This window comes from Micrasema longulum, unplaced genomic scaffold (assembly GCF_059751315.1).
Source record: "Micrasema longulum isolate JH-2025_06_02 unplaced genomic scaffold, ASM5975131v1 h1tg000398l, whole genome shotgun sequence".
Taxonomy (NCBI): Eukaryota; Metazoa; Arthropoda; class Insecta; order Trichoptera; family Brachycentridae; genus Micrasema; species Micrasema longulum.
The window spans coordinates 1601-145779 of NW_028277598.1; the positions used below are offsets into that span (position 1 = coordinate 1601).

General features: G+C 31.3%; 3 protein-coding genes and 2 long non-coding RNA genes across 5 annotated transcripts in view; 2 read left to right on the forward strand and 3 right to left on the reverse strand.

Annotated features, from left to right (window-relative positions):
- Positions 1–13651, reverse strand: part of LOC148281914 (uncharacterized) — a 15080-nt gene extending 1429 nt beyond the window's left edge. The window contains exons 1-2 of the long non-coding RNA XR_015822230.1: positions 13553–13651; positions 3091–3241 (exon numbers count right to left, since the gene is read on the reverse strand). This is a non-coding gene — a long non-coding RNA (uncharacterized LOC148281914). The remainder of the gene's footprint in view (positions 1–3090; positions 3242–13552) is intronic.
- An 11395-nt stretch (positions 13652–25046) lies between these two features.
- LOC148281915 (uncharacterized) lies at positions 25047–92129 on the forward strand. Its single transcript, XM_088225907.1, has 11 exons — positions 25047–25295; positions 65138–65259; positions 69294–69402; positions 83015–83127; positions 85181–85293; positions 85373–85451; positions 85681–85817; positions 88043–88156; positions 88992–89137; positions 89520–89626; positions 91844–92129. Exons 1-11 carry the CDS (start codon positions 25236–25238, stop codon positions 91929–91931), a joined length of 1188 nt encoding a protein of 395 aa, XP_088082033.1. The 5' UTR covers positions 25047–25235; the 3' UTR covers positions 91932–92129.
- LOC148281916 (uncharacterized) lies at positions 44399–44908 on the forward strand. Its single transcript, XR_015822229.1, has 2 exons — positions 44399–44531; positions 44842–44908. It is a non-coding gene; the product is annotated as an uncharacterized LOC148281916 (long non-coding RNA).
- Positions 92130–96818: 4689 nt separating the features above from the next.
- On the reverse strand, positions 96819–111058 carry LOC148281917 (carboxypeptidase E-like). The gene is made up of 8 exons (XM_088225906.1): positions 110790–111058; positions 108857–109053; positions 107498–107653; positions 106977–107143; positions 106064–106221; positions 103742–104008; positions 102397–102551; positions 96819–98006 (listed from the first exon to the last, which is right to left on the reverse strand). Exons 1-8 carry the CDS (start codon positions 111025–111027, stop codon positions 97890–97892), a joined length of 1455 nt encoding a protein of 484 aa, XP_088082032.1. The 5' UTR covers positions 111028–111058; the 3' UTR covers positions 96819–97889.
- A 3803-nt stretch (positions 111059–114861) lies between these two features.
- Positions 114862–128372, reverse strand: LOC148281918 (uncharacterized). The gene is made up of 10 exons (XM_088225909.1): positions 128354–128372; positions 124625–125306; positions 124421–124545; positions 124247–124340; positions 123983–124157; positions 122261–122382; positions 122068–122170; positions 120485–120593; positions 116621–116805; positions 114862–115203 (listed from the first exon to the last, which is right to left on the reverse strand). Exons 1-10 carry the CDS (start codon positions 128370–128372, stop codon positions 115000–115002), a joined length of 1818 nt encoding a protein of 605 aa, XP_088082035.1. The 3' UTR covers positions 114862–114999.
- Between the last annotated feature and the right edge of the window lie 15807 nt (positions 128373–144179).

The window sequence follows — 144179 nt, forward strand, 5'->3', positions numbered from 1 at the left end:
ATAAAAAATATTTCCTTAATTCCACTTCTGTCTAGTTTTAGCCTTAAAGATCGTACCTCCCTCGCTCTACACCTCCTATTTTTACAATAACAATATTGAGTAGACACTTTTAAAATAAGATAAGATTCCTCAGTGTACTATGCTTTGTTAAAGAGACTCGTGTAGCTTCGAAACCACGTAGATAAAAATATAAGTTTTCTGCTCTAACTTCTATAAATCGTGTATAAAACTGTGTTTTACGTTTCTAATATTATGTTTTCTTACTGATTTTGATTGTACTAACTGATATTATGTACTGTCAATTTTTTTTATTTCTATTATGTACCGTCCTAAATTAGTTTTAACTCCTGGGAGTTAATATGTATTCATGTTGCACATGTTTTATTATTAATAAAAAATGATATTTGTATTATTAGTGCTTCAATTTTCTTAAAATAAGTTGATATTTAAAATTAATAAATATATATATAATCCGATGATTAAAGCTAACTCCTATTCTAAAGTGGCACCATAAAAAAAACATCGTTATACAGCAATACTATTATTTATCTCAGCACACTTACACAAAATCTTTCCATGTTCAGGAAAAGCGTTTTCTTGTATTTCAAATTTGGATAATACGTAAATTCAGTAATTGCAATATACGCGTCGACGTTGTTATCGCTTCTAGGTTGGTTAACAACTGAATTAGAATACCTTCAGAAAAATCATGGTTATTACATATCAGATGTGGAAATTATTGAAAATTTGTTTCAATTTCCAACTCTTTCATTAACCATTGATTTTGTCAGGAATGTAGAAAGAGGAAAGTTTGAATGTTCGCTTAGGGTTGCCAGTTGCAAAATAAAAATACAGATTGAAAAATTTTGTTTTTATTAGAAATAGCAAATATGAGTAATTTTATTTCATTTTTATTTGTCTATTTTGACGAAAATGCAATGATAATTATTCTAGTCTCATTTTCTAACTTAACATTTTTGCTGCCACATAAAATGAGAGTTGATTTTCGATTTCAAGTCTAAAATCTAAACACTTTCAAAAATATACGTTGCTAGTGTTCTCTATACTTTTATTATCTATAATAGAACAATACGGATAATACTGTTATATCCAAACTAAGCATACGTTTAGAGAGAATCGAAAGAATGTTGTATGTGAATATCGAAGTTAACAAGCGATAAGTGAAAAAGTGAATTACACAGTGCGTAAAGTGATCACATAATCTAACCGATGTGAGATCAAAAGCTCTTTAAATCTTCCATATTTTTAACAGCTTTACCTCTGTTAAAAGGATAAAGCTGTTAAAAAAATATTTTTAATTAAATTTTTAAAAGTTATTCTTTTCGTCATGTCTAAATTTCGTCACAGAAACTAAAAACAATGTTAAACAATACTGGTTTTTGTCAATAAGTTAAACATTGGAATTTGTATACAAGTGATAGTACTAAACCATATAAAAATGACACTCACCGGACTCTTTGACATAAAAAAACACGCTTTGTGTACAAGAAGAATCGTCAAAAAATTTCAATGTGATTTAATTTTATGTAAAAAAATAAATCTAAAAGTACAATAGTGCAAAATATTATTTTTAAAATGTTTTTTTTTACTGTCAATTATTTATGAATAATTTTGATATCAAGTAACTCAAATAAATCCTTCAATTGTAGTATTTTATATCAAATTGATCCTAAATACCAACTTAGAACTTATCATTAAGAATTATTATTTCTATTTACTCTACTTTTTAGAGTAGATATACTTAAGCATCTATCCTCAAAATTGTATTTTTTACATTATTTATAAATAAATAAGTCGACTAAAAGATTAATAACCAGTATGCTCAAATGGCGGTAGATGTTTTTTTGCACTATCACTTAATAAATATATCTGATATAAAAAAAAACCTGCTGACGAATTCCAAGTTTGCAATTCAGACGACAATAATTTTAAGATAATTTTTTTAATATGAACTGAAAAATGATTTTTAAAAAGTTAATTCTGGCAACCAATATTTCGATTGTAAGCTTAAGTTTTTGTACTTAATAAAGTCAAGATGGAGTTAGTACCTTACCCTGGATTCAACATTTTCGAGTTTCAAATTAAGTATACTTATTATTGTACATACTTAATATTAAATTTTCTACTCACTGAACCGATGATATAACGATATGGTAAGTACGAAATTCGACAAAATGCCAATATATTTCAAGAGTCAATAAACTAAACTTACGTAAAGTGAAATGTCAAATACGTTATTCGCAGTGATCTAGTTTTGAGTGAAATTTTAGTACAATTGGTTTTTTTAAATATTATTTGAAAAAAAAAACTGAAAACTACAAACAATACAAACAAAAAAAATTCAAAGAGTCAATAAATAATTGCTGTATATTCCGTTAAAAGGATAATGAAAAGCACATATATATCACATACGGTGTGAGGGTGGTGTCCCACGCCACATAAGAATCTTAGTACCTAGAAGACCCCCTGAGTCTGAAAATGTAAGAGCAATTATCCCTTACTTTATAACTCAATTCTACTGGAACCATTATATATGGAGGGAAATATAAAGCTCTTTAAATTAAAATACCCGCCTCTCAATAATTAGTGGCCCGGTTATACGAAGACCTAGGATCAGAGAGGAAGATTTGAAGAAAGAGAATCCGTCACAATATACCTAATACGTCGCAACGACGCCAGGAGGTTATGCAACATTGACTCTCACTCCAAAGAAAGTAATACAGTTTTTTTTATGATTATTAGAACTGTTATAAGTTAAATTGAGAATTATCTAACAAGCTTTAAAACCACACTAGTACACAAATCTAATCGGCCGCCTCGCCGCGCTCCGGCAACAAAATATAAAAACAATTTTAAAAAGATGCAGCGAGCCAGTGTCGTAGTTAGTAGTTTCTACATTACATACTGCTCAATCCAAGTTTATTTCGACTATTGTCAATAAATTTATCAATCGAATTCGGGTGATCGTCGTGTGAAGAATCACTTTAAATCATCTGCCCCTTTTGGCACCACATTGAAGGGAGTATTTTCCAGGTCAAGTAGGAGATATAAGAATGAATGGTTAGTAACCTGTATGGCTGGAACGACGCTTTGCGCCGACTGGGGAGTATGTGGAAGCTCTCAATATACAGCTTCTCGAGTGGGCAGTTAGAGGGAAGCAGAAGAATGAAAGAGTCAACTATTCCAGTGGGAAGAAAAACGTCCTCACGACTTGTTGCTTCTATAACAAAATGATAATAAAATTTCATTTATTATTTTATTTTATTTAAAAACCAAGCCAGCACACGACTTGAGTAATTTGCCAACATAATAACTCCTTTATCCCTCGATAATTTGTTTCATTAGCAATGATCACTATTACCCTTAGTTTGCAGTATATTTGAAATATATAAAAAAATATGAAATCATACTTTTCGGGAACCGAACTAAAACCTCTTGCTTGCTAAGCAAACGAACCCACTGAACATAAAAACAAAAATAAAAACAAATTCAGACAAAAAAAAAAAAAAAATATCACTCGGAAAAATTTATTTAAAAAGCAATACATCTAACAACAACACACCGTTTCCAGCAAGGGGTAGTCAGAAAGAATAATATAATGCCGCATCAATTCATTTTTTGCACAGAACACGTATCTTCTGAATACATCCATATTTTCATGCACGCGCGCTGATTATTCCAAATTTCGTCTTGTTCATTTTGAAGTATTTGTTGAATTCAATTCATGCCGAATATTTCCCGGGTTCTCTTTGTTATCTGAGTAAATCAACATTTGAACCGTAATACTTTATATCCACTCTTTCCCCATCCGTTTGCTCTAATTATCCAAAAACAAATATCTTAAATTATTTAATGTGTATGCAGATAATTGGTAGAATTCCATATGAATTTTGGCAAAGTATTCAAAATAAAACAATTGTTTTGAATTTAATTCTTTTTTTTTTAAATATATGTTTCGCGTTTTGTCTTGTTAGGACATTAAATATTTAAGTCAGTTTGATAATATCCTAACAAGACGAAACGCGTCACAAATATTAAAAAAAAAAGTTAAATTCAATAAAGTGTTTTATTTTGAAATCCTTCCCAAATATATTAAATAAAATTTATTTATTTTATTCTTATACTGAACTTGTCTAGGTTAAGTAATATAAGTAGGTAAAATATTTTAACCAAATGAATCTCACCCACATCAACAAAGATTTTAGGTATTTTACCTTACAAAAGTCAACATTGAAAGCCCCCACCCACTTACCCGGATCTATTTAAAAGGTTTTGTGGCCTCTTTTCAGATTTGCACACTGCAAAAACATTTTTTTATTAAGCTGTAATGAACGGTTAATGTATTTTTTTCTTAAATTCTTTGTTTACAAAAGATTCGCGTATTTTTATTTTTTAATCTAAAAAGTAAACAGACGGAAAAGTTGAGGATATGTGGGTGTTTAAACATGGGCAGAATGGTGAATGTTACACAATGTGTCAAGTGGCTACTCAAACCAGCCAATGACAGGTCATATGCCCTGTATATACTAAGCCTTCCGTCTTCCCGTTTCATAAATGTTTTTTCAGTCGCAATAAATTAGGAATATAAGCATTGTTTATCAAACAGCATTCTGCCCATAATTTAACATTCTTTTGCTCTACTGGATAATGCATAAAAATACTTTTATCATTATACTTCTTCTTAGAGCAGTTATATCCTTATTTTTGTAGATACGTTCTGTATTTTGCCCTTAAGAAAGTTTATCGAGGATAATATATATTACAAAAGGTAATGAATGAATTTGATAAAAAATATCAACAAAATTCCTTGGTTAAGTTATACTTAGTTAAAATTTTGGCCAGCGAGCGCTTTCACCTAAGTAGGCATATTCAAGACAAGTGGACTCAAAATCATTTATTTTACGTTTTGTCAAGAAATATCTAGAAAAAAACATTTTTATTACAAAAGTATTTTACGGCGTTTTGGTCAAACAATAAGAATGATTTTCCCGCACACTTATACAGCTGTAACATACCTTTCAGCCTTTCTTAATATAGAATTTAGTTGCGGGTAAGTCTACCATCGCATTAAGGTCATAAGAAACAAACCTCCACATATATTAAAAAGTTCGTTCAATCTCATTTTGAAATCCCTTGCATACGAATATGTTCGGATTACAAAGCGAAATGGTATTTATCATTCAATTTACAGTCCAATAGCTACAATGTATATCATTATTCCCCTTTTCGCATCAAATGGCATATAAAGCACTGCGTTGGTATATCAACGGCATCTATATCTATTTTTCATTGGTACATGATGATTAGATAATCAGTTTAACGTTTCAGGTGCCAGTCTTTGGACTGGCACCTTTGGACTGGCACCTGTCCGTTGGGACCATGAAATATTCTTGAGTAAAAGCTTGTTTTATATAAATAATGCATATTAACCATGCTGAGAATCGATCCCGAGACATCTTGCATGACAGGTAAACGCAACCATAAGACTACGGGACGGACTATTTGTTTAATAGTTTCCCGTAGTTTATGGCATGGCTTTTTTCACATACAGAGAAAATGCGATTAGTGGGCTTATTTCTATGAAGCTGAATGTATTGTTTATTTTCTACTGAATGTATTGTTTATTTATGCTAAAATAAAGGTTTTTTAAAAAAAAAAAAAAATTTCAATAAAATGCTTTTGAGGGTCTATTTCAATTTTATGTATTACGACAAATTAAATGTCTTAAAAAAAATATGGGAATAATTATTCAATATACGAATTTATCTTATTTATCCGGGCTTGGAAAATGAAAGAGTCAAATAAAAATTAAAAAAATAGTTAATATTGTACAATAAATAAATAAATTTGTATTTGATGATATTTCTGGAAAATTACTGATATGAAGACGATGCATGACAAAATATATTTATTAATAAATTCTAAAAAAAAAAAAAAATATATAATTATAGTATGAACACGAAGTTAAGTATACTACAGTATAAAATAAAATAAACATAAAACAAAGGAAAAAGGCAAAAGGCAAAAGGCAAAAGGCAAAAGGCAAAAGGCAAAAGGCAAAAGGCAAAAGGCAAAAGGCAAAAGGCAAAAGGCAAAAGGCAAAAGGCAAAAGGCAAAAGGCAAAAGGCAAAAGGCAAAAGGCAAAAGGCAAAAGGCAAAAGGCAAAAGGCAAAAGGCAAAAGGCAAAAGGCAAAAGGCAAAAGGCAAAAGGCAAAAGGCAAAAGGCAAAAGGCAAAAGGCAAAAGGCAAAAGGCAAAAGGCAAAAGGCAAAAGGCAAAAGGCAAAAGGCAAAAGGCAAAAGGCAAAAGGCAAAAGGCAAAAGGCAAAAGGCAAAAGGCAAAAGGCAAAAGGCAAAAGGCAAAAGGCAAAAGGCAAAAGGCAAAAGGCAAAAGGCAAAAGGCAAAAGGCAAAAGGCAAAAGGCAAAAGGCAAAAGGCAAAAGGCAAAAGGCAAAAGGCAAAAAACAAAAGGCAAAAGGCAAAAGGCAAAAGGCAAAGGCAATTGTTGCTTAAAGTAATAAGTAGGTGACAAAATTTAAAGTACAGAGCCAATGTAGCATAACTAATAAATTAAATCCTAATATTTAGTTATATAGCCAGTAAAACATCATCTAAAGTAAATATAAATATAGATGCCGATGTGAGAGAATTAATCACGTATCAACATAAAAGTATTTTTGTATTATTGTAGATTCCACTTTTAATTGAGAAGAACAGGTAAAAACAGTTTGCAATAAGCTAAGAGTTTGCCTACTTAACATGTGCTACTTAAAACCATCCATACCCAGTGCTGAGACTAGTTTACTAGGGGCTAGTTGACCCAATAATTCAATATGGATTAAGAATGTGGGGACTAAGTTTCAAATCTCATACCGACAGAGTCTTGAACCTACAAGTACAAATTTTAAAAACTATCGTACCTGTAAAAATGAAGATTGAGGCAAAAGACAATAATAAAATATTATTTGATTATGTTTACGTTATGCCAATTAACAAACAGTGTTGGTATAAGATAATGACTGATCATTTCCTCGGTTGTAGTTTTAAATCCAAAGTAACCCACCGGATCGTGACCCGACAACTATCGGCACAGCATCTGACGGTGCCACGAAAGAAGAACTACTATGGAGATAGAATAATGGGGAGGGTAGTACCAAAACTATTTAATTTAACACCAGTTGAAAATCGTAAGGAAAAAAACCTAAATTCATTAAAAAAAAATAGTCGAAAACTTATTAAAGACAGCAAGTGAAACTTTAGAGTGCACATAAATATATTCTATTCTCATTTATTATTAAACTATGTACTTACCTTTGAAAAAATAAAAATGTAATGTAACCCGCAGACAAGCTTCGGCTTTGCGGGAATAAAAATAAAATTACGTATGTTACTTATTTGTTAAAATAAATAAAACTTTTTTCTTTTTTTAAATGAGAATGAGAAGAGCGATGGAAGAAATAAAAATCGCTGCTAAGTATATGAAGAATGGGAAAGCACAAGGTTCTCATAGCATTGCTGCAGATTTTATAAAGGCTCGCGGTGAAATAATTTTTGTATCGCTGCATATGCTTTTTAACCTATGTTTAGAGAAGGAATACACCTCCCCAGATTGGAGAAGGGCTGTTTATACAAAGGAAAAGGCTTTAGAGTGGAATTCGGAAATTATAGTGCTAAATTTTAAGCGCTGGCGCTGTTGGCATGGTAGAATACAAATTAAGAGAGTAAGAAAAGTGACAGAGTGTAGGATATACAAAGTGGCTTTACAAACGGAAGATGACGAATGGATTAAATATTTGCTATGCGAAATATGACAGAAAAAATTATATCTAAACACCAGTAGATTTTCTGCGCATTTGTCGATCTGCGAAAAGTATGTAAGAGTTGACAGATAACAATTTTGTAAGGTTTTATCAGAGTATGGAGTGAATGACAAGGGATATTGCGTCACTATATAAGGACAGCACAGCATGTGTAAGGGTTAATGGGTCATTCGCATCGTGGTTTGACATTGACGTTGAATGAAAGAACTGAAAGATTTCAAAATGGCAGCAAGATGAATGAAATTTTGAAAAGAAGCAAATTTTGAAAGATGTTTTGGGTCTGTCTCTCGAAATATTTTAATTATATCAGTAAGTATTTTTTTATTTTTTTTACTATCACTCACTCGCCTTGTTTGTGCAGAGGTTGGCAGGTACAAGTAAATTGAATTGAAAAAAAAAGAATTATAAATTTGGCACAGGCTCACTTTATCCATCACATCCATCTTTTGCTGGATAAAAGCAAAAATTTCGTTTGTAACGTGTTGTTGGTCATTTCATCAAATTACTTATTTGACTGTTTTTATTACGTTCATTTAAATATCGCGGCTCGGAAAAAGTTGTATTTCGCACGCGCGCCATCTAGCGAATCGCTGTAAGAATATTATTTAATCCCTTTAAATGTATAAAGAAAAAATGTCAATTATTTAAGATAACATTTTATATATCTACTTAAATTTCGCAAAACCATTTGGAAATTTCAGCATAACTTTACTTTCTTTACTGTGTAACATGTTCTCTCAATTTATTTGTGAAAAACTTTAACTGGATGTTTGTACTATTTTTTATATTTTGTATTCTTATAAAACAACTGTTGCTTTTTCTTAAAAATTAAAAAAAAATAACTTGTATTTTAATTCACTCATTAGAATTAAAGCCAAATATTATATTAGAGAAGGTTAAATTCATGGTGATGGCATTTATACATCACTTGGTATATCTGTATTTTTGGATATCTAGTTTACACAATCATTGAGTACTGAAAAGTTAAATTAACTCAAACGTCACCCTTTGAAATGCTTTTCTTGAAAGTTAAGTATCAGATACCAACTATAAGTTTCTTTGAGAAACTTTCACCAGCTTCAAACAATTATGCGAGATTCAATGGACTTCCATTTGCAAAAGCCCGTGCTCCTGTCGGAAAACTTTGTTTTAATGTAAATATTTACAAAAATTTTAGAATTTACTTACGCATATACTTAAATGAAAACACATGATTTTTTAGTGAATAAATAAACAATGATAGTATTTTATTGCCCCAAAATGTTAACAACCCTAAACATATACATAAAAGAAAAACAGCATTAATTTATTGAAAAAATAATATTTAACGATTATGTTTAATTAATATCTATTGAGTATAATTTTTAAGGAGTTTGTCAATCAGTCGATGACTTTAAATGGGTACCAGTGGCGAGCCGTGATTTATTTTATAGGTAATCAACTAAAAAAAAATTATTTGTACCTACATATAAGTACATATGTTAGTATTATAATTACAAATGACTATTTTTTTCTGTGGTTATGTGAAAATCAACTTAAACAACAATTCCTGTTAACCACGCGATAAACGTGGTTTTATTCTATGGTATTTTGATACAATACTTGAAGAAAAATTTATTAAAAAATACCACCATCACATTCAGCAGATATTCCCGTTATGATTGAAATGTCAACACTGAGCACTGGTTAATTTATTTAAAGATTAATAATGCCAAAAACGGCCACTGCAAACGCAAAATGTCCTTTGTGATACATAGTAAGTCAATGGTATCATATTAAAGAAAAATAGTCCTTCGGAAACAATGTTCAAAATACTGGTATCTAAATAGAGAACCTTCAAATAATATTTTTTATCTGCTTGCTTGTTGTAGTACTAAAAAAATGCGACTAGGTTAAAGACAAAAAATAAAGTGTACTTTTTTGAATGGAGGAATAAGTAAAGGTCATCTAGTTTTATCGTTCACTGAGAGGCTGGGCGCTGGGCGCATTTCATAAGTATTTTTTTGTAGGAAGAGGTTTTGTAGGTGATTTATAAAAAGTAATGATTATTCTATTTATTTAACCATAAACATGGTTATTATAAAACATTATCATTCAAATATAATGGTAAGCTGCGCATAATCGCTTATTTAGACAATTCGTCCTGGTACCTACGTAAAATCAGTTTGATAAAATAACTGAACCAAGATTTTAGGCTAAATAATAATAAATATAAACAAGGTAGGTACATCAACTTATTTTATAACTTTTTTTATGAAACTACACTAAACTTTTTTAAAAATCACACATGCATCCGTAAAAATTGTTTAAAAAGTAAGATTCGAAGTTTGAACTATGTAAAATTTAATAAAATAAATAAAAACAACTTTGTTTTTATCCAATTATTTTTTCTTTTCTATCGACCGGTTTTAAAGCCGTACAAGCCTTTATATGAAAGTATACTTTACAAATGAGTTATATTCTATTTTATGTTATCAATGCTGCGTATGGAACTAATAAATCAAGTCTTTTTGCTTTGCAAGGGGGGAAAAACATAGTGTGCGATGGGTACGATCTTTAAAACTAGACAGGAGAGGACCAAAGGAAATATTGTTTATTTGTTTTTTTTTCTTATTTTGTTTTTTTTTTTAATTTCTAAGATTTTCAAGTTGTCTAATTTTAATATTTTACTATAAAGTATGATAATGTAACTTATAACCATATACTGGGTTTGCCGATGGTTCAACGAAATTTAATAATATTATTTCAAATCCAGTAGAAAATAATTGAGGAGTACCCCAAGGTGAATCTCTAAAATATTGTAAAATCCAACTATTTGCCGATGATGCACTAGTTTACAAATCAGGAAATAATTATGATACGGTAATAAATAGGATTCATTACGATTTAGCAAATATATCAAAATGGTTAAAAGTGAATAAATTAAAATTAAATATCGCAAAAACAAAATACATGAATATTGGGAGAAAAAATATACCCAAAGTATACAACATTAATAAAGATAATTTAACTATAAATTCTGTGAATAAAATAAAGTATCACAAAGATTACTTAGAAAAATATAGAATATTTTTTTTTACAATAAACATAATAATAAAACAGAGTATTAAAAAAATAAAGCATAATTACATATCAATGAAATACATATTAATAGAAAAATAGTAAACAAAAAAATCCCACAAAGGCATAGCCTGGGTATACAAGAAAATGTTAATGAATTTTGGCTTCTATAATAAATAATGGACAGTTATATTATTTTTGTATGGCATAAGATAGAAAAAAAAAATATTCTGTAAAAGATAATATGGATTTTTTTATAGTAATTAAAAATATTCCTTATTATTAAAGGTCAACAAAATAAGTCATATCTTTCCAAAAAAAGAGTTCATATCTTTAGTTTGAATCCAGGATAGTGCATATTTTTAAAAGAAGGAAATTTTTGAAAGTTTGGAATCGATGAAATATTATCAGTAAAAAAAGAATAAACATTTTTTGGGCCTATAAAATATGCATGTCTCTGTGCGAGCCTTGTTTTACAATGTGGTATTTCTAACACACGATTCCTTCTTTAACTTGATCTATTTAAATTACTTGTAAATAAATTTTGGTTGTTAAATATATATTTTAAACATTGAAAATAATATATTTATCTTAGATTTAAAAGTTTAGCTTCTTAGAACAATTGAAAAGAGGGAAAAGTGCGATTTTTGTGAAGCATTATTTTTAATATAAATTTTTGAACAGTTTCTAATGGTTAAATATGATTGTTGTAAGTTCCCTTCCATCCAATTATTCCATAGGAAAGCGATGACTGTACAAGTGCATAATATACCATTATAATCGTATTTAGCTGGGCGTAAATACTTAGTCTTTTAAATATCTTAGTTTATTAACAATTACTTCAAGATGATTAGTCCATTTATGTTGACAGTCAATGATTACTCCCAGGTATTTTATGCACCTTTCAGACTTCATGTTTTCGCAGTTATTACATATGTCAAGATTACAATATTTATTATGAAACATTACATTAAGGAAAGAAGAAGGGGAAGATGATTTTGAGTTGTAAAATGGAATACACAGTGTTTTATTACAATTTCGCGAGATAAGATTTCGATCTAACCATTCCTTGATTATAGTGTACCACATTTTTAATAAGTAAGAAAAAAGGAAGCTAACAAAATGTAAAGATATAAAGAGTAGTATTCTTCTCTAAAAAATAATCATATGTCCACACATAAATTACTGTTCTTCCATTTTTTTTTTATGTAATGAAGGGGAAATTGAAAATACGCAAATTTTCCAAAATAAAGCGATGAGGATTAAATTTAAAAAAATATGTATTCTATTGTAGAAATAATGCACAAAGCAATTGGCTTGCTCATAGTAAAGCAATGATTAATATAATGTAGCAATTTTTATAAATAAAATAATTAAAAGGATGAATTAAAAAAAACATTAAAAAAATGAACCAACAATGTCAGAAATACAAAACTATGAATAAAAAAATGATAAGATAACAAATGAGGAGAAAAACAGAATCTCAAAACCCAATAAAGAATAAATCAATAAAAATAACGTTTATTTAAAGCACATTTATCCAGGATTGCTAACAATGTGCGAGACGAATAGTATTACCCTTTGAAATTTCTAATCAATCGCTGAAATTAATGTTCACACGTATACAATGTTTATATATAAATATAGTACCCTTTGCATTATTTTTGCAGACGGTAAAAAAAAAAGTTATTTGAAAAAACATATTTCAGTAGGTGGGTATATGGAAAGACTTGGATACTATAAAGCAAATAAATATTTTACCGGTAGCGATAGCGTAAAAGTTGAACAGTAGTTTATTCATAGTGAATTTTGAGAAATTATTATTTTTATTATATCTTATTATAAAATGAAAAAAAGGTACTTCTATTCATAATAAAGTTCATCTTTAGTCAGAAAAATTGAGTTTGCTTGTATTTTACAAAAGGAAAAAAAGGATTAATCGCCGACTTAAATCATTTGATAGTCGTTACCAAGCAGGTGCGATAATAAAGCATCTTAAATATTTCTTTTTTTTTTGTATTTTTGAAAATATCAACAAAACATGGATATAAATGGTCATTATAAATACTTTTATTATTTTTCAAATGTGAATTCACACATTGTTACTAATCAACTTTTTTCTGGCATTTTTTTATTTTATTTAGTTTTTTTTTTCAAATAAGTAATAACGGTAATCTGATGTTTTTTATTCAAAAGCATTTTTTTACATTAGATTCGATTACACAATCAACGGAACTGCATTATTTGAGTATTATTTAATACTATTTTTTTTTCTCGCTAAGACAGATTTAAATAACAGGTCAACTTTTATTATGATAAAACAGTAAACTAGTTTAATGAGAATTTTTATAACTAGAACATTCTGTGAAAAGGAAGAAAACGAGTACATTCCCTCAGTAATTAATCATTGTCAAGTTTTTAGGTCATGTCTTGCACGTTTTTAAACACAATCGTATAGTTATAATAATATATTGGATAAAACCACTAAGAGGCTTTTAATAATTTATGTATCTAATTTCATAGAAAGTTCTATTAACATTTTTAATACGTTTCAAAGAATTATATTATATTTAAAAAGGCAACGTTTTTGATTTTTGGAATATTTTTTTGACCAGAAGGTTTGATTTTAATTGATAGTTTGAAACGTACTTACGTGGGGGGTTTTTTCTGAGAAACTTGAAGTTTATTGATATTCGAATCCGGATACTTTGAACAAGGAAGACACAATGTTCAACAACGCAACTCCGCGCACGGCAGATTGCCTAATATTGATTTTCTAAGGGCGCGACTTTGTGATTATTTCTTTGGCGACGACAGCGCCATGAGCCGGTGTCGCGGTGGAAATGTTAAACTAGAGGTGGGTAATGAAGGCAGCTACAAATCGCAATAGTTGAATTAAGAAAATTTCGCGAGATGTCGTGATATCTGTTTTCGAAGTTAATTTAGTCCCCGTTGCGTTGTGAATACTGTTATACTAAAAAACAACGACGTTTAAGTAAACTAACAAAGAATTTAGAATAGTCCAGAAGGAGCGTAGAATCATATTTGAATACATCGGACTGTGTCCGAAAATTCCCCCACTATGCCTCCCTTTCGCCGCGCGCATTCGTGATGCCGTCGCGTAATGTTAAACGATGTGAAAAAATATAATTATAACACAAATGTAAGGTAAACAAAAAACAAAAAAAAAGCAGTTAATTTCTCTAAAATTTTATCGTGCACGCGGAAATATTGATTGACACAACATAGAGCATAAGTAAAGGGTAATTTAAAAAGAGTAATTGAATAAATGAACTTCTAAAATATAAAACAAATTTTATTTTAGATAAAACGGATATTTTTATATCATGTTAAATAATATTTGATGTTTTAAAGATAATGTAGGTCAAATGTCCACGATAGAGTTGTTTAATTCGAGATTCAATTTTCATTAGTTCTTTCATTAGAAGAGCAAAGTAGGGTAAAAAAATTTACTACCCTGGCAACACTAACGAAATGTTCATTTTGTTTCTCTGATAATCTGACAGATGGAAAAATAATTTAATTTTTAAAAATTGATAACTAAAGTAATGTATTTGTAACATACACATTCATTTGCTAATAACACATGAAATGTGATTGCATCCTGTTTCTTTAAGATCCTAGCAGTATTTTTACACTTTAAAAGGACACAACACGGCATCGTTGAATTCAAATCAGAAGTTGCGTACTGAGCGACGTCTACAAATAAATTAACGGGTCAAAACGTGAACCTACTCATTTATGAGTAGTTTAGTCACCTTCTGTTTGATGTGCGTATGCGGTTTCTGGACTATTCTTAATTCTATGTAAACGAACTTACTCATTATTATTTTTTTATTGAAAGTTTTTAATAAAAAAAATAAACATATGTTATTACAATTTACTTTAAATATTAATAATAAATCAACTAACAGTTAAACATCGGGTGCTCAGACATAAGAATTAATTAAATTTAAATAAAAGAATTCTGACATAATATATTGCGCGCGTATAGAATTATAATTAGTAACTGGAACAGCCCTAGTAAATGTCATAAATTTTATTAAAACATGTTTGTTTGTTTGTGGATACTGTGATCACAATCACGGGAGAAATCTTAGATTTCAAAAAAGCTTTTGATACGGTTCGTGTTGAGACCATGATAAAAAAATTAAACGACATAGGAGTAAAATTTCAAGAATGTAAACTATCAAAAGCATACTTAGCAAATCGGAAGCAGTATACCTATGTAAATGAAAAAAAAGTCTTTTGCAAACAGTAAATTTTGGAGTACCAAAAGGATCTATTTTGGGTCCACTATTATATATTTTAGATATTAATGACTCATCACTGTACAATTTTAAAGGAAATATTATGTTTGCCGACGACATTGGACTATTCTATAAAAATCAAAGAGACTTTTTAACAAACAATGACATAAACAAAGACCCAACTATGTTGACTAAATGGCCAAACACAAACTTACTTACACTTAATGAAAAAAAATGCAATATTATCCATTTTGAATCTAGAAAAAAATGACATAAAGTAGATGCTTGCATAAATAATGAACGACTTACTGAAATTAAACATTTTAAATACTTAGGACTAAAAATTGACGAACAATTGACATGGACAATTCAAATGAACAATTTGATTAGCGAAGTGGCGACATTATCGAGTATTTTTTTAAAAATCAAAAACTTTGTTCCAAAAACGGAAAAAAAATATAATGTATGAAGGCTTTGTAAAAAATTAAAATATGTTATACGCAACTACTATGGGGAACAGGATATTAAAATGACATAAACAGACTACAAAGACAATAAAATAAAATATTAAAGTAAGTATATGACATTCTATATCTGTCTGCAACTAGAGAACTTTAAAAAAAAACTAAGCAATTAAATATAACTGAACTCTTTCAACTAGAATCATTAAAATTTATCAATAAATTAGCCACTAATGTAATTGTGGATGAAGAACTAAAACTTGTAAAAAATTGTAGTCAACATGGACATAATACGAGATTATCAGAAAAATATAATATGCAACTTTCTAAAACAAGACAAGGACAATCAAGACTAATAAACCAGGGACTGAAATTATACAATAAACTACCAGACAAACTTTTCAAAAGATGATGAGAATATTATTTTGAACAACAGAGTTTGAATGAAAAATGTTTATATTATTTTTGTAAAATGAATGTCATAATCCGTAAGGGTTTATAAACAAATTTTCAAAAAAAAAAAAAAAATACCAGAAGGCGCGTTGAACCAAGTGTGTTTTCATCGTACTGGGTCCAAAAGTCCCCCCTCTACCCGGCATCCCACCTGCGCGGATACGTGAAGTGGCCCCGTAATGTTGCCAGACCGCGAACAATATACACAAGTATAAAATGATTTTGTATTATGTTATGTTATATTTTACAACAAAAAATATTTTAAATATTTAAAACAGGTATTTTTATTAGGCAAACGAAAAAATAATCATATGGTAATTAAGTAAATTAATACCGTTTTATATAACTCAAAGGCTGATGGAAAGCCGGGTAAAAAATTCGACTTCTTTGGCAATACAAACAAACAAACAAGAACCTGATGCTTTGTAAAGTAAGCAGTAGCTAAATACTTTTAGGAGTTTTCTGCTTCCGTTCTCTTATTTCTTCATTTCCTACATAGCTAAACCACCGCACACCCGAAATTCTTCTCAGGTTTATGTTAGTATTTCGCTATATCAGGCCCTAGTGAGATGTCACGATTCAAATTCGTAGAGGAGAATAGGTGTTATGCAGGCGTTATATAGGCGGCATTTGGTTTTCAAATAATAAATATCTAGTCTCCAGGCACCCTTCATACTGATGAATGCGGCGCCCGCCATTCCTAATCACACTCCCTGTCCTTTTTTGAATTCTGCCATTTTCCGTTACATTTGAAAGAAAAAAACGAATTGCGCACAAAGGAATTATACTTTTCTGGCCCCTAAGCCATACAACTTTTTAAGCAAGGACAAATTGGTCAACAAAATGAAAAACAATATTTTCAAAGCTAGAGTTCATAAATGGATTGCTAAAAAGACTAGACAGGAAGCTGAGGAATATGTTTCATATATAAGAATTTAATTTTAGTTTCTTGAAAGTCCTTTTCCGTTTCATTGATGCAGGTATGTTTTAATTTTTTTTTTTTGATTTCTTTTGAATTTTTACACGATTGATGTGAAAATATGTATAATTATGTATAAAATAAATAATACACTGACACTTCGGAACGTGCCTGTGGGCCAATGGAGTGGGTATACCTATAAATATAATTATATTGAATTTACTGTACCTATTGTATAAACATTTTTGTAAACTATGTATTTGTATTTTATATTGGATTAAATAAATAAATAAATTTGCTCCCAGGGGTGCTATTCTGAATCTTCTCGCGGGGATAGAAAAAAAAATAGGCATTAAAATTTTTTGCATGTTACTATACTTTGCTCCATATATTGCTACACTGATGATTTAACGTCAAAAACATACGAAAACATGATGATTTTCATTAAAAATATTATTACGACCATAGCATAACGCAAAACACAATTAGGTTGAATTGACTGTATTAACTTTTATCCGTTTTTTAAACAGTTTTATTAAATCAAGTTTAAGTCCAAAATATCAAGTTTATTTGTAGCTGCTCGTCAAACTATTATTGACAGTTCAATTTCATAAATTAAAAAAAATACTTACTTGTTTATTTTTATTACCTTATACTTGTTTTTTATTTTTTTACTATTATATCAAATTGCACTGTAGTATTGGCAAATACGCATTTCATAGATACATATTTTTATTTCTTATTTTTTCGTGATAATATATGCTTGCTTGTTTATTAATTTAACTTAAAAATGTCTTTCTTGCTTACCGTAACACTTTATTTATTGTTTGCCTTACAGAATTTATTTCATAAGCAATTATCTTTGCATTTTTTGTTTATTTGCTTACTGTTTTTTCTTGCATACCTTTGTTATTATTGTTTTTTTTTTACTTTGTAAAACTTTTTATCATATCCTTTTTAACTAATTTCACAATTTTTTTCTGTATATTCTGTTTATTATTTAGTATGTTAGCATGTATTTCATTTTTATTTTTTGTAAATGCCTTTTGGGCGTTAATGAACAAAACAAATAAATAAATAAAAATAAATAATGTCGATCTATGAAATGTCAATTGTAAAACTATAAATTTATGTCATTTGACGTTTAATAATTAGTGATGCCATGTATGAAGCAAAGTGTAGTGGCATTTGAAAAATAAACATTTACAAATCAACTACTCTCCCTTGCGAGAAGATGATAATAGCACCCCTGCACTACTGTTCCAAACGTTCTTGCGGCCGTAGGAAACACTTTTATAGCGCGTATTTTGTATTTAAATACGCACTATAAAAGCCTTTTCTACGGCCGCGAGAGCATTTGGAATAGCAGCCCCGGCATTTGAAATTCTCGACCCTTTCGATGACCCTTGGTTTGACAGAGTCAGGGGATTTCGGGCATCAAGGCTCGAAATATTACACAAAATATGAGTTTTCGCAATATTGGTTTTTAAACCGATGCATGAGGAGTACCTATTTTACCTATCCACAGTGACATGAAGACTCTGAACTACTGAATCGTCATTTATAACTGCATGATCGGCATACTCTTGGTCGCATAGTTTTAGGAGGAGATGCATATTCCTCCATCTAGTTGAATAGACTTTCTTAGAATAAAATTCATAAGGGTTATAAATAAAACGATGCACTGACGAATAAAGAATACAAAAATGGTAAATAATTATCCATCTACCTGGGGCCTTACGCTGGTTTTTTCAATCTTGAGTGCGACTTCCGTTATTTGATGAAAAACAGCATTCTTGTAAAAGTCAAACAAATGATGTCGATTGAAAACGAGTCGCCTTTATCTTGAGCACTCGACATTGTTAATTGAATATGACATCGTAGCTTTAGCTGTAAAAAATTGTTCGTATAAAACCCTCGCCATTCTTCGACATTGAATCAAGACTACAACAGTGATAAATGGTATGATTTTAGTTGATAAAAAGATGTGTATTTGAGATACATATACTAAAACCAAGCAAATAATTTTGAAGTGTCTAAGTAAAACATTTTGATTTTGTTATAAAAATATTTCATTCACAAATAATAATGTTTAACTAGAAACAATGGATCGCGGATTAAAATTGATGCGACAGGAGAGCCATAGATACTAGTAAATACGTATTAAATACAAGTAAATACGTAAATACGTAACAGAGATGAAGAATATTTTATAAAAAAAAATACTCAGGGCATTTCCAGGGCTTTTGTGTTCACTTAAATACGTATTTGTTGAGGTTTTCGAGAATAGCATTGTGAAAAAGCAATCGAGAGGAACACTCGACTATTGTCAAGTTTGTCACAAAATGTTACATATTTCTAGCATAAGGCACCTGGTCCCCAATTCAACAGGTATATAACTTAAAAACCGGAGTTTGACTCTAGATGTGAACACTTGTGTGTGCGCTGTAGCAAATCCTCGACATACATGTCATTTTTAAGCTCTATTTAAAAGCTATAAAAATCAGTCAACAGTGTTTGATTTGCTTTTGCATATCTTATTTTTTTCAATCATGGAAAATTTTGAAGTCATTTTTTTGCAAAGACAACTGCAGCTAAAAGTCATAGTTTGCTCGTGGAATTGTATGGCAAACATGATCTTGCGAAATCTTAATATTTCGAGTTGTTTCAACGTTTTAAAAGTGGTAATTTTAATATCAAAGACAAAGAGCGGTTTCGACAGCCGAAATGAAAATGAAGACCAGATGGGAGTTGCGTATTATGAGCTTCTAAAACCGGGTGAAAGCATTACTGGAGAGCTGTACCAACAACAACTGATTCATTTAAAGAGAGCATTGAAGAAAAGACGGCCAGAATGGGAGACCAGACACGAGAAATTGATTTTCCAACATGACAATGCTCGGCCACATGTTGCTCAACCCGTTAAAAACTATTTGCCAAATAGTCCAGACTCGGCGCCTTCTGACTTCCATTTGTTTCGGTCGATGCAAAATGCAGTTTCCGGTATACGCTTCACTTCGGTCCAAGGAATCAAAAATTGGCTTGATTAGTTCTTTGATTCAAAAGATACCCGGTTTTTTGGGATGGCACTTACAAATTGCCGTAAAGATGGAGAAATGTTGTATTTTCCGATAGACAATACTTTGAATAACATAATTGTTAAAGATTTTCTTAAATAAACGCTCAAATTATCTTAAAAAAATCAAGTTCATAAATTATAGACCTAAAAAAAGAGTTGTTTTAGTTGCTTATCAAGTAAAATTAGAATATCTGTACTTTTTTTATATGGGAGTTGCTTTATTATTTACTTTGCTTATAATATACAAGGTTCATATTTCAAAAATTGGATTTTTCTGCTATTAAATATCTTAAAATTTATCTAAACTATTGGGATCAGGAGGAATATATTAATGTGGGCTAATCAGGAACTTCTCAGCATTTGAGAATATCTGTACTTAAATGTGTACATTGGTAAAAATATTTTAAATATCTTCGACAGAAACCTGTAAGCAGACATGTTTTAAAAACAATTTGATGCAAACGTTCAATTTTTCATACTGGAAATTGAACTGATTGAACTTTAAAGAAAACATAACTCTGTTAACTTCCCATTGTAATACAGGCCATGGTAACAAATTATTTTATTTTTATATCTCTTTGCTTATGCGCTGTCTAATGATTACAGTTTGATACCCTTACGAGGATAGGCGGTGGTTGAGATTATTTATGAATAGGTATTTGAACATAATTTGTCTATCACTCTTTCGCCAAATCCCTCCCCGATTCTGTGCAAAAAAGATAACTACACTTCGAACCGATTTATGCTTAACTAAAATCGATAAACCTTACATTTCACTGTCCTATTTTCCACACCCCAAAACTAAACCGTTTGGTTGTTTTTTTTAAAAGAAATAGTATCAAAATGAAATTTTTTAAAACGGTACGATTTCCCTTTTTTTGAATTAATAATCTGTAATTTTTGTATACCAAACGTCCGAAGACGGCAGATAAAACTGTATTGGTCCTAGCTCCCATAAAAAACAAATCATAAAGGAAAAAAAAATAATAGAGATACGCTTATTGTTTTCGTTATCGTTTTCGGTCATAAAAAAGTCAATAAAGGTCATAAAAAAGTCAATGAGATATTGTTTTAAATTGATTATTGCAACCAGATTTTTTTTTTTCAAAATAAAGGATACAATTCTATAACAAAAGGTTTAAACTAAAGTATTTGGATATTTCTTTTAAAAATATTACCAAAGGCATAATTTTAAGTAGAAATAAAGGAAAATAACAAATAAATATATGTGATTTAAAATGCTTGTATTTCTTTTCAAAACCAAAAATTTCGAATTGGGCTTCGGCCACTTTAAGATCAATTTATTATTTTTAAATTGTTTTAGGAAATTTGAGTTCAATACTTAGTCTTTATTGAGATCTCAGATACCTAAGTTTAGTCAAAATTTGAAATGGCGTAATCTGCCAGTCTAAAAGTAATTATATTTTAGTTACATAAAACTTTTAAGTATATTTTTCAACAGAAATACCCTTAAAAAATATTGTTTCTATATAATTTCTGTTTTTTTTTTTCTATTGCGCGATTAAAAAAAACCATTGGATTTAAAGTAGCAAAAACGTTTTAAAGTGGCCTTATGCTGTAACTACATTCGTAAATGTATTCGTCTCATATGAGAGGGAACGAGAGCGAAATATGGTTTCGATTGCGTTAGAATGAGGTGGATATATGACGAACGAACGAACTACCGACCATCTGTAATTTTCAAAAATAATCTGGAGATCTGAAATTATACTAAATTTTTTATCCATAAAAGAAATAAAAACACCGTTTTTTTTTTCATTTTAAATTATGCTCTTTTTTGAATTTTATTTTTAATGTGTATTTAATGAAATATTAACTTAAACTCTTGACAACTAATAAATTGAAAAATTACAGATGGTCCCTTTTTCAATCTGACTATCTAATATAGTATGTATGACACATAATATTTTAAAGTGGGGTTTATTTATAATAAATATTATATTTGAAACACAAACACCAACGATGTGTATAAGTGTAAGAAGTACTTACGATAATATACGTTATTATTCGGCATATAACAAGAAATACGAAATATCAGTAATAAAATCAAACTAAAATTATATCATTAACTGGTTTATTATAATAAATCAAGAATTTTGCGGTGTTTCAGAAAATACAGATTTTGGTTACTATCCGACTAATCTGTTGTAGGCGTTTCCATTGTGCGTAGTGGACATTTAGTTTATATAACTAAATTACATTTTTTGTGCCCTAAATAACTTAATTCTTCTATTTTTTGCATATTGTTTTGCAAGAAATTTTTTAAATGCTATACAAAAATTAAAAACAATACACGTGCCGGACGTCCATCTAGTCCGAAAAATACAATCGTAACTGATACATGGACCACTTCCGGTTATCTCGTTCGTATTCTAAAAATTATCGCAAGGGTTAATACAATAGTACACTTATCTAAAAAATATGAGATATGACAGAATGCGTCCCAAAAAAACGTCACTAATTGCAATGATTTTTTTCTTCATCGTGGCTTAAGATATAATAATATCAATATATATTAATAACTAAAATAAATTAAAAACCCAAAATCAACATCTTGCGGGTTACGATATTATACTTAGGGGTCGATATGTTGTGATAGATTTCCGCCTTCCGGGAAGCCATATTTTTTTTACGCTTAGTATATTTTGATTGGCTACGGGTTCTACTTTTAAACTTCATGACAATTCAACGACAAGAACTGGTGACGTGACGGGTGGAGTATTTTCAAAATTACAAATCTTTAAATTATAATCATAGCAATAAACATAATAAGTAAAAAAAAACCTAGTTTGACAGTCTATTCACAGGCATAAAAAAAAATCATCATTCCCTATTCGCTCCTAATGGTGCATAGAGCACTGCATTGGTATACTTATCGCAGTGTATCTTCATCATTTTTGTAACATGAAGGTAAGATGATCAGTCTAACGTTTTCGGTACCAGTCCTGGGACCATGAAATATTAGTGTGAAAATACCCTTTTAAATAAATATTTCATACCAACCATGCCGGGAATCGAACCTGAGACCTTTTGTATGGTAAGCAAACGCCCTGACCGTTACACCACGAGGCCGACTAAATAGCTCTTTATTATATTTGACATCGATCTTGTGGGTGATCGAGCCTGAGACCTCATGCGTTTAAGATAAACACGTCGTCCATTACTAGTATACGAAGGTTCCTATCCTTGCACAGGTAGGCGAACTTATATAAGTGTAGCTGTCCCTTTCTAATACTCTTGTTTTATCGCACTATTCTAAATGTAGTATATTTATGCACCTACACGTACGCAGGTACTGGACTCTTCGTTCTCTTCTATTTTGTCAATGTAGCTGTGAGCTTACTTCACCGAAATCGAAAGTTGTAGCGGCGTGTCCGCGTGTATAATAAACTGAGCAGTGCTTCAAATGGAAAAATCAAGTTCTGTTCTTGACGAGACACGTATCATGAATTTAAAAACAAGACAGATGATTTCGCGATAGTGAATGTAATATAATAAAAGAAGGAACATTGGACCGCCCTCTATTAAGTAGCCTGGATCTTCAAAAACGTATGAATGCTTGAAGGGCAAAAATCAACACAATATATCTAGACAGGTTACAGTGACCTCAGGAGCTTATAACACTGCGTCATCTACAAGAATAAGCATAGTAAAAAGTTTTATTAATGTTTTGTCACAACTGCAGATATAATCAAACTGTTGATCTCGGTTTCGGGTTACGATTTACGGTGAAACCAGAACTCTGTTCAGTGTGAAAAGCGGTGAAACATAAAAAACTTATTTGTGGGCTTTTATTTACTTAATTAAAAATTTATTTCCCAAAAAACACGTGGTATTTTAAACAATTTTTTGTGGATTCACTAAGTTTTTTCAGTCTTTATAGTGGTTGCTGTTTATTTACTCGAGCTTTTATGAAGAAAATCATAAAAAGGCACAATTCATTCGCTATTAAAATTTCAACAATGATAAGCAACCCTCTACAAAATATATATAGATAAAATCACAAAATTGATGAAAAATTTACAAAATTATTTTGTTAATAATGTCCAAGTTTTTTCTTGTTTGGATATCATTAATTAAAAAATCAGTTTGTACTGTTTAAACTAAACGTGTTGGAATGTTTAAACTAAACGTGTTGAGATAACAGTAATGGAAATACGCATATAGTTTTATTTCACTTTTATTTATATTTTTTACCAGTAGCCGGGTTTCGTCATGACCGACATCGTCAGACTGATAAGACCAGCCTAACAATATCGGTCACTATAAAACCCCGTCAGTGGTAAAAATTATAGATAAAAGTGGAATAAAACTACGTATATACGTATTTTTCTTATTTTAATAAAAATGCAGTTCCACTAAGAAATGTCAGTATAGAAACTCAATCTATTAAATGATTTTTTTTTTAGATTTAATCATTTATTTATTTATTTGCTATACGGCACAAGTGCCTTTTACAATATAAAATATAACAATATAATGAGTAAGTTTGATTTACAAAAATTAAAAACTAAAAAAAAATATTAAAACATGGGTATAAAAATAAAATAAAATAACAAGAAATATGTAAATATACATGTATATATGTGTATAAAAATAAAATAAAACAACAAGAAATATGCACATATACATGTTTATATGTGTAAAAATATAAAATGAATAAACACCAGATCATTTGCATAACTAGCTTTTGCAAATAATTTGTTGAATCAAAGATTTCAATTGAAAACGTAATAATTCATTTATGATACTGTAGATACGAAATTTAAATCGTGTTTCTATTTCATTTTGTTTATTGTATCTTTTCCCGGGTAAACCTTGTTCCTGTAAAATAAATAAATAAATTCTCATATCTGTAAAGTATTGTTAAAGTAAGATTCCCATTTGAAGCACTGCAATAGGAGCCTCTGAATGCGCTATTGCCTCACGGTAAAGTGGTTTTCAGTTTTATACGAGTTGCCGCTAGGTGTGCTGGTGTGCAGTGCCGACTGTACGCGTTTATTTTCAACCGCTGACATCTGCGTCCAATATCACGTTCTATACAAATATGGCCTGTTAAAAACTTTGTCTTCTCTTCCGAATATGACAACTATCGATTATTATTCGTGTTAAAAGTGTTCAAAGTGGTCAAAATGGTGGTCTTGAGGACATTTTATGTTTTTGTGACATTTGCCGCGCTAGTGAGATCTGAGGTAAGAAATTCCGCTCTTCTGAACTTTAACTAACTTCACACCTTTCTTAGAGCCAAACGTTAAAATGAAAAAAATTAAAAGTAAAACCTGTAATGTTTAAAATAGAATAAAACAATTTAAATGGATGATTAAAGTACAAGGCCAGCGTTAGTATTTATATATTTTCCATTTACATATAATTATGTGACGCCTGCGCCTGCGACCCTGCAGCATGTAGAACCCATCTAAAAACATTGTCATTCACACAATATTTAGATTAAACAAACACAGCTTGTTCTATTGAAATCTAGCGTACCACTACGTAAGAACTCTTTATTTATTATTTCAATTTATACAACCAGATGACATCGGTCTTCTGAATACGTTAGTACCTGTTTTTTTATTATTTTATATGTGAGTTGCATCATTCTTTCACCTTGCTTGTAATGTACAAGGTTTATATTTACTTCAAAGGGATAGTTATTTATTTGTTTACTTCAAAAAAATAAAATATTCTATTAAATTTACTTCAATGAAAAACTTTTTTTTTTTTTTTATAAAACGAAATATTTTTGTTCTTATGATTCACCCAAATATTTCATTTTGAGGGCCATTTTCAACGAGTTGTAAATAACTCACTATTAGAAAATGGAAATAAAGTTGGAGTAGAGTGGGATTCGAACCACGGACCATTGGTCCGTGAGTCCGAGACACTAGCCACAGGACCACAACCTTGTTTAGTTATTTAGTTGATATATTATGTAAGGATCGGGTGGAAGGTTTCGGATGTAGCATGTTTTAGGAGCCTCTCCGCATTTGCTCTAGTGACGAGGAAACTACAGAAAACTCGTCAGGAGAAGGCGGACTGTTGTAATTCGTCAACAGATTTTCCGATCCACTTGAAGTGTGTTCGGCATTTGGCGTCCTGCTATCATTGATACCTTTTATTGCCTTTACCATATCTATCATGTACAATGTTACCTCTCTTGACAAGTCCTTATGACTAATTACTACATGAACATCGTGTAAATCCTCATTTAGACTTCTGCATCGCGTCTCCAGCTGCGTTCTCTGCAGACTAAAAAAGGGGCAATGCATCAATAGATGGGAGACATCTTGGAGAGTAACATCATCGCATGGGCAAGTGTTGATCTCAGATATCTTGAATTTATGTAGCTCATAAATCCACCATGTCCTGTCAGGATTTGTTCGTATTCTGCACGCTGCAGTTTCCTGAATTCAAAAGCATGATAAACAGGTGGAAAAAAATTGTGACCTTTCCTGTGGGTTCTGCTAAATAGCAATCATTCCAGAGCTGTAAAGTTTTGCTTCTTATTTTTCTCTTAGCAAAACTTATTGAAAAGTCGGCAAAATCAGGAACGGTTTTTTTGAGAGTTGCTTCCCGAGCCTTTTCGTCAGCTCTTTCATTGCCAATTATAGTACCTGGATTACGTACGACAAGGTATGGTCTAAGTTATATGCTGTTCTTTGCTTGTAGTAAGTACAGCATGCTACCGAAGTCCTATAAAATATTTTTTTAAATACGAAATTTATTTTTAAATTTACTACTTGAAGGGGTGAAATTTAGTTTTGAGTTTTTGTTTTACCTTCGATATTTCTTACAATACGTAAATATTTATCAGTATGCTTTGTTTTAATTTCATTGCATTATAAACCTAACTTGCCAAATTATTTTAGTTTTATGTATATATTATTGCTATATTATCACTATACCAGTGTGTTAATAATTTTCTGTCCCAAAATGAGATTGTTGAAGCTCCTGGAAGTACAAAAAAATGATTTAATAATAATAAAATATAAATAAAAAAAACAATATTCATTGGATTGTTTTTCTGTGTTCTAGGGCGTTTTGGTGGCTATGCAAATCAAATTTTAAAAAAACCTTTTCCAAACTTGAATTTAGAAAAAAACTTTCAACGGCATTTGCAAAAAATATCCCCCGCCCCCCCCACTCAAATGGGTCATCTATAACTAAAACCCGCTATTTCTCCATAGCCGTAATAGGGAATGACGGGTTTTATTTATTTATTTACGGAAATTGTCCATTTATACAATTTTTAAGGTGTTAGTGTAACAATAATTAAAAAACATTTAAAAAATAAGGAAGAAGCATTGACAAACATTGAACTGAGTCATATTTTTTGTTATGCGGCACGATTGGCATGGCTTAGCTTGAAATTTTGTGCATAATATGTTCTTTAAATATATAATATATACCATTATTTTATTGTCTTTGTTTTGTCTTTGGTTAATGTATTTATGATCTGTTTGTGAAGTTTCCATTTGTTTTTTTAATCCGTAGATATTTTAATTTCATTTAAAAAATAATTTATTGTTTTCGATTGAAAACGGATAATCACAGCAATAAAACATAATACATAAACGACTAAATAAAGTTTATAATCAATCTTTGCGTTGTAATCTGAATTATTTAACCTTGTATCTCTTGGCTAACGGCTCGTATAATATTATAAAATATATATTATATTTATAATATTATTGCTTGTTGCCCACCACATTTACTTGTCGCTCGTCTAAATTAGATTCAGTTCTTTTAATTAAATTTATTTTAAATCTTCTCATTCGAGTCGGACAACGTGTAAAATGGAAAGTTTATGTTATGTAAGAAAAACGATAATTGACCTCGACCTTACTTACACAATATTATAGTTAGATATTTTATCATTCTTCTTCTTCTAGTGCCTTGCCAAGTCCCCCCTACGTAGGCGATCACTACAGCGAAAGCATATGTATCTGTCCTGCGCTAATTTTACATTTCGCAGCCATGACGATTACTTATTGATGTACCCGCCGTAGTGATTCCTGGGAAAAGATGACCAGAGTGGTTTCCCGTTGCCTTCTCTGGATCATTATAACTAACTATTTACCGATAAAATTATGGGATTTGTTTACTTTTTTTGTTAACATTTTCAAACATTACATTATTTTTAGACACGTCACTACGTACATTTATAAATATATTTAATACGCATTATTTAAAAATAACAGGAACACAAAAATTCACATGTCCACAATCCCTGTGCGTAGGTGGGTTTAGGTTCTTTTTTTGTGAATCAAACAAAAGAAATGAAAATTGTAGTATAATGTTTTTTTATATGCATTACATATTATGTTTACATAATATTTGCAAGCATATGCATACGTATATTGTACATAATATCGATATAAATTTTTAAAAAATAATACTCAAATAAACAAACACAAAATATCAATAGAAAATAAAACAATATCGACAGTGGAAAAGGTTCTAAGCGACAAGTAGCAGCTTTACAGCAGAGATTAATAAAGTTTTTTTTTTTATGAAAAAGTATATACCTATTATTTTGGCGTGACTCCTACTCAATTTAAACAAAAAATTCAAATAAGAGATTTTTCAAGAATTTTTTTGTAAAGTTGACTACATGTCTCTTAGGAACATTTCCGTTTCCAAATGGTATATACAAAGTTAGTCTAAAATGAGTAAAAAGTTTTGTATCCATAAATGCTTTTAAAAAAAAATTGGAACTGGTCGGTAATTAATAAAAATAAGTTGTTTATTTTTAGTAGATTTTTATTAAATTTTTAATGAATAACTACAAAGTAAGCGTTTCAAATATCAATTTAAGGCTAAAATTTGATTGGCTGCAGGTAAACTCTTCGCAACATGTATTGCTTGTAAAATTGCATCTACAGCGTTGGAGAAAATTGCTTTGTGTATGTATGTTTTAGTGAGGATTATTTGAAAATCAGTTGGGCGGCATTCACCTGTAAGATTTTTTAGACTATAATTTAACGATGATGTTTATATCGAATTATTGATACGTCGCAGGTTCTCTGAAAGCCTAAATTTTCATATTCCCTTCTCAAAGGGGATTTCAGTTAAAACTTATTTTTCTTCGGTTGAAATTTCTACTTTTATGATCGACCACTTTCAATTACAATAAGTACTATTTCTCCTTTATTCAAATCGAATAATTGTATCGAGATTAAGGGGAGCCGAGATTCAAGGCTCATGTGCCCACAAAATACACCTCTTCATGTTTCCCAATACCAGATGCTGATACTGCGTTATACCACTTCTGGTTTCGATCCGAAAACAAGTCGTGGGAGGGGAACAGATTCCATAAATGGTGTTTCGCGTCACCACGCGCGCCTCTGAGTCCCTTCTCAGCACATTGCAAAAATAGGTCTTAAGCCCTGTAAATGCCGTATTTTGATTATTTTTGTAATATTCAGATAAGATGATCTGTCTTACGCCTCAAGTACCAGTCCAGGGACTATGAAATATTTTCGTCTAAAACAACCTTTAAATCAATATTTTATGTCAAGCATGTCGGGGATCAAACCCAAGACATCTTGCATGGTAAGCAAACGGGCTTATTTTATTATACCACTAGGTGGACCCCTGGCAAGAATTTTATGAAATATTTGCTTAAAATGTGGTTTTTCACCCCTGTGGACTGACTCCTTAAACGTTAGACTGATAACCATCATCATTTCCTTTTTTAAATTAATGGTGCATAGGGAACTGCATTGTAACACTAACCGCAGCATATCTCGATCATTTTGGTTACATAAAAGATAAGATAATCAGTCTTTCGCTTCATGTGCCAATCCAGGAACAATAAAATGTTGCAAAAAATGCAAAGTAGAATCAACTTTGAAAACAGTATTTGATGTATCAATGCAGTGCTTTATGCATCATCATATAATCATAAATAATAATTTATATCACACCATCATTTTTTCTGCTAACCTTGCCAGGAATCAGATGAAGTTTAATAATTAATAAAAAATGCCAGCTAATACAAAATTTACCTTGGTATGCTTTACCGACTTGTCATCTCTGACGTCGTATTATCAAATACAACCTAAGTGACGCCGAAATTTTACTCCGCGTTTTTAATTTAATTAAAATTAAAATTAGTCCGCATTCATATTTCAAATAGGCTTCTGTAATAAAAAGCAAAAATCATTAAAAATTTTAACATAAACTAATTATACAAAAATGAATTAAAACAGACAATGACAGTTCCTAAGACGGTATCGTCAACTATTATTTAAATGGCAGTATGGTCACGATAATATGGACCGATGAATATTTTGATCAATTCAATTTGTTAATCATGCAAAAAATTCTATGCAAAACGGAAATTTCATAGTTAAGGTCCTGATATGTTGTATGGCTGTGTCATGTATTCACATGTACAATTACACATACATTATAAATGCAGTTTTGTATGGACATGATAATATTCCTGTTGGTGTTTTATGCCTTACCACGACCATCTACTTCCTGCGGTGCCTTATCAGGTCTCCCCGATGTTGGCGATCACTACAGCGAAAGCATCTCGGCCCTGCGCTACTTTTATATTCCGCAGCCAGGACAACTGCTTATTGGATGTACTCGCCAGAGTGATTCCTGAGAAACGATGACCAGAGTGATTTCCCATTCCCTACTCTGGTGGATTTCTCTGTCGGGGATACCTTCCCTTATCTGGTTGGTTTTGGTTTAGTGGCGACAGAAACTCGCCTTTCATCCTTTCGTGATCGGCTACGACCATTCCGTAATGAGTGTGTATCATATCGGGGGATAATTACTACGACTAAGTTACTTCAAAATCAACATTTGTAAGTTTCCCACTAAAAACACATTTTTTATCGTCCATGAATGCTACGAACAAAAAAGTCGTGACTAAACAATGTTTTCAGTATGTCTAAATGTTTGCAGACTGGCTGGATTTTCTCTTAGGGAGTTATTCAGATCTAAATTTGTTGCAACAGAGGGAAAAAAAATTAAGAAGGGAATATGGTAGTTGAGGCATTTACAGGGCTTATGATCTATCGTTGACTGATTTAAGTGGCCACTTTACACTCAGTGTAACATTCCCCATTCCGCCCATATTTATACATCCACATTTCCTCAACTCTTCCATCATTTGACTTTTTACTTTCTCGAAAATATTTTCCCTCTGTTGCAACAAATTTTAAGCCATTATTCATTCAAATAGTTTTAAAATGACTTGATTCGTCTATTTGTAGCATTTATAAAGGAGGATAAAAAAAATTGTTTTCGGTAGGTAACTTACAAATCGTCGCTTCAGTTCGTTTTTGTCCAACATACTATTACACAAATCTGCAGTAATATAATCTTAAAGTTTTTTTACGAAAGGGCATAAATAATGGCCACAACTTGAAAAAAAAATCGTTTAAAAACTCCTCAAACAATTTTTAACAACAACTTTTTCGTTTTCATTTGATTAAAAAAAGTTTTCTCAGAACTTCTCTACACTTAACTCAATTTCGTTAAAAAAGGTCTGTTGGACAAAAACGAACTAAAGCGACGAAATGCTGATTTTGAAGTTACCTAGTTGTCATAATTACCCCGCGATATTATTCCGTGTTGACGATGTATTCACACAAGGTCAGGTAATTAAAACTACCTATGAGTCTCGTGTACATAAGTACACATAAAACACATGTGAGCCGTATTCTATATTTTATTTTCCCTTCTTGCAGTTTTAAAAGCCACGAACAATATGTTTCTGAAAATACTGCTTTTAACAAACAAAACTTACTTAAATACTTTCCACTAAACGCCTCGGGCAAAAGTCATTGAGGCTCTCTTACTCAGTAAATTCAGAGTTCCGGTGCGGTGGTACCCTGGCAGTCTATTATATTTGCAACAAGCAGAGTACATTACGGGGATCAACAATTCTTCATCCTCCCGTAGCTATTACAATCGTGGAGACTGTTACCTGCATGACAGGAAGAGGGCTGCATTGTTTTGATGAAATAGAAAAATCTATGCGGATTAATGAGGAGAAGGTGGATGCATCGCCTGAGGCCAACAAGTCGTCCGCGCCCTTCGGACCCTCTCGACGTTTCCGTTCATTTTTCTTAAAAATTAAAATATTATAAAAAAGCTACGAAAAAACTAAAAAACTAAAAAACAATCACAAACCTTTACAAAAAAAATATGTACGACTAGATATTCAGATAACAGTTAATATCAAATTGTTCATAAAATAACAGAGAAAACGTAAAAGTCGTAATATTTACAATAATAAACAGTTTACGTAAGGGAATTTAAAAATAATATGTTTTGTACTTATTTGTTATTTTACGCTTTGTAACAGCTGATGACGTGCCATATCCCTGTTGAAGACAAGATTTATATTTTTCATTAAAAAAAATCTATCCGTCCCTCTTGGAAAATCTATACTAATCTATCTTTCAAGAATAAATAATTAGTGTTTGAATTTTTGTTAATAATTTGTAAATATGTAGTAATTAAGTATACGTATTTGCAATATTTCAGTGCGTATTACTAACCTATATTGTAATTAAATATGCATTCCAATTAATATTTTTTTGTCACAAAATTATGAAATAGAAGACACGTTCGTTAATACTCACCACGCAATTTAACTTATATACAGAGCTGGAACATTAGTTATAGTGTAAACATCTGAATATTGATATCTCATTTTTGTAACGCCTACCTCAAAGTTGTTTTTTTAGTTTAAATACTGGAAGATGTTCAGATTTTAGATTAGTAAAAAAGACGCTATCGTTGTATCCTGTCCAAAGTTAAATAGCGTATATCTATATATACATACATATATATATATATATATAGATAAGTGATGGAATTAGTTGCAGGATAACGAGTTCCTGCACCCACTCACAAGGATTTGGACTTGCAGCTCTTTCAAAGATATAAGGTACTATATACTGACATCGCCCACTGAAATTTAAATGGAGATTGAAAGAAAAAGGCTGAAACGTCTTTCATATTGGTTCTTAAAAGCTTTTTGTGTGTAAAGATTACCCCTATTCACAAAAAAGATTTTCACGAAAGTTTTACAATTTTATTGAATAATTCCATTTACGAGTATTTACTTAACTCATTTTAGAATATAAGTTTGTAAAATATAAGTATCGACGTATACTTGAGAGTAAAAATATACTTACAGTTTTTCTGTGATAATGATGATAAAAAAAATATCATTATCATTCTCTTTTCTGTACCCAGTGGTGCCTTAAACACTTCATTCATAAACCAAACGCAGCGTACTTCAATCATCTGATATATGAAGGTAATATGATAAGTCGTACACTTTAGGACCAGTCAAATTTATCAAGTGGGTACTTAAATTATATTCAGTTGATGAACATTTGACATTAACCAAAATACAATGATGTCTTTCTGAAAACAAATGTCGTGCTAGTAATTAAAAAACGTTTAAAGTCATTTATAAATTGTAGCTATTTGGTGATATTTTTTTCCATTTCAACTATGCATAATGCGCTGGCTTTAGATTTAAGCATGCGTCATAGGATGTTTTTTCATCTCTCAAATGTAAACATATGACGTTCAATATACCTAGAACTATTGGTGAGGTGTCAGCATTTTTATTTTACGTATACGGTACTCAGGTATTCATGTTGAAGTCACTGATTCTGAGAACGATGACGATTCCTGTAGTAACTCGCCACGCCCGAAGTCTTCACAAATTGCACATAAAAGATTATTTAATTCTTATATTCAGTTAGTTATTAATTTATTATTAAGTACACATAAACCACATTAACCCCGATGGACGCTGTAATGCGATCCGAAACGTCGGTAAAAAGTACGAAGGGCACACGGTATAATATCCCAGAAAAACTTATTGTAAATCTGAACGGCCGTGAAAATCTAAGAAAGCAGTTTTATTTGTTTTGTTATATTGATATAGAACTACTTTTAATTTAAAATAATAAAATCTCTATTTTAGTACATGCTGAGCCATGTTAGTGCACTAGTTTTACATGAAGTCTCTTATATTGAATACGAACTGAACCCGGCAATGCTTTGCTCTTACTATATTTGAGTACATATTTGTATTTATAGATTAAACGATTATGATCGAAAGTTTGATATCAATTATTTTATTTAGTTAAAATTAGATATGTACACATACATGATTATTTTTGTGTTTCGGATTCCATAAATCGTGAGGATATGCGGTGACATGGTATTTTGATAAATAGGTATTTGAACATTGTTTTTTCTGTTACTGTTTTAAAAATGCCACCCCAATGCTTTGCAAAAAAGAAAACTGCATTTCGGACCTTTTATGCCTAACTAAAATAGACAAAACCTACGTTTCGGTGTCATAAAAAAAGATAGTGTAACTTTTTGTTAATAAGTAGGAACCTAGGTAATTGTTTATTATTGTAGTCAAAATCTAATAATAATTAATATTCAAATATTGAATTAAAGTAGGTACCTAAGTACTCGTTTATGTTTGAATTCCAAAACATCAAATAATTCATTTTTAAATTAAGAATTCTTTTTGCGAATGTCAAACTCTCCTCATCTCATTAACAAAGGTGCATTTAATTAAGGAATGCAATTTTCAAAAATGTATTGAATGTCAGTTAATATTATTTTTATTTTACCAAAAATACAGTTAAAAGAAATTAATGGGTATAAATTATAAGGAATTCAATGAAATAATCTGATTAGAATTCATAAAAAATGAATGTTGTTAGTAATAATTAAAAAAAAAAATCTTTTCAAAAATTTAACATCTTTCCAATTTTTTTTTGCACTTGCATTTTCGGCAAGTGCTGCTCTGGTGAACGAAAAAAATCATTTAACCTCCTAACTGTTTTTCTACTTAATGAATTGAAGATTATAAGTTCTATAAATATGCTCATAGCAAAGATCTACATTTAGTTAAAAACCGCACGCAAATCGCTCATCGATGACACACATACGAACATTGCCTTTTATTAATATAAATGTATAAAGGTATATCCAATAAACTTAAAAATAATAATTTTATGAGTACGTTAAGCGCGTAATCACGGCCGAAATAAATAAATAGTATTTATTTTACTTCACAAAAGTTTGTGTTTATATACAAGTATAAACAAAAATATAAAAGTATCTTTTTAAAATTTATTTTCTTTTCCCCTTCCTGAATAATTTACATTTCTATCAACGAGAACAACGACGTATGTGCGAAAAACGCGGCATTGACTATTTTTTTATATTTGATCGTAAAAACGTTTTATAGAGACCTTAAATTCTAGGTTTGAAATAATATATTATTAAAAATTACATTACAAAAATGGCGTAAAATACGTTAGCCATAATAATGATATTGATCAAATACATGTAAGGCCTTATTTATAGACCAATTATAAAATTATGCCTAGGCATAGTAATGGAAAAAGGACGGTACAGTACAAATTCTTGAACCTCACATAAAGTAGTACTCGTTATAGAGCTGGGATAGTGACCATAGTTGCTTATTCTACGCTTGTACCTGGGTCCAACGTGGTAAAGCACAGGAATAAATATTTGTCATATTTTTCTCCTGTCAAATGGATTGAATTTATTTTTTTCAAATTTAAGTAATTTATCGAACGTGCTATTTTTCCAGGGCTGGTATTCCGAACGCTATCATAACGCGGTAAAGCGCGTTTTTACGTACTTAATATGCGTTATACCGCGCTATAAATGCGTTCGGAAAGCTAGCCCAGAGATTTTAAAGTAAAATATCGATTATGAGTATATAAATGATCATCAAATTTTCATTTCATTCTGATAAATTTTCTTTAGCAGATATTTTAACAATGATCCTTGATACGTTTTGCCGTATTAAAACATAAAATATTGTTTATTGTAATAAATATTTAATTTTACATTTATCCAATCATCTAAACATTTTATCAATGGCATATTTAGGTATTTAATTGATTGTTTTTATGACGCTAATGTCAATAATTTTTGAGTGGTGTAGTATTCAAGAATTGACTTTCTTTCTTTACATTCAATATTATCTTTCAATAGTCTCATGACTTCCAGAAAATATATATTATTTTAAGGTTGTTCTTTTATAACAAACTCCAAGTGTAAAATTTCACAGGAATGAAATAATACATCAATAAATATATATCATTATCGATTTTGATAGATTTAGATTTCGTTAGACGCTTGACATTTTTATAATTTGTTTTGTTTTCTCTTGTTACTAATACGAATAACGTTTTAATATTTGTAAATGCACAAACGCACGCAGCTTGTTCACAAATTTGTAAAATTTAATGACATTCAAGAGAATTCATAAATGAAAATATACAAATATGGCAAATTGGAGAAAAAAAATGTATATAATTAAAATTTTGAGATTTTTTCAACATGTTTTGACATTTCAAAATATATTTAATTGAAGCTGTAAGTGAGAAATTTAATCCCCTTTCTCCCTCATACAAAACTTTTAGACGGTGCAATACCGAATGAGCTTTAAACGATAAATTTTATGAGACGAAAATGAGTCTACTTAACGGTTAGAGGTCAAATTTCTATCAGCTAATTTAGTCGAAAGTTCAACATAGCACGACAGTATTAAATAACATCGGGTGAATTTATTAATATTTTTTAATTTCTCAATAGGCAGGTAAACATATGAAACAGTACCCCATGAGGCCGACTAATCTCCACTCGATTTATTTATGCAAAAAACTCACTCGCGAGTAGACACTAAATAAATAAAACCAAAACAGAAAATAGTAAACAAGTATCTACCCATTCTTATTTTACCGGCCCGAGTGGATTGGCGCGATATGTGTGAAACGGGCCCGTGCATAACAAACACAATCAATCATTTTTGGAATAATAATATATGAGATACCCAAGAACCAAAGGATATGCTTTTGTACTTATCGGGCTGTGAGTGTAAAAAAAATAATAAAAACGCTCTCATGTAAAGTTGACGAAAATCACACGCGTCGTTCCACGATTATGAGAAAATATTTAAGTTAGTTTTTTTACTTGCTCTGTCTTGTGTACTTATTGAAAGAAAGATGTTTGTTTGGCGAAGATAAGTAAAAAGTAATAAACTAATTTGGTACTGATATGAATTTATTCGGCGATTAACTATTTATTAGTTTTTGTCCGTATGGGCGACTCTATAAGCGGGTGGCGTATTATTACTCCACTAGAGGATTTACATATTGAAACTTATACTTAGATGGTAATTTAAGAAAATATGTGATATTTTTACACTTGTATTATTTTTATTAATGTATATCTTGCGCTTTTCGCATTTTTGTATTCGTTTTCTAAAGATTTTTATGTAAAATATTGAAGCGAAATTCGTTATTTTTGTTTTTTTTTTGCTGCAAAAAACTCTGTAAACATGTTTTAATCTGAATAATAATAATAATTTATTTTTACCAAGCCCCGCATTGAAAGGTTAGGAGTGATCTGAAAAACAATCAATTTTTTTTTTAATGTAATGTCAATGTTTTATTGTTTTAAAAATAATCTGAATGTGAAATTTCAGTATTTGATTCATCTTTTACGTAGTAAATAGTTAGCAGAGGAAGAACATCTGTATTGTAATAGTAAATAGATGGTTTTGTTGCAATTTGTCCAGCGTCTCCCACGATCTCGGTCTGCCCTCGGCTGCGGGGAACAATGCCGTAATAGGCGTCTGACAATGGGAGATTCTGTTTTTAGTTATATGCCTACAGTCGTCTATCTATCCACAGTCTGCAGTAAATAGCCTCTAGTCTACCGACCACTGAGACCTTCGATCACAAAGTGACGGTAAGAGATTTATCGATGTTTGTCAAAATGAAACACCTTTTATTTGCTATCAAATTAAAACAATATTTGAGTAGCTTATATTTGTATCCTGCCCGAGATTAGGCGTCGCGTCGGCTACTGCCATTCCAATCTGAGTGCATATCAAAGAGTACTTCTACTTTTATGTTGCATAGCATGGCATGCCTTCGTTTGGCAAGTCACCATTCAACAACTCACGCTGATTATATCAAAATTGGATTTGCTCTTATTTTGGCGGCATTCAAACAAAAACTTAGTTGACTCTTGAGCTAAACTCTCAATCCCAGACTCGGTGATTCAGTATTTAGTCCTGTCAACAGTAATCAATTGTATTTTCAAAATCAATGAAGATATTGTAGAAATATGTTTTCATATAGAACTTTGAAAAAGAAAATATAAAAAATGTGTCCTTAGAAAAACGCGACATGTTTGGCATTGATAGTTGTAACGTCAAGATACGTGATGATGTTTCATAAAAAAATTAATGGAACAAAGTTGAAATTGAACATGAATCGTGACGTATTAAGGGGCTGGCCAATGCAATGACCGTTTTTGGAGGAATTCAAAATAACAAATTAAAAAATATGTTTTATGCTTCTAAAAAGCAGAAAAGATTTTTTTACACTAGTGTATTTCAAAGTACCTGGACTGGCATTTGAAGCGTAAGACGAAATAGTAATCATCATACCTTCTTGTAACAAAAAATGATCACGATACGCTGCGATTGGTGTACCAATGCAGTAAACTATGCACTATTATAGCCCCGCCACACTATGCTCCTTGCGCTGCTCATCCTCATGCTCCTTGCGCTGCCGCCTTCCCGCCCGATGTTGCCCTCCGCCCACACACTGCTCTACTCGCGCAATTAATCGCACTTGTCATATGTTTTTCTATACAATGGACGATGAAAATGTAAAGCTAATTATATCAATGTATATTAATATGGAATATTTTTTTATTTTTTTTAAATACTTTTTATTTCCTTTTTTAATTAATATAAAACAAAAAAGTACCTTATAATCTTTTACAGAATATTTCCTTTTCTCTTTCTTATATTATTCATAAACATTTCTTGTATACCCACGAACAGGCCATGACTTGGTGGGATTTTTTTTTTACTATTTTTACTGTTAATATATGTATTTCATTGCTATGTAACTATCCTTTTTTTTCAGTACTCTGTTTTACCTCTTATGTATATTGTAAAAAAAACAAACAAATAAAAATAAAAAATAAATAAAAAAATGTCTTACAAAGAAATATACATCATTGAAATATGACGCGTGCGTCTTGTGTGAGCGCTCTATGCGTACTGCGAGACTGCGACCGCGCGATTATGTGGCCACTCACTTGCGCTCATATTGCCGGCACTTTAACTCGCGCTCAAAAAACCGACAAAATAGGGAGCGATGGGCACGACGAGGAGCATGACGTGCGGCATGACGAGTAATGTTGCCACACTACGTCTCTGCCTCCTTTCCTCGCTACTTCCCATGCCACTCGTCGAGTGTGTGGCAGGCCCATTAGGTGTGGAAAGGGAATGATGAAAAAAGTAGCATAAATGATTTTTTTTACTGGACTATATTCCACTGACGCATATTGCTTTAAAAATGTAAAAAAAAGTGATATGTATTTCAGTCGAGGTACTCTACACATTGCGTCTCTTAACAATACTGTAAAGTTGGCGTCCTTAACCAACTATTTTAAAACATTTTGTCATTTATCTTCGACGTTTAAATTTCTTATTTACGTAGTGTGTGCCAAATATGTTATAGAGAAATTTATTAACAAATATTCTAATTTTTTTATGGAAAGTCGTGTTGATTGTGTCGACAAACATCGGTAAACCTCTTGTCGTCTTATTGTAATGCGGGTCCGGAGGCAATCTAGCTTGGCCGCGTGTCACGGAACACATGATCACTTTCCGTTACTTCATTATCTTCCCCTTTATGCTATGGTCACTCGCCCAACGGTAAAGACCCACAGCTAAAATAGTCTTTAGAATTCTAACTTTAAAGTGGTGTTTTACCTGTAAATTTTATAAGTTCTGCATTTAAATGCAAAGATCAAATTCAAGGAAAATGCCGATTTGCTACGAATGTCAGCACCTGATGGTTCGGCGGTGGCGTCCAAACGTCTTTGAAATATAAATTATACCCTCTGAATATCTATTTTACAACAACAAAAACAGTGTTTTATGTACTTTCACAAAATGTTAACGAAAAGGCGGACTGTAAATGAAAAACGAATTTCATTCAGTTTTGTGATTGGAAAATATTTGAGGAAAAGATAGGAACATGGAATGGATACCTACCTTTAATATGGTGTGAATGTTTTTCAATTTCTGGCACTGGATAACAAATGAACTATTAAATGTAACAATATTTTCCACGACGCGCGACGATTCCAACCACTTTTTTTATATCCCGAGAAAAACGCAAAAAAATATGCAATAGGAGATTTCAACGGCCGGGCTAAAACGTTTTTTATATTATGTAAATTAAACCAGCCAGAAAACAGTTTAAAATTAAAAAAAAAACAAACTTTTTATGTAATTTTGACTACCAACACAAGCAGAAAAAGATTATGACGTATAAAGGAATACCAGTAATTAAAATATATACTTGCCATTTTAAAATTCCGGTAGGTACGGGGGTATATCAGTTTTTTTAATTCGTGCATGCACCCGGCCTGGTCCAGCAGCATATTGGTAAACTAGCAGGCTGACATTCAGCAATCGCCCTTCGGGCCTCATTTCATCGGCCCTGCCGAGCCTCAGTCGATCGACACTTCGGGTCTCGGTTGATTAGAATCTTGGACACCTGAAAGTATCGCCGATTTGGGCATCACAATTGTTTTTTTGTTCGGAGAAATCTAAATGTAATAAAGAAGAATCAGTCACTCAAAAGAATGCTTCCAAAACCACGCAAAATAAACAAATACATTAAATCCGAGTTGTTAGAACTGGCCTATGATCCCGTGGCTAATGTCGCCGACTCGCGGATCAAAAGTCTAAGGTTCAAACCCCCGCTATGCTGCAACTCCAATTCTACCATTATTATAATTTTCTCCCTATTTCCAGCCAGCACTCTCGCCTCCTCCCACGTCAATCCAGCGCCCCTAAGTTTCGCTGAATTAAGTGGAAAGATTGTCATTGACGGCCTTACAGGGCGGCGTTTAAAGAAGAGGCAACTCGGGTTTAGATTTCCGAGGCTGAGGGATTGATGTTTTCGTAATCTAGATTCTAGATGTTTTAAAAAGGCTGGATGATTGGTCCCGCGCTCTCGAGGCTCTGGGTTGCAAGGGCTCTTAGGGTCGGCTCAACCCGGTTTTTGTGCCGGATAGAGTATTTATGCAGTATTTTTTAGATCCACCTTATTAGCGTCAGTGCTACCTAACCTGCCATTGACCACCAAATTTTCTAATAGTATGTTGTTTACAACTCGTTGAAAAAAAAATATCGCCAATAAAACGATATTTAAAAACAAAAAAAAAAAGTTTTGGCTTAGTTTGTCAACAAATTTTTTTACAAAACTCCTGACCTTCCTCATAACAAATTCATAACCGATTGAAGATAAAAATATTAAATTAAAGGAAATAAAAAAATATTCTCTTGACCCATTTTTAAATATTTCCAGGAAATAAAAAAATAATGTCATCTTCCCGTTCAAATATTATTATTTAGACATTCAGTCTTAGTGTATATACGAATGTGTAGATATTTACTCTAAGCATAAAAAAATGAACTCCTGCGTTGGCAAAGAGTAAAAAGGATCAACATATAGGTCAACGATATGTCGCTAGAAATTTCAACTGCTTTGGAACTCTTTGAATCGTGTTTTTTTTATTAAAATCCATTCTTAACGGCGACTAAATAGTAGATAAGAGTTAATACTTGAAGATACTGGAAAAAATCAATCAAAAAGTTGACCTGTTGCATTATTCATGTGAATCAGAATCACCGGATGGGCAGGGCAGGACAGGACAGGGCAAAAAGGTCTCTGACTGAAATAATAATTACATTGATGATGATAAGAGATATCGACGCAATTTCATAAAACGTATAGTATTGAGGAGGTTAGTAAGTTGCGGGCGTTTCCTCACCAGTTATGATGTCATAAAAGAAGAATGGCAGTGTCAATATGGACTACTTGTTATTCTACAACCGAGTTGTCTACTCCTTGAAATGCCGTATTCAGTTAATGAAACACACTGCTAAATATTATACAGGCAAGAAGCTAACAGCCTTCGACATAATGTGTTACTAGCGTGTGGTATTTTACATGTTAATTTTACTCATATGGCCTGCCTTTAAAGACCAAATTCACAGCGAACGGCGATTTGCTACGAGTGTCAACATGGTATAACCATAGCAATAATTTATAGTATATTTATGTAAGAAGTCTGTTCTAAATCTATTCTTTGGGTAAAAAATATATAAATCAAACTAAACAGAAATAGTTAAATGTCTTCCTCGGCACGGGTTTTCCCAGCAAGAAATACATTTTGAATTCAGTCTTATAAAATAAATAAAAATAAATCAGTACATCAAACAAATAAATTAAAATTTTTGAAAATGTAACAACTATAATATAAATTACATGTCTTTGTTAATTTTTTTAAATATACCTACTCTGGGGGGTCGCAGAACAATAACTAACGTAATATTTTTATATAAAATCATTAATTCTAAATTCAATTGCTGCGAACTTCTGGATATTAATTTACCAACACGTAGAACTAGACAAAATACTCATTATTATTGTCACCCTTCTCAAAACAAATATCTTTGTCACTCACCTATATCGCTTATACATGGACTAGGAAATGAATGTTCCTCTCATATCGACATTTTAACTCAAGTCTCTGTGATTTTAAATCATCTCTCTATAAATATTTTATTATGTTCTATGGAAACGATTAACGAATTATTTGCAAAAGCTACTTATGTTAACGATCTCGTGTGAACTCATTTTATATTCATATATACCGACTTTTTTATATCTTTTGTATGCTAACAAACAAAAATGTATACATATATATATATATAAATATAAAATATTTTTATAACCATGTTTTAATAATGTATTTTTGATTTTTGTGTATCTGACTCACTCATAAATAAGAGAAATTAAAAATGAATTGGCAAACTAATTTTAAATGCATTAAATCATTTTTAAAAACCTTGTTTATTGAAACATTTGGTATTGCTTCAGACGGACGAAGAAATCAGTTATGTGTGAAAATAAAACAAGAACCCCGTACAATTTATGAGTGACGAACGTCGACTCGATAGCTATGTTTAGCTATGAATCTTGAAAAAGGAAATCAAATGGGGATAAGTCGGCCTTGTAGTAATTGGCGCATTCGCCTACTATGCTTAAAGTCCCTGGTGTGATTCTTGTCAGAGTCGACTGGAAATATTTGTTTTAATGGTGGTTTATTTTAACTTTGAAACGTAAGACTGATCCACCTTACCTTTATGAACAGGTGATCGATATAGACTACATTTGATGTTCCAATACAATCGGGTGTGAAAAGATATGTGATGGTGATGATGATTATTACTAAAATAAAAATTAAAAATCACTTTGTACTTTTCACCACTCAAAACATTATTAAACGAAACAACACGTTTCGGATACAAAATAAATGCCAAAACAATAAATTATATGACGGTGAAAATTAAAAAGTTCCTAAGCGACATGTAGAGGCTTTACAAAAGATCGAATTCATGTTTTTTTTTATTAATAAAAATGTCTTATTCAGACTAATTATTTTGGCGCGATTTATACATGATTTAAATACAAATGAAAAATATCTAATAAAAATACCACTTTGTTTTTTTAGTGTAATTTTTCTCTTATTTCATTGTTATAAAATTGATATTTAAAAACTAACTTTGTGATTTTCCATGTTTAATAATAAAACTAAGTTTTTATTTTGTGTAAAAACTGACATCAATTTAATATGCCTACCAGTTTAAGAACGTTACTTTCTTTGATAAGACTTCAGTTTTAGTTTATTTTTGAGCCTCGACAAAGGACGGTCATGTTCTGAAATCGGCCAGAATTTTGGTTTTTACGCGAACAAAAATACCTGCGTAGTTTTATAATTCTAATTTCGTATTCCTTTATTGAGTTATTAAATAGCTAACTTTGTATCTCCGAAATAGAAAAATATTTGGTTCTCATATTATGTATGATCATAGAATTGAATATTTGAAATTCTACGGGTACGATTAAGGCAAATTAATGAATTCCATTTCGAAACATTTACATTTAAAAAAACAGGCTTCGTGCATAACCAGATACGTATAATTAGGTATAAATACATCTAAAATGTTTGAACGATAAAATATACAAGTTTGGTTATTTGGCACCTACGTAAAAGGTATTCTCTTTTTTAAATGACCTGTCAAATAATTGCCTACTTTGTTTAAAAAATCTTTTGTTTTCCGCATGGTCAGTGAAGAAAATCGAAGACTATCGAAACAATAAACAATGGCTGAATAAAAATATAATCATTTTCAGAAGTGGGCATATAAAAATATTTTAGATTCAGCGCCGACAAAATCGGCGTTTTCAAATAAAAATATGTATATTGTAAGTATGGTTGCTTATTATCTCACTCTTAGTAACCTGTTCTTAGATAACTAGCAACTATTCCTCAGCTATTTTTTCTTAAAATCATTATTTCGATTTTATAAAAGTACAGAAATAATCAATTAAATTATTACAACGTTTGAGTTTGTCCAAATGTTTGTAGACAATTATCTACAAACATTTGGACAAATTCAAATATTGTAATAAAACTAACTGGTCCAAGAAGCATTTTAAAATTGGAAAATTGTTTTCATGCGTTGCCTAGTATGTGAAATAATTCAGTCAGATAAATCTTTTCACATCAATAAAGGTTTTGGCTCTTTCACTTCACTGAAATCAACAAATGGAAGAATTGAAGAAATATGGATGTTCAAACATAAGCAAAATGGTGTATGTTACGTAAAGGTTAGATAATCAGTCTTATGCTTCAGGTACCAGTCCAGGGGAAATGAAATATTCTAGTGTAGAAACACCCTTTTAAATAAATATTCCATTTCAACCATATCTAAATTTTTATGTCAACTATGTCGGCTATCGATCCCGCGACCTTTTGCATAGTTGGCAAACGAGCTGACCATTATACCACGAGGCCGACCAATAAAGTATAATAAAAAACTTAGTTTATGTAATATAATAAAAAAATAGTATGTACTTATTAAAGTTGCAATACTGGTTTAGAAATACCATAAACCTCTTCTATACCCACATAGTCGCGCACTGGGATGCCAACTGCAGTGTGTCATAACTTTATTAATTTCTGATATCTATCCAAATAGACCCAGATTGTGTGCAGAAATCTCGTCCTAACCCTGATCACCCTGTCTATAATAACGGGTAGAGAAGTTAATGTGTTGCTGTACGAAATCTATGTATGACAACAACTTATCTACAATCGTCTGCTTACTATTATATACTGGCACCGTCATTTTACTTTTGTATCTCCTAGAAACCAGCCACTTACTTGAGCTTGACTTCCAAGTACTCTAATAATTTAGTAAATTGTACTGCTGAAATATTATTATTAGATTTTCACAACTACAAAAGTGCATAACAGTTAACAAAGCTAGTTGTTTAAAAAAAAAAGTACATTAACGACGAAGTGATTTTTTATTTTTTCTTCTTCTTTTCCGCATCCGCTTCTAAGTGGAGCATGTGCACATCACCAGTTGCCTTCAGGAGATCCTATCGCCAGCCAGCACTTTCGTTTCTTCCCATGTCAATCCAGCCCCTCTTAATTCCGCCGAATAAAGTCCAAGAAGCAACTTGGGTTTGGGTTCTCCTGAGGCATGCGCAGCACGTGTCCAAGCCAGGTCCACCACCGCACCCTCAAGACGCTCGTTAAAGGAGGCTGCTGCGTCCGTTCTCGAACATCAATGTTAGTTATAAAATCGAACCACCTTTTACCTAATATTCTTCTCAAGCACTTACTTTCAAAACTTAGAAGTTTGGTGTTTTGAGCTTTGGTAAGGTGCCAAGATCCGCACCCATATAGGAGAACTGGCAAAATACAAGAATTTTTATTTCAATCCATTGATATTCGTTTATACTCAGATTTGACTAATGTATCGATGGTAATAAAAGGTTAGTTAATCTGCTATTGAATCAAGGTATGCTAAATTATCTAACAATAGTTCAGTGGGATCTATTTTATTATTAATTTTTTTATATAAATATACGTACCTCCTCTTGAAAAATTCATCCAATCTTATGACAAATTGTTTGGTAATATTTTATCGAGGCACATTTATTAAATGCTTAGTTTTAAAAGTGAAATATTGGTTCATATGTTCATATTCCGTATATGTGCGGGAACCTCTTACAAGTAAGCTCAATGTGCTAGCCAACCGCCCCATGAGGTGGTAAAAATGGTGATCTGTATACTCGTTTTTGTGTATATTTTGCAACATTTCATTATGCAATATTAACAAGTAAGCTAAATGTGCTGACAAAATCGCCCTATGAGGGGGTAAAACTGGTGATCTGTATACTTGTCTGTATGTATATTTTGCTACATTACATTGTGCAATATTAACAAGTAAGCTCAATGCGCTGACAAAATCGCCCTATGAGGGGGCAAACTGGTGATCTGTATACTTGTCTCTATGTATATTTTGCTACATTACATTGTGCAATATCAACAAGTAAGCTTAATGTGCTAACCAACCAACCCATGAGGTGGTAAAACTGGTGATCTGTATACCCAAGTATTTATTATTATTTGCTACATTACATAGTGGAATATTAACAGCGGGATAATAAGGTACGTTAGATCAGATTGAAGGTAGGTAACTAAACATAAAGTTAACTATTATCATTGCAATACCCGTGAAGTCGCCAAGTAATTATTTAATATTGGTATATTTTGAGACTGGCTGCATAAAAATGGTTAATAATGGTACATTTGGTTCAATCGGCATGTGGGTGGAGTATTTGAGCCCTTTTGCGACTGTCCACTTTTGTAATTCAGCGTAGGCCGGTCGCGGCAGTACAGAAGTTGAGTCGGCCTTGCTTACTCCCACTAGATCACTGACTTAACGCTTAATGTGTACGTACGAAGCCTGTTTTGGTCCACACAGAGCAATGTTGGAGGCTGTGGTGCTCTGATTATTGCAAAAAATATAACAAATCGTTACCTTACTGTAAACATGTTCTATCTAGAGTATTTCAACCAACAATATTTCAGTATATAGAGTACATAATAATCGGTAGGTATCTAAAGTGTAAGTTTTAATAATCGTACTAAAACGATTTGTTTATCATAAAATAATTTGTAAAGGTGTATTATTTGGTAAATAATAGGTTCATGTGTATACTTACAATGTATGAGAAATTATATTATCTCAATGCTCAATGCCAAAGTGTGATTTATCTTACTTAGTAGGAAAAAAACAACTGCATTGTTTATAATTTTAATACAGCGAATCAATAAAATGTATTTAAAAAATAGTAAAACAAAACGAAAAAGGTTGATAGTGACTTTGTTTCAAAATTACTATCCGTTTTTATATTATTTCAAGGGTTCTAGTAACTATAATAATAAAAATACTTTATAGTTTTATTCCACTTTTATTTATAATTATTTCATAATTTTTTTACGTGACCGACATCGTCAGACTGGACGATGTCGGTCACGACGAAACCCGGTCACTGGTTAAAAAAATATAAAATATTTATAAATAAAAGTAGAATAAAACTATAAAGTATTTTTATTATTATAATTAAAATGCAGTTCCACCAAGAAATGTCAGTAGAAAAACTCAAAGGTTCTAGTAACATTATTTTATTTAAGGATTGATAATATAAGGATTGATTGAATTGATCAATTTGTTTTTTTTTTACTTTCAGTGCTGCAGAAAAGCGTTTATTTGATATTTTTTAAATACATATTAATATTTGTTACCCACCAAGTCTAAAGACTTTTCGGTGGGACACATTTATTTTTTTATGACAGGTTTATTTAACAGTATTTTATTTATATTACACAAATTTATTTATCAACAGGCACTATAAAACATTTAAAAGATTTTTTCAGTTATTTTTTTTCATTTAATAATCTTTCGTGTTAGTGATGTTTGTGGGAGATCATTGAACAACCTTGGAATGACGCAATTTAATGTTAGTTCTCCGAAATAATTTATAATTCGGGGAACGACCGGGAGCCCTTAGTTTTTAATCTAGTGTTGTGAGTATGAGAAACTTTTTTTTTATATTCCGGATCAACAAAGTGATCTACAATCACTTTGTAATCACAAAGTTGTTTTACCGGCAGGTTATTACATAATATTAAATTTACACCTTCGCCCATATGTAATTGATATACCCTTTTTTGTAAGGATTCTGAACAAACAAAATAAACAGGCAGCTTTACGCCACAGAAAGGTATGTATTAGCAATGAAATAAAAAAGAAACCCCCCTATTAAGATGCTAGCAAAAGCTTTACGCTTGTATTGAATTTAAGTAAGTAAAATATTTAGGATACGATACAAAATAAGGAATTAATTAATTCGTTCATTTAAGCTTGAGTTTCTATGCATGTGCGGATGCTTATACTGGCAATGTGGTCTTTTGAACAAATTAAGTTGAGTAGAGTGGCTTAAAAGACTAATTTGTTTGAACTGAAAAAATACTATCAAACACACTTTAGAGGTGAAAAAACTATGAGAAGATATAACCTTTGTTACTACTACTACTACTGCTACCATCACGCCATTTCCCCGTAGGGGTAGGCAGAGAGAATGGACCGCCACATACATTCCTAGCTTCTTCCACATTCATACATCTTGTCATACACGCCCTTCGGTTCTGTCTGCTTTTGACATGACCAGACTTAAGATTTTGGTTTATCTGATCATGCCACGTCTTCCTTGGTCGTCCTCGTCTCACATTGCCGTTCATTTTCGCCATATATACTTGTTTTACCATTCTTTCGTCGTCCATTCGTTCTACGTGACCAAACCATCTCAGAGAAAAAATATGTTGATAACCTTTGCAAGACTAGAATTTGTTAAAAATGCCCCACAGATACATCAAACTCCAAAATACTGATACTGTGCTTTTTAGTATAATGTTTACTGCTAAAACATTATTATTACAAAAACCTTATATTAGAACCATTCCTTAGTAAGGTAACAAAATGGCATATGATTGCAGAACGATTTGAACTCCATTTCCTGGTGTTCTTTGTCTGGTGACTATATGGGAAACGATTTATGGCATGCTGATACTTTTCTTGTCGGTTTTGATTAACTGGTTTTCTGTACATAGATGGATTTAATTGAAAATAGAAACTTAATTAAATAAATGTATCACTATGAAATCAAAATCAAAAATAAAATATTAAATATATTGCATACCTATATTTTTTAAGAACTTTCAAATTCCAGAAACGAAACAATTTTTTTCCCTTTTCAATACAAGGGCTTTTTTTTTTATTTAAATTTTATTGATAAACTCTTACGGGTTACATACATTTAACAAAATGTTTTCACTTTTGAAATTCACATTCTACTGTTAATAATAATATTTTTAACATCTTTTGTAAAGGTTGTCTGAGTCTTTTGTTTAGTTTTGTCTGGTAGTTTATTGTATAATTTCAGTCCATGGTTTATAAGTCTTGATTGTCCTTTTCTCGTTTTAAAAGATTGTGTATGATATTTTTCTGATATTCTCGTATTGTGTTCATGTTGACTACAATTTTTTTCAAGTTTTAATTCTTCGTCTACAATTACATCAGTGGCTAATTTATGAATAAATTTTAAAGATTCTAGTTTAAAGAGTTCAGTTACGTTTAATTGTTTAGTTTGTTCAAAAAGTTCTTTAGTTGCTGTTAGATAGGGAAGGTCATATACTAACTTTAATATTTTATTTATTAATCTAATACTTTCTTATGATGGTAAAGGGTATTGTCATTATTTTATTTTTATTTATCGTAGTAATTTAACCAGCAGAGTATCGCACAAATAATGTACGAATTGAATAGGGGAGCTGATCGGATCGGAAATCCAAAACGACAAAAGTGGTTTATCGTCTTGGATTTTCTTGGATACCTTTATGTTATAAAAGTAAAGTTTGCGCTCATATTTACAAGAGTGTTTTCAGGTTGAAAAACACATAAATAATATAAAGGAGTTGACACGATCTCGTAACGCACTATAATGTTTATAGGTGTATCCAAGCCACAGCATTGTGAGCACGAAGCATTGTGATTTCTGACAAGATTGTCAATAATTGCGACCACCACCAGTCTTGTCTCTTTGTCTCATACTAAATAACTTTGAGATTACACTTCCTCAATACGTGTGTGGGAATCCTATACGACAATAATAGTCACACGAAGGTCATTGGTCGTTATTTATTACTAAGTTTGCAATGAGAAATTACAGCGACAGTTCTCTTACTAAAAATTCTAAAGTTCGTGTTACGACACAAAAAATGGCGTGTATTATTTCAAGTTCATAGCATTGAATTAAACCACACTATTTAATTATATTTACAAAAGTTATCTTAGTAAATAAATCACTAACCCTTTCATCCCGGGTGTTCATTAAAATATACACGATTTTTTTATTATCATTATTGTACCTACCGATATCCAAAACTGTCGAGTGTATTTTTTAATTACTGGAACCCTTAAGTACCGCTCTATTTTTTTATACGTCGGTAATCAGAATACACAAAAAAAAACGTTTTTAATGTTGATAGATTGACTTCTGGCTGTTTCATTTGTTTTGGAGCGAATTTCCATGGTCTTTGACTGATATATAAAGCAAGTCTAAACATATATTGTTAAATAATAAGACAGGTTTTTTTTTAAATAAAAAAAATAATATTTGCGTTCTTATGATTTGCCCGAATATGCCAATTTCGGGGCCATTTTCGATGAGTTGTAAATAGCTCACTATTAAAAAATGGAAACCAAGTTGTGGTGAGCGGGGCGCAAACACGCGAACCTGGGACCTCTGATCCGTGAGTCCGTGACACTGGCCACGGGACCGCAATCCGGTCGGTTAATTATTAGTTTGAGACCCATTGCTTACAAAAAAAAATCTGAAATAATAATTTCAAATAATTATTTTAGTACACGAAATAGAAATAACTTTTTGTTTCCGCAGGAATTGATTCAGGTCTGAAAGAGTTATATAAAATACCAATTGAACGTTGAATACAAAACGGAAATTGAATATTTGATATTATTGAACCAAATAACCAACTTGGTGGCCTTTTTTGATTTGTTTTCGTATGAACAGGTGAGTTTTTCACTCGTTTGATAATTTACTTTTCTTTATATTCGTTGCGTGCTGGTACCTATATCAATTCTCATGATTGTGTAATTTTACCATCTAAAAAGAATTTAAATTAAAAATGATATTGCATTTTCTATTCAAAATGGCTAATTAATTTTCTGTACCTACCTATAATATTAACCTCGTAGTTTGGTAATGTAAAATGTAATTACGCAAACTACGTTAGTCTGTGAAATTATATTTTTCCATTAAATTGATAATTTAAGCGTGCAAATCGTCATTAAACGAGTCCAAGAATTTTAGCACGATTGGTATTATGTTTGTATAATGCAACTTTGGATTTTGGGTAACTAATCTGGTTACTTTTTAGATCTGCAAAAAATCGAAGATTTGCTGAAAATATTGTTACCTATTCATGCAGCTAATCGTTTATGTAGGTATAATGCACAGCACTGAAATAAAAAAATCACCGTTTATTATAATATAATTTATCAAGGATCCAATTCTTCAGCTCACGTACCAGTCAAGAGATAAATTAAAGATGTACCTACAGACAAACTAGGCATTTCTGAAACGATTCTTCTTGACAACCATTAATACACTTTTCTATCGAGTTTCTACATATACCTACATAAAATAATTGCGTTGACCTAATATTAATTGAATCTCATGTAATTGTTTTTTTGACAATTTTAATTGATTGAAAAATGTATTTAGTCAGCTTCGTGGTGTGCCTAATGATCAGCGCGTTTGCCTACCATGAAGAGGTCCCGGATTCAATTCTCGACATGGTTGAAATGAAATATTTATTTAAAAAGGTGTTTTTACACTAGAATATTTCGCAATCCCTGGGCTTGTACCTGAAGCGTTAGACTGCTAATCTTACCTTCATGTAACAGAATTGATCGAGATACGCTGCGATTGGTGTACCAATGCAGTTCCCTATGCACCATGCAGAAAGGGAATGATGATGATGATGATGTAAGTAATTCAGTACTAAAACCATATGCTATTTTTTTTTCATATAAGCAAAGAGTACCCATGCATGCTCTTTGGGCGCGTACTCTTTCATTAGGCACCAATTTGACGACACAAATAAAATATTTGTCAAATGTCATCCAGTGACAAAAACAAACACTTGAAGACAGTTGAACGATCACTTAACAAAATAAAATAATACTTACTATTGTTATCATAGTCCTTTGTCTAGTAACAGATGATTCGTTTTTATCGATTTTAATATCAAAACTACCAAACAACATTAAATGGTTTTTATAAGAAATGTAATCTTACACGTAATGTGAACGACTTACAGATTAACTAATTCATTATATTTGTTATGTTATTTATTTATTGACTTAAGGTTTATTTTGTAGGGTTTATTTTGTATATAATAATGTTAATATTAAAATCAAACACTGATTGGAGTCTGTTTAAACAGTTTTTATACCCTTAACTGTTGGTTTTTCTCATAACTTTAACCATTTTACATGCTTAACTTGATACGTTCAATTATAACTTAAGTACCTAGAGATATATAACTGTACTTGAGGATCTTCAGTCTTCTTCACCTTCACATTCGGTTGCCCTAACAAGGCGAAACAATTGTCCGATTTTTTGTTATTGTGTTTAAAAATAAACTGTTTTAGTAGACTCAAATTAATGTTTGATTACATTGTAAAACGAGGCTCGCACAGAGACATGCATATTTTATAGGACCAAAAACTTTTGATTCTTTTTACTGATAATATTTCATTGATTCCAAACTTTCAAAATTTTTCAAAATTTTTCTTCTTTTAAAAAACACGTACTATCCTTGATTCATACAAAAGATATGAACTCTTTTTTTCTATGATATATTTTGCTGCCCTTTAATAATAAGGAATATTTTTATGTTTTCTTAATAATTTTTATTTCCTTTTTTAATTACTATAAAAAAAAAACATATAATCTTTTATTTTCTCTTTATTATGTAACACAAAAATATTTTAACTGTCTATTCATTATAGGAGCGAAAATTCAATATCATTTTTTTGTATACCCACGAATAGACCATGCCTTATTGGGATTTTTTTGTTCACTATTTTTAACATTGATATGTATTTTTATTGCTATGTAACTATCGTTTTTTGAATACTCTGTTTTACCTCTTATGTATATTGTAAAAAAAAACAAAATAAATTTAAATAAAAATAAAAATAAAAAAAATATTAAAAGTTATGTTATTTGTAAGATGTGTAACGGACAATTGAAAAGTAGAACAAGAGAGACAATGCAATTTGACGTAACGCATTAAAGAAACTTTGATAGGCGGTAAAAACTAAATAACTGCTCGATGCAAAGTCATAAGTACAACCTCAATACAATACTCCATATTGTCACACATAACAATATAAAATACTAACTGTACAACAGGTGCATTTTGAAACATATCATTGTTTTATTAATGGCGATGCTGACAGAGTTAATCAATTCGGCCAGTAGTGGATTTCGCTTCGGTCTACCGATTGGCCATTGCCCACCGCGGCCGTTATAGTGTGAAGCTGGTGAACACTATTCTTTCATTCTTCGGTTGCGAAACCCGCCCAGTATTCTTCGCTAGTTGAGACCTCGGACCGGCCTTACGATAAGGATGCAGTGCTTGCCCAATAAGAGAAATGATCGTCAGTGTTACCAGCGCAATTAATTATCAAACCTTATCAATAAATTTAATCGTTGTAATTTGTATCGAAATACTTTCGGTCTAACTTCCATTCGCCGCTGAGAAATAGTGTTACCATTAAACTAACAACTGAGGTATTTCACTGTGGAAGTTTAGACTTTAATTGCGCAAAGATTTTTCTTAGGAGATTTCTTAAATGACTAATATTTTTGGGAAATATTTTTTAATGGACTGCTGCGATACCGGATAGCAGGTATCAGAGAAAACCTCAAATAATTTAATCAGCTCACGAGGAAGTTGAGTGCAACAGGAAATCGAATGAATGAATATAAAATGTGATAATTAGAGATGTAGGAATTGAGGTGTGGTTGGAGTTTTTACCCCAGTTATAGATTGACAGAGAAGATACGAGATTGCTGTTTGATGTTTATTTATTACATGGCGAATAAATAATGAATTATGTCGGACGAGTGTTACGTCGATGATGGATTGAAGAGACTGCACTTGTACTACATACTGGAACTGAGTAAACTGTACTGATCTTGTTGGGCTGACTGAACAAGCTGACTGACGTTAGCTGCGTCCTCTGGTCAGTTCTGTGAAAACAAAAAAGCAATACAAAATTTGTATGTATAAACGTTACTACAGAAATATATAATAGTATATTGAAAAAATAAGTAACCTTTATAATTTTTCCACTGTCAATAGTACTATTCTCGATCCAACGTAAGAACGACCTGCGTCCGCGCTTGTCGCTCCTCCTCCCCCACTACTAACTTAACACATTTAATCCAGATCAAATTAAATTGTAAATGTGGCATACGAGACGCGAGACCATAAATTTTAAGTTCATACGGGAGTCGTATTTGATGCACGAAATTTCAATTTTCAAAACGGAGATCGTTTTGAATGCAAATTATAAATTTAAACAAAAAATTTCATGGATAAAGGAATGAAATAATTATGATTGTGTATCTGTATTGTTGCGACGGTTTGTAAATACCTTACCAATTTAGAAGGAACATTTAAATTTATGTTATAAAAGAAATTCGGAAAACTATAAAACGCATCAATTTGAAATATTTGACTTGGTTCCTTTAACATATTAAATTGTTTCCTTGAAAGTATATTTCGGGCATTACATATTTATGTGCCTATATACTGTCAGTGGACCCGGCACAATAGATCTTCTCAGGTCACAGTGACGTCAGGAGCTTGCATTGCAGCTTGCAGCTGGCACTGACATCCACCACTAAGAAAAAGAATAAGAATGTACTGTCTGTCATTTTGTTAAGCTTAACAAAGTTCCTAGTAAGTCAACATAATGCAAACCAAGCTAAACATATAAAAGACGCACATCTGCACATATTACATCTTAACAAACACGGATTAGGCAGAAGATTATCAAACGCTTCTGGAGATAAATTAGTTTTGTACGTAAGTACATTGACGACAAGATAGTCCGGAAGATAAACTGATTATTGGTATTCTCTTATTCTCAATTATTATTATTCTTGTGTCTTTATACTTTCCTTTATAATAATTTTCTATGCATAAATATGTCCTTAAAAACGCCCATTGAGCGTACATATAAATAAATAAATTAAATGTTCGGCTTGTTGTTGCTTAAAAATATTAGAACTCAGTCCGTGCGGCTATATTTTATGCACAACTGTTTTCTTTTGATGCATTAGGTGTTTTCAATATCTTTTTGGTTAGTGTAGTTTTATGTGTATCGTTAACTAATATTCTAGAATTTTCATACATTGCTCATTTACGTAATGCTATTTTTAACAATATTTTTTAAATGTATTTTACAACTTTATTGTATTGGTGACTCCGAGTTATAGTCACAGCTGAAAATACAAAACAACGCGTTTTACGATCGTTTATTTTCATTTTTACTTAAATAACATTGCTCCAGAATACGAAAAGAAAATACTTCAGAAAACAATTTTTGATAACCGTTGTTATCAAATAATTTTTTGATTAACGCCTAAAAATATTTATCCTTTATCCGTGAATTTCGATAATTGTAAAGAAAAGATCAAAGCTTAAAAAATTCGATGTAAGCATTCTAAAAATTTAAGTCATTTTATACGAAAAAACGAGTACAACATGTGACCCGAGTAAGGAATAAATCTTATCTGCTAAAAACTGTAACTAACTTCAAGCCTACCCGTACAAGTTTTAAGTGTAAATGGGCGTCTCTTTACTGGAAGACCGATAATACACTATCTACGTTCACTTTTATCATTTGTTATGCTGCATGGCGCATAGCCTGAGGATATTTAAGCTTGGATCGGATATTAGCCTTTAGAAAGATGGGCTTCACATTTATCATTCTCTTCAAACCGTCAATCAAGTGCAATATTTGCGCTGCGCAATATATTGTCTCGGGTCTCGGATACCCCGCCCTACAAATGCTAGTAAATTGCGCGTCAGAATAAACCTAGACCACGGGTCTGCCGTGCTTATATCTCGTATACTTTCACTGGAGATGTATGTATAAAGACAGTGAATCTGAATTGCCAATGTTACAGTATGTAAAGAGTCTCCACCGAGCCTCGAGTCTTTAACTGTAGTTGCAAAACAGCTTATGTAAGTCTTTTGTTTCTTTAAAAGGAGACACAAAAGTGGAACGTATTTAAATTGTTTGTCTTGCATAATAAGTACTAGGTTCTCGTTTTTATATCGAAATGATTATGACATTTCCCACTGACATAAACGATTTATAATTTGTTGATATTCCTCTTGTGTCTCGGATGCCATTGCAAATTTCAAATAGGAATAGGAAACATTGGTAAAATTACCGAATGTAATTAGAGTTTTCCCCTTGACAATCAGGCTATTTTTGCATGTTTTTTTGCTGAGCATCCTCATTGTTATTGGGATTGCATACCTATATGCATACAATTAAGAATAGTCCAGATGGAGCGTAGAATCATATTTGAATACATCGGACTGTGTCCAATAATTCCCCAACTATGCCTCACTTTCGCCGCGCGCATTCGTGATGCCGCAGCGTAATGTTGCACGATGGGCAAAAATAAAATTATAACACAAATGTTAGGTAAAAAAACACAAATGTAAGGCAAAAAAAGCGATCTGTTATTTTCCCTAATATTTTATTGTGCACACGAAAATATTTATTGAAACAACAGAGTAGATAAGTAAAGGGTCATTTAATAAGAGTAATTGAGTTAATGAACTTTAAACTTGAAACATAAAACAAATTTTAATTTACATAAACGGATATTTTCATATCATGTTAAATAATATTTTATGTTTTAAAGATAATGTCGGTCAAATGTCCATGAAAGAGTTGTTTAATTCGAGATCCAAGTTTCATTAGTTCTCTCATTAGATGAGCAAAGTAGGGTAAAAAAAATTACTATCTTAGCAACACCAACAAAATTTCCATTTTGTTTCTTTGACAATCTGACAGATGAAAAAATAATTCAATTTTTAAGTAATGTATTTGTTACATACACATTCATTTGCTAATTACACATGAAATGTGATACCACCCTGTTTCTCTAAAATCCTAGCAGTATTTCTAGACTTAAAAAGGATACAACACGGCATAGTTGAATTCAAATCAGGAGTTGCGTACTGAGCGACGTCTACAAAGAAACTTATGTGTCAAAACGTAAACCTACTCGTTTATGACTAGTTTAGTCGCCTTCTGTTTGATGTGCGTAAGCGGTTTCTGGACTATTCTTAAATCTATGCCTAAATAATACTTTTTTGTAACAAGTAAATCATTTAAAGGTATAGTATTCCCTGATGAATGATTAATTATTTCAAAGCTCCGAACTTGAATATTCGTTCCGTAGTTGTGTAAACTAATTAAAGAGAAAATTACGTAGTTTTTTTTCAAATTGAAAATAACGACACGCAATTTGTGTATTTGGGTGTGTGGTGGTTTGACTTTGCGGGTAATGAACGTAGTAATTAGATATTCAAGTTAGTAGTGCCTCGTACTGCACACACCTTCCGAGACCCTTAGCCACGTATGCCCCATTTGACAAAGTATCTTGTTCTCCAGTCATGGACGTTTACAGCTGACGGTTGGTTCGCTGTTAATGTCTCAGCTGCGCGACGCTGCGCTGCGCTGCCGCTGGTTTGACTAAAATACGCACTGGAGTTGGCAGCTGACGGAAAAGCCAGTGCGCTTTTTGTAAACTCTAATGCCCTAACTACGGACATAGAAAACATGCCAGTGAAACCTACATCTGACCTCTTTATTTTTTATTCGTATCAATGTCAACAGGAAATACTTCCTATCTGAAAGTTATAATACTCGTAATCGGATATGAAAGTTACTTAGATATTTTTCAAAGACACAGGGTAGGTACTTGATATCATCAATATGCGCATGAGAGAAATGGGCATCAGATAATATTTTAATGTTCATATCACATATCGTACTTTCTATTTGGTAAAATGTTAATGCATTCATAAAATGTTAGTGCATAAGTAATACAGGTTATCTATATTTTATGGTGGTTCATTATTTAAATAAGATTATTTTTATTGTTGTGTTGGTATCTCTATTTGAGAAAAAAGTTATTTACATACCCCTTTGATGATATTTATATGCTTATAGGTACGTACAGTCTTTAATAAGCCTTTGTTAACAAATTACAACAGGGATGGAGAATACCTTAAATAAGGGTATATGGAAGTCTAGGCATTTACAGGGCTTATGACCTGTCATTGGCTGGTTTTATGTGTTAGTGCCTGTCGGTGAACCAAGTAAACATACAATTCTTGATTGTGAAAGCATGAACATTTGTATGGTTTATATGAAAATTTTTTGCTACTCACACATCATCATTTCCTTTCCGCACTTAATGGTGCATAGGGCACCGCGTTGGTACACCAATCGCAGCGTATCTTGATTGTTTTTGTTTCATGAAGGTAAGATGATCAGTTTTTCGCTTTGGGTACCAGTCTAGGGACTATGAAGTGTTCTAGTGTGAAAACACCCTTTTTAAATAAATATTTCATATCATGTCGGGAATCGAACCCGCAACCTCTACCATGGTAGGCATTCGCGCTGACCATTACACCGCGAGGCCAACTCACACATAAGCAAAGCTTATTATAGATTTAAATGGGCAGTACTTATCTATTGAAAACTTGGGAAAATACACTATACAGGGTGTTCTTTAAACCCTGTCGCATCCGAAACCACGATGATCAGTATAGGCAAGAAGACATATTAGCATATTTAAAAAATATTTAGAACGAAGAAAATTTTTAAAAATAAAATATTTTAAAAAAACCAAATGGTTGCTTACTTCTGCAGGGGAGTAACAAGGGGGGCGCGGCCGTGTGGTTCAGACCCCCCCCTCCTCCCTCTTCGTTTCTCTCCTGCAGAAGTAAGTTTCTATATTTTATTTTTTAAGATTTTAGTCCTTCTAAAAACATATTGTAATGTGCCAATATGTCTTCTTGCTCATACTGATCATCGTGGTTTTGGATGTGACAGGGTTTAAAAAACACCTGTATGCGACATTAGGTACGACCTTAATAGCTCGATACGTTTTACGATTTTATATAACACCCGTTTTTTATATCTTCTGTTGTGGGTATGTAGATTTATGATAATTCGTAAATTGATTTTAAATATTTATTTTCTTAAAGCACAAATTATTTCAATTCACCATAATCAAATATGGGGTTTATAATTTATAATGGAATCCATCTCTTAGTAATTGTATGGCTGCACAATAAACCAGGTGTTCTTTCAAAAATGTATTCACATCAAAATGAATTATTGCAAACTTTGAGCTGATTTTTATTTAATTGTAATAGTAGAAAAATTTCACAACCGAAATTGACTTATATCCGTTTTTATTTTATTTTTATACGGCGATATATAAGTGATAACGCGTTTGTCACTTAACTGCTCTACCAAGAAATTAACTATCACAAAGAATTTCTTTTCCATACTACGTTAACTGTTTCCCCTACTACTACTACTACCATCATGCCATTTTCCCGTAGGGGAAGGCAGAGAGAATGAACCGCCACACACGTCTATCCTGGCATACAATCCTAGCCTCCTCCACATTCATACATCTTGTCATACATGCCCTTCGGTTCTGTCTGCTTTTGACATGACCAGACTTAAGATTTTGGTTTATCTGATCATGCCACGTCTTCCTTGGTCGTCCTTGTCTCACGTTGCCGTTCATTTTTGCCATATATACTTGTTTTACCATTCTTTCGTCGTCCATTCGTTCTACGTGACCAAACCATCTCAAAGACCCTTTCTTAATCTTATCAATTATACTTGACTCAGATTTACACTCTCGCCTGATTTCATCATTTGTAACCCTGTCATTCATTGATTTCCCACACATTCGTCTAAGAGATCGCATTTCAACCGCGTTCACTCGGCTTTCATTTTTCCTCTGCCAGTTCCATGTTTCACTTCCATACATAATTGTTGGGACTAAAACTCCTTTATATGTTTATACTTTATATGTTTATACTTTCTTTATATGTCCATAATATTATATCACAGTAAGTTCCTGCGCGGGTAAAGTTAGATAACTAACTGTGTTTATAACCCGCATAGTATTAATAATATTTTTAATTATTTTTTTTGTATTACATATAAATCATATAACATTTTTTGTGTTTAAGAAAACGCCTACAAATTTGACAGATTTACGAAAATAATAATAAATCTTCCTTAAAGTGGTTTAAGCAATACAGCACCAAATTTGTGTTAGCGAATCGACGCAAACATTTCAAAAGAATTTTCCGAAACCGTTACTAATACATTGTAAGTATTATATTATCTGGGTATAATGATTGCAACGTCCCATGGTGTAGGTCTAAAGGCACTAGACGCTTCTACTTTTGAAAAACACTACACAAGTAAGTTTACCTATTGTTCTCTTCAATTCCAAACTGTTCTGTATCCGAGAATTCTATCGTACAAAGCGATAATTCTATCGCTTGATATATTCAGCAGATACAGCGTTTGGTAAGCTTTAGTTTCTAAGCACGGGACCATTACTATTATATTGGTATGTCAGTACAATTTGCAGAATGTGCCCCTCTGGCGTGGTCGTGAACCCGCTGGCGCTGTACTATGTACATATCTTCCATCTGCGGTGAAATCACTCTTTTGATAGTTCACCATCTTGCCTTATCGTACTTAAACATAATTACGTTGATGTATTGAATTTTGATTATTATTATACGAAAAAAAATATAAATCATTGATTCAAGAGAGCCTCCTCCTTAGTTTTTTGATTTATGTTATTTGTTGACATTTTTTCTTGATGGAATTCCATTGTAATTATATAGAATTAACCTATATTTGCATATGCTCCTTACTAGTATAACTTGTTTTGAATAGACTTAACAGTGGTTAAAATTTAATTTACATTGTTCACATGTCACATAATTAAAAAAAAAAACTTCTATTTTATTTTTCAGCCAGATTTAGGCTTGTTTTTTGAAAGAAAAAAATGTTTTGTTAAAGATTGGAATATTGACGATTGTATTATTTCTTGCCCTTGTTATATATATACATGTCCCTGAGTAGGGGGATGACGATGTCCTTCTCCAAATCTGTCTAGTTGCATATTTTATACCGTTTATTAGGCGTATCAAAGACATATTTTTTTTATTTAAGCGGAGTTCTTATTATAAGATACCATTTATTAACGTTTTCAATTAGCTATTTTGTTGATTTCACTCGAATTTATATCTACTGAACAATATTTTTGAGTAGACAAGGACCGGATTCAACTCCCTGGGGAGCTGTTAGCCACTTAACTCAGCCAATGACAGGTTATAAGCCCTGTAGATGCCTAGACATCTATATTACCTTCTCTAAAATTTTATTCATCCGTGTTGTAATATGTTAAAATTATATCTTCTATTTCGATACTATTTCTCTTTCGACAATCCTAATTTGAAAATACAGTTTTATATATTTTTGATGAGCGGACATAAGAGTATAACTTAATTTTTGTTCATTTTGTGATTTATATGCGAAAATGTTCCTTATTACAGTACACTTCTACGACTACTCAAAACATAAATAAACAACTTTGTGCTTATTAAACTTTGGTTTTAATAAAATAAGTATATGTCATATTTTCAGTGGCACAAATAGTACAAGATGGTCTCAGTAATATTAGTAGACTAGATGGTTCAAGTAGTATATCTGGAATATTTTTATTATTTGTACTGTACTTGAATGTTGTTACATAAATGAAATTATCTGTAAATAATAACCCATTTAGCAAAATAAAGTTCTGTAGCTAAATAATTGGTAAAAACGTTTTTTGCTTTCCCGAAAATTTACACATTTGCAGTTGAACTCTTTGTCCGCCTATCAACGATATTATAACAAACAAAAACGGGACCCGCTGTTTAATTTTTTTTTTGCTTTTTAATAACGTAATTTGATGCGTGTGAACGTACTTTAACTGTTGCTTTTTTTAGTTTGTAACTAGCTTTAACACAACTTATTTCCTATTTCTAACACGGAAAAACGACCTAGAAAATGGCCGGAAATTAAAATGAAATGAAAAATCTTTAAATAATGAAATTGTGAGTTTTGTTTACATTTCATAAATAAATTTCACGCGATTGGAGATGGCGTTATCTCAAGAGCCTCACAATGTGGTTTTGTATAGTATTGGTAAATTGAGACCGAAGCGTAAATTTTCGGATGCAAATAAATATATTGGAACGGTACCTACCTACTAATCGTTATTTCTTCAACGTCTTGCCCATTTGAATGACTGTAAATTGCTTTTTATTTATACTTAACGGCAATTAGAAATTCAATATCATTGCGGCTATAGGCTACGTTTTCTACATCTGTTGAAAATAAGCGGCAAAATCTTATTTCAATTCTATGCAATTATTTAAGAAATTTGTTATTTATAAAGCTAAATGAGCAGCCATAGTAGAACAACGTGAAATACGTTTTTTTTCATTTTATTTTTTTTTATCAGAAAAATATATTAAAATACATTTACAAACACATAATATTGGTATAATTATATATACCGATAAATGCCTTTTAATATTCCTTATTGATTTTTAACAATCACTCATTTTAAGACAATTTCGCAATTTAGACCTTTTTTTATATTTGTTTTTTTTTCCATACATATATTATTTACATAAAAATGTAATTAAAAAAATACACTTTAGAAAAATACATTTTAAAATTAAGCTTTAACACGAATTGGAAAAAACGCCCACAAAGACATGAATGAAACATTGCAAAATACAAACAAATATTATGAATTTATTCATTCTAAAAGCAAAAACATACAAACCTACTATCTCATATTATTACACATTAATACATATACAAACTCTCGTACATATAAAAATACCTACATATACACACATAAAATAAATAAACTGCAATAAAAAGTAAGAAGTATGAATATTTCAAGAGTTTTATTATTTATTATTTATCATTTTTTATTCTTTAGATTACATACAGTCGTACAAGAAAAAAACAAAAGTCGCGTATTAAAAATAAATTGACCAATGAAGTTATCACATATTCCTTACATATCTTACTTAGTTATTGGCCAAAAAAAAGGTATGGATTAAAAATAAACTGGAATGTATAAATCTCTTATATGCATGCATGCTTCTATTAAAGATGACGATTTTTTGGTAATAGTTATGATATAATTTTATGATTATATGTCGGCAAACCCCTACTAGTAAAATTACTCAAAAAATATTCTATATTATTACAACCTTAGCTTAGACAGTCAATTACAAAATGGAAAATGAGTTTTTGCTTTAAATTCTGATAGTCTTACTTCAAAAGCCAGTCCAGAGACTATTATTACGAGAAATATTACGTATAATCTTATTAAATAATTTTTTTATTTCAAGCATATCGGGAATCGAACTCAAGACCTATTTAATGGTGGGCAATCTGCATTAATATGCCTTTATTATTATTTTCTCGTGTCCTTTAAATTAAATTTATGTTGACCCGTAGGTACCTACGAAATTTTTACTATGATTTTAATTTATAATTTTAAGCGTTTTAATTTTTTTTCCAAACAGTACCGGCTAATGAGAAAAGGTGTTATGTTTGTTGTAATAAAAACATTACTTTGTATGCAAATGTAATATTAACTTACCAAAGGATGACGCGTAACAAAACAAATATTTGCATTTTGCACTAAAATTCATTTTTAGGTGCTTCTCGATTCATATTTTTCTCAAGTATAGCTAAAAAAATCGCTGGTTATAAAACGTAATCAAAATATTTCTGTTAGAAGCATCGATTAAAGAAATAGTAAGTTAAAACATTTACATATACAAAAATTATCAACGTGAATCATCTTCTCAATTTAATGCAATTAGCAATCTATGTTCCAAATTTGAATCCATTTTTGTAGGCACGTCATAATACTATAAACATTTTTTGTTGGTTTGAGAGATATTCCGGTGTTCTAGGAAGTGAATAATAGTTTACAAATTAGACAAAGGATTTGTTTATTTGACGTTTGAGGTTTGGCAATTATATTAAATAACGATACGGAGCACCTTCCACCGCGCAGCCGCATCGCAGGCTGTATTGCGATTTCCGATTGCAGTACAATATATTGCAAGACAGGCGCCGTACCGCAGCTGGTAGGACGGTCAACTGTGAAATTGGCGTTGCGGGTTCGATTCCCGCCAGTTGCAAAAAAAAAAATATTTTGTTTTTTTTTCTCAATTGTTCTGGGTGTTGTGGAGTATTTTTTCATAACTTCCCTACATATCTCCTCTTTTCCACCTGAATAATTAGAGTATGGTAACGATAGTGTTACCTTTAGGCTCATTTCATACGCATCGTCCAAATCCATACGACACAGTAAAATTAAGGTAAATTGATGGTGATGGACGCTGTAATGCGATCTGAAACGTCGGGAAAGAGTGCGCACGACACACGGCATAAGAACCAAAAAAAACTTAGAGTCCTTCGTTTTTTTATTTTCATGATAATATTCTATGTAGTACATATTCCCTCTGTATTCTCGAATGATCTTTTATTTAATATTCGTAATATGCAATATGAGTATTTTTCAGCCTTAAGTTTTTATTCTGTAATATTTGATAGACATGATTGGTTGTTTTCTATTGAAATACATAATTAATTATTTATTAAGTAATTTTCTTCTGATTTCAGGGTCTCGAACAAACGGTGGACTTTTCCCCCGTGGTAACAGCCACGTGTAAGGCCGGCTTTATGACCATCCGCATAAACTTCAATCAGACCTTCAGTGGAATAGCACACGCTAGAGATTATAGGTAAAACATATATCAACTATAGTTTGTATGTAAATAGACTCGGTGATTATTAAATATTAATAAATGTCGTCATGTCATTTACTAGGAATAAATAAAGTACATATACTATTTGACTACAAACTATCTGGAAAAATTGTCAATCGTTCAATGAAAGTGAGAGATTTGGGTGTATTGATGGATGATAAGTTTTTATTTGGAGATCACATAAATACAATGGCGGATAAGGCGTATACAATGGTTTATCTTATTATTATTCTCTAAGGTTTATCTTACGGATCTCCAAGCCATTCTCATCACCACACTCAAACTTCTATACAATATTTATGTACGCAGTCTACTCGAATTCGACTCGTTAGTATGGTCTTCTCAGTATAATGTATATTAATCAAATCGAGAATATTCAAAAGAAATTTATAAGGAGCCTTGAATATCATTTTTGAAAATGATTTCGCCGAATCTTTAATTAAATTGAATATAAAATCATTACAAAAAAGGCGTCCTACATGTGATTTATTTTTTCTTTTCAAAATTCCAAATAATATGGTTGATTTGCAGTACCCTTTGAAAAATATCGGTTTCTGTTTGACTCTTTGCTTTACTAAATTAAATTCCCCTTTTTTACATACCAACTTGTAAAAACAATTACATTTACTTCAAATTTATTTATTAGACGCGTCTGTAAAAATTATAATGGACTTATGTATTAATGTAGACATTTTAAACTGAACATAGCATTTATTCAGAAAATTTCGTCATGGAGTTGTTCATTTGGAATAGTTGCTATATGTACGTACATCTTAATTTTAATATAACATCGTCGGTCGGCGTGCATTACCGCCACTCTACAGTTTTTACAAAAATGATATTTTCGTATTGGGGGATTTAAAACTCTTATTGGATGTTCCCTAATCGTACTTTATGCATGGTACCGATTGAAGGCGAGCTTTGTAAAGAAAAACAGTACCGCGGATCGGAGTAAATATGTACGTGTGCATGTGTGTACATGTGTGCACGGATAATTCAAAGTGTGCATTTGGTATTTTTATTTATTATTTCTAATTATCCCCACGGAAAACGTAAACGTTTAGATTATTCTTTTCTCACTATTTTTTTTTGTCACATTTAATGGTTACCTATTTTACATAATTTATGAAAATTAAATTGGTGTTTTAATGTTTAAAAATCTTTACTTATTATGTATGACTGTACGGATTTTTTTTTAAAATGGACAATGCCACAAGACATTCTGTTTGATCAAGTCATTATTTTTACTTAGAATAAGTTTTGCCTACTGATACAGGATAATATGTAGTGTGGATAGAAAAGATTGTATTCGCTTTAAAATTTTTGCTCATGTGTTTCACGGATTGCGGTGTCATGTTAATGTTTGGAAAATCCATGTTCAAGGCAGTTTAGTTTATACTGCTTCTCATTTCGTCAAATTGTGTGATGCTCTTATCAAAATGTAATTTATAAAATTAACACATGCTGAAAATCATCCACCCACTGTTTAAAAAATCATTTCGTGACTACTTTAATGATTTTACAACGATTATCTGATTTGGTTTTTTGAAAGAATTAATTAAACTAAATAAAGGTGACTTGGCGATTAAGTATTTTAAACAATCATTGCCACCAATTTTTTTATCTGTGCCTTATAGTACAAAGAGAACTTTATTGTTTCTCCAATTGCAGCGTATCTCAATTTTTTTTCTTGCATGAAGGCAAATCTTACTTGACGGTCCGGATTGTCCGCTGCTAAGTGGAGCGTGTGGACATCACCAGACGCCTCCAGGAGACCCTATCACCAGCCAGCACTCTCGCCTTCTCCTACGTCAATCCCACGTCCCTTAGTTTTGCTGAATAAAGCCAAAAGTTCGCCATCGACGGCCTTCCTGGGCGACGGAAGCCCGCAGGCGTAAAGAAGAGACGACTCGGGTTAAGGCATCCGCAGTGCGTGATCAAGCCACGTCCACCGCTGCACCCTAAAAAAGCTAAAACTTTATGTTAGTTATGAAATTGAATGAAATATTAGTATATAAAGACTTTTTTAAATTAAAATTTCACGTCACCGTGTCAGAAATTTTACTCCTCTTACAACGTAGACAAACGCGCTAACCCCATTACCGAATAAATTAAATATAAGGAGAAGGATATTCAGGGTCGGCTCAGGAGTATGCACTCTGTTTTGCTCCGACCAGTGTTGTGTCAGAGCATAGGAAATGGATTTAAAATAGAGTAGCACAATGTTAATGCTATAAAAATGGATGATACAATGATGATATGCTCAGAAAGCGTGAATAAAAGTATCGACATTGATCACAGTGTGGTACTCTCAAATGAAACTTTCGTTTTACTCATGAGATCCCATAGAAAATAAATGAATTATTATGATGACTGGTGTTTTCGTAATCGAAAGTCTAAAACCGCTACATTGTTTCGTCTGTAATTTCGCTACCTGCTGCTTCTTACCTCCTATCTCTAATAGCGTTATTATTTATCTTTTCGCTAGACGTGTGCTATTTTACTATCGTGTTTTCTAGCTTTCTTTTCTACGGGTTCAATTAAATTTCACTTATCTTATAAATCCTACGAATATAACACACCTGTGTAGATAATCGTCTAAACTTTTTCATTTTATTTATATGAGTAAAAAATATTTTTAAAGCTTTGCGGAATGTATGACGTATGCTGACGATTCAAAGACATTCCGTAGAATTGAGACATCAGCTGACTAATAAATGCTTCAAAAAGATTTCGATACTTTAAGTATTTGGTGTGATCTGAATGATATGCTTCTAAACGTACAAAAATGTTACAACATTATATTTAAAAGGAAAATAATAACAAAAAATATCATTTACAGTATTAATAATATGAGCATTAATTCAGTTAACACGTTTCGAGATCTAGGAATAACTCTCGACTCACGCTTTACGTTTCCCTCTCATTTTAATAATATCAAAGAAAAAGCCCTAAAGATGTTAGGATTCATATACAGAATATGTAAACCTTTTAAATATGTATCATCGATAATTTGTTTGTACAATTTATCAGTTTGTAGTAATTTGAAATTTGTATGTGTAGTCTGGTCACCACATTTCATAAATTTAATTGAATCTGTGCAAAAATTCTTCGCAACCTAACATTTAAATGTAGCCTGGGCAAAACCCTTCAGTCTTTTATGATTAGCGCTTTCTGATTAGATTTTAAGAAATTAGAAAATTTCTTTCTAGATAAGTTGGAATTTAAGAGACGGATTTTAAACTTGATGTATTTTTATAAAATAATTCATTGTGATGTTGATTCTGCATTTTGTTCAGAAAAGGATCATACACTAAATTTATCTTCCAACCTTTATTATTAATATGGCTCACTTAAATGCATTATCACGTATGTTAAGATTATATAATTATTTAGAAAGTAATGCTGATATTGATATCTTTAACGATTAATGAAATAATTATCGGAGAACTAATGCAATGTATTAAATTAAATAGTCCCTTATGTAAGTTAGGTAAAATAATTGTATTAAACTGTAAGTATAATTCAGTTTCATAACTTTCATAATATTTATGGAATTTAACTAGGCCAGTCAATTTTAAGAAGAAATTGTGTAAATAAACTTTTTTTTACGTATTTGCGCATGTTGTGTTCAAGTAATAACTAATGAACATTATCTAAATATAACATATTGTGCTAATAATTCAATTTTTTTTTAAATTCTGATGTAGACATTAAAGCGCGTGTGCCTTTAGCAATTTTACGAAAGAGCCAATTTAAAAAAAAAAAATATAGAGAATCTCGTATTTTCAAATTTTATTTCAATTATGTAGGAATCTCGCAAAAATAATACGAATGTTTGAGAATTTTTTTATTAATTAAAACCAAAATTGGCTCGTCTGTAGAGTTGCTACATGTCGCTCCGAAACTTCTTCCTTTCCAGCGTCGATATCTACTAATGTATTCTTTTTAAATGTAAGTAGTGGGTAGTAATTGAATAAATTTTCTAGTTAAATTGTGTTTACTTCCAGAACCCCGCCTTGCATGACCCACGGCAATGGAAGTAACTTCCTCCAGTTGGGTATCAACCTCCTGGCTCCGCACGGCGCCGCTGACTACTGCGGGGCTTTAGTCAACAATGTGAGTCTTTTTATTGCTCTCTTACAAACTATCATAAATACAATAGGTATCTCAAGGAATTAGGAATAGTCCAGAAAATGCAAACGCACATCAAACAGAAGGCGGCTAGTACGATAAATACTCATACGAGGTATTTTTTGATTAATTTTATTTGGCAGAATGCTTTTGAATTTAACTTACGTACGCGTATGTGTAAGCTTGAAGTTTTATTGTATCCATTCTTGCATGTGAAGTTTTTTAAAATGTATAATTATTCGATTATCACAATTCTTTTGGGAGCATGCGGACGATACCCAAAAGCACACATCGAACCATTACTTGGAAAGTGATTTTTTAGGCTGTAATATCCCTACCGTTCAAAATAAATTATCTCTGCTATATACAATACCCTTGGTGTCGCTAAGGTGATCAATAAGTTGCTTGCTGGATAAACAAGCTACTATTCTCCTCTATAAATATTCCTGCCCTGAGTTAAGGCTCGAGTTTAATCGTTCGAGCGACGGATGGCGTTTTCTGTTTCAAATTAAATAACGTATCTCTTGAAAGTAAACCTCGGTATGTTTTTGTAACATGTTTTGTTTTTCTAATCGGTTTGAGTACCTATCTAGTACTTATCTACATAAATAGCATACTTTGCCACTGACCTTCAAATAACCACCAAAAGAACTCCTTAAAAAAATAAAGCCAAAGTTTGACGTCTTACTGTTTTACTTATTGAAGTGTGACAATCAGTAATTTATTTATTTATATATTATGGAAATAATACAGTATTTAAAAAAATACTAGGTACAAGAGAACAATTAAAAAAAGTAGGACCAATTACAGATTTCACGTTAATTTATTATAAATACAGATTTCTCCGGAAAAAAAAAAGAAATGTTATAAAAATTAAATAAATAGTACATAAAATGGAGAAGACATTGTACAGTTCCAACTTCAATTTTCTTCTCATTTCCCTTTGATTCCATAAACATTTATATTTCTTAGTAAAAATTCACAACCAATAATAATAAATTAGATGAAGGTAGTAAATGCACATATGTATAAATAAACATAAAAGCTAAGCAGAAGATAAATTAAAAATGTCTGTAACAGATCTGATGAAAATTTAGTAATATGACGATGTCACTAAAACTGCCATTAAAGGTAGCCTGTATTCTTCGAAGAGTGCTATTTTTCATATGATTAGTCTGTGAGCTCGGAATGTCGAAGAGTACAGAATGGCGAGATCCCCGAACAGGGACTCGATATGAAATGCTTCTAACAATTTCTAGGTTATCAATTAGGTTACTAACAATTGTGTATAGAAAGCTCATATCAAACATGATACGCCGAGTTTCGAGATTTTGAACCTTGTGAAAATTAGCGGATTCTGTCCTTCTTGAAAACGGAACATTATTTTTGAAATCTAATTATCTAAGAAAAAAAAATATTGTAAGTATTATATTGAGGATTCTAAATTGAAGAACCAAGGAGAACCAAGAACCAAACATTTAATAAATAAGGTTACGTTAGAATTATTTAGCACGCTTGATCAATATATAGTCAACATAATTCCAAGTTTCACTGCCTACTTCCCTTTATGTTAATACCTAGTAAATATCAGTCTTCAAATTTTAGCTCATCAATTGCACATAGTTATGAAAAAAACAGCCAGTCCAAAATTTTGAGTCAAATAGATTTTGGTGTTATCATATGCAGTGAGGTCAATTTTATATTCTGCTAAAAACAGCCAGGCCGCTTTCATTAAAAAATCTGTAATAATCACCTTCTGAAAAAAGTGTCAATCAGAAAAAACGCATTTCTCAATTTGCAGACAATACCCACGGCACTAGAAAAAACTAATGGTACTTTAAAAATCATTAAAACTGGTCAAATACGTAATTGGATTATTGTTTGTAATATTAAATAATTAATGTATTCATTGTTTATTATTTGTCAAAATTAGAAAACATTCCAACTGTTGTGTAAATTCGATTATTTACCATGTTCACAAAAGTGCTATTATCTCAGTTTCACTTTTTTATGGCTAGCTGCTTTCTACATAGCCACGTCTAATTTTTCAGCGCATTAACAAAATATATGTTCATTTGCTAGGAAAGGTACACTTTGTCATCTTCAATACTCACTTTAATTTGTTGAAGAAAGTCCAAAATGATATCTGGTTGAAATAATGGAATAACGATTTGAGAATGCAATGTAATGATTGTCTCTGTGTTATTGAATCACGACAAAGGAAACACGACTTTGTGAAATACGACTATCAAGTTCAAAGTGTCATTGGCTGCGAAGTTTGCTAGAGGTCGTGATATTATATTTGTACCTGACTAAAACCATGACCCCCACAACTTGTAACCACTACAAAAGTATATACAAGCAATTACGCATGAGTGTATACACTTACGTAATATATATAATTTTACGAATTGGATTCTCAAATTTTGCAGTTTTTTTGGCAATCTGCCCTAAAAAAAATTATAACAAAAATTAAGTTTTTAAGGTGTGGAAGATGCAAATAAGTGGAAACTCGATTAAAGGGGACATAATGTAATTGATCAGAGAAATTGCTGAAGGGTTAAAACTAAGAAGAATAATAAATAAAGAACTAAGGAAGAAATAAAACACGCGGATGAAATAGTATTTTGCAAATGCATTTTATTTTATTTTATTTTATTTTATTTTCTTTTATTTTATTTTATTTTATTTTATTTTATTTTATTTTATTTTATTTTATTTTCTTTTATTTTATTTTATTTTATTTTATTTTATTTTATTTTATTTTATTTTATTTTATTTTATTTTATTTTATTTTATTTTATTTTATTTGGGAAATCAACAGTTCTACATACATATTTATAGTAAACAAACAGATATAGTGTATAAACTCAGAACTAATAACAGAGTTCCACAAAGTATACAAAGTTAGTAAAGAAAATATAAGTTTATACATATAAAAATGTTATTTTCATGTACTCGTAAATATTTTTGAATAATCAACGAATTTTTTTAAATTTTTTTTAAGAACAGTAAGTTATTGCAAATTGGGCGGGATTAGGATAAGAATGCTTGAAGAGAGGATAAGGAGGGGAAGGGAGATGTACATAATTATTATTATAATGTCTACTAAGTTACATAATGCATTTTTAGTGTAAATTTTTAATCTGACATAGTGATGTGTGTGTAATCTAAATATTTTTTATTTACTAATTACATATATAAGTACAAATAGAACAATAAACAATCAGTTTTTAATATTCAGTTTATTATTGAAATGAATTTTTAATATTATATTTACATATGATAATATGTTTCAGTTTTTTTGAGGATGTATAATTTGTTGAATAAACAAATAATATCATGATCATCATCATCATTTTTTTTCCGCAATGATGCATAGGGCGCTGCATTGGTACACGAATTGCAGCGTATCTTGATCATTTTTGTTACATGAAGGTAAAATGATCAGTCTTACGCATCAGTTATCAGTCCAGGGACTATGAAATATGATATATTCTAGAGTAAAAACAACATTTTAAATTAATATTTCATATCAACCATATTGAGAATCGAACCCGAGACCTCCTGCATAGTAGGCAAACGCGCTGACTATTACACCACGAGGCTGACAATATATTATTTTACGTCAAACCAATAAATAATACAAATTTCATAATTCTTATTTCAAATAGGCATACTGTAGTTAAATGTACTAATTTATTTACCTATTGTGTACATAACATAACAGTAATAATTTTTTTCGAAAGTTTTATTAGAGTTCATAATATTATCACCAATAATTTCTCTTTTTTTTTTTTAATAATCCGTGAGTCCGAGACACTAGCCACGGGACCACAACCCGATTCTAATTAATCTGCCTTTACAAATGTATGCGATCATTTAATAAATATCCCTTATTTAATTAACACCAAAAAACATGTTCTAATTAAGAAGCGTTTTGTGGTATTTTAATAGTTTATTGATGGAATTATTTAGATCCGCACTCCGTTTTGACTTAAATATGAGCAAAAAAATATTTTTTCATACTTTTCACTGATTAAAAATAAACCTTCATGTTTCCGAAGAGCAGCTCAGTTTAAATAACAGCATCGCTTCGTCCGTACCTTATTATGTCAAATTATTAGTGATTTACGGCCGCACCATTGTTGCTGTATTGATATTATCGTTATTATTTATAACTAGTCTTGTCAGCTACCTGACTCGGATAGTTTCCCGGAAGTCACTGGGGTGTTGGAAGTTGGAAGGACTGCCCATTAGACTCGCGTTTCCACATCAGATCATAATCGTTCGCTCAATGACCGCCCCCACTCGTGAATGGGTGCATTTCGCAATCACAAATCAAACCAGAAAACTCTTGGAAGGTGCCAAAATTACTCAAATACCTACTGTCTTGACTGTTGACTAGAGGTGAATCGTTTAAATGAAAACGATTGAGTGTATTTAATCATTTTATTACTTGGAATACAAGTTCAAATGCATTGAATTTAGGTTAAGAATATATCATAAGCGTTCGCGCAATTTATTCGAAAGCAAATGGATCGAGGCAATGGACGAATTGCTTTTACGTGCCATATTCATTTGAATGCAAATAGACCGATTGTCCATGGAAGAATTGTTAAAATTTTACAAGTTTTACAATAAACAGATTAGATGTCATTCAATTACTCATTTTTCGATTAATTTCATCTCTGGCTTGACTGCTTAGTCAAATACAGACTCTTTCAATAGTTGGTGATTACGATATCGACAATCCGTAAAGTTTATTTTGTATTTTGTTATACGATTTATTACAAAATTCGTTGTGGAATAATTTATTTCGTTGGTATGGTACATTCATAACCTATCATTTGGATACTTACGTTTGAATTTTAACTTCTGTAAAAAAAATAGTAACCCTGTAAATAGTTTTTGTAATAAAGGGCGTCCAGTGGCAGATTTCAATCTAAATAAATAGACAATTATTTTTTTTAAAACTTAATTTTATTTAAAGTACATGAATGCGAATTTTATTTTTTAAATGCAACATTTTTTAAAGACAACATTTTCTAAATGACAACCTTTAAGATGCAAGAACTTTTTCATTCTTCCACATGTATTTTTGGGCGTATATTCCATTACGTATACTATATATTTTTTAATAAGTTAAATAAAATTCACTTCTGTCATATTTAAATCATAGTCATAATGTCATATTTAAATGATATTTTTTTTCATAAATATCATCAAAAAATATTTTTCTTTTTTTTTACTGTACTGTACTGGATAACATATAACATACTGTATTTAAAAAAAAAGTTGCCAAACAATTTATATTATAAGAAATGTTTTATAATCTTTTTTTTTTATAAAAAAAAAAATTCTTTAAAATAAATAATATGTAGGTATTACAACTTAAACAATGGGACTAGATATTTGTAGTTTCCATAGAATTTACATTCAAAGTTTTTCTTGCAGACACAACATAATGCAGTATAATAATGTAAATAGCCCCAATTCTTTTTTTAAAATACAAAAGGGACTATATACATTGATTGCAAACACGTCACAACCAGCCGTAAAAGTAACATACTTTTTTTAGATATTAATTTGTCATATCTACACATTTTTTTTAGTTTCTCTCGCTGAGCACAGAATAATCCAAAATTCATATCCCCAAGAAAACACAAATTTTATCATTGAATCAAGGTAGGTACTACAAGAAAGTGTACTAATATAACCTTTGAAATATGTTTGAATGATTTTAAAAAGCGTTTACGACAAGCAAAACTATGCCATAATCGATGTCATTTTGGATAGACAGTATTTAATAATAAACCAATCTAAATTCAAATTAAATAGCAAATTAAACGATGGGTAATAGGTGCTTATTTTATCTACCTAAAAGACAGAGAAAGTACTTGATTGGAATAGTCAAATAATAGTGATATTATTCTAATTTTAAATTCAAGGAATCGAAGAAAAAATCTCTGCTAGAAGAATTGAATAACGGAATGACAATGGTAGGTACCAAAGTACAAAGAACAAAATCGATTTCATCGAAACTTATAAAAATATATCACGATAATTAACAAAAAAACCTATTTTGATAAGGAATCAATTCTCCAACCTACAAACGTTAATGATCAAAACCTGGTGAAATTCGGTGAAGAAGTGGCCAAATTTTAACGGAAAAGCGGGCTGTAATTAGTAAAAAAAAAAAAAAAATCATTCAGTTTTGTAAAATATTGAAATATTTGAGACAAATGAGCACATGAGTGAACCTACCTTCAGTGTAATAATGTCGCACTGTTCTTCAATTTTATTGGTACACTGGATGATGAAATTTATTGTACTAATCGATTATGACTTTTCTCCTTCAACACACGAAGACGTGACGATTCCAAGAATTATATGTCATGTAAAATTTTGAACATATTCAAAATCGAATGTCTTTTTTATTTGTATTTTATGTTAAGATAGGTGCTACGAGGACGGGTCAAGGGATGGATAGGAATGAAAGGTAATCGCCCAGAAATAATATCGATAAATGCTGTTACGAACTAAACACGAGGCTTATGTATGACCAGTTTTTCGCTGGTTTGAGCTTTGAACGGCCGCTTCACACACTGTAACATTTATTATTCCGCTCCGGTTCGAACATTTGTAATTCCGGTACTCTTCTATCTGTTGACTTGAGCCGCTAATCACAGATTATAAGCCCTTTAAATGTCTAGACTTCCATATTAATTTTGCTTCCTCTCTGGTGCAATAAATTGCATTCTTGATAAGTCCCTAGGGCGAGGAATCCAGTCTTGTAGACAAATATTTGGACACACCCACTCAAAATGTTGTTGTGTGCGTGCCTACCTATATATACGCCATATTGTATCGTAATGGACCATTTCACATGTATCATGTCAATCCACCCGGCCGGCTGAAAAAAGAGTGGGTGGATAATTTTTTAATATTTTTATTTTGTCTAAAAGTTAAATGTTGCCAAAGAAAATCCAGTCAAGATTAGTCGGTCTCGTGTTGTACTGTTTAGTGCGTTAACCTGCCAATTAAAAATTAAAATAACTTTTACAAATAATAACTATACGATAGAAGTCAATCCACCCTATATTATTATATCGTGCTTTATTTATTTAGTTTTTTATTGCTTAGTTCTTGGCATGAACACTTGACAAACTTACTACTATGCTCAATTTTTTATAAATTTATTGATATCATTCTAACTTTGCTAGAATTCCACTCGTCCATGCGCTTTGTAGCTGCACGATGATTGGTTATCTAGCTTTCATATACCAACTTAAAAATACCTAAATTTTATAAATGGGGTCTAGAATTCCAATCGTCTATGCGCTTAGTAGCTGCCAGACGTGTTGTAATCTTACTCCTTTTTATTATTCATATAATTTTATTTTTTTTTAGTATCAAAAATACACTAAATTTATTTGTCAATTTTTAAAATGTGTAAATGGGGGCTAAATTTCTAACTGTCTGTGCGCTCTGTAGCTGCAAGACGTCCTGTAATCTAGCTCCTATCTGTTATAATTTTTTATTGATCTTAATTGAAAACGAGGAACTAGAATCCCAACCGTCCATGCGCTCTGTAGCTGCAAGACGTACTGGGATATTTATTAATTGTACAGCGCCCTTGAGGTGATTTTCACAAAAATGGCGCTTTATAAATTATCCAACTATATATCGCGCCGCGCGCGCCAGGTGAATTTTTGTTCCGTTATGAAAACGGCCAATAGGTTAATTTCAATTGAATAATAAAAAATTAAAAACAAGTTCTGGCTGTTTTTTTTTAAATTTAAAATATGTACACGAGTTCTGATTCATAACCTAAATATTTAAATTTCAAACCATTTTCTAAAAGTCGTTAATAACTTGTGCTGGAAAACAGGAATCGAGTTGTGGAAATCGAGAGTGGGATTTGAACCTCGAACTTGTGATGCGCTCATTCATAGTTTCTAATATTTAAAATTCCATGCCGCAATAGATACGAGAGTACTATTTTGAATTAGATAGTCATAACATCAAATCAAATCCGTTCTAACAAGATGTTTTTATTTAAAAATGATAAAACAGTACTTTATATTATCGCGTTATACCTAACAGCAGTATCCTGTTCTGAAATTCCGACAAGAAATAACTACTGCAAAAACATTGTTATTAATGAGACAAACAATGAGTGAGAATAAGCCATTAATAACACTGCTTTGCGGTTAACCGTAACAAAGTACATTTTTTTATTCAATTTTATATTTATAATCTTCGCATACTCGATTTGTATTTATGATCTTTTAACTGCTTATTTATCGCGCAATGCACTTTTCTCGTTAATTAATTGGTTGGACGTTACCCATAAATATTTTTCTTCAATTAACTTTCAAGTTTTTTTCCTTTGCTATTAGTCGGTTTTTAATTTGTTTTTTGGAATTATATTATAGTTTTCGCTCGTATTGTATTTATCGCATTCAGTTATCATGTCTAAAGTCCCAGTTTCGATCTCAGTATGGTTATTTAACAACAAACACACTGTACTTCATAAGTTCAAGATTATAATAATTTTATACATGAAGAAAATAATTATTGAATGAGCAATTTCTCACTTCGATTATTCGTTATTTTTATTATTATTAATAAAAATAATCTTGGTTTATTAACAAAAAATTACAACTTCTTTATCTTCTACATACATAATTAGGTCATAGATTTCTCTGGATTATGTCTAGTCTACCTAACTAAGTACAACCTGTTTTAAGGCAGACATTTTTATGCAAAAATAAACAATAACATGATTACACTTATATGTTTATAAATTTGTATAAACCACTTAAATTATCAGTTACACTTCCACCGGTTTCGAGGTTATTACCTCATCGTCAGGAATGTAACTAACTTATAATAACACGCATTGCTATTTATACTATAAAATATTGAATAAAAAAGACAGAAAAATGAAAGAAAGACGATAAAATCAATCATGACAGGAACATTTTAAGAAGAGAACTCGAAGTTAAATTTAACTAATTATTCATTATTTAAAGTTTTTGGTTAATGGCTTCAATAATTTCTTATCGTTCTTAATTGTCTAAACGAAAACCATTTTTGTTGACATGCAAAATTTCTACACCCGTTTTTTTTTATTAAAAGCATGGTTTTTGGATTGAAGATGATTTGCGAATTCTGAAAAATTATTATTACTGAAACATCTTATATGTTATTTGATTCTAACTTTAAATTTACATAAAGTTTTTCCAATGTAGAAGTTTGGGCAATTTAAACAATTTAAAATTTAAATATAAAAATGAAAAAAGCGTGTAATCATATTTTGTTAAATTCCTGACGATGGGGTTGTAAACTCAACACCGGTCAAAGTGATACTTTAAGTGGTTTATACAAATTTATAAACATATAAGTGTAAAATTTCATACCACAAAGTGAAAAATGTTTTTGATAACAATAATAACATGATTACCTACTAGTTAATTTATTATAGAGTTGTACAATATTCAAATGAACCATTATTATTTTAGAAAATTTTTGGGTAAGTTTTCCGATTTTTATCTATTTAAATCCAGTAACCATTTTTTTACAAATTTATTTGATTGAATTCGGGTCATGGTTTTGTAATTTTCGGGTAACATAATGAACATTTCGGGGCTCAGAAACCTGAAATTTCTTTGCCCAAATTTAGAGTTTGTGGTAGACCCCATGATCCATCCTTTAGTTTGATTTCTGGTAGTGTGGAAGTGTTTCTTTTGGGATTTGGTAGAATAATTTGCTTTCACAAACATAATTATTCTAGATGTCTTATATCTAATAAATTGAACTCTCCGAACAACTTGACTCTCGGGTACCTTAAAGGATTTGTAAAAATTATTTTAATAATCTATTTTTGTTCAGATTCGAGAGGTTTTAATATTGATTTATTAGTGCCTCCCCATCCTATTATGCCATAAGTTATAATTAAGTTTCCTTCATTTTCTTTCTATTCCTTCATGCTTCATTAAATATATTATGATAGAGCTGCACGCCAAATTATAAACTAACCAATGCAGTGCTTTATGGATCATTAGATTTATAAAATGAAAAGATTATAAAAATGTTCTAGACATTTAAAAAGAATGTTTAACTTTTTAAACGATCTTGAGTTGGACTATCAAAAATATTCGTACTTAAAAAAATATGTTATTAATGAATCAAATTAAACTAAACAAACCATCACGCCGCGTTGTTTTCCCGTAACGGTAGGCAGAGAGACTAAAATGCCATTCTTATCTCAGTCTTGGATACTACATTTATTATGCACCTATCGCAGATAGTTTTACCACACATTTGCTTGATAGATCGCATTTCGATAGCATTTAGCCTTTTTTCATCTTCGTTTTCCTATTACTATCATACACTTCTGATTATAAAATAAATTTCAATTGTTCAGTAATGCAACTTAGCATTCCTTGATATATAGCCTATTTGAAAGCATTTTCAAACAAACTCTTTTGTCTAGTTTTGGGGCGGCATTTTTTTTTTTTCATACTGTTTACTATCCAGTCGAAGAAAAGCACGCCGTCTGCCTCCGCGCAGTTGTACAGTAAATGTGACAGGTAATATGTTGTAAATTATGATGTTAATATAATTAAATAAAGAACTAGCAGATATGGCGATAAATAATAAATATAATTAGTGGTTAGAAGTCTTGACTTGAGAACGGAAGAGAACACAAAAATGACATGTGATTTTTCTCAATTCTCGGTGTTCTGTGGTGTAATTCGCCACTATAGTTAGGCCTCCTGGCCGCAAAAGATAATACATATGTACCTATATTGCTTTCGGATGTTCTCCACTGTTATACAACTTCACAGTAATTAACACAAAGCTCGTGTTATTAAAAACAAATAAGTAATTAAGTTCAACCTTTAGTTACGCAACTCTCGTAATATTTCCTAATGAATGCCTACTTACGCATAGCACCATAGTTCCCTCGAGTTATTACGTGTATTATTTATTAATTTGTGCTTGAATACTTGCAGGTATCTCCGCACACAAATCTTGTGAATTCCATTAAAAACTGCAAGGTTATGGGATATTATTACTTTCGATTGTTGTAACTGTAAAAAAATACCTCCCGGAAAATCAACATTATTATTTGCTATCCGAGTGTTTTTTGGCATTCTGTTTACATAAATACACTTATTAACAGAAACACGAAAATGCTTTGGCTTTTTAGTATGAATATTTTGAATCAAGCTTATTTGGCATAAGTACCTCGTTGAAAAACGATAGATTACTAATAAAACAACAACATTTTAAACTATTCAATTATAGATAACTTCAATAGCGCCATTTTAGTTTTAAAAAATCGCGTCAAGGTCGCTGTACATTAAATCCAAAGACGTCTTATCCAACCGTAAAATAATGCTTTTTTATATGTTAATTTCACATAATGAAATGGAAATCACAAATTATTAACTACATTCTTATTTTTTCTTGCGATTACCACCCGCTCCTACTAAAAAAAAGTGGTGATATATTTACGACTGTAGGTATAAAGGACAAATTACATTTTTTATTGAATTGAATATTTTTTAACTAATAACCCATCATGCCGCGCCGCCCCGTAGGCAAAAATAGTAAAACCACGTCAGCCAATCTTTACGCACATACATTAATATGTCCACTTTTAACAACCTACCTTTATCATGATTTGTTAATCTTGATCATGCCTTGTTTTTGGTTTTCAACTTTATTTCTTGTTCGTTCTTGTTTCTGTTTGTTCCGAATACCCAAATCAAATAATCGCATCTTCATTTTGTATTTTTAGAAAATTGTATAATCGTATGGTTGAGTACCCAGAAATATAGGTAGGTACAAGTATCAGGTACCTTTGTGACTTTCTTGGCATAATATTATTCAGAACTGGAGCCCCGGTTTTGGCCACCTGCAGCTTTAGAAGTCCGTAAATAAGACATTGAAAACAATATTTTTTTCCTATGGTAAAATATCTGCGAACTTTGATGCATTTTAAAAAGTGGGGTTGTAGGGCAACTGTTTTCTTTGTAGTTATGTTTTAGATCAAAATTCTCTGTTTTTTATAATTTCTTAAGTAAAACAATACGCGACCCGTGGTAAGTAATGCAAAATATACCTTGCGAATGTTTATATTTTCAATTTGAAATTGATTGAGGCATATTACAATAAATGTATGGGAACTTTTTTTTGCGACTATTTCGGTATGCATCGAATTCCTGATGCTTGAACTCAACATAGCCACAACGAACACAACAATGTGTAGGTACTATGTTTGAGATTTCGCCATGTTTGTGGCCACAACTGTTTCCTATACTACAGGCGTTTTGGGCCATTATGGGTTGTATTGAATATATTATCTTGGCCCTGGTTCAGAATTATGAGTTGCTTATTTTTTGTTTATTTTTCTAACGTTTAATAGTCCTATATATGGTATGAATTTAGCTGTGTGGCCTGTAAAGAAGATAACTAATTTGCAAGCAAGAGAGAGTACATTCTTTCTGTATTAACATAAGATGAATGGAAAGATATAATGAGCATAGAAAAAGAAAAACAGAGAAAATATGAATACAAACAAAATAAAATCAATATTTTAAAGAACAAAGCTGTACTTAAAAAAAAAGATAAATAATAACAAAAAAATAATTAACTCTTTTTACTTGTTTTGTTTAAACCGAAATGATGAGTGTATGACCTCTTTTTTGGCCATAAAAAAAAATGTTGTGAAATTTTTAAATAAGTTTTTCTATTGTGGCAAGAAACGGGGCTCTTGTTTTATTTACTAACTCTACAAATCAGTATCTGGAAATATACATTTTTTGAAAATTTACATTCATAAATATTTTTCTAAAATATTGTTCTCAATAAATAAACAATTTCAGTGTTTTAACAGATGTTCTCATGTAAACTTGAATATCAATGAGAAGGAAGCTAATTGATACAATTAATATTTGTTTTTTTTCTTATTTATTTTATGGAACTCCATACTTAATAGTTCTGATTCAAAAAAGTTTATTTTATGGCCAGTGGATACACTAAATCGAAATGACTTTTTTAAATTACTTTTAGAAAACTGCCCTTTATTCTAAGAGTTTCTTAAGTTTTCTTGAAAACGTTTTCAATTGGCTTTTTAAAAAAACAATATGGTAACGCCGAACGTAAAATATTTCCTTTTTATGTTCGTCTCGTGGTCTTATAGCTAGCGCATTTGTCTACCTAACAAGAAGTCTTGTCTACTCAGAATTTAATATTCCCTGGGCTGGCAACTTTAGCTTATGACTAATCATCTTTATTTCATTTAATAAAAAATGATTATCTAATACTGCGATTGGACTAATACAATTCGTCTTTTTTAAGGAAAAAAAAAAATTGTACTTTGGAGTTTAATTTTGGCGGTATACATTCTAGTAGCCGTTAATTACTCCTTCGCTAATGAATTCTACTGTTATAATGAAGAATAATGGCGCGAAGATAGTTCCATCTCCAACAAAACTCTTTTTTTATATGTGACCTATTTGTATTTCTTGTCCTTTAAAAAAGAAAAGCAATTGAATTATAAATCATATTTTTCTAGAAAACTGAAGAACGATCCGTGCCACTGGCTGTCCGAGTTCACCGAACCTTGGAACTTGCCGATGACAAGTTTTACGTAATCACATGTGGGAAAGCTGGTTTCCGAAATTCAAAGTGAGTTACTTTTTTAATTCTTTAAACCCATGAAGTTGTCGATTTAAATTTCTTTACAGTGCGTTTAATATGCTTTCATAAAAAAAACATAAATTATTCTGAAAAATGGGGGTCAGCGCCATATGAGCTCCTAACGTCACTGCGACCTGTGTAGATTGTAGATCTATTGACGGGTCCTCGTAAATTAGTTCTCGCCCTCCGAGCTCAAAGACCCTGGCTACTGAGTGAAAAGCGAGAGTTCTCCTATTGCTAAATCTCTCACTCCAAGCCCGAATCTTTAAAGTATTGAGCTATGACGTGGGGGCAAGCGATTTAACATCCTCAGATTTAACCAGTGCCCCTCTGAGGATGCTGCTTCTTTTGTGATATAAAGCCTCACATTCACATATAATGTATTTGGATGTTTTATCATCTGAACTGTAGAACCTACGTACATCTAAAAGTTACAGAAATGTTCATTCTAGCAAGGTGTTTATTCAATCTGCAGTACCCGCCTATCAATTCAAATTCGGTAGATTAGAATACGATAGATTCGTTATCAGCTGAAAAAGTTTCACAAAAAATAATCAAACTGTTACGTGTGACGAGCCACGCTGTGGTTGTGCAGAAACTGTTATTTGAGAAAAAATTTCAGATTTTTCATTTTCATGGGTTGAAAGGTGGCTATGACTTTGCCAAACTGCTCTAAAAGCTTTTTATTTGAAAACTGTTTTACATTGTCGGGCCTCTGAATTTTTGCTTATTTCGTGAGGAGGAGCCACGGGTTTGCCGGGTTACTAGAAAACTGTTTTTGTACGAAACAGTTTCGTATATCACACACAGTTCAAAAACCGTTTAAGCGGCAGAAAGAAGGGGTGGGTTTTATGTCACAGAAATATCCAATTGCGCAACATATAAAATTGGTAGAATTACCATCAAATTTGATAGATCGATAAATTGCTCCCAAAACCGGTATGCGGTCTAATGCTGCTCTAGGGGCTCAAGTAACGACCATTACTTCGTTTTGGCTAACTTGCATTGAGTCGAAAGCAAACCTTTTAAACTACCCTAGCAACTACTACCAGGTGCCTTTTGCCAGAGCGTTATGCTCTGCTTCCGGGTCCACACTCTGAGTTCATCACAAGGAGAACATTTGGACATCCCACAGTAGGCATCTGTGCCTTTGGAGCTGTCTCAGTTTCCAGTTGGCCAATTCATCAGCTGCCTCGTTACCGTTGATATTTGAGTGTCAAGGTACTTAAATTAGTGTAATACGCTTGCGCTCACCGACATAATTAATCGCCTGTAGGCATTTCAAGGTTATTCTTTAATTGTGATAAAATAAAGTGACGGTTTAAACCATATAAAAGATAAAATTTTAGGTAACTGAAACAGTGTTATTTCTATAAATTAAAATAAAAGAAATAGTGACAAAACAAGGAGTTAGTGGGAAAGAAAAAGAAAGAAAAGTGGTCAGGAGTGGTGAGGAGTGGTGGAGGATAAATAAAGGAAGATAAGAGTGTAAAATTGCATTTGATTTGATGACGCGAAATAAAGAGGAAAAAAGACAAAACGACTATTATCTGTTATTCTGAATCAAACTTGTTAGTTCTCTTCTGTACCTATTATATGGATTGTTGAATATATCAAAACTATTAAAAGTCTTGTTAAATGTTTCACATAAACGACGAATGGTAGAATATTTTCGACGATTAGTTTTATTGTTAAGAATATAAAAAAGATCAGATAGTCTAGTTGGTCTTTAGGGGATACGGTAAGCGAGTAGATTAATTAGTTCTGGGGAATCAAACTAATTATTCGTAATTTTATAAAGGAGACTCATTTTTAAACACATGTGCATGAATTGTAAATGTTTATGTTGACTTACCGATTAAAAAAAAAAACTGTTTGTTTTTAGAATTTCAAATTTTGTACACAAATACCATGGCATTATAAAGCATTATTTGTCTACTTGTTTATTACTTGTTGGTCGTTTAACACAGATCTGATATATATTTTTTGTGAATTTATTTCAAGAATGAAATGTTAACTTTTACGCAACTGCGTTTTTCAGAAATGAAACTTCTCTCGTATCTCTGAGAGTAGTAGATGAAAATGGCCGAAGAGTTGCTGAGGCTGTTCACGGGCGTAAATATTTCCTAAGGGCAGATCTCAGTAAACCAGACGGTAAGTCTCATAAAAATCAATTCAAAAAATAATTTTGTTGGTTGAAAAAAATGTGTTTTTATGATGGTTTTATTTTTAGGCACTCATGGAATCCGAGTTAAATCATGTTTTGCATTTAATAAACAAAATACGAGTGTTCCACTTATTGACGAAAGAGGGTAAGTAAATTTATTTTCTATATTGCAAATTTAGGATGATGGTTGTTTTATGGAATTTTATATCAATTTTGTAAAAATAAGAATTTAAACAAGACTCAATTTTTTTTGAACGTAACTCCTCATATTTGTCTTTTTTCACGAGATAATTTTCAAACGTTAAATCTTATTGAGCTAGTTATAAACTACATCGTTTTAAATGTTTGTATTAAATAAATTTAAATTATTTCAGATGTCCTGTGCATTCAGAAATATCAGCTTTCACTTACGATCCGAGCTCCGGGCGAGCTGATGCAACCATATTTTCAATGTTCAGATTCCCCGAATCTTCACAAGTCAACTTCCAATGTGACGTTGCTATATGCAAAGGTAATATATGTATATATATATTTTTTATGCATTTTACTTAACATTAAGTTAAAACGGTTTTTTTTACGATTTTATGTTTATTTCTAAATTGCTACTTTGTATTTATTCATATATCTGTGGATGTGTGTATGTATGTACATATATGTATGTGTATGTATGTATATGTTTATTTGAAACATCAAATAACATTTGTCCTTTTTTTTTAAATTTGAAATTATATAACTTCAAATCCACAAAACTAAAACAGTGAATGCTACTCTCCAAGCACAAGAGCTACTATCTTTTTTATGGATATAGTTTTCAGTTTAACATAAGTTTTTCATAATTAATATTTTGGAAAAGCGTGTAAAGCTCTCAAGGATAAAATGTATTTTCAAATAAAAGCTCCAGGACTGGATCTTCCTTAGGGGGGGGGGGGATTTGATTAAGAAACTCCTTGGTGGTTTTTTAAATATTTGAGTTGCTTTTATTTCATTTTTTTTTTCACATATTTTTAATGTTTTTAATTGCATGTTTCTTTTTATATTTGATTTGCCAAGCATTTTTCGATGATGTTTTTGTTAAATGCAGAAAATATGGTGATATTGACTGTAAACGTTTTATGCATATATTTGTCCCAACTCAACACAGGACTTTGGTTCTATGGAGTTGGGACTTAATAAATGTTTAAATGAACATATTGTAAATAATAAATAAAAAAATAATAATCATAATTTGGTACTAGAATAATATAAAGTCCAAAGAACAAGACTGAAATGATACTGGTAAATCAATTTATTTTCTTGATAAAAATAACACAAATATAAAATAAGGCTAGGCATTGACATGTGGCATTTCACTTTTAAAGAATCCATACGTCACTGGACAATAGGTCTCTATGTATTTTATTTTATCCGTGCGCTGTGAACAATAAATACTTACGCTTGTTTATTTAGGGTATTGACAATCTTAACAATCTTGTGATCCATTTTTCTGTTATTCTTTTGATACTTTTGAAAACACATTTTGTGCCAGACATTCTTTTGAATAAAAAAAAGGGTTTTGGTAATCATTTATTGTTCACAGAGTACAAAACATTTTTGTTCAAGTGTTAAATTACGTATTCATATGTTTGACTTGTTGCACTACATAAATTCCATGTTTACTTTTTTTCTAACTTATCTCTGAAATACTCGGAAAAACTCAATAGTTGTCGTGATCCTTTGAAATTCTTCAGATAACTTCAATTCTGAATATTTCTCAGATATTTATTTTCTTTATTACTGTATGAGTGAAAACTCTACAAATAAAGTCATTTTATTTAAGAGCCTTGTACTTGCTTTGGCACTACATATCTGTAACTTAAAGCTGAAAGGCGGGAAGTCACATTTTTTGCAAAATTAAGTAATGAATGTCATTTTGTTCGTATATTCAGATTCTATTAATGCTAAAAATATTGGAGTCCTCCGGTATACCACTACTGAAATAGTTTGTTTTAAAACACAAGTAGTGCGGTAATAATGCTGATGTTTTCAACAAAATTCAACAGTTTGCTGGTATTAAAGCAGTGGATACCGAATAAATTCCACAATTTTTATGACAAACACCTGTTTACTTTTTAAGTAAATTTAATTATTTTACTCTGCTTTTTTTTCACATACAGTTTACTTTCAATTACTGTTTTATTGCGATGAATATCACGCCATTAAATTCACATTTACCTGCTGTTTTCAAAAATAATTCATGTTTTAATTAATGGCGCTTAATGTAATGTTTTTGCCTAAAGAAATTTTTATAAAAACATTGTTTTTTATTTAATATTCTACATTACTTTTTAAACTTAAGTCCGAGAGGGAATTAGAGCGCGGCCCGAGCGTTTAGAACAAAAAACATTGAAGTCCCATAGTTATTTGACAATCCATACTTTGAATGTTTTTTTCTATAACATTCTTGTCGAAACCCTATAAATCCAAAAAAACCGCAATAAAATGTGTTTTTTCTTCGAGAGATTCATTTAAAACAGTTTTACAACTCCTAAACTACCTCCCGAACAATTTACCAAATGTGACTTCCAGCATTTCATCTTTAAGGTACAGATATACTAAGTCAGTACATTTTAATATTTGAAATAAAATGTAACATAAAATATCAAAGCTAAAATCGGTAATAATTGCGCTATTAGATAAACATTCTGTATATTTAAAAGTATGAATGTGAGAAATAATTTCCAATGTTTGAATTTACAGGAGGCTGTGTAGCGGTGGACTGCTCTTCAGGGAATTCAGGATCTATTCCCGGGGAAGATGGCTCTGTGTCTGCATCAACGAATGTTTTTGTATTAGATCCTGGTGACATTTTAAGTAAGTTATTATTTTTTTATTTAAAAAATATGAAAAACATGACCTCAATAAAAACAAGTTAAAAGCTCCAAAACGAAAGTAATTTTTTTAGCCACAAAATGAGATTCGACATTTTGCTTGATAATATTATGGTAGTGTCTCTAAGCCATCTCCGAAAACTTAAATGTTTTTGACTACAAAAGATCAGTTTAAATGCTTTCATGTAATTGATAATTAACCATATATAATCCTCCCAAATGCTAATACTTTTTGAAACAGTGTAAAAGTTAATACTAAGTCATTTGGTAGATTTTCAAATAATTTAATGAGTCTTGCTTGGGCCTTTGTTATAGAAGTAAACAAATGATTTGAATGAATACTGACGTTCTTAAGCAGCTTTTGCCGTGTAATTTTTTGAGCTGCTTTTCACTAAAAAAAATCTGTTAACCAGACAAATATGCTAAAATTATTCTTTTTTAAGCAAATTCATTTATAACGGTACTCTTTCGATAGGCAATATTAAAAATACAAATATTGACTAAATTACGTCACTATCAAAAGCATAAAACTTATTATGAAAAAGGTACAATGTATTCAAACAGTTTATGTGCACATTGAACTTAAAAATAAATAGTCTTTTCGCTACTGGTTTTGTAAGTCTTCCCAAAAAGAGTGATTATGGAGAGTGGTATTTTGCTTTAAACCCTCCCCTTTTTTGTCTGATAACGCAAACTACTTCAGTCACCCACATAAAGGGTAAAAGAGTTTTAAAGATTTGAATGGACTGTACTTATATGAAATCAAACTATGGGAGTTACTTAAATATTATGTTCAATTTTAAAATTACTGCTTCTAGGGGTAGGAGAATTATGTGCAGATGGTAATGTACACCCGGCTTGGTTACTTTACCTGGCCATCGCTCTCGGAGTCATGTTCCTTGTGATGCTCATTATCAACTGCTTCCTGTGTTCTGCTATGACTTGCTCTTGTGCGAGAACAGAGGTAAATTCTTGTACCTTCACTATAGCGCAGTCAATATATCCTTCAACAGTCAACATTCCAACGACACAATCAGTATGCAACAAAATCACAAAACATGCAATATATATATATATAATCTTAAAGGTGGGGGTCAGTGCTCTACAAGCTCCTGATGTCACTGCAACCTGTGAAAATCTATTGTGACAGATATATATATATAAATATAATAGATGGAAAAAGTTAGAACCTCTTTAAAAAGGAACTATGAATGTTTAGGGTTAAATATAAATTGTATCACATACACCATTCTGCCTTTGTTCAAACATAAATTATTTGTCAATTAAAAGTGCACGAACGTAATTATGAATAGAACTGAAAATAATACATTATTTATATTTTTTAGGTTCTTGAGAAGGATCCATCTGTAGTGGAAGATTACGATCCTTATAGAAGTTGGCACGGAAGCCAGTATGGATCAAGATATCCTTCTTCAACAATTCACTCTGCCAGGTAATTTTTAAAGACTCCTAAAATCCACGATGTTTTATTGCATCTATTTAATTTCATAGGTTCTGTTGGATTTACAGATCTGATGGCTTCCAAATATAATTTAGAGGCTTTTAAAATTTTTTGTTATCATTTCGGTGGATTATTCATGTCTTATCATTTTTTAAAAAAACCTCTGAACTTCCTCATTAGAAAAAGGGAAATTTACTGTCATTTTTTACAAATTGTTTACTGAGGAGAAAAATGAGTCAGTTTTAGCTCAGCAATGAAATGTTTATTAAGAGTACCCCAAGGATGAATTTTAGATTCAAAATTGTACATACTATATCGTCGAAATACTTTCTCAACCTTGTATCTGAAAAAAATAGATTTTTCTTTTTTTATACTCAACGAACGCCGCATTACTAAACTTAAATATGAGCACCAATTCAAATTAAGCTGCAAACAAAGATGCAAGTTCCTCGAATCTCACTCCTTTAATATTTGTAAACTGCAAAAAAATTATTACTCGCAGTTACGAGATTTTCGCACTTATGTTTATAAGATAATATTTTTCGTTAGCTATCGTCCAAGATGCTAGGTCATGTTAACTGGTTGTCTGTCTAAAGACAATAAGGTACACAGAATCAGATATGAAAATTCTTCATTTAAATGAAAAGCGTAGTTAAATTATTGGTTGTTACACCCAAAAAAAGTGTGTCTTGTAATGGCATTCACACATTTTTCATTTAAAAATCTATGGGAAAATAGGATGTTTTTTTGTCCTTTTGTAAACCTGATAAAAAACAGATAGAGATTAAGAAAGTAAGGTGACGATATGTGTCTATGATTTGTAAATAGTTTGAAAATATATGTAGATTCATATTTTCTGACGACGCGGCACTGGTAATTGCTGACAAGAATCCTTAGAAAAACTAGAATTTGATTTTAGCCAAATTTAAAATGGGCAATTGACTTTGGTCTAGTTATTAACACCAAAAAATTTAAATGTGTATACTTAAAATCTTCGCATGGAAAAAAAATCTGCCAAATATTATAGCTCATTGTACCAATTGTTTGCACGATCATATCCCTGATCTTTGTAATTGCGAGCTTATAACTTTTGAAAAAGAATACATGTAGGGGTTTATGTTAACTATAATTTATTTTTTGGGATTGCCCAATTTTTAAGACTTGTGATGGAATACGGTCTCTTTTTACTATCTTTTATAAATTATCTTTCATTTCGTCAAAATGTACATTAAAGATTATTTATTTTTCATTGGAAGAGTCTATAATAAAGTAAACATTAAAATTATGGGGTTATTCAATAAAAAAACAATCTTTAAATTATGCAAGGTCTACACTCTACACTATTTTACCATCAAGAAAGTTGTACCAGAAAAAATATTCAAACAGAGAGATAACAAAAACCTCTGGTACAAACCACTCAAAACACTGCCAGTGCAAGAAATATTGTAGCTCTGAATCATTTTAGAATGGTATAGTAGTTATACTGTACTTTTAAAATTGATCAAACTGACTTAGCTTAGTGATCACTAAAATTTATTATAAATATGGTGGCAGAACTTTAAATTTATTTTTATATATAGTATTTTAAATTTAATTTTAATCGACCTAAGATGTGAGATGATTGGATAAGAGATGTAGCAAGGCTAAAATAATTATTTGGTAACTATATTAATGAAGTATAAAATAATGTGTTCTTACATAAATTGAGGTGTATTATATGTTTTTATGTACCTAATAATTAATACCTAATATTTATTATAAATAGGAAACAAGTCTTTTTTATTTTGACTGTTATTGTGTAGATATTTAATTTTAAGTAGGACTAATTTTACATAATTAAATCTTCACCAACAAGCAAAAAAAAATAGCTTAGTGGATTGTGTATGTAAATACACAATCCATTAAGCTATTTTTAACGAGTAATCGTTATATTGCTTTTATGTATAATTCATTATTTTAAGACTGTTCTTCTTAAAAAAATATACAAAATAAGCCATATGTTTTAAATGTTTAAACCATGAAATGCTAAGTAATTAAAATAAATACAAATAAAATTGAATGGCAATAAAATATTGCTAAATTTAATTATTCTCATTGGTAAAAATATAAATCATATTCCCATTTTTATTTTCTACTATTCTCAACGATATACCGGTAATATTATTTTAGTAATTTGGAATTTATATTTATACAAATGTTTTCTTTCAGATCTGTATCTGACAATAGTGATCACTATGCCATAGTGCAGTCTCGACCGGGCAGTCGACATTCTGGAGCACATCGGTCCCGCCATTGAATCTCAACACCTCTTTACTAAATATTCCACAGTGCCTTACCTAGTATGACGTAGGTTTGTTAATAAAAATAATGGTATTTTTGAAAATTACCAAATCGATAGTAAATCCTCACTGTATAACAAAACAAAACGCCAATGAGAAAATTTAATAAATCGTTCGTTACCATTGAAATTTTTGTGGCGAAATTTAAACAAAAACTATAATAGGTGTACTATGCGTATTTTGTGTGTGTTGATACAATCAGAAAAGTTATTCGTTAAAACTATAAAATATAATTTCTAATGTAACATAAAAATATAAATTATAAGAATAATATATTGAACCGGGTTGTGGTCACATGGCTAGTGTCGCGGACTCATGGATCAGAGGTCCAATGTTCGATACTACAACTTGATTCTCATTTTTCAAATATTGAGTTTTAAGAATTGAAGGAATGTGGATGTTCAAACAAAGGCAAAATGGTGAATGTTACACGGTGTATAAAGTGGCCACTTAAACCAGCGAATGACAGGTCATAAGTCCTATAAATGATTAGACTTCCATATTTTTTTCTCCATCCCTGTTGTAACTTGACAATATTCACAACACGTTGAATCATAAGAACGGAAATATGTATTTCAATTTTTTTTAAATAAAACATATAGATATAAATATTATATTATCATAGTTTTATAATACAATATATTATAATCAATTTGATTTGATTTTGTAAAATATTTTTGGATGGTTTCAACATATTTCATAATCAACTGATACCTACTGTTTTAGTTTTCTTAAATATGTAAATAAATTTCAACATTTCGATGTAGCAACTTTACAGAAGAGCCAATTTAAGTTTTTTTTTAATTAATAAAGAATCTGTCTTAAATAAATCTTAAATTTCATTTATATTATCTAGGAATCACGAAAAAATATAAAACATGTGTATGGGATTTTTTTATTAATTAAAAAAACCTTAATTGGCTCTTCTGCAAAGTTACTACAGGTCGCTTGGTAACCTTTTCCCTTCTTGCGTCAATATTAAAATTTATAAGTACCATTAATTTTTTTTTGATTTCAGACAAATGTAAAAATCATAATTTTTTTATTTTTTATCTTCTTATAATTTTAAACCCATTATTCCATATTTCTATTAGTAAAATAATTATCTGCTGAATCCAATTTGTTGCTATTATCTTACTCAATTTACATCGTCTAAATATATTGATAAATGTAGCTTTAAATTAATAATAGTTTCAAACATTTGTTTGTTTCGTACTTGAGTGTATCTATGTATTTATTTAGGAATTTTATTGAGTACCTACCTACTTAGGTATTCAAACATTCACTTTGTTGTTTGTGATTTGGTGCAATTTAAAAAAATATGTAATAGTATGTGTTAATGCCAGACTTCCATATTCTCTTTTCAAAAATATTTTCCCTCTCCATTGCAACAAATTTAGAATATATTACTGCGTTTAAATTTAATTTTTATTCCGTGCGTATGTTTTTTTCTTATTTTATTTTTCCCTGAATTTAACAAAAAAATATTTAAAAAAATATGTAAAATTGTTAATAAACGGGAACAAGGCTTTAATTTCTATATTTATAAGTCTTTATGTTCTTCAATTTTGATGAAAGGCGAGATTATGTGTGCAAATAGTGTTTTCATATATGTATGTACGTTCCAATTTCATATATGTACTTAATCATTATAAATAGGTTCTTAATAATAATGTAGGCTATAAATAATGAACTAATAAAGTGATAATTAGCATATGTTTTACCATAATCCGTCCATTAATATTTTAATAAATATATGTAATATGATTTTGTAGTTATTTAGGAATGAGTGGATGTACTGTATTTTTTTAATATTTTCAATAATGAATGAAGAACTGTCTGTGCTTCTGATAAAAAATTGACTTAAAGTTTTAATTAAATTGCCTTGGAATTAGGTCAACATACATTGTACTAAAAATACCTCTGTCTTACTGGTATAATATACTGTGTACTCTAACTTATTATTTTCCAGTAAATACTTTTGAATATTTAAACAGACATATTTTTCGCCGAACATTTCTGGTTGCATGATAATCCTTTTATCATCAATAATATGATATTTACTAGTATAAAAAAAAAAAAAATAGGTTCAGTACTTACTTATGATTTATATTCAAAAAGTTATTTACAGTCCTCGCTATTTAGTTTATAGTTCAAATATTTCTTATGAGTTATGCCTATGAAATAGTTTAATGATGTGTAAATATTGTGAGTTTTCTTCAACATTGCCATGATAGATCCAAAGCTCCCAATATCGTTCTATGTTTTGTTACCTTTCGAATTATAATTATTATCTTGAACTTATGTTTGATATAATATGTATTTTCTTTTACAGTTCATAATATGTATTATTATTTTAAACTTTTATAAATATCTACAGATAATTTTCAATGTTTTTTTAAAATTTATTCTCTAAAAATTATATGTATAAATATATGTATATTGTATAATTTTAATAAATAAATTAAACACAGTTTTTCCATAATTTTACCCCTTAAATGCGATGTGATTCTTACAATATATCCTCACTTCTTTCCAGTCTTTAATTCTTTTATAATATATATAATTATAATATCATTCATGGATTAAACTAGGTTTTATCTTTAGAATGACGAAATCATTCAAGAATCCACTAATTTCCATCACTCTGTATAAATCTCTCTGCCGAAGTATTCTAGAGTTCTCCTCCATCATTTGGTCTCCAAATTATACAATTCAATCGGATAGAATTGAAGCTATCCAAAGTAAATTGCTTCGGACTCTTACATTTCGAGATGGTTTGAGTGACACCTTACACACATACAATGACAAGTTAAAACATTTCCATTTCATTTGTTTATTCAACCGGCGTAAATTATCAGACATATTTTAACCCACATAAAATAATACATTCATCCGTAGACGCACCAAACGTAACCATACAAATTATTTTTTCTGCACCAATGAGAAGAACACAACATCGCTAAAATTTTTTTTTAGCAATCTTTAAATCAAGTATTGGTAACCACTCACTCCTACCAAGAATTCAACGAACGTTTAATTATTTATTCCAAGTGGATGAAAAGTAAGGAGATGTATTCGAGGAATCTAGACAGTCATTAAAAAATAAATTGTTAAGGGTCGTTATGGGTTTATTTGTATTTTTTAAACTGTCATTATGGGTTAGTTTGTTTGTTAGTTTACTATATTACTATACCATATTTAAATACTTTGTCTTCTGTATTGGAAACTTGTGAGCTTAATTCCTGTTTTCCCGATCATGCAGGAAAAAAACCATTTTTTCAAACCATGTGTGCATAGGGCACTGCATCGGTACTCCAATTGCAGGATACCTTTATATTTTTTTTTACATAAGGGTAAGATATTAACTATGCATAAATCGGAGATACTGCAATACTACGCGGTATTGGTTTCGCCACCTGTTTTTTAATGAACATGTTTCGCTGCAATTAATATGTAATTGCTATTTTAACTCTAAATGATGATAGTTTTTGTTATATTTTTGGCTAATTTCAATCATGAGTAATATATTAATACTAGAGTACTCGCGCAGTCTAATACGGTAATCCAGGGTGACCCTCTCTATATTTTTTTACCTGTAGGCATTTGTGAGTTAAGTTTTCGTGTATTTTCTATGGTAAAAACTATGTTGTAATTTTTATCTGTGAATAAAAGTTTATTTTATGATTAAAGTCATTTTTATTTTCAAAAATACCCAAAATAATAAAAAATCGTTTACTATTTAGCCTACTATAGTAGGCCACGCGAGCATTTAAGTAAATATTTATTCGTAGTAAACAGTACGTTTGTTAGGTAAATCTGACAAAAAATAAATAAGGAAGTTCAGTGCTACGGGAAATTGTATACAAAAATATTTTCTTAGAAAACATAAAAATTACAGCATTTAATTGAACTGCAAACATTCCTTATATATTGTATGAAAAAAATAATAAAAATGAACTACTTTAATGACGTCACAAGTTATTCGAAATCAACTGATAGGTTTCTGGTTTCTGGTAGGCCAACTCACTAATCAGGATAACTCAAAAGTTACAAAACTTAAAAAAAACATGGCCGTGGTAATACTATACATTAAAAAAATAATAAGAAAATTTTGACTTACTTTAATAGTCATTTGATAGATTAACAAATAAAAAATACTTTAAAAACTACCAAACTTCTTTATTGACAGTTACGCGGTATTGCAGTATCATAGACGCTTTGCAAGTTCAATGAAAGTAACAGCGTTTCAAAAATTATAGTAGAATATTATATGGTAGATATAAAATATTATTAATGTTTTTTTTTTGTTCTAGAGTTAAGGTAATATACAAAGAAATTGTCAACATATTTTGTACATACTCTTTGTTTGCTCGATAAAATAAGTTAATAAAGAACTATATTTTTTACATGCCCCCAAAATATCTTTCATTTAATTCCCAACATACAAATATACATTGCATCCAAAAATAATTCCAGGATTTGCTCATAATTCCATCAACTTAATTTTTTTAAAAGATTATATTGAAACAGTCTTGTACGATTGTGAGAGAGTTCAATTTCTTGCAGGACACCCGCTAACACTGGGCAGTTTTCAACTGTGCAACTTGGTTAAGCTTAGACTGTAGGACCCTGTCGGATTGAACTAAAGATAAGTTTAAAAACACTACAACTTATAATATTAATCATAAATGTAAAAATAATGATAGTTCTAGGTTTCAGGTAGGTTCCATGTAGTTGAATTATAAATAATAATTATAAATAGCATTCCTAAGAAAAAAAAATTGTAATACTCTGCATCTTGATCAAATTACATATAATGTCAAAAATTAAACAATGTGCAATCAAGATTATGTACTTTATTTTTTATTAATTACATAGACATCAATTGTATTAGATAACCTGAAGTAATGAATGTACTTATATTAGTATAATAGACACTGAATTCTTTTTCTACAATAGAATATAATTTAAATATAATATTTTTAATGCTGCTACCAAGCTTAAATAGAACAAGCGATATGTAAAATAAAACGAATCCAAAAATAAAAACGTGTCAAAAAAACAATATATCTGGCTGGTGACATATTGCAAATTTGACACACGTAATAAGATATTTTATAAAATATTATTATGGATTCAACGGTTCCTTATCAAGTCAGGTTGAGGGTTTCCAGACACCTTAAAAATACTTTCTTAAAATAGTTCTTAGAATATGCTGATGAAATGCCATAACATGTAGGTACTTTATATTTGAAGAACACTGATAAATTTATTTTGTAATTAATATGGGTATATTAGTTGAATAAGTGTAGGTATGTATCGTCATATAATGATAAATATTAATACTATATTTTCAAACGGCCTCATCGGTAAATTTCAAACTGTATTTCCTGTTTCGTGATATGTCATTTAATGTTTTTGTTACGAAATGTAAAACGATCTTCAAAACTCCGATCTGATTAGTTTTTTTAAAATTACTGTTCATACTTAACTCAAACAAAGTACCGTCAATAACTCAATGATTTGAAAGACATGCTGTTAGTTTTAAGAGAATTTCACATCAGGATCTTTTACAAACAGTACCGACTGCTAATCAGATATTGTATTTGGAAGTTAAAACTTTTTAATTCTCACTGTTTTGAAATCAATATCACTGATTTTTTTAGTATAAAAATTAAAACTTTTAAATGACTAGAATATCATTATCTTATAACGATCGATTAGAGTTTTATATATTCTATACTTAGGAATATTTTTGAGAACTTACATTCAGTAAAATATTGGAAGATCCCAAAGTTCCATCAACAAATATTAAAATTACATTATAAGGGCGTGCATGTGAAAATCCAAATGAGGCTTTTTGTAAACTAGTATTAAAAAAATATCAAGAGAAGTTCCTTTTAAATCATTGCCTAGTCAGTTGTTTCTGGTGCCAATCTTTTATAGCGTTCAGGTATCCAGGATCGGTTATCTTCTTCAGCGTTATTTTGCAAAACAGAATCATAGGTATTCCTGTTTGGATTTTCATACTGCAAAAAATATCATATCTTTATAAAAAACATGAAAATCTACAATATTTAGTTAGTACATACGTTATATTTCTATCGTGAATTTCAAGACAAGTAAGTGTTCATACTATCTATTTATTCTTAAGATATAAGAAGAAGACTTAATAAATATAATGAGATTATTTAAATATTCAATATATTACCCAAACATCACAAAACCATGACCCGAATTCAATAAAATAAATTTGAAATAAATGGTTACTGGATTTAGGCAGAGAAAAATCGGAAAGCTTACTTAAAAACATTGTAAATAATTAATTGGTACATACATTGTATAACTTTATAATAAATTAACTAGTAGGTAGCCATTTTATTGTTTATTTTTGCATACAAATGTCTGCCTTAAAACAGGTTGTACCTAGTTAGGCAGACTAGACATAATCCAGAGAAATCTATTACCTAAGTATGTATATAGAAGATAAATAAGTTGTTTTTCAATAAACCATAATTATTTTTACTATAATTAAAAATAATAATAATGAATTGCATTGAAAAATCACTCATTAAATAATTATTTTATTAACATATAAATTTACTATTTACTTGAACTTATAAAGTACAGTGTGTGTTTTGTTAAATAACCAAACCGAGATCGAAACTGGGACTTTAGACATGATAACTGAATGCGATAAATACATTATGAGCGAAAACTATAATATGTATGTAGTAGATCAAGAATTTGTAATTTTTGGTAATAAACCATTATTATTATTATTGTTAATTAATTGAATTATGTGAATGAGAAAATTGATAAATAAATATGTTATTATTAATACCCGTATTCAGAGACAATACTTAAGGTAAGGAAAGTACATTCTAATCTCATATGCAAAGAATAACCCGAAGGTGAAGACAATATAATGTACTTTCCTCACCTTAAGTATTGTCTCTGAATACGGGTATAAGAGTTCTAACCACGGCATAGATAATAAAACTAGAAGTGCCAATAATGTACATTATTACGGAAACTAGTGTCGTCAGTTTACAAAAGACTTTTGGATATAGAACGTAAATTACCAATTAGAATAGTGAGTATTCTATCCCGTTTACACTCACGCTCATTAAATTGCTGTACTGTTTTGATAGTGCTGTCCCGAAACAATAGATATTTTCCGTTTCAAAATAACGATTACTGACCATTTTACGATGATGGAACGCTTAGTGATAGGAAATATTATGTATTAAGAATATTATAATATTTATGAATGAAAGGAAAAAACTACTAAAAACATAAAACCTAAGAATATAAGACCAAAAATAGCCATAAAAACAAAATGTTTCATAACCAACTGATTTTTTGCACATGTGATCTAGATGCGGTATTTATTCACCATTAAAAACTTCCTATCCCTCACCCGCTTGGGTCTTAAGATATTTCATTACACATGGTGTGCGGTGGTATGTTACATATTTAAAACCGTTTTAACTTTTGAACGCAAGCAGCTAGAAGATTTTGGAGTATGACATTTTAATCACAAAATTACTATTTTATTAATTACTAAACACATTGGTTGAAAGAGCGGCGTTGTTTCGCTATCAAGGCGTACTTAAAGGACGAGTTTTGCTTACTGCAACGGCGGCGCTACACAAATTCTGTAAAAGTTAAAATTTTGCCTAAAATAAAATAAATGCGAAATTTACTTGACAACTTGTCCACCGCATACACATCGCATCTGAGGACACAAAGTCTCCTTGACGGTGCCCACTACAAGGAAAATTTGTTCATTACCGAACGAAAAAAGATGCCCGAAGAACCTCTCTGCAGTCTAGTAGCCTTGGCGTCTTTGTGCCGAAAGAAAGTAATCCAGAAGTGCATAATTGTATTTTATTCGATTGAAAAAAGAGGAAAGTAAATTCTTCTCTGACTGGGATTAATTTACTGGACATCTTTGTAATAAATAAAACCGCATTGTTTTTTATAAACACGCCATACTTCAAATTCTCCTAGCTGCTTGCGTTTAAAGGTTATAACGGTTTCAAGTATGTAATGTATCATAAAACATCTCAAAACGCAAGCAGGGGAGAGTTGGAGAGTTTCGAGTAATGATGTAGTACCACATATTTAACACACGTGTAAAAAAATCAGAGGGTTATGAAACATTTTATGTTTAAAACCTAATATTCCAAGGCTAATATAGATTTAATAAAAGTTTAAAATAATAAAACAAAGATAAGGAGGTCTGAGATCCGAATCTCGCTGTACCACAAATTGTTTCCCATTATCTAACACGTTTTTTACAACGAAGAAATTGAAATATTTGGGTAAATCATTTAAACGAAACAAAAAGTTTTTTTATAAAAAAAATAAAGAGAAAAGCTACAAAGATACTGAAATAAATTGCATGCCATTACAGATAAAGGTATGCCTAAATATTATTATGTACTAACTAGGTGAGCATAAATTTATTTCATAGGTAATCTAAACAATTTAAAAAAAATATATATTGAAATTTATGTGTATACGAATTAAACTTAGAGCAATAATGCTTATAATTATTAATAAATCAATAATATTGAAGTATACATTAGTACTAAAATTATCAATAAAATAACGAAATAGCAAACAAAATCTGCCATAGGCTAACACATTTCCAAATTAATTACCATTCCTTCTTAGAACAGGTTTCCCAAGTAAAGAGAACTCTTAAACAAATTTTGTATAAAAAATACTTCATGCCAATAGTATAGATAATAATTAAACAATATATTTAGCGGTCAAACCTCAATAATACCATCTTGCGGTCGTTTGTAAAATTCAAAATGCAGCTCTCGTATGGGCAAAAAAACTACTGACCAGTTAAATGAAGGTGCTTTACACCTGCTACTTTGATAATGCCAATATTGCTGTTTTTGTTAACTAGTGAAGACGAAAATCCAAAATAAAATCCGTTACAGCTGTATTGAGTTAAACTAAATGGCTGTCTTTTGGGAACTGCCTGTACTCATGAAAAATAAGACTTTCGAAAATACCAATGCCTATAATACTCGTATTTCTCAATGCTTTGGTCTCAATTTATCTTTATTTCTAAAAGAAAACCTGAATTTTTATTGATCTTTACCTAAGAGGGCGTGCTTAATTTTAATTCCCATGTTCTGCAAATACTGATTTTATCTCTGAAATGGTAAAAGAGTTCTTTCTTATCCTTTCATTATATAAATTTGCAGTAAACGCCAATTTCATTCGCGATTAATGATACACCAATGCGTGTATCACATTTCAACAATTTTATCGAATAGTGAACCATAAATCTAATAAGAAGAAGCAGCACACGGATAATGTTTTCGCCCTTTTTCCAACGGCAAAAAAATGGATTCTTCAATATGGTTCAAGCACATGTTAATATATACTCGCAAAGCAACAAGTACGTCCTGTTGTAACAATCCATTTTTTTTTAACGTCTGCTTCTTTTGGAAAACTAAAAAATCCGTGGTGAGTAATTTAAATTCCATAGCCTAATAGTCTTTACTGATGACTTGATTTCTCGCTTAAACAAATTTGAATTAATATTGTTTATTAAAATAAATATTAACTTGGCAAATAAGTTAAACTAAAACACTATCAATGCTCGCATAAAGAAGAATGTCATTTTTTCAATCTGCAGACTCGTCTGCATATCTTGGTATTGAAAAAAAAAACATAGCGAAACACTATTGTGTTTAATACTCGTACACAAGTGTGCACGGAAAAGGCGGGCTCATTGAATTTTTTAGATTTGATTTTAAAATATTTATATGACACTTCATCATCTCGATGCTATCGCTATTCGCACTCAAAGGTGTATAGGTCACTGCATTAGTACAGCGCACCTTAATCATCCGTTACATAAAGGTAAGGTGATCAATCTTACACCTCAGGTGCCAGTCCAGGGACAATGAAATATTGCTGTGTAAAACCACATTAAACACAAATATTTTACGTCAACACTACCGGGAATTGAACCCAGGATCTTAAACATGTTGGACGAACGCGCCAACCGCTACACTACGAGGCGTGTTTATATCTCCATCGAAGCAAAATCACTCACCCAGGATTTTGTCGTATCTGGCAGATTAAGAATGTATACGTAATAATTTCATTCTTATAATTGAAATTTTGAATTTATTTCCATAATTATTTTAAATCATGATTGACAACACCTGCTTTCACTCGTATATTATAACAGTTTTTTTGTTTTACCACCACTGACGATAAAACCCCTTTGTTAGATTATCCCATGGCTATTTCACAATATAATTCGAAATGAAAGTGGGTCAGAACTAAAATACGCATTTCACTTATTGTTATTGTTATTAACATGCAATTAGTTTAATAAATATCAGCAACGAATCTCAGGACAGGCATATTATTTACCAAAATAGGTCGGAGAATGAAATCCACGCGCTTCGCCGGCATGTAAGGTTCGTTGCGAACTCGAACCCTTCTGGTCTGTGGAATGTATCCATCCTTTTGAACTGTTATTTCATAGAAGCCAGGAGTCAGCAGCCTAAAGTAGTCTCCGCCGTGAACTGAAATCGTTCAAACAGTTTTACTGTAAATTAACTGTCTACGTGAAATTAAAAGCCATCAAGATAAGCCAATAAGAAAGCAGGTTACAAGAGAACCTACACCATATTATCAATAAATGATCAGGCACATAACGTATTTTATATATGTTTCGGTATAATGTATCATCGGAATTACTTATGTTTTAAAAGAGATGCAATGAAAATGAAATGATAATGTGAACACTATTAACAAATGGTGTAAATATATTTTTTAATCATACATAAAAAAGTTAGAAGAAGTCACCTAACATGCCATAACAATAAATTATTTTAAAACAAGGTAAACTAAATTATTAGTCAGGTAATCAAATTTCATCAAAATACTTCATAAACTGTCCATACTCACAAGTGTTCGAAAAAACATGTTAAGTATTAATCCTGCGATCCATTCTGATTGAATTTATTTAATTTTTAAGGGAACTAAATGCATTTACATTACACTGCTATAGAGAATCTATTGTAGAATTTTGAATACATAGCTAATTCTTTCCTCTACAACCAGATGTGTTTTGATTATTTTTTGTCAGTAAGTTAATATCGTATTATTTTTATCAGAGATTTGGTTTATTGTCTCCAAAACCAGATGTCAGAAGTATTATGTCAAATCTCATATATATTATATGCAAAAATAATGGGGAAAAATGACATAAACAGACTACAACGACAGCAAAATAAAATATCATAGCTAGTATATGACCTCCTTTATCTAACACCAACTAAAAAACTCTAAAAAAAAAAATTAAATATCAGTGAACGTTTTCAACAAGAACCTTTAACATTTATTCTTGAGTTAGCCACTGATATTATTGTAGACAAAGAATTAAAACTTGAAAAAATTGTTACAAACATGGACATAATTCAAGTATATCAAAACAATATCACATACAACATTCCAAAACGAGAGTAAGACAATCGAGACAAAAAAAACAGGGACTGAAATTACAAAATAAACTATCAAAAAAACTAAACAAAAGACTCGGACAAGTTTGCAAAAGGCGTAAAAAATATTATTATCAACAACAGAGATGAATAAAAAATGATTTATTATTTTTGTAAAATGAATGTAATAATCCGTAATGGTTAATAAACACATAAAAAATCTACATAAAGAGTTGTCATAGTAAATTTGTTTACTTGTTGTTTTTTTATACCTGATGTGATATCGTGGCGTATATCGTTGTGCCTCCAGGTGTCTGTGATGTTGCGTACCCTGATTAAGGCACCCGCCAATCCTTTACCAGCAGAATTTCTTATCATCCCTACGATGCCAGAGTGAATGCGCCACATGAAGCCTATTAGTGCTGCTTTGTTCCTTTCCCATTCTCTTCTTAGCTCCGAAGCATCGGGATACTTCTCGCAGCCCAGTTCCAAGGTTATTTCAAAATCATTCGATGATAAATAGTTGAAATCTTGCATTCCTAAAATAAGGAAACATAATATAATCAAAATATCTAACTGCAATATAAAACGTAATTATTAAGTATGCTAAGGAAAACAGTTTTCAATAAAAAAAACAAGCCATATTTTAAAAACAACTAAGTTTGTAATATATTTTTTAATCTAGAGAATAATATAACATTGTATGGTTGTATTCTGCTTGTAAATCGATACCAGGGGTGGTATTCCAAGCGCTCTCGTGGCCGTATAATCTCGCGTATTTACATACAAAATACACGAAAAAAACTGTTTTCTTGTGCTGCGAGAGCGGTTCAGAATAACACCCCGGGTGCAAATATTTCTTGAGACTGTGATGATATACGAATATATTACAAATATAAATATTGAATATTATAAAAGAAGGATATTGGAAGGAGGGTGCGGGCCGGGAACAGGGTAAACGGTGCACTAAAATCAATCAAAAATTTAACCCTTATGTATGGGAGTGATGTATGGAATTTGTAAAACAGGGATAAAAGTATGGCAAATGCTGTCAAAATGCGATTTCTCAGGTAAATATGTGGTGAAATTATGAATGATAGTTGTACAAATATCGAGATTCTTGCATTATATTATGAGGCTGAGACAAGCATTATCGACAAAACCATGAAAAGAGCGCAGCGTTGGTTTGGATATATAGAGCGAATATGGACGATGAAAAAACGGCTAGAAGGATTTACTATACGAATATTGATGGATACAAAAAACAAGGAAGACCGAGAAAGACAGGGCAAAGCCAAATTCAACAAATACTTAAAGACAGGCATGTCAAAAGACGGAATAATCGAGGAAGCGAGGTTTCTATGCAAAGACAGAGTGGTATGGCATTCTATCATCTCTGCCTACCCTTACGGGAGAACGGCGAGATAGTTTGATTGTTTTTTGAAAATAATAACATTACAAAGTACGTAATTCATTTTCTTTATGATTGAATATAAATGGTTTAAATCAACGCAAAATGAGTCAGACCAAATATATTTTAAGAGGGTTGTGGTCCTGTGGCTAGTGTTACGGACTCGCGGACTAATCCGAGGTTCAAAAGATCCGAGGTTCTTACCCCACACTACAGCAACTTAATTCACATTAATAGTGAGTTATTTACAAATTGTTTAAAATAGTAAAGTTCAATAGCGTTAATACTAAATGATCACTCGTACAAGCATTACTACTACCCATTCTAGATTACGCTGATGTTTCCATGATTGATTTAAGCTGTGAGCAACTCAATAAACTTGAACGACTTCAAATACACACATAAGATATATTTTTAGTCTAACGAAATATGACTACATTTTTTTTTATCGTAGGCAACTGAAATGGCTCAAAATTAGACAGCGGAGAGACCATCACTCACTCTCACTTCTGTTTACTATAATTTATAGTCCTAACGCTCCCATATACCTGCGTGAAAAGTTCGACGCTAATCAGTTCATGGTTTACCTCTTCGTTCTTATTCTCAAAGCACCCTCTTAATATCCATCCACAATTCCTCTTTCTTCTCTAACTTATGAGTTATGAGTATCCATGCGGCTCGACTGTGGAATCATCTTTCATCCACTATAAAAAAAATTACAACTGTATTTCTGTATAAATCACGTCCAAAAAAACATCTACTTTCTCATCCTTATTCACTCCTCATTTTCTCTTTCCTCTTTATTCCCCTTTCCCATTGAGTAATAATAGTTTTTTCAGGTTATTTATAAACAAATACAATTAATTCAATTTTTGTATATCTTTAGCTTGTGTATTTATATTTTTTTATTGAGTATGTTTTGCAACTTGAATTATATAATTGAAACTATTTTTTGATTGGCTGGTTGGAAGAAATTTCCATTTCGCAATAAGCCTGCCAATGTACAATTAACATTATCTACAGAAAGTAAAATAAATGAATAAATGTATGAAAAATATTGAGCGTCTTTGGGGCCTCGTGGACTTCGGTCTCCACAGATTAATCTCAAATATGATTATAATTTATTTTATGATATAATATTATTAATTTGGAATACTAATTTTGAAATTTCAGTTTGCCATACCTCCTTGCAAACTGTACCATTGTGCGCCATTTGTGATTCCACCCTGCTTTCCAAAGTTGTAGGGCTCGTCTGACTGTTCAGGGCCAGGACTGGGACAGCCTTGTCTTTTTTGTGACGACATGTCGGCGTGGAGGTGGGCGTACGTAAGAGCCAAATCTCTGCAATAAAGAACAAACTATGATAATGGTTTGAATTTGATGATGACAAAATTAAGGTTGGATTTTCTGAGAGAAACGGCACATCCTTGGAGGTCAGAAACTATGATTGGGACAGCTGGAGTGGTTTCTTGGAAGTGCCCAGGTCTATTAACGTGTTTCAGTGCTGGATATAAAGATGAAAATAGTAGCCATAATTCACAGCTATATTATGCAGATTTTTTCCCTGTCTCATAATATATTCATAATGTCGCCGTAATTTTCTTTTCGACATATGAGTTAAAAGCTTAAATTTAAATTTATTTCAACAGAGAGGGATTTTTTTATAGAAGGGAATATGGAAGTCTAGGCATTTACGGGGCCTATGACCTGTCATTGGCTGGTTTAAGTGGCCACTTTACACACTGTGTAACATTCAGTAGCCACTTAAACCAGCCAATGATAGGTCATAAGCCCTGTAAATGCCTAGACTTCTATATTCCCTTCTCAAAAATTTTCCGTCTCTGTTAAAATAAATTTATAAATGAACAACTCCATAGGGAGGAAATCAAGCCAGTCTGCAAGCATTTGGACATAATCAAACATTGTTGAAATATTAAATGTTTAAAATTTACGCAGCCAAAAATAACTCCTGGACCCTTTAGACGATAACCTTTCATGTTAATCTCTACACCATGATGCTGACTTCACTTTAATTTATTGGTACTATAATAACTTTACATTCAACAGTTACACATCATATTTGAAGTATAAAGTACCTAAATGTGTCATCATCAGGTGTTCTAGCATATTCCTTAGAAGGTGCACCAGATCTGCTTTCGTCAAAGGGGTAGTTGGCTACCAAGTCCCCGGCGTGAAGGTTGGCACTCAATACAAAGGGAATTTGCATTATCAGGCGCATTACAGCACGAGTTTCTGGTTCTATCTTAAAATAAGAATAAAAATTATTATCACTCGACTCGGTCATAGCATTAATCTTAATGGCACAATATGGAAATAAATAAATACGTGATATACTACATATTAGAGCATTTTCTACTTATACATATCTTATCCGCAACCTAGAACTTTTCTAATTTATTAATAAAATGTTTAGGTAAGATCGAGATCGAGATAAGTTTTTGGATAATATAAAAAAATGATCTTGATTGTAGTTGAATTTGGATCTACTGTTTTGTGTACCTATACTATATTTTATTTTGATCATTCTTTAATTACAAAAGCAAATAAGGACAGTTTGTACAATACAGTTCAAATATCAATAGTATGTAGTTCTTACTGGTTGAGACAGACGATCAACTTCCGGTAAAAGGTGATTATTGGATCCAGAGCCCTCCTTTTCATTGGTAAACAAGATTCGGTCAAGATTTGGGAAATTCCTGTTGAGATCGATGGAGTGATTATTAGTTCTTCCAATAAGATAGTCTTTGCCTCCCTGAAATGTAAAAAAAAAAAATACGTGAAAGCCTAAAAAAATTAGTTCGCTGCAGAGTTCATTATTTGGGATGTCAAAGCATTCCAAAGTGGAAATTTGAGTGTTTCGATTTGTGATATTATGAATATTCGGTTTCAATAATTTAGAATTTCAATGGGTTTGATAACTATATAATGTTTTTATATTGAATAATGTATCAACTGATGGTGGCTTAGATTAGAAGTAATCGATTTATTGATTAGTTTTTCACAGTTATCGACTGTTCTGATTATTATTGACCATTCGTTTGAAATCACTTAAACCTAAAACAATGAAAAAGGTTAAGAAATAAATAGGAAGAAGAAAACTAACAATTTGTTTTTATTTGTTTATTTTAGGTAACTTGACTTTTTTTGCACCACAACAGGCCAGGAGGCCCAATAACAGTGGTAAATTACATCACGGAACACCCAAACTTGATTTTTTAAATATTTTTTGTGTCCTCACCGGGAATCGAACCCGGAACCTTCCGTGTGTGACTCAAGCGTCATACACATTTTACACATTTACACATTTTTTTATTTATTTGTTTGCACCACAACAGTCATGACACCAGTCATGACGTCATTGCACCAGCCGCCATGTATCAGCATAATTATATAGGTATCTACAGGTGCATATTTTTTAAATTAATCAATGAATGTGGAAAAAATTACACAGCACCAGCAAACGACAAGTCATAATTATGCCTAGACCTACATATTCTCATATCCGTCTATGTTTGGACATTTAAACTATAGTATGTTGTCAGGTGATTTTCTAAGGTGAGTATGAATATTAACACCCATACTCCTTTTGACTCGATTCAACTTTGCAAGGAATATATTAATAAAACAGCTAACGAAGCAACATCCGGTGACAACTGTCATCACCCAGAGGAGATACGGTGAACTTGGGCTCATAATTAACCATCCAATATCCTGGACATCCACCACTGAATTTTAGTCGATCGCTGATATCAAAACCATGAGACGTAGACCGGAGGGGCTGTTTGTGGACTATGTTTACTCCAACGAGGCAGTGGACATGTTATGATGAAATATAAAATGAGTTAATAATAAATTTACCCAAACATAGCTTTCATGGCAGTCTGCTAACCGACAGGGTTCATTGACGGCATCGGGTATGGCATGGGGATGATAATAAATTAATGAATTCACTCACAGCCTCCGTAGCAGTCTGCCAACCATCGGGATTCATTGACGGTATGAGGTGGACTCTGGTGATCTGGATAAGCCTGCGGATCTCTGCATCCCCTTGCGTGTAGCGCTCACACAGGTAGTCTGCGAGACCGAGTAATAGTTCTCTTCCCAATACCTCGTTTCCGTGCATGTTAGCAATGTATTTAAATTCGGGGATCACTGCAAATATTTATAATCGTATGTTAAAATTTGATTTCGGCGGTCCAACACAAACCGGTGTTTGTGGTCCAGGGTCCAGTGGTAGTGTCGCAAACTCACGGATCGGAGGCCGAGGCTGGAACCCCCCGCTCAACCACAACATTTTCTAACATTGTTATTTACGACTTTTAGAAAATGGCCTCAACAATGTTTATATTTTAGTACATAAAAAGAATACAAATATTTCAAAAAAAGGGAAAATCAACATAAAAAAGAAAAATGCCAAATACTCGTATTTACGTTTACAATTTTGAGCAAGGTGTTTTTGGGTGTCTGCGTCATGGCGGTTAAAGACTATAGTTCTATATGTGAAAAAGAACCAAAACCCTGGACGAGTGTTTTTGACTTCAACTCGATAGCTGCTCTCAGATGAAAATCCTAAACAAGAAATGTAGCAGTTAGCGCCTTCGCCACCATTCTTGAGGTCTTAGGTTCGATTCCTGGCAGACGTGAACTATGGATTTTAGCGGTTGTTTAAACTGTAGTATTTCTCCTCCCCCCCCTTATCTGCATAGAGTTTGTATTCCTTAGGAATATTTATAATAACTTTCCTCTATGCACAGCTGACATAGAGTCCCCCGGGACTCTATAACAGATGCGTGTGGATTGTGGGCTTAAGGATCTCCCCTCAATGTAGTATTTCATTGTTTCTGAACTGTCACCTAAAGGGTAGGACTAATCACCGTACCGCCATGTACCAGATGATCAAAATACTGGGCATTTGGTTTTCAAATGCAATGTCCTATGCACTACTAGGTACAAAAAGGGAAATAAAGATGGTTTCTTGGATTTTTTCATAGTGGAAATGTTAAAAATATGTTATTCAAAACTAACAATGTTTGTTGCACAATATTTCTAGAGGTCACATAAACCACCAAATTACAGGTCATAAGCCCTAAATACTTAGGCATATTCGTCTTTCAAAGATGTTCTTCATTTTTTCTAAAGTATCTGTTGCTACTAAAAAATAAAATAACATTGTTTAGTAGTTTTATTAGTCAACCCAATGTTTTTTTTAAAACGAATTAATTTGTTTTATAAAAAGCGTTGATGCGCGATTACATTTCATGCAATCAATAAATAAGATATTGAGAAAGTGGAGAACACTTGTGTGTTTTAAATTCAAATATTTACAAAATAATGTCTCAGATTCTAAAAATACAACCTGCTTGTATTAACATTTTATTTATATAAAAAATTTGCGTCTCAGCTCTAACATCTTGTTTTTCAAAACCAATAATGTTGTATTTAGTCTATCATATATATAAAAACGTGCATTTTTTACACAAAAACAATATTGTTTTATAACGCGCATAAAAAATAGTGTGGAAAATACACATCAGCTTTCCTACAATAAAGAACTACTTATTTAGCTTAAGCGTCATAGTTATCTTATCTAACTTACCTGCCTACAAATAATATATCTTTGTTTGTACTTGTTATATTTTGAAAAATCTATGACAAACATACTGGTACAAACAGATGCAGCATTATAATAAGACCCACTCCTTGTTTGTTTAAAAGTTTTTAACTTTTTGCATTGACATACAAGTTTTAAAATTCAAAACATACTTTATTGGACGCACCTGTAGAAATATTACATATTTTATTTGAATAAAAACAAAAAAGTCAAAAAAGTTATTTACGTTGGAGTACAAACGAAAATAATGGGTTGTTTTATGTGGAAATGAACTTACTTAATTCATGGTGTCCAGGGTGAGTGGAAAATTCGATGACGTATAGCGGTACTCCCCTCACAGATGGTTCGCTCAGTCGGTAAATCCTGGTAATATTTTTGCACCTGTGGTGCACGTTCTGCAGAACTTCGTACATTTCCTCGTTATCATGGTGCTTCCAGTCGAACCTCGCCGCCGCCAGCGCCAGGATTGCGGCCAGCAAGAGCGGGAGGATGAGCGATAGGCGCCCACGCGCCATGTCGGAGCGGGATTACCTGAATGCTAGAACTTAAGAACTCCCTCTTTTAAATGCCCATAACCGGTAACACAATCGATTATATTAGTTATAGTTAAAATAACAGGTTTGTTCGTATCTTAAATTTAGCCTGTTATAAATATTCGCTAGAAAATAATCGTTAACTGGTTACCGGTTATGAAATCCTCGGTTAAGAAAAATTCGAAATACTTTTATTATTTCTGTGCGTCAGAAATAAAGGAAACTAAGCGCCATTTTTGTCAAAATCACTTTTTGCTGGATTAAAGATTTTTTTCTCTCTATCTGATGGTATAACACAATAAGTACTATGTATATCATCACACCTTATGGTGCATAGGGCACTGCATTGGTTACCAATGGGAGCGTATCTTGATATTTTTTGCTGCTTGAAGGTAAGATAATCAGTCTTACGCTTTAGGTACTAGTCAATGGACTATGAAATATTCAAGTGTTAAAACACTCTTTTCAATAAATATTTCATATCAACCATGTCGGTAATCGAACCCTAGATCTCTTGCATGGTAGGCAAACGCGCTGACCATTACACTTTTTTATTAATTTGACTTTTTGTACATAATTTTAATTGTACTTTGGCGGGCTTTTTGCCAAATGCCAATTTCTTCCAACCAACCAATGAAATAAAAGTTTATTTTTATAATTTATGCTAAAACATATTCAATAGAATTTAAAGATAAAAAAGCTAAAGATATACAAAAATATGAAAATGTGTATTTGTATATAAATTACCCTAACTCAATACTATTACTCAAAGGGAAAAAGGAAAAAAGAGAAAAAAGGAAAGTAGGAAAGATTAAGGAAGAGAAAGGAGATGTTTCTTCAGACGTGATTTAAATAGAGATACTGTAGTAATATATTTGATGGTGAAAGGGAGATTCTACAATCGAGCGGCATGGACACTATATGAGTTGGAGAAGAAAGAAGAATTGTGGATGGGTACTAAGAGAGTGCCACAAGGCCAACAATTGATTAGCATTGTTTTATCTACTTTATCAATAAATGGCAGGCCATTTATTGAAATTAGAGCAGAATGCAAGGCTGAGTTAAGCATTATCGACAAAATTAAGAAAGGTCTTTTGCGATGGTTCGGTCATGTGGAGCGAATGAATGATGAAAGAACGGCTAAAAAGATTTATGATGCGAATGTGTCTGGTTGTAGAAGTCGAGGAAGGCCGAGAAAGACATGGCATGATCAAGTACAACAAATTCTTGAAAGTGGTCATGTGAAAAGTCGGAATAATCGACGTGCGTGCATGAGAAGATGTATGAATGTGAAGGAAGCAAAGGAAGTGTGCCAGGACAGAGTGGTGTGGCGTTCTATCCTCTCTGCCTACCCCTCCGGGGAAATGGCGTGATGGTTAGTTAGTAAGTTTGTTAGTTATCAATAAATTTTCAAACATTTTGATGCATTTTATTGTAAAACACCTGATTTTTATAGTTCAAATAGTCGGAGGCACACAGCCCAAACATAATTTTTCTGGTACACTTCTTCATTGGGCATAGAAATAATGTTCTCTAAGTATTCAAATAGCAAATTTAGCCAAGCAGTCAAAGTAATCCATGTATTTCAATTTTGGAGTATATAAACCAAATTTCAAAATAATTTAAAATTATAAACAAAAGGAATTAAAAATTTGATTTCGTCATAAAAAACCGTTGTTTGTTTATCCCAAAAAAACATTAAACGACGCGTAAGACTCTATACCTCTGACGTACAAATTTATTCACATACTCATTCAGTCAATTTAGTTATAATAAAATACATAAAATATTTGTTACATAAAAGTACTTACAATTAAAATATAATACAAATAAAAATAAGAATGCTAGTACTTAACGATATTGACAAGTTTTTATTTGATTTAAAATATGTTCTGGTCTATTTAGATTGTTGAAGTCTAAAAAGACTTGCACCAAATAAGTAAAAATCTAGAACCAAGGAAAAAGGAGATCACGTTTAAAATCAGCACAAACTATTTCGTTTATTTTTATAAGGTTTTCCTTTAACAAAGAAAACAAAAAAAAACATTACTTTTTATGCTATATAAAAGGCAGTAAAAAAATTAGAAAAAAATCCTCGATCATCGTGAAATCGATAGTAAAATCGGTTTTATAAGAATATTTGTTCTAAAAAACAAACTTTAGCCCTTGTGAAAATAAACGGTTAAGAATAATAAGCAATAATGATAATCGTACTGTTATAAAATTATAAAAATATCAATAATTAAAGAAATAGTCCGTCATAAAATATATAAACAAGCGAAAAAGAAAATTGAAAAAAAAAATCGTTTACAATAAAATTAAATCGTAATTATTAAAATTTAAATCGTATACATATTTTCAAACATAAGTAAAAAAAAAAAAAAGGAAACCAAAAACATTTTGTTACTGAATAATAAAAACTAAATTAAATTTATGTACCTAAATGATATTTCAATGAGTTTTAGGAACGATTATTAAAAAAAATAAAATAATTAGATACTTAAGATCAGACAAGAGACATAAAACTATTTATTTTTTTACAATCGATTGTTTTTTTGGTTATAAATTGAATGATTATTTTTATTAATCGGATATGCCCATCACTAATCCCTATTTGAATAGCGAGCAAGGGGAGATTGCGCGGGACTGTTTATTGATCCAATTGGGGTAGAATATTCCGAACAGATGGCGTCAGGAGCGCCGTTGGCGTTACTTTTGGGTATTACGAAGAGATGTTTACATTTTTAAACTGTTTATCTACTTATAATAATAGTATGAAACATTTATAAAAATCTAGGTTTTAGGTACTAGTTAACTACGCGATGAGTTTGTAGTCCCGTAGTAGTATTAAAATTATTATTACATATATTTATATTTTTGCCCCACAATAGACCAGGAGGTCCCATTACAGTGGTGAATAATATTTTTTGTGTTCTCACCGGGAATCGAACCCCGAACCTTCCGTGCGTGAGTCAAGTGTCTTAACCAGAGCAGATGATACCCAGATTTATTTTTATTGTAAACCGAGTGAGAGAAATGTGCTTGTTTTTTTTAATTATTTTTTTTTATTAAAGAAGGTAAAAAACATGAACAGAAAATATAAAAGGAAAAATAATGAAAGACACTAAACCGCGAAACCGGCTTGTCAGCAGGTTTCTTAAATTTCAAAAATTCCTTCGCGAGTGACGTCTCAAGCTCTCTTCTCCCTCTTCTCGAAGAGTTCTGCCGATTTGTTAGTTGACTTACCGTAAACTAGAAATCTATCACAACTCCCTTATTACGTATATGGTGTGTCGGGTCCCTATTTGGAAATCAGGTGTGTCCTATTTGGAAAACTTTACACTTTTAACATACCAGATTTTATGATTTAATTTTGGAAATATTTATTCTATGAAAATGAAATGTAAACCAATGCCCCAGGCCAATCCTTCAATAAAAAAAAGATAAATTTAACTTTGGAAGTTGCCTGAAGTCTGGCCTTTGTTGTTTATTTTTTATTCAACATTCTTATTATTTTAATTCTTCCATCTGTTAAATAAACATAATTCATTCAGAACATAAGCCTAATACCCAAATTATATATTTCCAAATAGTTTATTGGTGTTTGTTGAGATAATAAAATATATAAATATTTATACATATTTATTTGTTAAACATTTTTATTCAGAGAACAAATTAAGTAAACAATATTATACAATTTTTATATTAATCAAGACCTAATAGGGAGTGACGTTTTACAATAGTTTATTTATTTTACTTTTAATTATCAATATTTTTAGGATAACATTTAAATAACAAAAAAAATACAAACGGTAAAATTATTTAAAAAATATAAATAATAAACATATGTGTAGATAAAATCTATGGAGGGTACAAATAAAAATACGGTATCAATTTCTTTACAAGGATTTAGAATATATGTTCTTATAGATGCTCAAAATATAAATACATTTTTTATATTGCTTTATTTTTAGTTTTCGGCCACACAGACTCCACGAAGAAAACCAGGGTAGACGCCAGGGCCCCCAACGCCCACATTATAATGGGGCCCTTTATGTGGCGGGAGTTTAAGGCCTGAGGCCTCTTTGCGTCGGTTCTGTGCCCCAAAGACAACCGGACTCCAAGTTGGACGGCGTAGTTAGAATAATTTAAAACCACCTATAAAATAATTAAAAAAACATAATTAATAATATTTGAGAAAATCTTGTAAGTTTGATATAAGTAGGTACATTTTTATTTTATTCAAACCGCGAAATATAACAAAATATTATAAATTAACGCATTTTGTATTTTTGGGGCGTTAACTGGCCAGGGGGCCCAATCACACTGTTGAATTACAATACAGAAAAGTTTATATTATTGTGATCTTACCGGAAATCAAACTCGGAAATCCTCACGAATGTTTTAGCCACTATATCACGGAGGTTGCCAATACTTAAACTTTATATTATTTATTAATTATCGTATCATAAACATTTAAATTCATTTGTACAAAGTTGCCTTGACTGCCTAACTAGGGTTATTTACCCCGTTCTAAGGCAGTAAAAATATATATAAAAAACAGTTATTAATTCATAGAAAAAATTAATGAAGGTAGTAGACAGAGTAAAAATATAATGAAAAACAATGTGAAATGCATAGTGAAAAATGTGATGAAATGAAAATGAAATAGTGAAATATATTTCAAACCCACTAAAATACGTAATAAAACCAAAATACATAGTAATAATCAAAGGAAAAGTCATGTTAAAAATACATGGCAAAAAAGCTATTTAAAAACCCAATAAAATACGTTGTAAAACCAAATTCATAGTAAGAAAAATAGCAAAAGGCATAGTTGAAAAAATGTATATGTATAGCAAAAAACATATTTAAAAAAAACATATTAAAATACGTAGCAAAAAAAAACATAATAAAAGATATAATCATAAAAAAATATGTACATACAAATATAGTAAAGGCGCTACTCTCGTATCGACCATGTTAAAATAGAGTCCAGTGTACTTATTCATACATATTTATATAACTTATTTGTACCACAACAGGCCAGAAGGCTTAACTAAAGGGGTGATTACCCTAGCTTGAAAAATAACATTTTTGTGTTCTCTCCGGGAATCGAACCAGGAACCTTCCGTGTTTGAGTCGAGCGTTTTATCCATTACATCACGGAGAGCTTATCTAACTCAGTCTAATTGTGTGTTATATTAACAAATTTTAAAGTTTCATTAAATCATTATTGATTTTGTATAATTATGTATAATGCAATGGGGTAAGTTTTGCGAGAAACACTAAATAACGGAAAAAACACGTATTACTAGGTATTTAGCCTTTTTGCTGGAAGAAATTTTTATTTCGTAATTTGATACAAGGCGCTCGTGAAATGACGTACTGTTTGAAAGATGTACATTTCTAAAGACATGTTAAAGTCCTAATCATAAGCAGAAAGGTGAATATTTTGCAATGCGTAAAGTGAACACATATATCAGTTAATGACAAATTCTTGTAGCCAGATTTTCATTTTTCTTTCCCCAATAATTTCATAGTCTCTGTTGCTAAATCAAAATACAATTTTTACCTGTGTCTCCCAGGCTAGTAATAAACCGGATTCGTGAAGTCTCCCCAGGAGTTTGTTTAGTCTCGCAGTGAACGGTGAACTTTTCCTAGCCATCACAACACACTGTTCCCAGTAAATATCCTGCTGCATGAGCTGAAGATACGGTATAGCATCCTCAGAGATATATTCTCCTATGGCAAAATATCCTGAAAATTGTATTGATACGAAACATTTAAGTAGGTAAACGTATTGTCAAATAAACATGCACATGAGTGTGCGCATATGTGTGTACTCGTACATGCGTGTGCATGTGTAAACATAATTTATTATGCATCTGTGCATAGTAGTTAGTATTTCCTTATGACAATAGCTCATTTCAAGCCGCTCTGCAGCATCCATGTACTGGGTTGATGCAAAAATTAAGCATGTGGATAAATTATACGATGTTTGAAACAAAATTGATTTGTTACCTATGAAAATAAACGCACTATATCTGAATTATGCTATGTATATAAATTATTAAATAATAAAGTAGCCTCTTTTAACCTACTCTCCAAAATAAATATTAATGTCCCCTTTCGCGTGACAAGAAATAAGTATTTATTCCATCTGCCAGTCTGTAGCACTAACTATGCACAATAAAAATATATATTTACTCCTTCTTAAACTTTAATGCTTTATTTTGCCTATTGATTTATTTAATATGCCTCTTAATTTATTTAAAAATAAATTAAGGCTCACTCTTTCTGGCTGCGATACGCTTCCATTTGCTATTTCATGATGCTCACGCTTACACACACCTGAACACTTACTCCCATACAAATATACACAAACACACCTCTACACTTACTCTCATACAAATACACACAAACACACCCTTTTGTTGAACCACAATTGAATATGCATGATTTTTATTTAGAAACTTCGCTGGTCTGTCTTTATGCCGTATCTTTTTAATGTTGTTATATCATTGTTTGTTTCTGTAAAAAAAAAAAAAAATGTTCGCAAACTCGTTAGTATTTTCATCTTTTGAGGTTGCAAAACTTAAGAATTACCATGCAATATTGATGACAAGTTCAACCATATGACCCATGACTTTAATAGAATACTCCAGATCATTCTAACAACCGGACAAGATTACATTTTTCAAGACTCCAATTTCAAAGCGTCGCTATTCTTTTCGTTGGTGCAAGATTTAGGTTATATCAGTAATTTAGTATTTTTTTCAACCGGAAATAGTTTAACTAGTATTTAAAATGGATTTTAGAATCAGGTAAAAATACAGATTTTATAATAAATGTATGACATGAACAATTAGCGGAAATTTTTTTTGGAAGCCGCCAGATTTGTATATCCGACAGGACCTATAACAGGGCTACGGATAGTAGCAAAAAGCTCCATTGGGTATTCATAGAGTGGGGGAAAGGAATAAGACTACAGGATATGTTCAGAAGACTGATTAAGATATTCACAGCAGCACGAAGGGGAATCAAGAATATTAAAAACAAATAATTTGACATTTAATTTACCATGACATAAAAAAACTGCATAGTTCAGTGATCGGGAATAACCCAAGAAATTTTTAAGAGCTGACCGATTGAAAGAAAATAAAAGAATGGCAACCCTCCCTGAAGGGGATGATTCCTATCACGATTGCCAGGCATTAAGAAAAGCAGTTAAATATATTTTTTTATATTCGATTGAGACATTCCTTCAGTTGGGAATAGGCGGACGCCACTAATAACAGAATAACGTTTTTTTTAAAGTGGAAATTCGCGGATCGTCACTGGAATTCCAGATCGAGCATGTCTTATATGCTCTAGCAAGAACCAGAAGAGATTGCCTTTGTTCGCTTGAAATAATTCGCCTAAAATATTGCAACTCACATCGGTGTGCCCAACAGCCAGCTGCATAGCACACGATGCCTAAGAAAATGAATTTATAATAGTCTGTTGATGTTTTAAAAAACAACCTTCAGCTAGCTCTGGCCAAGAGTGCAACTTAGTGAAAAGCCATCTTTCCTAAATTCACAGCTTTCCTAGCATGGGAAGTATAAGGCGGCCTCCGTATATATGGCGGCTATATATATATATGGCGGCCTCCGTGGTGTAGTGGTCAAGACGCTTGACTCACACACGGATGGTTCCGGGTTCGATTCCCGGTGAGAACACAAAAATTAAATGTGATTTTTCTCAAGCCTGGGTATTCTGTGATGTAATTCACCACTGTAATTGGGCCTCCTGGCCTGTTGTGGTGAAAAAAAAAAAAAAAATTAATAATAATAATTAGACAAATTTCTTTCAAGAATAACACCGAGGTTTGAAACCAAATTTGTAGCTTGAATTGAAGTGCCCGGGAATTTGATAAAAAGAAGCCACACAAGATTGCCTTTCAATAGTAAAAATTCATCAACAATATTTTGAGTTTGTCCAAATTTTTGTAAACAAAGACTGGATTCAACTCTCTGGGGAGCTGTTTATATTAACATTTTACAACAGCGATGAAGAACATTTAAGAGAAGGTAATATAGAAGTCTAGGCATCGACAGGGCTTATGACCTGTCAATGGCTGGTTTAAGTGGCCACTTTATACACTGTGTAACATTCACCATTCTGCCTATATTTGCTCTTTAACTTCACAAACATCAACAGATGAAAGAATTGAAGGAATATAGATGTTCAAATATAGGCAGAATGGTGAATGTTACACAGTGTGTAAAGTGACCACTTAAACCAGCCATTGACAGGTCATAAGCCCTGTAGATACCTAGAATTCTATATTACCTTCTCTTAAATGTTCTTCATCTCTGTTTTTTCAGTAAACATTTAGTTTTTTCAGAAGTGAAAATTGATTTGTTTCGAATACCACAATCGTCTACTTTATTTTATGCATTAGCTGCGTGATGAAAAAAGGAAAAGATCGAGAAAATCATAAAATAATACATTTAACTGAAGTGGTCTCAAAACAGAGCCTTGAGGACAGCCAAATAAAATCTTACGTGATAAAAGTGTACTACCACTGGGATAAATAACGTTTCGATTTCAAAAATGGTTTATTACAATTTTAAATAAGTTTGCAGGTATTTGTCGAAGTCGTAGCTTGAATAGAATCATCAGCCACCGATTATGATCGAAGGCACCTGATACATTTTAATATAATGAGGACATATTTTTTGGTTGTGTTTTTAACAAAACTGCCAATCAAAATAATTGCATTTTTAGTAGGAATATTGGCTCTAAACCCAAATTGCTAAGCACTTATTGGTTGAGTTGCATTTAAGTGAAACTCAAGTCTGTTACATATAAGTCGTTCCAGTATTTTTCCCAGAACAGGCAGAAGAGCGATTAGTCTATACGCTTTAGGATCAGCATTTAGCTGATCGCAGTACTTAGGAATAATTTTCATCAATCCCGTTTTCCAGCAATCTGAAAAGATACCTTCAGAAAGGCAAATATTGAACATAGTTAGGAGTTCAAATAGGGCTAAACACCGGCACCTTTTTACAAGCGCAGGATGAATTCGATCAATACCAGATATATATTTAGATCAAAATTCGTGATGATTTTTTCAATTTCTAATGAGGAGATAGGGGGTGACGACGAAATTAATGGAATTAATAATGCATCTAATCTGTTTATAATGAAAACAATCACAAGCTATGTCATCTGCAGGGATAGGTGCGTCAAGCAGAGCTGAAGCCGCGTCCATGGCAGTGAGTGTAATGATATCGGTCAAAGGATGTATAATGCAGGTCATGTAGTTAACAAAAAAATTTAAAAAAAATTTCTTCCTCGGAATCGTCTTTTCCTTCTCCTGAAAAAAACAACAAATGGCGCATTTGATTCGATACCACTGACGTACAAATATATATAAATAGAAAATTACCTGCTGGAAGCCTTTCAATGCTATATGCAAAATCTCTCGTTTTTCCTTTAGATTTCAAAAGTTCAAAGGGCAGCTTTTTAAATTTCTTTACAAGCTTGACCATTTTTGTCTGAAAAGAATGTTCAAATCATCTTCAAACATTTTCAATTATTTCAAAAGTAAAAAAATATTTATTTTAAAACAATTCACGATTCAAAAAATATTTATTTTTAAACAATTCAGAATGCATACTTCTTTAACATTCCTTTTGCTATATTTTAATTGGAAGTGTTTCATAAGAGGTAAATCTTTTTATAGAATTTTGTTAGAATTTTTCTTTAGGTAACAAGATTTATTTATAGGTACGTAACAATCCATTTAAAAATAAGCTAAAATAAAACAATTTAGTTTTTTACTTTTATGGGAAAATGCGCCTTATAGGATTTCATGCATTATTTTGTTTGAAATGAAGAAGATTTTTAAGTTTTCGAAGATTATGTATAATTCGTATTTATATATATTTCAATGGAGTATGAACTCCGGATATGAATTAAAATTTAATGATTAGGTAGATAGTGTAAATTTCAAATGTATAATAGTGGAAAACTTCACTAGTGTAAAATATTTGGGGTTAAAAATAAATCAGTTCATGAGTTGGAACCCTCAAACTGAAGAAATTTCCAATAAATAAAACGTATGAATATTTTTTTCGTACATTTAAAAATGTACTAAGGATAAAAGAAATAAAACCATTGTATAATGGATTGGTAAATTCAATACTGACGTATGGTATGATTGGCTGAGGAAGCTGCACTAAAACGAGTATGGATCAGCAGCTACAACTCAAAAATCAGTGATAAGAGTTATATTAAAAAAACATACCGATATTCAAGTGATTTATATTTTAAAGAATTTCAAGTGCTAGATATCCTTCAACAGTATATCGTGAGGTCAGTAGCGGTTACGCATCTCAACAGGGAAAAATACGCGACGATTTGCCATAGTCATAATATTAGACACTCTCGTAACGATCTGATTCTACAGAGAGAAGTTAATACTTTGGCTCAAAGGCAGCAATACTATAAAGGCCCAAGAATAAATTAGCTTTTTCAAGATAATTAGAAGTGTGGTGGGATTGCCAGGCTGAGGAAGGTGTAATTGCATTTTTTATCTGTATCGGTCGGGGGTCAGAGTTTTACTGATAATGACACAGAATTTAGGTATTTGTAGTATATTTATTATTTAATGATTTAATAACTTATATTAACATGTAAGTTATTGATTAAAAACATTTGGTACACTTTCACTTATTTGTTTGACCAATAAGCGATTTCACCCTCTAATGGGTATCTTCAAATTGAACAGTCTGATTATATTTATGACAAAAAAAACTTCAAAAATACATTGTTTTTGAACGGGAAAGCTATCTCTAGTTAGGCAATTTAGATGACTCACCAGCAAAAACAAAAAATATGTATGCATACTTTTACTACTCAATTAACCAATTGTATAAATAATTCTATACGACTATTATGTATATATATATAAATATACATAGATAAATATAAAGAACAAGAAGTTATTATCAAAATGACTGAATCTACCTCGGTAGATAGCAAAATAGAGAAAATCCAAGCATCATGTGTTGCTCCCCAATCCAGTTTACTTTCAACCAAATCCTGAACAGAGTTTATAGGAGGTTCATATCTGAAATAAAAAATACAAATCAGATAAAACCAAAAAAAATCTGTAATCTGAAACCAGAAAAATATTTTTAAAAAAAGGCTTTTTTCTTACATCGGAACTGTAATACTGCTTGCTAATCCACTGGAGTATGTGTTGCTCAGCATCAGACTAAATAAGAATAGCAAGTTTAAAACTATTCTCAGTGATGGTGGTGGATTTTTGATTGATGGAGGCTAAAAATGAAACAAATTTGTGATAAAATGTAGATGCAGCGCGTTGGTTTACAGCATTCGTTCCTAGATCTGAAAAGACTAGGGGAAATTACTTATTTCTATCTACATAACTTCCTTCATACTTTTTGATGTTTCGCCCCCTCCGATGCGTCATTATCGCATCTTTAAATCGGTTACATTCAAACAGTTGAAAGTTATATTACACTTGAGGATCCGTTAAAATTGATTGAACAAGTTGCACATTTACGATACGATTATTTACTTTGAATTTTTTCGAAGCTAAAACTAATCCCAGTTTATTAGACAGAGCCAATGATATTATTGTTATGGCATTTAATAGGTATCTATTACATACTGTAATGGGTAACTTTTGTTACTCGTCACAGAAAATAATAAATTGCCACCCATCATTCTGATTTCGTCTATGGCAAACGCATCTGCCTAGTGACGTTTTCTCTAAGCCTTCTTCCGTGTCAAAACGCGAGAAAAATGAGTCACGGGTAGCTCTCTTCGGCCAAAGGGACTACACAATGTGTAAATGCTTTAAATTACTTTACTTCATGCCGATCCAATGTCTCTAGACATCCCATATTAACATTTGATTGAAATCCACAGAGTCCCCTTTTTATTACATAGTATCTTATATATATATATCATTTATCAAATATATCTTGATGAGGTGAATAATGTCCCAGGGCCAGTATCAAGTTTTGTATTCTAATTGATTCAATGTGAATGGATCAGGGGTTAAGATGATGATGTAATCAATAAATTAATAACCGCACCATATTAAAAAAGAAACGAAAATGGATCTTGGAATGGAACGCATCAAGAACTGTCATGTTCGTCAAAATGCTGTCTTGCTCGGAAGATCTTTACGGGCGATGTGTTTATGGCTTTTTATGTACCTATGCATCAATCAACTGGACCTAATGACAAATTTAACCAGATGACCCCTGGTTTTAGATGAAACACTCCGGATTACTGAAACAATCAGCCAAGATGATCGCTTCTAAACAAAACTACGAGTTCAACGCGTCGCCATTTTTTATTCATCCAAGATTTCATTCGCATCAATAATTTAGTAAATATTTTCTACAGAATAGCTTAAGTTGTTTATCTAATGGATTATTGAATCAGGTAGAAAATTTAACTTATTTATAATGTTACTGTTATTAAATTCACATGGTGTAAGGACCGGTGTTTTTATTTTAAATATTTTTTCTCTGAATTTATTTCTGCGATTGGTGTAATTGACTTCGAGCCCATTTGGACCTGTTCTGTTCTGGCATCGTAGTCTAGCCGGTAAAATTTGGTTTTACAAATGGAGGATCGCGGGTTTGGGAAGACAATTTCACGTAAACCCATTCAAATTTCAATTTAATTTTCATTTATCGATATTCCACCAAACAAATCATGGCAATGCATACTTAAAGAAATAAAAAAATAAACTCAAATAGATTGATCGGATCGGGTTAGATCGAGAGAAAAATTTGGGAACAATGTAACTAGGTCCTAGTATCTACCAACTTAAATAACATTGAGTTTTATCAAAGTTCACTTTAGTTTTGAAATTCTCCATCTTTTTTTTCTTATTTACCTGCTGTACTAAGATGCCGACTACACCCAAAACCGACTCTACAATGGAAAAATGATTCATGCCAGAATTTGCTGTTATGAACACAGCAGCCGAAGAATATATTACAGCAACAAAAACGCTCAACCACATAATGGCGTTGAATGGTAATACTGGAAGCAGCCAACTTGCCATCAACCTAAACACAACAAACAATATTATATTGGTATCTATATATTCATCACAATCAATAAAAGCTTAAGATTTAAAGAAAAGCTTTATTCATACCTGGGTGACGGAGCTATACATGTAATACCAGTCCTAACAACTGGCATAGACAAATCTAAAAACTGATATTCGTGGTACCAAGAGTATAGAGCACCTGAAAAATCAACGAACTCACTTATTTGAGAAGTTATTTGGTCAATGATAATATTGACAACGTTAACGCAAGATTCTTACCATAACCAAGATCAGCCTTGTCTGTAACAATATTTCCAATTATTCCATTTCCTGTTCTATTATCCCATATTTCTCCCCACTCATGAACATCGTCTCTAATTATTTCAATGGTACAATTACTCCATCTTAAATAATAATGGTATCATTAACATTCAACTGTTTAGGTGCAGATATTTAATATTTCAAAATAAAATAATAGTTTACTTGCAAAACTCCAACGCAGTTCTCATTTCAGTTCCATCAAGATCAATAATATCATTATTTTCGTCAAATTTTAATATGGAATAAGGTTTATAGTCGAACGTTGCCATTTTAACTTTTCTTCCTTTCATATTGGAAATTTTATCTGGGAATAAATTTGCTTTGTTCTCAAAGTTTTTACTTCCAAAGTTCCATTTATCTAGTATGGTCAATTGATTATTATCACTCTCTCCCACATATTTTTGGGTGGCTAATTCAAATGATGCATTTTCGTCTTCAGTAACTACGGGAAGAATTAACAAAATATCTGGAATGAATTCGACAGCTGGTAAACTGAGAAGTTGGATTAATTTCTCCCTTGATTGCATATTTTCCTCGAGTGGAATAAATATCAATTTTCTATTTCCTCTTCGTTGATTTGTTACGTGGATATTTTCTTCAAGTATATTCACCGAAAGATCTGGATTATTTGCGTTTATAACAAAATCAGAACAACCCATATCTAAAGATTTAAGAATCATGTGTTGCAAGGTTTTTTCATCGATTGGTGAAGAATAATAATATAAAAAAGGAATGTTACTGACATTAGTGAGAAAATCAGTACTGTTAACTTCTGTTATAAAAGTAACGCAATATGAATTTAATAAATACTCGTTAATAATTAAATTAATGAGAAAACACAAAGCTTCTGAAATCATTTGTGATTATTTTTTTTAAAATCACTTTACAAGTTTTGAACGTGTGTCAGTCTTGACGTTCCTTTGTAGAATATAATTTAATTTCATATCGCCTTTTTATTTCTAGTCAAAGATTTGCCCAATAGTTTTTTAATACACTTGTATCGTAAACAAACGATACTCGTTTTATTTGGACACATTATTATGCATTAAATATGCAGTTTACCCGGTATTGGCTGTAAATACAGTCATACGAGTTACAGTATTTGCTAAGTGCATAATAAATGAACTTCTAAGTAGTATAATTTGATGTTGAATTATGCATTCAATGGTTTTAGAGTTTATACTACGTTAGTAGACTAAATAATCAAAAACAGTGTTTTTTAACCTTTTTGAAAACGCGACATCAACTCGAGTAGAAAAAAAGCTGGTGACCCCTCCCTCCCGCCCCTCAAGACCGGCTTTAGGCTTGTTCGAGTAATTGCCATGCTTGGGTCCGCGACCGTCCTAGCAAGGTTTCGCGACCCTCCAGGGGTCGCAACCCACAAGTTGAAAAACACTGTTATAGAAAACTACTCAACTGATGTTACCAGACCTGTTTTAAGATGTTTGTTTACATCATTAAAAATGTCGGTATTCATAGAAAACAGTTGTTTGACATGATATTACGTTTTGTTTTGTAAATACGTAAATGTTCAAATTATATTCCGAATATTACAGAAACAATGTGATGTTTCGTGACATAAATATTTGTTGCGTTGTTGAAATGAAAATAAGTTGTTATGCTGTATGCTACGTATCTGAATACTATAATAATATGCAGGCACCGGGACAATGACTAAATTATTTTTTTATAATTTGTATCTGCTAATATCTTGTTACTATCCGCATAATAATTAAATTAATTAATGAACAAAGCAATCATAAAATCCTGTTTAAAACTAAAATTTAACCTATCTACTATCTAGTCTTGGTCTTGAAGTTTTTTTTAATAATTTTTTTATACAACAATGTTTTAAATATGTCCAAATGCTTGCAGACTGGCTGGATTTTCTCCCTCAGGAGTAGTTCACATTACAATTTGTTGCAACAGAGAGGAAACATTTTTGAGAAGGGAATATGGGAGTCTAGGCATTAACGGGGCTTTAAACTAGCCAATGACTGTTCATAAGCCCTGTTATTGCCTAGACTCCCATATTTCCTTCTCAAAAATGTTTTCCCTCTCTGTTGCAACAAATTTAAGTATTTTTTTGTATTTTTTTCTATTTTTTGGTATTTTTTTGTTTGTTTTATTATTGTTTAAATGCATCTACATATGACATGCCCTGAGCCCTAAAAAATAATGACATTTTACTCTCACACACTTAACGCCCAAACGCTCAGTCATGCCCAACACGCATTTAGTCGTTCTTCGACCGCGGATGGTGACGTTTAGAATCAAATTTAAAATGCCTACTTGTGTCATGAAAACGTGCAAAAACCTTTTGGATAAACATTTTGAAACAAATTGTGTATCTTTTCATTTGTTAACGAGTGATTAGCAAGGTTTAAAACAAATAATATTTAAGTCTAAATATTATTTTTTGTAAACGTAAAACTACCCCTAGCGGCGCAATTGCGAAGCTATTATTAGTTGCACAGGAATACGATAGGAATTGATAGTAATTGATAGGAACTGATAGGAATACGTTTTTATAATAAAATAGATGTGAGTAAATATTATCTTTTCGTTCCTAAGAATCCAGTTGAAAAAAATAGATGGGTCGAAATTATAAGGAATTTAAGAAAAGAACCTGATTAAGATCCAGCGAAATGAATGTTGATTGTTAACGTTAAAATACAAAGTTTTTTATTTGCCAAAAGTGGGTATCCTTCCATTTTGTGTGGTATATGCATACTCGTTGAATGTAGCCCTGAGTAAATAAACAGTACTTTGTAACTATGGATACGTTTTCGTCTCACTAATTTTTATTTTCATTTATATTTTTATTTATGGGTATGTCTACGTATTATATGTCAATGTTCAAAAGGCAACTGTTGCTTTCAATCTGGATGTTTTTGGCAAGGTCATGTTAGTCCTATTTACTTGACGTGTATAAATAGTGTAATAAAATATTTTTTTATTAGCGCCATCTATGAAACAATAGCGTGATGTTCAAATATTTTACACTTTTATAATATCTCAAATGAACAAAGATGTCAGACCTAATCAGGAAGTTCAGCGCTACGGCAAATTTTACATAAAAAAATATTTTCTCAAACGCGGTAAAAATAGAGCATCTATTGTATGGCAAGTTTTTCGAAAATGCATGAAGAAAATAATAACAATGAACTACTTTGAAACGTCACATATTCAGGTGAACAGTGACTGTTGTTATATGTTGTGATATGGTAGCCACAATTTTTATGTTCATCGTGTTTTGACATGTGCGGGCTTCCCTTTTAAATGGCAGGAAAACTCACCGACTTAACCCCGTGACCTCACAGGGGATGTAACATCAAAATTCAAAACTTTTAAAAATCATAGGGATGATAATACGACACATGAAAAATATTTTTTTTTCAACTGTCTTAGATTTATGGTATATTAAGAGATAAAATATTTTTTTTTAAATCACAGACCTTCCTCTATAACAATGAAATAGCATGTTCTGATAATGCATTTCATTGAATTTAAATTAGAAGAAGGTGGTTAATAGATTATACTATATTTCTGCAATTTAAAAATGATAATTAATTTTATAACAAGCTTGAACACGCACTTAGCATATTTTGATTCTTATTACACTGGTTAACATTTAATGAAATCAGCTGATTCCGATATAAAATTTTAAACTGATTTCAGAAACGTCAACAAAATCTAGCATGTCAGGTTTTTGATGGATTATTTTTTTTCAGATTCCTAGTCAAAAACTTCCTCGGAAACCATAAAAGCGAAGACAATATCAGTTTTGTGTCCGAAATGCTCATACAATAAAGGAATGTTATAATCCTTAAAAATCCACTTTATACATTATCATCTTGATTTCTTCCCGAAAAACTTGGAAGATGACGCGCACGGAGAGCGTCTGCATTAAGATATTGAGGCAGAGCGGAAGCGATACCGAGGAACATGGAGAACATTCTTTGCTAGCCAACTATTATTGGACGTTACAGAGAGACTCTCGAGATACGCACGAGCTCAAATCAGCAACAAAACTGATAACACAACTTGATCTGTATAGCTTTTTTATCATCAAGCTCATATTATGCTATAATTATGCCATGAAACTTTATAAATTTAAAAAAACCAGACCCCAACACAACAAAAAATCATTTTGTACATAAATATAGTACACGTTTTCCCAAACATGCATTTTAATTGAAGGGACATATTCGTCAAAATTAGTCCGCTTTATTAGTAGGCCTTATGCTGGCAAGATAATAATAAAAAACATGTGACATTTTGTCACCCACTCCAATATCGTGTCAATCTCGACAGTGGTCGTTTGATTGCTTTGTCATAACGCTATTCTTGAAAACCCTTCAACGATTTAATTATAAAGACGAATGTAGAAGTGACAACACTAACAAATACGTATTTATCCATGGCTCATATGGAATATATTTAAAAAAAAAAAAATACTTAGAAATTCAGCATTTATAATTATTACTCGTCTTTACCGAACTTTACCGGAATATTTCACATTAATTTAATGGATTTTAAAATGTGATGAAATTTGATGTTTCTCTCAAATATGTATTATGACATTGACAATCGATAAAATAATTTAAAAACTCATGTTTCTAGTGAAATTTAATTTGATATGCAATTGAAAACAAGTACAGTTATATTTGTTGCACATTACGATGCACCAACATCGAAACATTTATCAGTATAGGTAGTCAATTTAAGTTAAAATTCTGTAAAAAATACTCGTCATTCAAACATGAATGAGCGTTTTACACGAAGGAAGTTTGGCAGCTGAAGTTCCGATGTCGCATTCGATTGTCAATGTCGAATGCTTTGGGGCACTCGAGATAAAGTCGATTGGTTTTCAATCGATTTCATTCGTTTGGGTGGTTCGAGAATGCTGTGGCTCGTCAAATTACGGAAGTCGCGTACGATTCTAAAGACGAATGGGTCCAACATAAGGTCCCAGTGTTATTTTTCCTATTCGTGTACGCACTTTTAAAACATCGTAGTTAGGTAATGTTTTCAATCTTTTGCAATGGAGAGTTTGAAATATATTTTTATACTATCTAGATTACGCCCATGGGGCTTTTCAGTAAATAAAGAACTCGTTTCAATATAAAAAAAACCTCAGCACTTAAATACAGTATTTTTCTGTGTTCGTGTTTAAAATAAAACCTGAAGTTATCGACTCGATGATTGCTCTCAGGTAGTCTTGAAAAACAATCCAGTTAAGTTAAGGTCGCCACGTTATGTAGTGGTTGAGGGGTTCGCCTACCATTCTCGAGGTCCTGGGCTCGGTTGCCGATAACTTTGGGAAATTGGCGTATAGTGACGAAAGGTATACAAGGTTATTCAAATTAGCATTATTAGTCAAAATGTAAAAAACCCTTACACCTTACATGGTTAGGATTTTTCTCTTGAATTTTTATGCAGAACAATTATTCCTTTATCGTGCTGTTTCCTTAAAATTCTTGAACGAATAGACTTGAATGGTTTGTGTAGAATAGGCGTGGTTAGTTGCTAAGAAAATATAAAATTTTATCCATAAGTACATATATAGAGCAATTTCATAAGTTCATGAATTAATAGTTGATAAGAGTCTCTACCGATCGCTTCTCGCTACATGATTAGTCTTACGATTTAGATGAGGTAACTTTTTGAAATATTTACAATTCAAAAAACTATTTCAAGTCAATCTTCCCAGGAACCGAACATTGGACCTCATGCATGGTAGCCCAACACGCTAACCATTATTACATCACGAGACGGAAAAATCAACAACAAAAAATAAAAAAACATAATACCTAATATTATGGTCAATTTCCTATTACATCAAAATAATATTACGTAGGTTTTTTGCAAACAATATACATATAAAAAGGTACCTACCTATTATGCCGTTATTGTATATTATTATTCAATCTCAACATTCTTCAACCAGCCATTTTGAAGCATCTCGCAATATATTTTGATAGAATGTTATTATAATGTGAAGATACAATTTGAATATAGGATAGTGTGTCTCGACTTCGTTTTTTGTCAAAAGGTTAAACCTTTCTCATAAAGCGCTCTCTTGATCAATCAATTGCCGCCATTTTGTACCCATTATAAGTAATATTACCTATCTAGTTCATCAACACATTAGCTTGTTAAATCTATTGCAAGTTTCAACATAAATTAATATTGTGTTTTTACCGTATGTATAATGAGTTTCGTTTTGAGTTTTCTGAGATGTTGTCTACAAAAGTTGTTATTTCTTATTTTATGAAAAATTGTTTTAAGTGTTTTTTTTATTGAGATATATCTGCATTTTTTTACTTAAATATTAAATTTAGGGGGCATTTTCAATGAGTTATAAATAATTCACTGTAAGAAAATGAGAATCGAGACGGGGGAGAGTGGGGTTCGAACCTCGGACCCTTGATTCGTGAGTTCGAACTCTAAATTTATGATTTTTATTTTTAAACACATAATACGGGTTGTGGTAGTGTTGAGGGTTCCAAATCACAAGTATGAGGTTCACTCTACTACTGATTGGTTCTCTTGATTCCCATTTCCTAACCAAGGTTTTTCCCATTTTGCCTAATATTTCTGATGAACTTACAATATATAAAATTCTAAGAGGATTAAATTCCAGTAGTGGTCTACAAGCATTTGCCTTAATCGATATACAGTTATTTATAATTAATGGAAAATGCCTCTCACCTGAATCATTATCAAAAAACATATATATTTATTTTCAAGTTCTTGTAAAAACATTATTTTTAAAACAAATGTCCGTTTTCTTTCGAATTTGGTATAAATCTATGGCATGATAGGAAATCAATTTGAGCCATAAAATTAATTTGAAAAAATACATATTGTAATATTTTTTACGATGACGCGAAAAATGAAAGTTATAAAATATGGGACAAGGAACGATTTAATAACAAATAGAAATGTTTGGTTAAGTCTCTTATTTGTGTACTATTAAAGCATAACAGTGAATTAAAAAGAAACATTTTATACAAATAATAGTGTTCGATTTAAAGAAATTAGAAAACATTAGTAGAAAAGTACACAGGTTCTAAGTTGCACAAAAAGTTATCCCTAGAGGCAGTTTATTAAATTGACCAACAAAATAACCTTACATCTTGTGACATACAACACAAAAAATGAGTTATTTTGAAACTATAAATTTAAGGCGTTTGTTGCTATTCGGTTAAAAATGAAGAAGGCGGAGTTTCACATGAAAATATCTAAACCGCACCGACGTTGAAAAATGATGCGACTACATTGATCTTGCCCTTAGAAACATTATGAACCACTCATTACTTTACCTAATTTGAGCGTAATACCACTAAATTATGAATTTTTAAGTGGAAGAAAAATAAGTACAAAAACTAGGTTAAAAAGCCTTACTCGATCTGCAGCGAGCATCATTGCAACACGACTATTGCGAGACTGCTGATGGATAGGACCTATCCCAACCATGTTCGAAAGGTACAAATTATTATAAGTTGCAAAATTTAACGAGATCCGATCGAAGGGCGAACCATAATAGTAATTAGAAAAGCCACAAAGCGTAAAAAATTTGTAACTGCCGTACTTTTGGTTTCCAATCTCCTTATCCAGCGAAATAAAATTATTTTATTGATCGATGCTCTGAAACAACAGATTTTATCAAAATTCACAAATATTAATACGTAGTTTTTAATATTTAGTGAAACTCATTTATTGAATACGCAATTATTTTGGCTTTGTTCAAATTTGAATCGAAGTACTATTTATAAGCACTTTAAAAGATCACATCAGTAAACAAATAGTAGCCAACTGCAGAATTTTGACAAAGTAAATGCCTTCTATAGCAGCTAGCAGTTTCTTGTTTTTATTTTACAAAAGATCGTTCTTTTTCAAAGATTGGAATAATCTTAATTATTAGTTTTCGATGACGCAATCGTTTTTTTTTTAATAAAAGATAATAGGGCCGAGTTTTAGTTAGTTGTTATAAAGTTATGAAATAAAAAATCAACGCTCTTCTGAAAGAATCCAAAAAGGTATGAAAGGGCTTTTCCCTTTCAGTAAGTACTAGAGTGCTTCATGCATTTTACAAATATGAAGTTTGAGCTTCGCGTCGTTCAATTTCCGTTCGAAAAATGAAGTATAATGCTATTTCCTCTCCTTTGCACGGTTCGGAAGGTGGAACGAGGACCTTATTACGGAACGTTATTCTAGCGATAAATAAAGAAAACCTTTGAAATTGCTGAATCAACAATGAAAATGAAAAGTTTATGTTTAAACAATATTAATTGACTCTATATTTCATAAAAATAACAGACGGAAAAGATAAGTGCGGTAGAATTAAAAATGATACCAAATATCTACACATTGTGGGAATTTATACTGAGTCGTCTATTTCCAAAATTTATAAAGCAACTAAATAATTGTTTCAAAGGGTCGGGGATTGGTATGACCTAGTATTTCTTTGAAGTTCGTAAATTATCTTTTATGATGCAGATGACTGATATTGAAAATAGACGACTCATATATCAAAACACCTAATGACAAGTCAGGAGGTAATCTTCAAAAATGGTCAAGTCCAAAAACGAGCTTCAAACGTATCAATATCACATCTGTTTGCAAAAAAATTAAACGTTTTTAAAACGCTTAATTTCAAATTTGGTCATGTCCCGCACTGTTATGCTTCAATATAGAAACATTAGAAACTAAAAGTCACATTAACTCAATTTCAACAAAAGTGGACTTGACCATTTTTGAAGATTACCTTCTGAAGTTGGCTCTAAAAATGTCCAGACTTCTGTACTCGCTTTTCAAGGTAACTGTTTTAAGATCCCAAAGAGTATTTCGATTAACTACGGAATAGCATATTTTGTCAAACTACTTATCGTTTGTATTGCTTTTTTAAAGCGTTTATGAAATTCCTTTATGTCACTTTAACAATGTTCCGTGATAAGGTCCCAGTAAATGTATCTACGTATCCCGGATGTCAAAAAGGCTGCATCGAGCACACCGGATATTATTTACTGATCATAGTTCGGAAACTACATTAGGGTGCAGACCTGGAAGGTGATAATGCACTGTAAAACTTGACATCCGGTGCTTCAGAATTTTCTTACATGCGGAACAAGTTTAAAAATTCAATTTACTCTTCTGGAAACTCATAAAGGTGACCCAAAACGAAACGTATATTTTATTTATTTAATTTTACTTCAATATTATAATATGGGTACCTTATTTATTTAAATGTACAACTTGACAACGAACTAATGACGTTACGTTCGTTTTTATTTTGCGTACTTTTTCTTAATTTTGTTTCTTTAAAAAATTTAACTACGCAGATGTTTTTATTTTTTGGTGTATTTCACCCGATCCCGGTAAAAAGTTATAGCGTAAATATACTCTCACAGCCTAGGAAGTAATGTGATGTATGTTTAAGACTCGTTTCTTAAAAGTGTTAATTGGTATTAGATAATATTTCAAAATATACATACGTAAAATACAAAAGTTATGATAAAAGTCTGCTAAACAAATACAGCACATAGTAAGACTCTACATACTGTTCATTGAATTTCATGATTCTTATGTAAGTAAATTCTAGTGGCTAGTGTCACGGACTCATGAATCTAAGGTCCGATGTTCGAACACTACTCTGCCGAATCTAAGCGAATCATTTACAACTCGTTGAAAATGCAGAACAAAATTTAAATATTTGCTTAAATAATAAGAAAGGAAATATATTTTTTTTTAATAATAAAAAATCTTCATCCGGATACAAGGCTCAATAAATCTTACGTCTTCTAATAAAATGAAGTACAAAAGAGAAGTGATAGTGGAACGGATTGTGGTCCCGTGGGTAGTGCCATGGACTCCGGATAAGAAAGTCCGAGGTTCGAATCAAGCTCTACCACAATATTTGTTTCTTATTATCTAAAAATGTTATTTACGACTCGAAAAAATAATCCCAACATCAAAATATTGGGTTAAATCTTAAAAACGCAAATATATCTTTAAAAAATGAAGAAAAAAAAATCTAAAACAAAAACGATTTACATTACTCTTCATTCTCGATGTCTTTATCCACATAACAACCATTGAAAAAAAAACGCACTGTTATAGAGATACACAATGACAACATTATTTGCATTCATATTGCGTGAGTCTTTTAGTCTTGTTAACCCAACATATTTGGCAACGCATTCAATTTTTGTTTAGTGTTCAGTTGTCGTGTTAGTGGGAGACCTCGGTACGTTTTTTTTGGGAAAGATACTATCTTTATGATCGTGTAGTATCTGAGATACAAAATGGCCACAATGTTAATTTATTTAATGGAATCGACGCGGCAGTGGCCACTGTACGACTAGCTCTAGCCTTGTAACATGACCCGGGAATAGAAAAGGAGAGAGTTAGCTCGAACGAAATTTGTTGAGTTTGAATAAAAGGAAAAATTAATACATTGTGTAAGTACTCCCTCGCATAGTAAAGAGACTCCCGGACGAAATAAAAAATAGTGAAATTAATAAAAACAAAGTAAAATTAGTTTTAAAAATCTTTTTCTTAAATTCTAAGTTTAGTCTGTAAAAAAAAAAAAAAAATGATTACAAAAATGTTTAAAGAGAGAAATCCCTGCAAAAAAACTGCTTCTGCAGTTTGGCGGTAACTTAAAAAAAAAAAAATTGTTTAGAATTTAAAAAAGAAAAATAAATAAAAAAAATAAAAAATAAATAAAAAGTAGAAATATTGAATAAAATCATGAATACTCTGCCAAATTACAGCACAATTAGTTTTTCCGCTTTATTAAGTAATCTTTAATACCCAATTTTAATTGATATTTTGATATTATTCAATATTTTGAAGTATTTTTGTAATACAACTGCAATATTTAAGCCGAGCTGATTCTCACCTTTCAAAAGGTCACATAACGATGAATCTAGCAGAAGATGGTCTACGCTCTATCGACATTTGAGACTTTCCCATAAACCGATTTGCAATGAACATGCTTCAAGCAAAAACATGAAATGCACAGAGAAACAAATCACCATTCTTCCATTTCGAAATGCGTTCACTTTTAATCAATCTGTTCTTAGGATTATCTATGTCTAGGTAGCTTTTAAAAAACAAGATTTAAAGAACTAGGAAAACATCAATAAATGACACATTTTTGGTTGTTTTGGCTGGTTCCGTACTCGAAGCGTAATACAGTTTGTTTTACTTATATTAAATAATAAGCTAAGAACATATTTTGAAGCCATACATACAGAGAGCGTAATTTCACAATACATATTATTTAAAAATATATATGTTGGAACATGGCAGAATAGTGAAAACTAACAAATGACAGGTCATAAACCCAGTAAATGCCCGAACTCTTATATTTCCTTAAAAAGGCCCTCCAATTCTGTGAAAAAACATTTTTATTTTTATTTACCTATTCACGGTAAAAATGGAATTACGTAACGTCCCTTATTCATTATTTTTCTAACATCTTTAATTCATTACAAAACGTGTTACGTTCTTTTTGTGATTTCACTATATCTCGTAGTTGCTTTTTTTATGAAAATAAAGAAATGCTCATTTATCAAGCGTGTGCTTGTAATCATGAATAATTAAAACTACATTTTCAGGGCGTTTTCATTTATTGATGTGATTTAATTTGATTTTAGTATATTAATAAGTATATTTTATTTTTACAATATAAAACAAAAAAATCTCTGACATTCATTTCGCCTTGTTGGAGATTCGTTTAAAAATGTCTTAACAAGGCGAAACAATTGTAAAATAAATTTTTGTTTTTGTACTGTAAAAATAAAATAAAGTATTCAGTAGACTCAAATCAGTGTTCGATTTTCATATTAAAAGGGAAAAAATGCTCTTATAACGTCTTTAATATAAATATTTTTTATTTTTGTTAGAAAGATTTATCATAACCTACTTAAGTTATTGTTTTATGAGGAGCATACTCTTTTTATAAATAAAGCGTTTTTAATAGTGTTAATGTTGACTTACCTTAACAATAAAATAATATGCAAATCAACATCATATTTGATTATTATTTCATGTGTAAAACATTACATTTACGCTCAATATGTGTTTTTTATAATTATGAGAGAATTTGAACAAAAATAACACGATTGAATTTAGGTTATACATGTTTAAATCCACTTTTCTTTTATTTATAGAAATATAGGTACGTAGTGACATTTCAATAATATTCTGCCATCGTCATTCTTTATAATTTTTCCAAACCGCATTCTACTTACACTATACACTGAAGAGTATTCAAGGTGCGGATAGTCTAATTATAAATATCGAATTCCAAGGGCATTCTATTACACGGCATATTAAGATGTACATCTATCTGAGAATGTACAATGCACAGTTGTCTGAAGATGATCCCCGCATAATAGGGAAGTTACGTGTTGCAAGTATTTATCGAATAGCGATGCTCAAAAAATTCATTGTAGTTAACACACCATCAATAACTAGTTATCACAATACATAATAAAATTATTTTTTAAATTATTTATTGACAATTATTGAAGGAATTCCATTGTTTACGTGTAGAACATAAAGGTCAAAAGTTAGATAGATTGGAATTTTTAGAAATAAATAATAAATCAGCAGATAGAATTTAAAAAACTCATCCTTATTAGCCCCCTTAGTTGAACCCTGTACATTGTAATAAAATAATAAACATTTTTCATAATAGAATATTATCTTTAAGTCCACCGGCCAACACATGTTTCAATAATTTGTCTCACACTGTTCCATTGAAATATTGCATATTGTATATTTTTCAACTTATTTTTAAATGTACCTACATTTAAGATAATATTTAGTTTTATATAAATTATCTATACACTGTATAATATTCACCAGTCTGAAGATGCCCATTAGAGGGCGAAAGCGCTAATAGGTCAAAATAAATAAGTGAAAGTATACCAAGTATTTTTTAAATTAATAACTTATATGTAAATATAACCGCCAACCGTTTGAAAATGAAATATGAATAAAAAAATATATGATATCAGATGGGGATCGAGAATATTTTATATATTATATTCCTACCTGCTCGTTTTTTCTACTGATTGACTATAATTGTCATAAAAAAATTTTTTTTCCCAGTTTCTTCGAGATTGAAACGAATATTTTTTTAAAAAGCCCTAGTAAAGTAATATGGATTATATGTTTACTGTATTCATTTAAGGGAATAATTTTTTACTCAAAATAAAAAAAAATCGAGATTCGTGTAAAATTAATATATAAATATTTTACCACCTTCTTCTTCTGTTTATCGATTGCGTACTTTGACACGGTTATCGAATTATGCATTTGTCTACCGTGCTAGAGGTCTCAGGCTCGATTCCCGACATGGTTGACATGAAATATTTATTTGAAAAAATGTGTTTTACACTTGAATATTTCACAGTCCCTGGACTGGCACCTAAAACATAAGACTGATCATCTTGCCTTCATGTTACAAAAATGATCGTGACACGCTGCGATTTGTATATCAGCGCAGTGCCCTATGCACCATTAGCTGTGGAATGGGATTGATGATGATATAAACCTATTCGTTTTCTTACCGTTCTGCCATCTTCCAATTTTTAATTTATTTTTTTTACCATATAAAATAGTTCTTATACAAAAGTAATTTAAGAGTGTCTGCACTAGGGAAACCTTTTCTATGGAGGATTGTTTTACATGAAAAATCATTTGTTTTGTATAACTTTTCTTATGTTATTATTTTTACAGTAATTGTAACAAACACAAAAAAAACTATTACATTTAAAAAATCACACAAAAGCTTAGCCTATAATATATATTAATATACATTGGATTTTCACAACATAAATACATTCAAACAACCGAAAAATATACAATACATATATGTGTTTGATCCACAATATTTGTAACGCTGTTTTTCTAACCAATTGTCGTGCTTTTAAAATAATCAAAGACTTATAGTTAAAAAAATTACAAAAATGCCATTTCAATTCGTGGGTAATTGCTCTCCTCGCCTTCGCTCTTAGCAAACCTTAATCGATATAAGACGTGATACTACGCAGAAAAATGCTGTCGTGTGTAATGAGAATATGATTTAAATACACTATAACTACAAAAACATAACATACTTATGTCGGTTCATTCGTAAATACAATCCAATTTATAGAATTAGTAATATTTTATAAGATTTTCATTTTATACAATTTTAAAGTAAATAAATAATACACTGAGCGAATTGTCATTGCTATGGTAATGAGTAACACAAAAATTAAAACTAAGGAACAGTTGGTAAGGCAATATCGTGTCTGTTTGTTATACGTCGACGGTAAGTTATTTATATTTATTTGTCTTTTTGTACAATTGTATTTACACACCGGCGGTCTTATTGCTAAATGACATTTTTTTAAAACAACAAATAAAATGTGAATATTTCAATACGTACATGGAAAAAAAAAGCAAATTGACAAAGATACTTTAATAGAACTAGCAATATGTGTACGTAAATGAATTAATTAATTACCAAATTACAACAGGGATGGAGAATACCGTAAATAAGGGAATATGGAAGTCTAGGCATTTACAGGGCTTATGACCTGTCATTTTCTGGTTTAAGTGGCCACTTTACACACGATGTAAAATTTACCATTTTGCCTATGTTTAAACATCCATATTTCTTATTTTTTTCCATTTGTTAATTTTAGTGAGGTTAAAGAGCTGAAACCTTTATGGTTGTGAAGAGATTTATCTGATTGAATAATTTCACATACTAGGCAACGCCTGGAAAAAAATTCCAATTTTTAAACTTCTTCTTGGACCTGTTGGTTTGTATTACAATATTTGAGTTTGTCCAAATGTTTGTAGACAGAAGACTGGATTTCACCGCCTCGGGAGTCATTAAGATTACCAAATTACAACAGGGATGGAGAATAACTTAAATAAGGGAATATGAAAGTCTAGGCATTTACAGGGCTTATGACCTGTCATAGGCTGATTTAAGTGTCCACTTTACACACTGTGTAATATTCACCAATTTGCCTATGTTTGAACATCCATATTTCTTATTTTATTCCATTTGTTATTTTAGTGAAGTTAAAAGAGCTAAAGAAACCTTTATTGTTGTGAAGAGATTAATCTGACTAAATAAAATTTGGTCTTAAAAAAAATCTTAATGACTCCCAAGGGGGTGAAATCCAGTCTTTTGTCTACAAACATTTGGACAAACTCAAATATTGTAATTAATTAATTAATCGATATCAGTCAGTCGGGTAATAAAGGTAACGTTATGATTGAGCAACTGAAATAATCGAATCATGTCGGTCACAATCGACCATTCGCATCACTATTTAGTCATAACTTGTAAGAAGGCATCGCGGATATCCTCGTCGTGAGGCCCGACGAAGGCCCCCCGGTATGCGCGCTAGACGGATGCTGGGAGGATCACACACTAAACCAAACTACGAACATTAGAATACATCACTAACCTTGGCCTTTCCACCGCGAGGTTGTTTGTCACCGTAAATTCATCAATCCCCGACTAACTACACCCGCACAGCGTATCATTAGCAGATGAAAACAAAACTCATTACTCACACAATGGAAATTAGCATTCATTGAAATCGAGATAATTACGATCATCGGCATATTATATTACTCTAAGTAGGTTGGAACGTTATTCAGTAAGAACCGATTAATTTAAGAGGCAATAATTTGGTTTTACATATTTAATTTAAGGTTATGTTACAGATGCGCAATCTTTAGTCCATGAATGATTTAGGCCAATTAACATTTACAGAGGTGGGTGGATTTAATCCTTTGCTTGGCAATGTATCCTATAGGGTATTTAATGATTCTATTCTTCTTCGTGAACTAAAACACGAATAAAACAGCATTAAGTTATACTGCTTTACCACATTTAAAAAAAAAAATAAAAAAATAAAAAAGAAACATTAGCGTTCTTATAATTTACCCAAATATTTCAATTTTGGTGACCATTTTCAACGAGTTGTAAATAACTCACTATTAGAAAATGGAAATCAAGTTGGGGTAGAGAAGGGTTCGAACCTCGGACCTCTGATCCGTGAGTCCGCAACACTAGCCACGGAACCACAACCCGATTCGATTTATTTATTTTAAAGAAACAAACAGTCGACAATGATATAACAACATTTTAAACATATACGGTTTTAAGACGTCTGTTTCTAAATAAGAATCTTACATATTATTAAATTAAATTACAACAAAAGGGTGTGTTTATGTGTATTAGTATGAGAGTAAGTCTCGATGTGTATTACTGTGGGAGTACGTGTTTAGGTGTGTGTAAGTGTGGGCATCATTAAAAAGTAAGTGGGATCGTATCGCAGCCAAAAATAATAAGTTTTAATTTATTTTTAAATAATTTAAGGGGAATGTAAAATATATCAATAGATGACAAAAAAGCATTATAGTTAGAGCAAGAACGAAAGAGGAAAGAGTGTTGGGCATAGTTAGTGCTACAGACTGGCAGATGGAATAAATACTTATTTCTTGTCATGCGAAAGGGGACATAAAAATTAATTTTGGAGAGTAGGTTAAAATAGTCTACTTTATTATTTAATAATTTATGTAAATAGCATAATTCAGATACAGTGCGTCTATTTTTAAGGGTAAAAAATCAATTTTGTTTCAAACATCGTATAAATTATCCACATGCTTAATTTTCGCATCAACCCAGTACATGGATGCTGCAGAGCGGTTACAGCCACGTAAGTACAAATCGTTTAATTGTTTTTATAATCTAGGTATTTTAAAAAATTTCGTTGAAAATTTTCCATACTTTCCATGTTTGTTATGTGTTGTGGACTCCACACAACGGAAGCAAACTCCAAATTACTGCGTACAAAAGTGTTGTATAAAGTTATAAATGTGTTTGGTTTATAACTATATTATCACAATTCATTAAAAACTTTGATTAAAACAAAAAAAAATATTGAGATTCTGAAGCCTTTTCAACCGTCAAATGTGTAAAAAAATGTTTTTTTATTCTGCCAAGATAAGGGTTAAAAAAACAGATATCTAGAGCTTTGCAGAACATGTCGTTGGCTGGTTTGAACAATTACTCGTAGATAAAGAAATGCTTATAATATTTTTCAGTTCACCATCGATCGAGAAATTGCATGAGTTTTTCTAGAGTTGTCTGCCTCGTAGTGTAATGGTAAGCGCGTTTATCTACCACGCAAGAGGTCTCGGGTTCGATTTCCGGCATTATTGACATGGAATATTAATTTAAAAAGGTAGTACAAGTAAACGTAGTTATACAGAAAGCAGCCAGCCATAAAAAAGTGAAACTGAAATAATATCCATTTTATGAGAAAGAGTGACTTATGAAATCTACACAACAAGTGGAATATTTTTGACTTTAACAAACGATAAACAATGCATGCATAATTTTTTTTTTATTTATACATAAATCAAGAATCTCATAATGTATTTGACCAGTTTTTATGATTTTTAAAGTACCATAAGATTTTTTAAGTGATGTGGGTGTTTTCTGCAAATTAAGAAATGCCGTTTTCGTGATCGACACCTTTTTCCGAAGATAATTGATATAATTTCTGGCTGTTTTTAGTAAAACATAAAATTGACTTTACTGCACCCGATAACATCAATATATCATTTTTCCAAAATTGTGTACTGGATGCTTTCTGCATAACTACGTTCAAGTGTATTAAATATATAACTTTGACTTTACTCTCCTCTTTCCTCATTAATCTGCATAGGTTTTGCATTCCTTGTGAATAATTTGCTAACTTTCCTCTATGCACAGCTGACAGAGAGTCCTCTAGAACTCGGTGGGCTTTAGGATTCTCCCAATATATCATATTTTGTAGCCCCTGTACTAGAACCTGAAATTTAAGAGTGATCATCTTACCTTCATGAAACAAAAAACGATAAGCGGCTATTGGTGTACTAATGCAGTACCCTATACACCATTAGGTACGAAAAGGGAAAATATGATAGTGATTTTCTAGAGTTGCCGATTTATGCATTTTTAAATGTAGGGAGAATGGTGAATATTACACAGTATTTCACGTGATTACTCAATCCAGCAAATGACAGCTCATGGGCTATGTAAATGCCTAGACTTCCATTTTCCGCTCTCAAAATGTTTTCCCTCTCTGTTTCATGACAAACATTCTTACTTATTCCATGTCTGCGAATCGCCTCCAGGCTTCTCCGTCCGCTGTCAGTTATTATTCTCGTCCATTTTCTCGCTTCAGGTCCGCGTCCCGTAGTATTTTACTCGGACTGCCGACGAACTGTCAACATCCAGAACAGAACTAGAGAAGCTGTCGCCTCGTAAAATAGATCAGCGTGTCGAAACCTCTCAAAAGGCACATATTATAAAGTACAGTATTTGACCCAGCCTGGTTTGGCCCGCTTCGCTTTGCTGATCGGCAATGAAATCCCCAAAATCCGTAAGCTGTGCCTATAATCTGAATTAGGTTTACCTGTGCGAATGGAAATGTTTTTAAGTGATACTCAAGTATTTCTAAGAATTATTTTACGGCCAAAACCTGGAGTGAAGTATCTAACATGAATGGTAGCAAAATACGCGTTACACCGCATTATGGAGACAGTGAAACTTCTACTAACTTCAACCCGGCACTCAATTTTAGGTCTCTTAATTAATTGTAAAATGTCATTTTGTGAGACCTTTCAATAAATTGTTGACTGGGCACCGTAAAAATCTAAATTAAGCGAAACAATTTGGCTGCCACCTCTGCAATTATAAAAATTGGGTTTATTTTTTGGCTCAGAAAAAAAGCGTTTTCAATACACTTGACACTTGACACTTGACACTTGTGAAATATTTACACACATGTCCACCCTCATTCCAATATAACACCCACCCTCTCACTTACTTACACTCACACAAACACACTAGTATGTATTGTACGTGTATTTAATGTATTTCTGTGGATATCTGTCATTGGTTTTATTCTCTGTATATTTTATTTGTTGTATTTTTGTTAAATGTATTACTGTTGATATCCCCAATAAATAAAATAAAATAAAAAATAAAATAATTTACTTGAATATTTACATTTTGAAATCATTTAAATTATTCGTAAACTACAAGAAGACCTAAAATTAACTTAATAATTTATCTACATAAACCACTATATTTTTATTCAACTTGCTTTAAAAAAAAACTATCTTCCCCGTTCGCATACGGTGGTGCAAAGGGCACAAGAATTGGTAAACCAAATGCAGCGTATTTGGATCATCCGTTACATAAAGGTAAGGTGATCAGATTTACGCTTCAGGTGCTAGTCCAGGAACAATGAAATATTACAGTTTAAACTAGGTACTTTAAAAATAAATATTTCACGATCACCCTGGCAGGAATCGCACCCAGGACCTAAAAAAATATAGGCAAAGGCGCCAATCTCTTCGTAACGAGGTGGACTTACTCGAGTTGATCTGCTTATCCGGGATTTTGGCCTGAGAGCAGCTGTCAAGCGGAGAATATTTGTCCAGAGTTCTGGTTCTGTTTCATACACAGGACTGTATTCTTGATCCGCCTAGACAAAAAAACGGAATATTCTACTTTTTACCCGGTGGATAAAGTGATCCCTTCACATGATATGTATGATATATGGGGTTTGGCCAGCAAAAATCAGATCTCGGAGATACAAGTTCTTCAAAACAGAGCTATGAG

What these genes read in the sequence shown, in the direction of transcription:
- LOC148281915 (XM_088225907.1), top strand. Translation starts at nt 25,236, where the DNA reads ATGGTGGTCTTGAGGACATTTTATGTTTTTGTGACATTTGCCGCGCTA. An exon ending in CCACTTATTGACGAAAGAGG is followed by an intron (nt 85,452 to 85,680) that starts GTAAGTAAATTT and finishes AAATTATTTCAG; the next exon opens with ATGTCCTGTGCATTCAGAAA. An exon ending in AGATCCTGGTGACATTTTAA is followed by an intron (nt 88,157 to 88,991) that starts GTAAGTTATTAT and finishes TACTGCTTCTAG; the next exon opens with GGGTAGGAGAATTATGTGCA.
- LOC148281917 (XM_088225906.1), bottom strand. Translation starts at nt 111,027, where the DNA reads ATGGCGCGTGGGCGCCTATCGCTCATCCTCCCGCTCTTGCTGGCCGCA. An exon ending in ATGGTACAGTTTGCAAGGAG is followed by an intron (nt 104,009 to 106,063) that starts GTATGGCAAACT and finishes TCCTTATTTTAG; the next exon opens with GAATGCAAGATTTCAACTAT. An exon ending in TCATTCTCCGACCTATTTTG is followed by an intron (nt 98,007 to 102,396) that starts GTAAATAATATG and finishes TATTTTTTGCAG; the next exon opens with TATGAAAATCCAAACAGGAA.
- LOC148281918 (XM_088225909.1), bottom strand. An exon ending in CAAGGCTGATCTTGGTTATG is followed by an intron (nt 124,341 to 124,420) that starts GTAAGAATCTTG and finishes TTGATTTTTCAG; the next exon opens with GTGCTCTATACTCTTGGTAC. An exon ending in TCGGCATCTTAGTACAGCAG is followed by an intron (nt 122,383 to 123,982) that starts GTAAATAAGAAA and finishes TTTCATTTTTAG; the next exon opens with CCTCCATCAATCAAAAATCC.